We start from the raw sequence: 140,784 nt of genomic DNA, 5'->3' as shown, positions 1-140,784 counted from the left end.
TCATGTCCAGTGGTCCCTCCCACACTCTGGTACTCTCTCAGGTAGAGAGCTCAGCCAGCGTTGTCCCCTCATGGCGCCAGTTCATTGGTCCGGCAGACGTAGAGGAAGCCAGGAGAGAAATGCCCAAAAGGTCAGTTAGTGAAAATTATACACATGCTGCATTCAGTAAAACATTAACATCATTAAAAAAAGTGTAAGATAAGGTGATGAAATTATCATTCCTATGCAAAAAAAAAAAACAACATCCGTTTCTCGCGTAGATATTTGTTTCTGCACTGCTGATTTCAGTGTGAAACAATATCAGTCTGGAAAAGGGAGTGAACGGCACATTCTCGCCGGCTCCGTCGGACACACCCAAACATTATGCTTCTCTCTGGTTGAGCGCCAGCCGAGCAACCATCTGGTCTCCTCTCCTCTTTCTCCCCCCCTGGCTTCCTGCAGCTTGCGGGCACAATACGGCACAGAGACACTGTTCAACGCGGTGCACGGTAGCGAGGACAGCGACCAGGCCAGCAGGGAGCTCGCCTTCTTCTTCCCCAACTTCAGGACGGCCTCGGTAACGGAGCAGGATGGGGAGGAAGAGCGTGTGGAGAGGACACTGGCTCTTATCCGGCCCGACATTGCCAGGGAGAACAGAGGTGGGGCTCGTGCCAAATACGCAAGCACAAGTATACATGTGTGCGATCACACACACACACACACACACACACACACACACACACACACACACACACACACACACACACACACACACACACACGCACGCACACGCTTCATATTAACATCGAGGGATTTCTCCTTGATTCCTGTAGCAAAGGTGTTAAATGGTACAGGTGCAGAATTGTTTTAACGTCACAAACCAGCAGTTGTTACCATTGACAGGGTAAATGTCTATATTTCATTTGTGTAATTTTTCAGAGGAGATCTTGGCTCAGATCCACAAGTCCGGCTTCACAATAGCCCTCCAGAGAGAGGTGATGTTGAAAGTTGAGCAGGTCAGAGACTTTTACTTCCAACATGTTGACGAGGATTACTTCCCCGCACTGCTCCAAAGCATGACCAGGTAACTTTGACATGCTCTATTATTGATGTAAAGATTAGCGTGCCACTGCAGACGTTTATTCTCCATGTATGTATTTGCAGTGGGCCAGTGCTGGCTTTGGCTCTAGCCAGAACAGGGGCTGTACATCACTGGAAAAACATCCTTGGTCCTTCTGACATTAATAAAGCCAAAGAAGAGAGTCCTGACTGGTGAGCGATGTCTACTTCTCTTTACTCACTTGCTGAAATGAGAACAAAGTCACTGTGGTATAATTACACATAGAAAAGGAATGGACTTCTCACCGCTAGTCTTTGCGACAGCTTGTCAGAATGAACTCAGTCCTCCTCGTCTGACCTTTCTTAAGAGTAAAGGCTTTCCTTTCAGCGCCGTCATTTTACAATCACACAAGAAGTCCAGTCGATGACTGTTTCTTTTCCAGCAGTAGAGTGGTCAGAAGAAGAAGAAGAAAAAAAAAGTTTCTCTCTTTTGTTGTGTTTCTTCACCTGCAATGCACCATGTCCACTCCAACCACTGTGAATTAAAATTAGTAGCTAAAGAAAAGTACAGTCGATTAGACAAAATTATCCCAAAATAATTCTCTGAAATTGCATGTTTTCACCCAAAAATCATTTCTAGAAACTATCAAATGTTCACTATTAGAAATGGATGGTAACTAACAGTCTAGTAACACCTGTAATAAAGGCTTCTGTGTACCTCATGTTCAGTTTAAGGGCCCAGTTTGCTGTGGAGAACGAACCTATTAACCAGCTTCATGGCAGTGAAGGCCACGAAGAGGCAGAACGAGAGATCGACTTCTTCTTCCCTAAACAACGGACACTGGCAGTGATCAAACCGAATGCACTGGAGGAGCACAGAGGTTCTTTATGGTTATTTAGAACATGAACATGTTAACATTTACTCAATAGTGACACGATCTTTATCCTTTTTATTCCCTTCACTCTGACAGAGGAAATTCTGGATGAGATTGGTGGCAGAGGTTTCTCTGTAACGCATCTGAAGGAGACGGTTCTTTCCAGGGAGATGGCGGAGGAGTTTTACAAAGAGCACAAGGACAAGCCTTTTTTCAGCAAGCTGGTGGAGTTCATGTGTCGGTGAGTCTGTCCCTGCACATAGCCACAGGAGCAGGGCAAAGTGACTACAGCAGACATGCCCTGATTCCTGTTGCCGCTGCAAGTTTTTAACAGCACTTTTAACAGTAATCTCAGCAGCTCAGTATCACGGCTGCCTCAGGCAAGTGGCTCGGAAGTCCATCTCAATTTCATTCTTTGTTCCACCGCACATCTCGATTTTATAGTTATCTTCCGCTCCCATTAGCCCCTTCACTTGGTTATTACACAACCGCTTGAACACAGTGAGTAGACGGTGCAGCTGAGCACTTCAGCCTGAGAAACTACCTTTTCTGTCACAACACCTCAATATCAGCTCAGTTTGAGCCTTAATTGTAGTTTTGTTTTCTGACCACCTGCAAATGTTTTACAATTTTGCTCTTATATATATTTAAAGAGTAACAAAACTCCTGGACTAAGTGTGTTGCCGAGCTCTCTGGCTCTAACCAGTATGGATGTGGTTTGTTGCATCGGTAGCCACACTTCACAGGAAAAAAAAAAAAACAGTCATTCTTTAAAGTTGGTAATACAAAGTGGATAGGTGCATCATTCTTTCCCTGCATGGTTGAAATTTGCCCAATACTTTGGCAGTAAAAAGTTCATCAGTCATCACATAATCCAACACTGCGGTACTTACATTAGACCAACTTGTGCATGTTATGTGAACATCCCGTCATTGTTTGCTTCAGGGGACCTTGTCTCATGCTGGTCCTGACCAAGGAAAATGCAGTGGAGGACTGGAGGGCCATGATGGGCCCCACGGACCCGGACAAAGCTCAGGAAACATCCCCAGAGTCTCTGAGGGCCCGCTTTGCTGCAGACATCCTCCACAACTCGGTTCACGGCTCCTCCAATGAACAGCATGCCGAGGAGAAGATCCGATTTATCTTCGGAGATATCAGCACAGACGCAGAGCTCACCAGTGATGGAGAGACTGACAAAACCATTTCAGGTGATCATGTGGTGTGTGTCAGTCAATTCCACCTGTCACACCATCTGGTATCAATTTTGTCCCGATGTTTTTGTGCTTTTGATGCTTATTCCTGCTAGAATTTTTTTTTTTTCTATGGTTTTAATAACATACTAAAAACATGAGCTTTGAATAAAAATCTATTTCTTTCAGCAAAAGAGAAAGACAATTCAGCAGATGAAAACACAGGAATGTCCAGATCTTCCACTGAAGAAATGTCCACTATCTATCACCAGCATGAAGGTACGTACGAAGTAAGAAAAAGGAATTTCACTGACATTTTCACTGTCCCACTTCAATGGCTTAATCCTTCAAAGTCTGCATTTCTAGACATCATAACAGCTCAACAAAGGCTCCTCCTGTTCAAAGGCTAACTGAGGCAAACACAATCCCACAGTCTCTCTGCTCTTTATCAGCTTTTCTTACAAAAAAAACCCCTAGAAAATCAATCAACTCTCCATCGTCTTGTATCAAGTGCTTTGATAGGGTGCTAAACATACAGGAAACAGTCATGCTACCATAGAGTCTGCCAAAATAAAAGAACAAATGACTTCTATGAATTCTATGACAGCTACACATATTAACAAAAGTTGGACATTAAAACAGAATCTAATTTTAGACTCAGATTTTGCATTCAGGCCCTCTGCTGTTGATGATTGCATCATTTTTGCCAGTTATTGGTCATCAGTCCCTGGCAAATAGAGCACTTTAATATGTTGCTAATCACGGGATATTACAGAGAATGATGTAAACATATGGATGGACTGTTCGGCTATTGGCCATTTTTCCATGTTTAGTAAAAAGTTATTACTGATCTCTAACCACAGCAGTTTGAGAAAACCTTTTTGGTGATAACCTTCTCTTGACAGAGAAATGCCTGAAAACACAATAACTTATGGTCTTTGTGACTTTATCTTTGGTATGAGCTGCATCTTTCAGAGGATCCGTCATGAATTGGCACACAGCAATTACTGCGCTATATCCTGTGAGCTGCGAGTGGCAAGCAAGCAGACACTTGTCTTCATACTGACAATTCAGAGGCGTCTCTCCTGATTCGGAGAAAGCTGACGCCCACTTATCTTCGTAACGTCACGCACAGCAACTGGAATTGCAATCGAAACTGCTCTTACAGTCTGTGTGTGTGGAGAATGAGGTGAATCATAATGAATTCAGACCAGCTGCGCTCAAAGCTCTGGGGAAGAAGTGCAGCTCAATTGCGCTATGCTTTCTTGTGACCCCATTTTGTTGACACATAAATAGGGCTGGGAGACAAAGTCGTGCATCTGTGCGCATCCTGCGATTGATGCAACACTATTATCTAAAACTCTTATTGATTGCGAGCCGCTATTGCACAGTAACGGTATTGAGTTGTTTTTTTGTTTTTTTTTATCAGCAGCATCATTCAGAAGAGTTAACTTTATCGACCTCCTTTACTTTGCAGATAAGCCACATAATTAAAGTCCCAGCAGTCCACAAACAGGAGGAAGTGGCCAACAGGAGCACTCGAACTGAAACAGAACACCTAATGCTGTTTCCCGTCTTCCAAAATAAATGCGCAACATCATGTGAACAACACAATACCCGTCATCCTATGAATCATGAAATAAAGATAAATATATCAGACGTTTACACCTTGTGGAGGTGGGGTTTCATGACTGCCTTTTCAGGGAGTTCAGTTCTCAGTTGCATGGCCGTCTCAGCAGCTTTAAACTACGTGACTAAATACAAGATCATACAATCACCAAAACGACACAAATCATTTCAGTGTTTACTCAGAGAACATTGTGTCACTGTCAGTTAGGTTGTCTATAATTAATTACCTACCGCCATGCTGTGATAATAACAGTCTCCTGTAGCGAGACTATGAGGGACTGTAACAGAGAGATAAGGCTGCAGTACTCTTTCCTGTTAGCTTAATGATGGCAGGATGCAGTGGCCTATAAATGGAGCATAACGATTGGCTATATTAGTTGTGTGTATATAAAGAGCAGCAAGTTGTAAAAGTTACATCCGAGAGTTTTTGGCAATATTAGTTCCTCCTGTTGGACCGACTGAACTGTGATTCATGAATTAAACCAAGAAATAATTTCTCCATGGTGAGTGGTCAGCTTCATGAGGATTCTCAAACAGGCTTATTTATAGAAACAAAAATATAGGTTTATTTGGGTATCATTTTACATGTTTTAAAAAAACTGAAGCATGTGTTACCATGTGTTATAAAATCAGTCATGATGAAAACGAGGAGCTGTGTCCAATAATATGTTCCAAAAAGCAAACCAAAACGATGTTGATATTATTGGTTAATTTAACATTTTCCAAGCTATCTGCCAAAATAGTCCATTAAGCTGCTTTTGCCGTTTGGTCCGACCGCAGCGGTGCCGTGGTTTTTACCGGAGGGGTTTTCAGGTGGCGTGTCCTCCCAGTCATCTGCAGCCTCCATCAAGATGGCTTCGTCCACGTCGTCATCCGCATTGAAAGAACTCTGGAACATCTCCATGATGCTCCTCTGGTTAGAGTCCTAAACAAAACCAAACCAAACCATCAGGTTCAGGACTAAATGTGTCTGAATGGGTTTCATGTTTGTACATGTATCATGTTTGTATATGTTTAATGCCATTTAAACCGGTAACAACATTATAGCCTACATAATTGATTTACCTTAGAGTAGAAGCTGGTGTTTACTGCATTGTCCGAGAGGTTTGACTCAGACAGACCAACTTGCTCCAGGACATTCATTTTTTCCTGGATAATTGGCCTGGATTGATACATGAATAAATGATAACAATCGGGCAGTTCAATTCACTGTTTGTAACAATATGCATATTAGTCGACCCACATTAACGGGACCCCCTGCTGCTTCAGTTTTGGTTCAGCAGCCGGCAAAAGATTGATGAATGTGGGAGGAAACTGTCTGAATGGCCATAATAACCCCTCCAGTTTATTCAGTACTTCCACATGACTGACACATACCACAGGTGATCATCAGCAGTTCCCTTGGCAACCAGGTAGTGAATGTTCACATTGCTGGTTTGTCCGATACGGTGAACTCTATCCTCGGCCTGAAGGAGAATCTGCAGTAAAAAAAAAAAAAAAAAAAATCCTTTAAAGCAATGAAAAATGAAAGTGCGCTGGAGGTTTCACTGTATTACAAAATGTTTCCTGCTTTCACTGCAATGACCCCCAAAAGGTTGAAGACTGATTGAGAAAAATATCAATAAAAAGAAAAGTAATTATTCAAGCATATCATTTATCTGCTGACAGATGAAATTAAAGCACTATTAAAATTCCTTGTGGAGTTGAAGCTGTTGTTAGCGGCACAGAAGTCAGGTTGAGTGCAAGGTTTTTGGTCTGTTCAGAGTGAATGGAATGATTATTTTTTTAAAAGGTCCCATAATTCACACTTTGCAATCTTTATATCCATAAAAAGGATATTTTTGTGGTTTTGAAGTACCAAAAAAACATCTCAACATAGTTTTACATCTCTCGGAAGCTCTACCAATAAAAGGCCATTTCATGCCTGTCTTCAAGGCACATCAGTGTCATTTATTCTTTCTTCTGATTGGCTGACACTTTTCTGAGCGTTGCCCAAACCAACGACAGGTTTTCTTTGGTCACTTTGCCGGAATGACCGCTATGTTTTCTCTTAAAAAAAAGTTTGGATAGTTGGCCATGCTGAGGGCCGACATGACATGGACACGAGTTTGTGATATCACAAACTTACAGAAAAATGAAATGGAAATCTAAATTCATACAATATGGGACCGTTAAAGTTGCATTTATTAGTTCTTAAACATGAAAACACATGGGCAGATCATCAAATACACCATATCACTGGGTTTCAAAAATGTAATGGCTGATTTGTTTGCAAATATTTCCCCCGAAGACACAGAACCACATCAGCATTTCTCACGTTTGTTGCAACCTGAAGTTCTCTTCACTAATACTTAGCTACTTACAAGCTTAGTTTAGATGTATTCCAACTCCAGAGAAGAATATGTCTTAAGCAACTCAATTTTTTTTACTTTCTTCAACAGCTACTTTGTAAATTTCTCTTTCATTTAATGTTGGCAGGCGGCTTAAATTGGTTTAGCAGATTTTTTTTTTCTCCTGTAAACAGTTTTCTACCTTTCACTAAATACTACATGCGGGCCTAAAAAACAAAAGTTGGCTGGGGACCAAAATAGTTCAATTGCGTTCTTTACAAAGTAGTAACAATAAATAGACAGTATTTTGCAGTGATAAGTTTCCATATCTTACCCCGGGGTTCCAGAAAAGTTCAGCGAAGATCACCAGGTCTGCTGCGTGCAGGGTGACGCCCATATTAGCTGCAGTGATTGACAGTGCAGCCACACACGTTTTGGTCGAGAACTGAAACTTTTCACAAAGCTGCTGTCGCTCTGCGGACGAAGTCGACCCATCGATACGGATGAAACTGACATTCTGTGAGAGAAATTAAGGGCCGCTTTCATTTCTCTGTCCAAAGAAAAAAAATCCCGTGGTTCTAATTTGGAGCTGCGACCCAAATTTTGGGAGTTTTTGTGCCACTTAGATTAAGTTTCACAAAACAATTGTGCAGTGAAACACATTCAACAACAAAAAAGTGCAACTAGGGCCAAAAACCCAACGAAATACAAAGGCAGACTCGTACGAGGTGCTGAGTGCCTCCTTTTGCTCCTAACATGAAGACAATTGGCACTTGTGCAATGCCCTCAGCTCTTTAAAAGTATTCAACAGCTTTGTCTTAATGAGCGACATGTTACGTGTTTAAATGCCATTTGATTTTTGGCTTCATGTTTTCATATGCCGGATAATTTACAGATAATTTGGTCCCTTTCTTTTGTCCTCTGTAAAAAACTTGAAATGGCCTTGCGAAGCACTTTCGGGTGGCAACCCACAACTTGAGAATCAACAAGATGAATCGACAAGCTAGTTTCTCAACTATGTCCTTATTAAACTTAGAACAATCAGTCGCAGTACTAGTACTAAGCTCAAACATGCTCAGACCTGCCCACACTTGTTCCCCGCAGCTCCTGATGGAGTTGACCTTTTTGACTTTAACTCCCACAAATGATCTCATCTGAGCTGCTGGTTCAAAAACATCTAAAAACACTCTCTTATGTTTATGTCTAAAAACTGTGCGTCTTACTCACCTTTTTTCTCAGTTCGGCGGTGATATGATCCAGGACCAATTTATGATGGGCAAACACGAGAAACTTCTCCCTCCCACACTGCAGCATGTCTGTGATGTACTCCCTGACAGGGACGGAGCAACGTACTGTTCAGCTGAACTGGCTCAAAGAAAGACATTCAATATTCTTTATGTGGAGTCTTATCTCAAATCCAGTGCATCACAACGCTCTGACAAAAGATTCTGTGTCATTTCACATTTTAATCTCCGCACTCATCAAATCTAAGCTGATTCGACTACCTGATCCCCACCATTAGAAGGTCGGTACTTACATAATGGCTTGTAGCTTGGCTTCGGCTGTGTGGTTATAAAAGATGAGGAGGGCTTCCTTCTCTTCCACTTTCTGAAAAAGAGATAAGGACGCGCACAAGATAAGAACTGACAGGAAACTCTGTTTGATGATTTGATAAGACTGCCAGTGCTCTGAGGAGCAGTATGATTATGCACAAATCAAGCTCCCATCGGAGCGTATAAACACTCTTAAAGTAAGATGGACTTCGGTATTCTGGGTCCTTTAAAAGCACTTGGAGCCTGAAACTATTCCCTCGTGCACCCTCATGTGTGAGGACCGACCCAATGCATCTGAACAAAAGGTTTCTCAGCCTCAATATTGTGATATTTTATACAACAAATATGAAATATGAATCCATCAGTCAGAGTTCCATGACTTCACGAGTCCTACACGAATCCCAAACAACTCCTACTTGGTATTTACTGTATATGTGCAGTGAGCATGTGCCATGTTCATCTATTTTCCATAGAGTGCTTTTGAACACATTTAATCAAAAAGTTTGGATATTTAATATTTTAAAAGTCAGACTTATTTTCAGCCAACATTTACATTGTCAACAAGATCTTAGTTTTCTGTAACTACAGCTACAGATCTTTCATTGACTTCTCTTACTGCATAAATAGCATCTGTAACGCAATTGGCTGTACTATTCGGTTATTACATTTCTTCCCATTAGATTTTTCGGGGTGGGGATTCAGAAAGGAATGTGCAAGGTCTTGCTAATAATGTAATAATTTGTAGAAAGAGATTATGATTGTCAGGAGATTTGTGAAGTTTTTGCTATTTCCTTTAAAAAAAATAAAAAATAAAAACATTCGAATTCTGTGACTTCTCTGTTTTTTTCAAAGCAATAGGTACATTTAGGACTTACGTTGCGATGCCCCTTCGCTAACTCCTTGGCCGCTGCAGAGAGAGCAGCTTTAGTGCGGGTGCTGATCTCACTTATGGTCACCGTGACCACCTTGCGCTGTTTGGCAGGGAGCTGCGAAAGGACTTCGGATTTGAGCCGGCGCAGCATCAGACTCTCCTCCAACAACAGCTTTAACTCGCCAAGATTAGACGAGCCCGAGTAGTCCCAGCCCCATGTGGTCTGTGCGTGGAGGGCAATTTAAAAAAAAAAAAGAACATATGACAGCGGGAAAGAGTAGTGCACTGACAGGAGGTGAAGGTGACATATAATACGTTTTTTTTTTCTTCTCTAAAAACAGTTGAATCTAAAAGTTAGGCTTGATTTTTATTTATTTATTTATTTTAAACAACGACTTAAAAAAGACTTAAAATCCACTTTGAAAATATTTTGGGAGAAACAGACATGTTAGGGCTGGATGGCGTCCCAGCTCCGACACGGCCACCAGAACACTGCCACACTACAAAGCTCGTGTGCCACCAGACGCGCCGCAGCACATATCAGCAGCGGCCCAGGAATCGTCTCTCCGGCACGCTTTGCTAAAAAAAAATATGCATCCAGTCTATTTTTGATGGAAGCCGGACTGAAGCCGCGTGAAGCTGCTCGGTGCAGATCAGCCAGGCAGGGCGTCGGACGCGGGAACGCCGTCGAGCATCTGGTCAACTTTCGGAACAAACAGCCTGCGCAGACTCCCAATTTTCTATCACGTATACGACATCGAGGTCTCCGAAGAAATGTATTCTCCTCTTGCTAACAGGAATGGATGCGAAATAATTTGGAAATAAATACGAGGATTCACGTTTGTCTGCAGGCTACAGCACAACAAGATCGATTTTTAACAATAAACACAAAACAGATATATATAAAAAAAAAAAGTATTATTTGTGAACATTTAGCTATAAACACAACTATCAAGGAAAAATGTCCAAATCAGGAAGTCAACAAAGTCAGACGGATAAAACACTTCATTTGTGAAACGCAGGCGGTGAAGTATGAAGACCAAACAAAACAAAACCCACACGTTAGAACGGCATATAGAAAATGTGTTTTCAAAATTAACACTGGATTGAAACATAACTTTCGCTTGTCAGCAAGAAAACTCCACACGGCTCCCTTAAGGAAATATAAGAGGCGCCAGACGACCAACAGAAGAAGATCAAATAAACGGATTAAGTTGTCACCCTAAAGCCTCAATGAGTTTTAACGTTTACACTCTTCACCGGCGCACACTGGCTTCAGAGTGCACTAATTCTACCTTTCAATCCTATTCTGTGCTTGTCAGCAGACCTGTCAAATCGTCCCAGCCGAGTGCACAAACTGGCCCGTCCCCCTCCAGGAGATGCAAAACTAAACAATGCAAGCAAGGAACACAAATAAACGTTGGCTAATCCCACACTTGAAGTCTTCTCATCTTCTCCAAGATGTCCTGAAATCTCTGCCAATTACAACTCGGCAGCATTAAGCGTCACACTTGAACAGACGTGGATTCTCCGGACTGAAGCTACCTGTTTGGCATTGCAGTAACGCATCCCGAACTCGTGGAAGCGAGGAAAGAGCGTCGGCCTGACAGCCAGAATCTGGGTGTAGAGCTCGGAGGGTCTGGACATGGCGGGAGTCCCAGACAGGAGAATCACTCTCTTCGCTGCCTGAGGATGGAAAAAAAAAAAAAACAACTCTAACATTAGAGGAAATGTTTTATGGATGTACAGTATGTCACCTATCAGTATTCATACACTCTATAGATACAAAACAAAAATCTCTCAAATACCGTGGCACAGACAAAGCTGTGTATTCATGCTGGTATCCCATAAGCACCTGCAGCAGGTGTCTCGGTAAGTACAAAATGTTTTTGTTGTTGTTTTTTCAGATTTAGATACTAAACCACCAGACAAACTGATCCACCACGATACAATATATACCTGTCACTCAAAGGGCCAATTAGTAATATCGACCTGTTAAACTACATGTATATTTACATATATTACCAATAGTTTGATGTGTAGCTGAAAAAAAGGTACTTAATTTATTTACTTTTGACCTACATGTGTATAAAGGATCTGTTTTAACGCGATAACAAGTTTCAATTCAGTCTTCTCAATATTGGTGATGAAACATGTTAACATTTGTTTGGAAATTTTGCATTAATTGTTCACGTAACTGTAAGACTCTGTTGGTTGATATCAAAAAGAAAAAGATACTTGTCTGATGGCAGAAATCCCAGATTTGCTTGGGCTTGAAATCAAACTTTCACTTTGCCTCAGGTCTATCTGACAAACCGCTTTATTCAAATCTGGCTTTCACACGAGCTTCCTGTCCCTCCAGAAAATCAAGATCTTGCGATCACAATAATGAATGCAAATCCAGCCATTCTTTGCAATATATATGGGCGCTTTTGCAAAAAAAAAAAAAAATCCTTTGATTTCTCTTCAACGTAGTTGACAAAAGCTCTGCCGACAGCATTACGTCACAAAGTGAGCCTTTCAAAACAAAACTTTGCGAACAACAGCAGTATAACAGGGAGCGAGGCTCTTCTACCTCTCCTCTCATCATTAAAACAAGACATGCCAGCTGACTGGAAAGAAACGGCAAAACAGGAAGTGCTGGAGTTGAGGTGAAACGTGATCTCATGTTGTGTCCTCGAAGTACATCAACCACTAAACACAACCGCAGTGGTGCTTTGGATGGGAAGAAGATGGAGAGCGATACAGTGGAGCCTGAATTGTAGTTTCACTCATGTCCTCGTACGCCCTTACAGCTGGAGGAGATGGCGTTACAGGATGTGTTGACTTAAAATGCCTTAAAAAAACTTTAAAAGCACTTGTTTTTTTTTACAGAAGATGTAGCCTATGTTTTATATTCTGCTTTGAAATGTGACTTTTTTTTGTAACATTTAAGGCCCTGCGTCTATAAGTTCAGAAAATAAAAGGAATAAGACGGAAACTAAAATAATTCCGGCTACTGTATTTCTGTCGTGTGCATTATACTTATTATCATCATGATTACCAATGACTCTCTCTCCAAAATTACAATTCTTTTCTTTAGCTATTCTTTTTAATTTTACCTTCAAATTGTATCACAGTTCTTTATTAAATGAAGCACTTTTGAGCAACAATCACAAAGAAATTCTGCAAGATCCTGGAAGGTTTTAATAAATTATTTGACAATCTTGCTGGAAGTCTGATTTCTGACCAAATGTAAAGTTTAGAAAAATACAACCCCTTTGATGTACATCACAAAAAAAAAGAAAAAAAAAAGAGTAAAACACTCACCTTCACCAGAGGCAGGGCTGCTTTAAAACGAGCAGTCTTCATGTTCTTCAGAAAGTGAGATTCATCCTGCACAGAATCACACAAATATATCTTTAAAAAAATACTTGAAAAGGACAAAAATAATAAGAAAATAATGAATCAACCGACTGAGATGCAAAAAGGACTGAGGATCCATTACTTGGCTGTAAATTTGAAATGGAAACAGCCACGTTTAAAGAACAGCTGACCATGATGAGGACGTTGAAGGGGTTTCCCGGCTGCTGCTTGTCCATCCGACTCAGCAGGTCGTAGCTGATGATGCTGATCAAACCAGACCGCAGATTGTCTTTGGCCTTCACCACCACGTTGATGCTGTCAGGATTCAGGGAGGGGAGCCAGCGTCTGAAGGCCTTCAGGCATAAATGATGGTTCATGTAAGAGGCGCAGACTGAAACAGAAGGCCTCAGAGTAACAGCACTGGTTTTCATGTTCTCATTTATTGCTGCCACTGGAAACACGCCAGTTCCTGAAATTTATAGTTAACATTATTTTGTGGCTAACAGCTGGTGTGCTGCTACATATCACAATTAATTCATGCTCGGCACTGTAACAGTCATCATCCATTAAAACAGTCACTCGTGGTTCAGAAAAATGTCCAGTGTGGCTCGGAAGTTTCGGACAACTCACTTTCTTCGCTCGCTATTCGCTTGTCAGCCTGATTTAAACTCATTACGTTATAGCTCCCATGCTTTGCCGTATATTTGGCCAAAAGCACACGACTGACAGTGCAGATAAGAGCCCAGCCAGACAAAGTGAGCGTCCTTTAATGGGATGACATTCTCCTCTGTGATTTCAGCTCCCGATTGGGGGTAGAGGCTGTGTTTGATCCAAGATATCTATTTAGAGAACAGACTGTCTCGTCTGGTCAATAGACAGAAAGCCGAGTGAAGCTCCTCTGAAAATGTGCTGCCGAAGCGGCTCAGTAATGCTGCTGCTAGTTACGCAAAGAATAAATGCAGCAAAACATGAAACAAACAAACGAGAAATGAGAAAACACTGAAGTCGCTGAGAGAAAACCGGGACAGAGAGGTGCTCACATTTCCACTTGTCTGCTTCTCAGCTGCATGCAATCAAATGAAATTGCAGATAAAACATAAATACCCAAGGTAAACAAAAGACTGCTGTCACGACATCTGATTTTCACCACACGATTATTGTGGCCAAAACAATAAATTTCAACAATATTATCACAATATCTATCGAAAATTTGAACAAATGTGTTTGTTGTGTATTTAGTCTCTCTTTTGGCAAATTACACTCAAAACACAATTGAAAAGTCCTTCGGTATGAAGTAGGCTTATGATTTAGTGATGGATACATGCCAACATACACTAGCCATGTGTGCTTTTCTTTTCTTGGTCATTGCCTGGATTATTTACAAAACAGCAATATTTCTTTCTTTTTTTTAAATAACAGTTATTGTCAATAACAGTATTTTGTTCAACCCCTAGAAAAGAGCTCAAATAAGTGACAGCTCGGTTATTCTCTCGGCCCCTAGTAAAATATGAATTGTTTCTATTTGTATACAAGTTGAAAATGTTCTGATTCCACTTGTTCTTTGTAGCACATGGTAAACTGAGCGACAGCAGGCTGCTTGGATAAAACAATATGAATATAGTACCTCTGGATGTGGTTAATTATAATGGGATTTTCTTACACTGACATTTTACAGACAAAACAAGTGATTGCACGTGAAAGTGATAAACAAATCCATAGATAACGATGATGATTATTGGTTTCAGCACCTGTTAACAATTTGTAGAATCCAACAAAGTACCCTAAAAAATACGCCGCATTTAGCGCGTCAAACTTCAATTTGTACTTCACAACTCAACTTATCAACTGCACCCGTGAGACACGGAAATGGAAGCATGAAATTCACAGCTGCCATCTTCCCTACTGAAGATAAAGTACATGGCAGAATGCGAGCAGTCCTCGGGGAGCCGTATTACCTTCCTCAAATTCACAGAGCTTTATGCAGAAACCTGCGTTATGATGTGCAGCGCAGAGCTTTTTTCAAAGGAGACCAGAAGGATATCTTTAAGACGGTGGCTGCTGACTTAAGGCAGGCCGATCATGACACCGGTAAACAGGAAAAAAGGGGATGAACTCCTACTAAGTATTGAGTGACTTATTATTTATTTTTATTTTTTTTCAAAATAAACTTTTGATTGAGAGAAACAGTTTGCTGAATGGTTTTTTTTGTTGTTGTTTTTTTTTACCTCAGCCCAGGTGAATCGTACGGAGGAGGGAGCCACCACCAACAGAGGCCACTCACTCCTGTAGTAAGCAGCTATGCAGATGGCCTGCACCGTCTTCCCCAGGCCCATGTCGTCAGCCAGGAGGAGGCGGCCTTCTTTAAACACCGCAAAGCTATTAGGGCGCAGAGAAACTTTCAAATCAAAGCTCTTTTTCATCTACAAATTTTATATATATCAAAAGTGGCACACAAATATCGACCTGTTATAAGTATCTCTTCATTTGTAGTAGACTGAGAAGATTACATGCATATAACCGTGTCCTATCGGTTGCACCGTGCAGAAAGTCCACTACTGGCTGCCCAAAATGCACCTACTTGACCCCGTCCCTCTGGAAGGGCATGAGGCTGCAGGTGAGCGTGGGCTCGATGCCGGACAGGTCTGCTTCAGGGACGTCTAAAGACCTGGCTTCAGTCCCGTCAAACCTGGCAGAGAAGGCCTGGATTATTGCCCTGGGCAGAGGCTCCACCTCCACGGCTGCCGTCCCACCGAGGACATCCACTGGGTGTGGAACACAGCACGGTGAGACAACATGGCGAAATGTGACAAGAAAGAGCACAATGATATACCAGCTGAATAAAAGACTTCTTTCCACTCACTGAGTCTCTTGTAATCGTCAAGCGAAAAGCTCCACTTTCTTGTTTTCATGTCTGCGACATCAACAAAATATTGCTTCAGAGGCCATGAAAGAAAATACGTCAGGACGGTCGCGAAAGCAAAAATGATCACGTTACCGTAGTTCTTTGACGGCATTTGCTTAAACGCCGCGACGACATCGACTTGGTAACCGACGTCCACCTCGAACTTGGCGGGCGACACCAGGAAGCACTGGCCCTGCAGCGCCAGCGCCGCGCTGTCCTGAGCTCGGCCGCCCGCTGCGGCGACCTCCAGCGCTTCCATTCCCTCCAGAGGCCTCAAAGACACAGAGGGCAGAGCAGCGGCCTCCTCCACTGCAACAGGACAGACGATCACAAACCATGTTGTGAAACTAAGTTTGCTCCAAAAAAAAAAAAATATTCCTTCAAATATTCCTTCATTTTCATACTTAGCTGTTGATAGTCTTCCAGACTGAAGTTCCACATCTTTGTGGCAGGGTCTGACACAGAGCAGAGCATTTAATTATGACAAGAGAAAGCGCTGACATCAACCGAGAACAACCTAAAAACCAAAATAAGTCCATTTGTTAATGTGGTATTCCAGATGAGGTTGAAAGAACTGTGCAGCCGGCATGTTGTACAGAAAAGAAGATAAAGGTTCATTTTGTTTTTACAGTGGTGATTTCAGTCAGACATTCAGTCTGTCTTGTATTAAGTGTAAATTCCAGCTCCGTCCTGAATGTATGAAGTACTTTCACACATCTGTACGACCTCTAACAATGGACCGACAATGACAGAGCTCGTGTCGTCAATCTTTAGAATGACAGAAAATGGATTTTGTGGTGATCGTGAGGAATGTGGGGCCGAAAAAAAAAAAAAAGCTCCAGTCAGCTGTGAAACAGTAAAGTTACGCTGGCAGATACTCACCGTAGTTCTTTGAAGGGATGGATTTGAAAACGGCAATAAGTTCCGCATGGTAGCTCACTTCCACTCTGAAACGCTCCTCTGTGTGAGACGCACATGTCCCCCTCACAGAGACGGCAGGCTTCTTTGCAGGGACAGTCGTGGAGTTGGAGGGAAAGTGGGCCACAGCATTTTGAGCATGCGTGTTTGTGTGCTTGTAGAAGGAGCTGCCTGAACCCCCAGAGCTGCAGGTGAGGTGAGGTTTGGGCTGGGCTGGCTTGACACCGACGTGTCCTCCGCCAGATAAGACACGCCTGTTCAAATGGTGACTTGTCTGAGGAAGAGGATCGATGACTTGCGTCTGCATAGAAAATATGATAGGAGACATGAAAAGCCTGATCCGTCACCGCATCGTTGCACATTGAAGCAGAAATCTTACCCGTCTCGGAGGAGCAGAGTTACTCTGGTGGGTTTGAGTGCGAGAGCCAAAAAACTGCTTTAGGTTTGGGCATTTATTTTGGCTGCTGGAGCTCTGGGAGTCTTTTTTGAAGGGAGGAACAAACCGTGAGGCTGAGGTCGGTCTGTGCTGGGGGACGGTAGCAGGACGGGCGCCTGGTTTAGGGAGCTGTGGCTGCTCTGCAGGGCTGTGCGCAGCTGCGGAGGTGTGCTTCGTGGTGCTGCTGGTCTGTCCGAGTCTTTGGGCTCTTCTCTCTAAAGCCTTCCGTCTGTTCTCCTCAATCTTTCGCTGCTGCTCCGCAGTCAGCTGATTGGACATGTTGACTGTTGCTGTGTAACAGCTAAAGCCGTGAGAGGACCCCTTCCGGTCTCCCGGGATGATTACGAGCGTTCAAGTCTGAAGTTTGCAAACGCACGGTTGCCTCCTGTGCTAATAGTAGCAGCTAACGAGCCAGTCGTGTCACCAAACGGAGCGACGAAATATATCAACAGGGTCGCGGTGGTTTTAAACTTAAAGTGAACAATCATTCGTAGAAAGCCAGAAGACCAACAGTGGGATCTGAAAACTGTCAAGTTTGTACCAACCGCGTAAAGTGTCTCTGGTTGACGAACCGCCGCCTGGTTCAGGACGGCTCTGACGCAGCAGGAAGTGACGTAGCGAAACAAGCCGGTGTTGCGCGGTTGTCGGTGTCCCGTTCAAACCATCACCGACCGACCTGCGGGTCACGGAATCTGATGGGTCACCGAAAAAGGTGCAACGCCGGCTCGTGCAGGTGGCAGCTGCTTAATGACGCTGGCAAATGGCAAAAACAATATATATATATATATGTCAATATTATTTTTGCAAAGTTTTACATGGCATGTTGTATTAGGAGAAGCCTGAGTATTTATGTGATATGTTATTGTAAAAAAAAAAAAGGCAACACTTTCATTGAAAAGAAGATCGATTTATATCTTATCTGAAAGTAAATCAATAATAATGATACAATGAAAAAAAAATCCACATTCAGCAGAACAAAGTGGAAAATGTTTCAGATGTAAAGCTCTTTATACATCATTGTGCACAAAGAAGGTCAAACATCCAAGTGAAGTAACACAACAAATTTAAGTGAAGGATTTTAATACTTCTTCCACCACGAGTACAATCCTAGTTTGTGTCTTTCTGAAAATGATCAGCTATCTTGGTAGTCTACTATCTTCAATAGTGATTGATCGCTTTGCACCTGAGATGTGATGTCAAAGTAATCATGACCTGAGAGAATAAAAAAAACAATTCAATCATTCATTCAAGCTACCCAGCTGCTCTGACCAGCCAGCTCATTGCCCTCCCTCCCCTGTGGATGGAGTTTCTGTCCAGCATGCCCTGAACTGTTCATTTTTGTCTCTGAAAATAAGCAAAGTAAAGCTGTTGACATATTGTATAGATAATATTACACACTATTATTCGTGAAACTACCCAAATTAGCTCTATCTTAAGTAGCTTCAACACCAAAAGACTGCTTACATGCATTAGTAGTACATAATATAATAACATAGCACTCTGCAATGGGTCATGTTGCATTATGAGAATACTTCTCCAAATACAGGATTGATAATACCTCTGTAACCTTACTCAAAAATTTGAATTGTAAAACTCCAAAACTTTCATTGTTTATGGACTGCTTAAAAAAACTTGAGTTTCGGCAGAATGATGTCGGTTTTTAGACAACACAAAGATTTAGTTGGTCAGAAAATCTTGATATTGAATAAACCTATATGAGCTTTGGGAAAGTATGACGAAATGTGTGATAGATTGGCTAATTTCTGCTATTTAGAAACCAAATAATTCATGGGTTAATCAAGACATAAGTCAGAGCAGATCATAATCACAATCAGGGTAAGGCAGAGTATGTTACCATGAGGAACGTGCTTTGGTATGCAGCAGCTCTCAGTGCACATCCAACAACAGACATCAAAAGAAGTAGCTTAAAGAGTAAAACACATTCTAGAGGAAAAAACAAGACAGGCCAAAGACTAAAAACAAGATAACAACAGCAACACAAATCTATATACGTTTACCTGTATTTAAAGGTGGTGCCATTAGGACCTCACTGCATGTGCAAATAGATTTAAATTAGATATTGAAATATTTGTCTGCAGTAAAGAATTTAAAACTGTGCATGAATAATGGTATTTAGTAACTGAATTGGAAATTAATCAAATTTCATCTTTGTTAGCCAAGTATGTTTAAGAAATTTCCCTTTGGGTCTAGTGTCTTTCAATGTTGGTCAAACTTTACTGGATTTTATACAAGTAGTGCAAAGATATAAGTGTGCATAGAGTGCTAAAGTGAATATGAATTAACCTCGCAGCAGGCTAACATGATTCAATAATGAAAATAAACATAAGTTGTAGCCCTGCTGCTCAAATGTTCATCAACAACTGGGGTTTGAACACTGTTTTTATTTTGTGTTCCTGACAAGTTATATCGACAAAAATGTGATGCTGCTATTAGGACTTGTATAGCTGCCTAACATTTCTTTTACACCCTTTTAGCCTCCATGATTTTTAATATTTAGTCCACTTTAACCTCATTCATATTTATTTTGAGCTAAATGACACTATCCAGTGGAGATATTATGAATAATTTGTGTTTTCGTAATTTAATTGTTTGATTATCAAGTATTAACTGTAGCCACCAACACCTTAATATTCTCTCTTTTTGCGTTATGTGCAGGAGAAAGCATCTCCCCCTTTGAAAACATTTGAAAAAAAAAACCCATCATTGTCACCTTTAAGTTAATGTCTCCTTGTATTATTTATTCCTGTGTATTAGTCTCAGTCCACAGTTGTAGTAATGAGTTGGCTGCTTGCATCACTGTGCGGTGGTGACGTGTGGCGTCTGGGAGCTGTCCCAGGAATCATGGTGCTGAAGCTGCAGCAGCGATTCAGCAGCCAATGATCACAGGAGAATCCGGGGCTACGGATGCTTTCACCCGGAGTAGGACAGTCCGACAATCGTGTTGGATTTTAACGGGCGGATTTAAAACCTTCTGCTTGTTCTTCGGGCATGGAAATTCGATAATCGGGGATGTAAGCTTCACACATACTTGCCAGCCACCTGCAGTCTCGCTGAAAATCAATGGGAAAGGAAAAAAAAACAACTGAAACTGTGAATCGTATCGGAATCGGTCGCCAGGTAAGACAGATTTTGCTACCTAACATGGCACGCCATCGATTGACTTAATTTGGTGTGAAAGCACTTCGACAGCAATCTGAGCTCTGCTGTTTTGAAACGTGTCTTTCATTGTTGTTGGAATATTTGCATTTGAAGACTGAGTGCTGACATTTTGATTTCTAGTCTATTTCAGTTCATTGTACCACAGGCAGATTTGGCTCTTGGTCTCTTCACTCGTCGTGAATGTGGAGGGAGAAGCCTGTCTTAGATAGTTTATGTTGTACAGAGCAGGCAGACTATTAGGGCCATGAAATGACAGTGGACACTGAGTGAACGGGCCATAGTATTATTACTTGAATGCATTTTCCTATCAGTCTAACATTTGACTTTCCTCTTTTAGCTGTTTCCTTTGTTGAACTTAATGGCTTCAGACACTTGTTTGCATCGATGGAATTTATTTGCCTTTTGCATTTACATCTTCGTGGGAAGACAATAGAACGCAAAGGATTAGAATATATCAGCATAAAAAACTAAAAGGCTGCTTTAAACACTGGAAAAGGCACCCCACTATCCCATCCCACGACATATGAAGAAGTGTTTGCTTATGACGGGGACACACACCGGGTTCTTCCAGCACCTTTGCATGGTGCTGTGAGTTTTTAGCCGGAGACAGCCTGATGCTGCGCAGCCAGGGCATGCTGAAGAGCCGCTGTTGCGTCCTGCTTGGTGACCTGAGGGTGCTCCTGCTCGGGCCACCGGCACCGCCGACACCGCTGCCTCCGCTGACCCCCATGAGTGGCCAAGCTTCGGAAAGCCATGAGACAGGCGTCACCGTCCCCGACAACAACAACACGTTAACGCGGAGCCACCAGCACGCAGGGGACCGGAGTGCCCCACCTGCAACGGGAGCCACCGGGCCATCGGGTGGAGAGGCGGGCTGGGTTGACGCTGCAGAGCTGTCGGCGGCCCTGCGCGGCTGCAGCAGCTCCTCTGATGACTGCTCAAAGGGCAAACTGGAGGAGAGGTTCTCCCTCACCAGCTACTCGGAAAGTGGCTTCAGGACGCCTGTGTGCAGGATCTGCTTCCAGGGACCAGAACATGTAAGTCAATGGAAAAATACATTTATGCCATGTGGTGTTCTTCTAATCCATTAATTAGTATCACTCTCCCACACCTTCTCTCTGAGGATTCATAAAATAATGTTATCTGATCTGAATATTTCATGCCCAAGGAGCAGAGGTTAACTATAGCAACAAGTCCCCCATGCTGTAACCCTGAGGTGGTGGACATGTTGCACATTTTGATCCAAGACTCAGCTCCTCTCTTACAAGCAGGCTTTCTGTTACATGAGGATCCAGTGGTCAAGCTTGTTTTCTTGTGGAAGAAAAAAAAAAACTGGCTCTGTCTTTGGGCAGGCCACACAGCTGGAGAGCCCTCCGAGCAGGGATCCCACTGCATCCTGCGCTCATCCCATTGCATGGCTTGAAAAGACAGCTATAGCGAGCAGTGGGAGGATAATGAAAGACCTTGTCCCTGTGGTAGACAAGTGTGGAGGATACACATACATTCAGTAACAACTCATCATAGCCAAACAATGTGAATTCACACTGAAGCATTAGATGCATGAAAAAAAAAATCTAATCGTACCTCTCACTCTGCTGCTCACCACCTAGAAACAGCAAAAAAACAAAGAATAATAATACGGTGCACACAGAACAGAAGGAAAGAGCCTTCAGGTTAATCGCACCGCATGCCTCCGGCTTTGGGGCCACATTGATGATAATGTCACACTACATCAATCAGGTGAGGAAAATGTGAAAGAAGATAGCGACAAAAAATAAGATTAAATTATATCAGAGAGGCAGACACTTAGCAATTTGCAGATACATTAGTTACACTGTTTGACAGAGCTTTTGAGACCACATTGATGAATATGTCACACCTCACCAGTTGGTAATGGAGGTAGGGAGGTTGTAAAAAAAAAATCAAGAAGCAAGACGACTGAGGTGTAGAGCATAACTTTTTATCTGACAGTCTGTGCTTATGGTTCCTTTACCCAGCCAGCAGATTCACTGTATCATTTCATGGTCAATGCACTTTGTATAGCCTATAATCTGTCTATGTTTCATCAGCTAATTACTCCCAACAGCAATTTTGTGCATCATTCCACCTCTGAGCTCAGACTTTGTAATTGTTACTGACATGGGGTCTAGTTATGAGATCGGAAGACAAGGCCTCATCCTTGTTTTTTTTCAAAAACTCCACAGATAGTCAGCAGACTCTGCTGCGCATATAAAGTACTGCCTTCAAAATGTGCTGTATTTCCCATGGCCTCCTCCAACACATCTCATTAATGCTTCCTTGAGACATTGCAGCAAGTCAATAGTACTTGATTTCATGTTGTCTTATCATTATGCAAGTTTTTTATCTCTCACCGGCCTTCCTCTTGCTGTCGACTCTGAGTTGTTGGTTTGGGTGAGGTCCAGATATGGATCTGCTGAGGTGTAAATGGGCACAAGGAGAATGAGGCTCCATTTGAGAAGAGAGATGAGTGGACTGTCTGTGTGTCACATGCAGTGGGGACATTAGTTATCCTCTATTCTCCCTTAGCCTCCAGGATGTCACATAGACCAAGGCAGCCAGTATCTGATCTGACAATCCACCTCCAAAACACTTCCATCCCCAAGGCTGAGAGAGTCAAGACAGAGTGAAGAAAGGGAGCAAAAGACATAGCTTTCCTCAAGCATCCCACTAGGAATGGGCCTTGAGTGTCTGAGAGAGGCAACCACTGAAAAATGTTTGTGCACTGATTTAATATGACACCGAGCAATGTAATAAGTCTGTGTAATCGAATCCCTGTCCGTGTTTTTGAGGTGAGATTCATAACCAAAGCCCTGTTGTTTCTGAGGATAGATTCACATTTTTCTTTCTAAATTTGTCTCAATACTCGAATGTTCAAATGTAGATTTAAAGAGGCATTGGCCACTGTAATCATTCCTCTTCACACACACACTATGAAGCGATCCCTTCAGAAGCCTGCAAGCTAAAATCAAGAAGAATCACAAGAGTATGAAATTCCCTCAATGGGATACTATCACTTCTCCACAGCTCAACAGAGAGACACTGTGCAGCATTTCACATTACATTCATGGTAACTGTGGATAAGACTTTTGATTGCACTACTCAAAAACTGTAAATGTTGCTCTCCATCTCTTACACTGAAATCATCATAGGAAGGTATCACTTAATGGCCAGTATGGACAGGAGGAATGATTATACTGACAAATAACTCATGCATATACTGTGTGAGCATGGGAGTTATTTATTGAGACAGATTTGGGAAAAAATAAACTTAACTAATTCTTTAAGTGACACCACTATTGCTTGAGACACATAATGTACAATATAATAAACAGGTGATCTAATGTCAGATTTTTACCTAAATTCTTCAGGTTATTCAGCTACTTTTTTATAAACAGCTGACACTAGAAATATTTTACTCTATTATCAGTTCTATTTAGCTTCACAGAGGACTCTGCTTGCTTTATTCAGGCTTCTTCTTTCAGACTTAATCTTGACACTGTTGCTCAAAGAATAAGCTATTTTTCTTCTGTATTTTTGGATCATAGAGATTTCTAGGAAGTATTCGTGCAGGGCACAAACTTGTAAAGGAAACATAAAAAGTAATATATAACAAAAAAAAAAGTCATGGCATATTTCCATGAGGAATCCTGAAGCATCATGAACTACAGTCTTGTCTTAACTTCAGCTGTATGTTGGAGGTATACGAGTCTCTGCAGCTTAGAAAAGAAAAAAAACATCTGCTTTCCCTCTTAAGTCGTATCACGGATAATGCACTGGCACAGCATGTTTGTCTGAGGCACGATGAGAAGCCTCGAGGGGTCAAGTTAGCATTGTTCTTCCTATACAGCGCAGAGGCACTATGCTTTCTGTATGCCATCACAGACGGGATGGCTGCTCTGCCATTTGTCGGGAATGGGATATAAACAAGTTATATAAGCACATGACATTTTTTGGCTTTGCTGAGGTCTGTCTATAGGAGCTGTGAATTCATAAACTTAAATTAGAAACCCTTGTTTCTCTTTTACCCAATTTCCTTTTAAGGAGTCATTAACTGTCCCTACAGGCCCAAGTGTTCCTGTAAAACCAGCAATGAGTGGAACGACGTTATAGCTAAATACATTTGAAATTATATAACCTTCAATTAAATTTTACTTGAACTTTTCCCTCTAACTTGTTGAATATGATTGCAATGTAGAGTATATATGAAGCTGTTTTTCAGATGACTGCAGGTTTTTATAGAAGAACTGCTTGTGGCGTGAATATTATTGGTCATTGTAAAAATCACTTTCATTCCATTTATGTGCGAGCTAGTTCATTACACTACAATTTCCCTTTGCTTAGAGTTAATGGAGTTCACTTCCATTGATTCCAGACCCGTAAGAAATGCGTATCGCCGTCTCTAATTTATTTTCACGTCATCATATATATCAGGAGAGGATCTAATTTTATAAGGAGAAAATAGGTGTTCTGGGAAAACACAGCTCAGAGAAATGGAATAAAACAGCTAAAGTTATCAGACGTATCTTTTTAAGACATTGTTCTATTGTGGGGGGTTTTTCAGTGATTATTTCTGTTTGATCAACAAAAGGACATTTAGTTATCACTTTCTGTATGCGTGTGCTGTAGTGCCACGTTTGTTATCGGTCTCTCTTGCTCTTTCTCCAGCCTCAGTTGTATTGGAATGATCTAGGTTTCAGCTCTTGGCTGCCATCAGGCCAGTCACAGTGAGCGGCCTGAGTCCCACTGGACTCGGCAGAAGTGTTCTGGTGCTCCTGCCAATACACTCCCACCCTGGCCATCTGTAGATGGGCCTTTTCTCCTCTAACTCCCTGCTTTTTTCCCTCTCTTCTCATCAACCGGGGTGCTGTTCCGTCTGTCTGAGATGTCAGCACAATAAAGGCGTGCAGAAATAATTTGGAAACTTAATGTTTTGCTGTTGTTTTTTTACTGTATTTTGCATTGCTTCCTATAATCTTTAGACAGAGAGGGAATACTGAATTATCAATATCTTAGAAATGAAATGCCTCAGCTTGGAGATAGGAGAAGGGGAGGGGGGATTTCTTACAGCAGACAGTTAGTCGATTTATTTTTTTCATTCACTAGAGGCTTTTTATTCAGTCCCATTAAGATTAAAACATCTATACAAGAAGGTCATGATATGAATTATATAGATCCACGTTTCTTTAGTGCATATCAGGACCTAAAAAGGGTGGTATGCTTACATCATCTTTTGGGTCATCATCAATATCCAATATGACAAGATTAGTAATATATTTTAATGAGCTTGGGGCCCAGGGTGAGATTATAAAACCCTCATCTGTTCCTCAGGCTGAGTACAGCTTAAGGAGAATGGATGGTTAAGAATATGGCCGAGCACATATTGCTCCTAAGTGAAAACCGTGTGATGCCAAATTTAGTGAACGTCAAGGTTTCACTTCAGTTGAAGGATTTAAGAGAGTATGACGGGCTGAAAACCCAAAATGTTTTGGTTTTCTAAAATGTTGTAGCACTGAAATGAGTAAGTTGAAAACAAGATGGAAAGGCTAAAAAAAATACAAGGGCTGCTAAATCTCAGCTGCTTCACCTGACAGCAGTGATATTTTCAGTGATGCAAGAGTTAACCACCGTTGACCTCCGAGCATATACAGACCTTTACTTCAACTGTGTTAAGGTGTTGAAGCAAAGGTCATGGCTGTGACTCAACTCGTGTACTTTGGTTAGTAGATTTACATGTAGCCCTTTACATGTCAGCACACTTACTTGCGTAGTGTGTGAATTTCGACACAGTATTATTGTCTCAAATTCCACATGGCCATTGTTCACTCACTGGAAATAATGGCAGCAACATTTAAAAGCATCACTTACCAACATATCTTCCAGCTTTTAGTCATTTTACTCCTAAATCTGTTTAACGTATGCTGCTGGCTTCTATCCTACAGCAGTGTAGTGGTACTTGGTGCAAAACTTGTTTTTTTAAAGTGCAGTTTTTTACAACAGCTGCAGGTTCCTCGACCGCCAATTTCAGGAGCTTGAAAATAGGTTGGTGGTCCCTACTCTTTCACTATGTTGCCAAGGCGGTGGCCATTCATATTCAATATATTTTACACCATCCAGCCTTGGATGCCACCTTACGTGTTCATGTAAAGGCACTCAAAATAGCAAGTTTAGTATGCGTATTTGAGACTCACCCATGGTATTATCTACTTGGTCTCTTTAACATACCGTCTAAGACCATCGACAGGTTAAACACACAACACAGGCATTGTTATTCTGATATTCAGTTACATCAAACACACTGTGTGTGGCTGTCACCAAGCTGACACAGGATTTGAAATGCCCTCAGTTACGCTGACATCTGGATTGACTGACAGCAAGTTCAAAAAATGTCACTGAAAGATGACATGTTTGTATAGAAACCATACTTTTTACAGTAAGTATTGGATCTTGTTTAAAATTGTCTCCTGAATACAGAACAACCAGACGCAAGATTTTAAGTTTAACATCAACTCTATACGTTAAGGTGCAGAGAAACAAGGCAAAGATATAAAGAGAAGGGAGGAAATGGCCTGAAGTCACCATATTTATAACTATACAGGAATATCTATGTATATATGACAACTCTATTCATTTCAGGAGCTGTCAGTATAATGTATTTTGCAGTTTTGTTGGGATTTTTTCTTTCACAGAAGCTTCAGTCACTAATCCTCCACTTTCAGCAGTACTAGTAATCAAGTATTTTGCCTGTCAACTAGGTGTAAGGTGCTGTTTTCATTTCACACCTGAACTGGTGCTCTGCTTTAATAAGACTGATGCTGTATACTCAATGTGAGTGAGTGAGTGTGTGTGTGTGTGTGTGTGTGTGTGTGTGTGTGTGTGTGTGTGTGTGTGTGTGTGTGTGTGTGTGTGTGTGTGTGTGTGTGTGTGTGTGTGTGTGTGTGTGTGTGCCTGCTTGCTTAACAGTGCACAAAAACCATTTGGAAAGTCAATAAGCTATGTACAGAGGTACAAAAAGCAGCAAAGAAATATAAATATACTGTGTTTGTATACTATATTGAATGTTAAAGCGTTACTGCAGGTGGTAAATAAGATGAGTAAACTAAGAATTGTTTGCCAGTCAGTGACTGCTGAGTAGCCTCAGAAAGGCTAAATAACAACAACGTAGGGTCCTGTTTCAAAAACAAATTCATACATTTATTAAACAAGTGCACCAAAACAGCAGCTTTTGGAGCTTGTGGACATTTTAAAATGTCCTCTTTCCGCAGTTAAAATCAACGTCTGCCGAGACCCAACCTAACGTTAGCGTTATGCTATGTCCCGTCAACCTATGTGGCTGAACACAGGCAAATTTGATTTCTAAAATGTTTTCATGGTTGAAAGCTAATTTTTACATTGCCCAGTATTACGACAAAGTGTGTAATACACCCACCATACCACTGGAGGGGAGCTAGTCCTTGCGAAAGATAACATAACATAAATTGTGGACTTCCACCCAGGAGGTGATGCAGATTTCTTTTAAGTAATATAGTTTTGTTTTGTAATCCTAACGACATATTTTTTTCCCCAAACCCTAAGCACGTGTTTTGTTTTGTTTTTCGAACACGAGCCATGTGCTTTTCTTCCTGCATGGTATTTAACTAATGAGCCAAAGCCGTGACTCTGACACACTGTCCTCTAGGGGACTGGCAGGTGTACTACACGATTTGGTGTGATACCGAGTTGTTTTTACATCGCTGTAATGTGATGTTTATGTGTAATAACTGTTGTCTGTAATAAGATCAAATTAAATTAAAATGTTTTAGACATGGGCCAGTTAAGAGTGCAATTGTTCGGTCGCTCAGTAAGGCTCTTGCAAACCACAAGGAGGAGGCACGCGTCCTATCTTGGCGATGCAGTTTGGAGTATCAGTGCTGCAGGCAGATATTTCATCTGAATCCCTCCCTCGAGTATTCTGCTCATAAGCACGGAAACGTTGCAATTCTCAAATTTTGTAGAGCGGTATTTTTGTTACATTTTTAGCTTATTCTGAAAATGTATTAAAATATTCCTCAGTACAATGCTGTATTTCCACTGAAAGAAAACATGCAGTATATTTATGCACTAACTTGGAAGGAATTATCAAAATCTCTTGTAATGGGCGGCATGTATTGAATGACTCAACGTCTTTCCTGCAGGGGGAGCTCCTGAGCCCGTGTCGGTGCAGTGGGTCAGTGCGCTGCACCCATCATCCCTGCCTCATCAAATGGATCAGTGAGAGGGGTTCCTGGGCCTGTGAGCTCTGCTACTACAAATATCAGGTCATTGCCATTAGCACCAAGAACCCACTACAGGTGAGCTGTGGGTGTAAAAATCACACCGTAGAAATTTAGAGGGGGAAAAAAGCTGGGTGACAAGCTACGATTTTTATTAGGTTGTGCAAAAAAATATTTACAAATTAGGAATTATTACCAAGTGGAGTAATGAAAAATGTATGTTAGGAGATATGTTATGTTTGTTAGGAGAATGAAACTTTTCCTCTGGGATTCATTTAGAAGCTTTTCTGGTTTTCATAGAAGAATTTATTTTGGAACGTAAAACCTAAAACACTGTTTTCAGAAAAGACTGAGTAACTGCAGCTGCAGCTCTGCTTTGATCATAAATTGAGGAATTCAGAAAAAAATGAAAGATTTTGAATTAAACAAAGCTTTTCCCCTTTGATTCTTGGAACAGAAAGCTTGCAGAAGCAATGTTTCTCTCAAGTTTAGACTTTGGTGACAGGATCTATGAGAGTGAAACATGTTTTTTTTTTTTTTTAGGTTTTTCCTGGCAACACTGATGTGTGAAAGACTTTTTGATTTTGTAACTCATAGAGTTGATACTAAAGCATGATGCTTTTATTGGAGTCAAATAAATATATATCTGACAATTAGCTGGATTAATTTATAATGTGAATTTTTCTGTTGATTTTTTTTACCTATAAATTTGATAATGTTTACATCTTTTTTTCTTTGTGTTTATTTGCTTTTGGCCTCTATCAGTACTGAGTCAAGTCAAAAGAGAAATAAGACAAAAAAAAAAAACTAATCTGTACTGTGTCTTCTTGCAGTGGCAGGCCATCTCCCTGACAGTAATAGAGAAAGTGCAGATAGCAGCAGCCATCTTGGGGTCCTTGTTCCTGATGGCCAGCATCTCCTGGCTGGTGTGGTCATCTTTTAGCCCGTCGGCCCGCTGGCAGCGTCAAGATCTGCTCTTCCAGATCTGCTACGGCATGTACGGCTTCATGGATGTCGTCTGCATCGGTGAGGTGTTAATGCGATAACACTGATTACTGTCAAATTAAATGTTTACACTTCCTCTTGGAATGAGTTGGAGCAATTTTACAATTGAGAATAATAATACATGTTTTCCAGTCTGCTCACATTAATCAAGCTGCTTTCAACAGGCAAAAGTAAATATCAAAAGTGTTCAGCAGAGTCAGTAATCATACCTGACGTCTGTCCACAAATTATTGTGAAAGCCATGAACAATTTACACTATTGACAATCAATGCAATTAATCTATAGAGCACAGTTAGCTGCTTCAAAGCAATATTCAGAGTGTGGAGACTAAATAGGCTCAATAATTGATTACATACATGATTGTTTTGCCAAATAATGAATATTTCGGTAATATTGTATTTATTCCAGTTACTACATAAAACATGCTGAAATGCTGCATTAAAGTTTACTTTATAAATCAAACTTAAATGTTCAGAAGTCCGTTTTTGCACCAACTGAAGTCATTGCATACACTAAAATGTATTTCAATATATGATAAAAAGCTGCAAAACCAAATTCAGGCAAACTTTGAGGACCATTGCGCACTGTTATAACACAGTGAAAAAAAAAACGTTTTGTGAATTTGTGTGTGTGTCCAAATGGAAACTTAAAGCATCCGTTTTAAGCCGGCTGTCCTTCTCCGGAGCTCTCAAGAGCCCACGTGTCTTTCATGATTGTGTGATGGAATCTCACATTAAGAAAAACTCTTGACTGCCACTGCAGCAGACAGCAGGCTGAGAGGAAGAGGAGATTGATTGTCTCCGGTTTGGTGGTGGGGATTGACTGTGGAGTCATTAACTCTGCACTTTACGGAGATTAACTTGTCACCTGGTAGATGTTAAAGAGCAAAGACCTGACTTTCACTTATCCACAAAGTCCAGAGTAGGAGGAAAGCAGAGTTAAGTAAAAGCGACACCATTTTTTTCAATAAACTGCTGTCACTAAGGTCGTTGCCTTATGTAACAGCTCATATAACGGGGCAATGTGACAGACTACTAAACTGCAATAAAATACTTTGTTTATTACAATTGCTTATCTGTATGATGGTCTACGTACACTTTAACATCCCCCCATTTCTCATATATAAGCAGCATATGAACATAATAGATTTAAAACACACTACAATGCCGTTATAAAAAAGATTTAAGGACATTTTAGGTGTTTTAATGGACAGTATTCCTGACCATTACAATGTCTCCCATCACGAACATATATTTTATACTATTACAACTGTTATATTATAATGCCATTCATTAATCTTTTTATTATGCAAGTATCCAGCTCTGGATGCAGGAGGAGTTTAAGTTTTTGACAATAACCTGAAAAAACACTTAAAAAGACCTTATACATGCTTAAAACGACAATAAAGTGTGTAATAAGGAATATTCAATATTTGTATGTTGCTTATAAATACAAAATGGAGGGTAAAATAAAGTAGTATAAATAAGTATACTAAACAAACCATGCATAGCTTCCTGTATTACCTTTTGGAAGACTTTCATGTGAAAAAGCTGCAGTAAAATCAAGGTTCATGCATCTGTTGTTACAGATTGATTTCAATTTTCTAGATACTGAGTGCAATGAACATGAATCGATAAGCAATTTTGAACTGAGATAAGATGTTATCGAACAACCCCAGAGAACAGATGCATCATTTCTGCTAACCTAAATCTAAAAGTGGCGAGTATCGCTGTGTCAGATGTTGCTCCATGTCTCTGCTTTTTCCAAGAAATAAAGATCTTATCTGAGGGTTGTGGTGTGGCACTTTAGAGATGAGTTGTTTTGTTCTGCTTCTGCCTCAGCTAATACTTCCTGCAGGCTTTAACACACTGAATCTTACACTGCAGGGAGATATATCACTTTGTAGTGTCATTACGACTGCTGCCAGACAGTGACATTGTCTAACTGATGTTCTGCTCTCCACAGCATTAATTGTCCACGAGGGACCTTCTGTGTTTCGTATCTTCCACCGCTGGCAGGCTGTGAACCAGCAGTGGAAGGTCCTGAACTATGATAAGTCTTTGGACAGTGGCGACCTGAAGGCCACCACTGCAGACAGGACTCTGTCTCAGCCCAGCCAGGGCTACCAGACTGGGGTAGGAGTGTCCACCTCCACCTCCTCGCTGATGGTGGTGGCCTCCACAGCCGCCGGCACCACCTCCACGATCATGGTGACGGCCGCGGGAGGACTGGGGACAGAACTGGACCCCAACAGCGCAGTGCCAGACCAACACTGTCCCTACAACATCCTCCACCTGCTGAGCCACCTGAGGCCGCCAGAGGCCCGCAGCCAACCCAGCAATAGCACAAGAGAGCTGGTCATGAGAGTCACTACAGTCTGAGGAGTCCGATGAGGCCTTATCTCACATGGAGGGGAAAGATTTATGAACCAGCTGACAGTTGAAAAAAGGTCCTATCTTAACTGCACTGGATTAATATGTTCCTGTTTGTTTCAAAATGCATCTCTGATGTCCTTACATTGATTGAATAAAAGTGGTTTGATTTACAGATTTGGTTGGAAACATTTCATTTTGAGGATTTGGGGAAAAGGAAGACTTTCAGTGAAGTGCATGGACGGTCCAAGACGGTCAATATTTTCACTATTATATTTTTTTTAGCCATAGCCATAATTTTTCTGACACAAACAACCCGTCTGGCAATTTAAAAAAGCCAATAAGCAACAAAGCTGCATCTCCACTGCTGATACCGATTCTACTCTACTCGCTTTTGGCATCAGGTACTTTTCTAGACGTAATTTTTACTGCAATTATTACCCCCTCAAGGCGGTGGCGTTGCTATAGCAATGATGCATGAAACCGCCGGGACATCATTTTCAAAATTCCTTCAACAAAATCAGTCACACTGTGGAAGTTTGTGGTCTGCAGTGTTTCAACATCTCAGCTCGCTTGGAACCTCATCAAAGGCGAAACTAAAATAATATCAGCTACCAGATACCATCAGAGAGAGCGTTCAGCCAAGTCGAGCCGAGCCAAGCCGAGCTGAGCTGAGCCGATACTGTCAGTAAAGAATGGGTTTAGGTTCCTGTTCATTAATTGTTAACATTTGTATCTGGACGTGTGTCTGCGATGCAAAAGAACTCAGAGAGCTCAAACCAAAATGGCACAATCCTCTAAATTAGATTGAACAACAGAAAATGTCTGGAAGTTTTAAATATTCATCCAAATTTCAGTCAAAATAGTGACAGACCTACGTAGAATGCATTTAGATTATTATTATTTTTTATTATAGGTCAAAATAATACTATTGGTGATGTACATGACACACTATGGGTTTTTGTCCATTGTTCTGATGCTTTGTTGTGTTAAGACTGCAAATACAAAGATGCAGCACTCAAAACGTGGAATGTATTTATATCAACTTAAGGTTTTCAGATATTTCTTATCTAAATATCCCTCTGAAATAACGTTTTACTGATGAAGAATGAATCACCATTGCACATTTCCACACAGAAATGTGGCTTCAATCGTATGTAGTACAGCAGTTTAGCTGATACTCTGAATCTGGTGCAAGAAAATCAAATGTCTCCTCTGCGATCTTTAACATTCACAAAGGTAAGACATTATTTTTCTAGATTTTGCAAACCTCTCGTGCAGGTCCGGCCCACTTAAGTCAGACTGCTGATGATCACACTGCAGCAAGATGTCAACAATTGAATTTGTCACACAAAGATTTTCTATCCAAGGTTCATGATCAAAGAAAATATGACAATAGGTGTGATATGGATTAAACTGTTTGGCCCACCAAGATGTGGAGAAGTAAACAGGTAACCTAAAATTATTTATTGTTATTATTTATAGCAAAAACAATTGTTACCACTACATCAAAGCCGGTTTGAAGCACTATTTTAAAAAAATAATACAATTTTGTTTCTACTGTCTTTGATGGGCCTTTTTTTTTTAAAGCATTTTCTTTTCAGACACTATCATGTGATTTTTGTTGATTGCAGGAAGAATCTTGAAAACAAATTTGTTGTGTTTGAGCAACTTTAAAAAAAAAAATAAACTGAGTGAGGGCTTTTACATTGTTTGTAACGATGCAGCTGAACAATGGAAAGAAGCTGCAAAGAAGTCATGCGCTGGTTTGTTCGATTGTTTCTGCAAGCATTCCCTCCCTATTCATGAAATCACATTCCTGCTTCAAAGCTGGTGGTGTCACCTGCAGTCTATTAGGCACACATTCATCTTCACATTTGGCTCACAAAGCCAGTGATTTCCTCATCTCTCAGCTCTCAGATTCAGATATGCTCTTTCATATCTCTTCATGTCTCTTGTTTCATGTCCATGAAGGATCAGCTTTGTCTCAGGGGCTACCAGATCTCCTTAACTATGTTATGGGAGGGAAGAAATGCTGTTAGAAAACATCTTCATAGCGGCGTGTGGTGGCTATTGATGTTACCTCTTGTGTTTTTTCCACAACAGACTGACACTGGAATACTGGAAAGTGACGGCATTGTGCAGTAATATGCAGTCTCTCATTCGGATAGCACGTTGATGTAAATATTATCCATTACAAGCAACATCATTGTGTAAAACGTTTTTCAGGAACTCTGCCTCAGATGCCTTTGAGCCTTTTCCAACATGCATCACATTAAAACACATCATTAGTTTAAAAATGCCTCTGATATGAATGATATGGATTCATTTAAGTGAAGCTGGCGCTTAAATTGATACTGTTTTCTACTACTAAGTTCTTGCAGTGAAGCAATGTAAACTTATACAACGCCTTTGTGACACTCGTTTAACAATTATTTAACGATAAATGATTCCATGTGTATTGATTTGCTGTCAAAATGCATACTCAAGGATCTGCTTTCTTTTTAGCCTTTAGCATTATTTTTTATTGTTAATGCGTTTAATCTCCACATTAATCTCCACTTGGTGGATCTGCTGTCGTACAATCCTGCTTTCCTTCATCATAATCAAACGCCAGGAGTACAGTATCTGCAGAGAACCAGGTAGCTCCATGGTTTTCTACTGAATTATTTAAACCATGAAGTGCTGATATCAATGGGTCGGAGCTGCTGTACGAGAACCAACTTGCAAGGAGCTGAAAGGTTGCAGAGAGTTCACCATTAATGTGCCTCTTTGAATTCGCAGACGCACAAACCTAGCTTTGATAAAACACCAGAATGCACAGGAATTTATAATCTGACTATCTTTCAGGATTGATGTGTTGCACACATTTCCCGCACTATTAGAATCTTGAACTGTGCTCGAATGTTGCACATGTTAAGATCATGCTTATTAAACATGGGTCATATTAAAATTCAGTTCAGATTCAGATTCCTGGGGCAGAGAGTATGAAGTCAATTACTTAAAATGTTGCCTTGTCAATGCAAATAATATTTCTGTTCTTAAAACCATTTCACATCCTTTGGATTATAGTTTTTAGGTTTAATTTTTTTAGATAACCTCCACTTTGGAGTTTTTAGCCTGAAGAAATCCAGACTGTTAATGGAACTCAATCAGATTTTATATCCAAATTAAAAGCTTTTAGTATTTCTGATATTTTTGCTCTTTGTGAAGCATGAACATGTAAAATGAACATGAACCTGTGATTTCTGGTTGGTACATCGTGACACGATTACTTTCATTTGCAGAAAATTGACCTCCGAAAAATGAGTTTTTGCAGACTGTATAGAACACTGAACCTTTGAAATGGAATAAATTGCATACAGCTAATATGCTATTCATGCAGATTGTCTGAAGTCTGAATCACAAGAGAAGAAAGTGCTGCATTCACTCTCTGCATCTTCTTCTGACACTGAAAATGAAAAGGAGCCTTTTGAAGAGCTGCCTTTTTTGTTGGGCTGGAGATGAATTGACAGGTATTATAGAGGAGATAGAAGCATCTACAGTCAGAGACAAATTGGCGGAGAGTAGCCTTAACGCGTTTGGGTAAGACTCTACCTCCTTTTAAATGCAGAGAGGCGTCTGTCCTTCTTCCGTAACCGCTTGTTCCTCTTCAGGGTCAGAGGCTGCTGAAGGCTGATGAACCATTCACTGGGCGATTCTCTGAAAAACAGACCTATGGGCAATTTAGAGGTTGTACAGTTGTTGTTGCTGTGGGAGGAAAAGCGGAGGACTCAGAGGAAACCTACACACACACGCAAACACAGGAAGAAACTCCAAACAGGAAGACAGAGCAGAGATTCACGCCCAGGATAGCTGAGATGACATAAGAATCCACTGAGTCACAACCATGCCTCCTTTTAAAGACTTTAACTGTGTCAGAAAAAAAACCCTCATATTACTTTATCTGGGATCTTTTATTATGTTTAAATAGACTTTTACACGAGTGGATCCAATTGACAAGATGAAATTTGTTTTATACTTCACTTGTCAAAAATAATCATCAGCGCTAGAAATGATTCTCCGTCACATGTTTTTGCAGCAGCTTGTGTTCACCCCCTGGTGGCTCATTCATACACTGCTCTTGACGACATTCAAAAACAGGTTCTCACAACATTGATATTGATACTAAACTGTGGAGGTGTAGGCACAGAGTTAAAGGTCTGTAACTCTCAGTATGCACCTTCAACATTGCTGCAACTGCAAGAGGGATCGGCAGCGTAAACAGTGTTGTCCATCTGTGCGATCATGACGATACAGTTTAGAAAATCACAAGTGGCGGTGCCTCAGGATGTTTACTCAGGCTCTTTTGCTGTAAACATCATTTGAATTTGAATTGCTTGAGTGTTTTTACTGAATCATTATTTGCGTGGCCTTGCTATGCTTAAATGTAAATAATGTAAAGTACTTATGGCTTTGACATTGCACATCTGACAATCAGGAGCTTAGAAATATTGGAGGTCACAAGTCCTCCTAGCCCACCCAACAACATTAAAGCACCTAAAATGAAAGATTTTAGTTATACCTTATGTCAATTTATTTTCGAGCATAAATGTTTTTAGTGGGGTTTCAAAGCATTGGCAGGAATCTTTGACAATACCTACCACACTTACGTTTCAACTGTAGGACCAAAACTCCACCCAGGCTGCTAAAATCCAACAAATTTAAATAAAACAAATCAGGATCCTTTTGAACTCATTTGTGTTGAAATAAAGCTATGTACAAAATATTTAAAATTTCTTTACTTTGCTGCCATCAAGTCGTAGTGTCAAGAGTGATGCCGTTGCAGAAACTTACTGTGCTCCCTTCATGACTGATTTATTTTTCTATAAACCAAATGATAATTTGAAAAATGAACTCTTTAATGCAGTACTTCTACTTGTGAGGATGGTGGTTTGATTTCAGTTTATGTTGCAGTTCAATAGGGCAAAGAACCCAGAAGCCAACAAAATCCAGGCACTTGGCAAAGCTGACAATATACTGACGAAGACACAAAACTGGAGGAAAACTGAGGTTTGAGCTCCAAGAGACGAAGACTTATGACCCACACACTGGGAGTGTCCCACTGGCCAAACCCCAAAGCCCACCCGCGCACACTCACGCACTCTGAGGCGCGTCCCCGGTGAGTCCGTGATGGTTTATGGTTGTCCTACTGTCACATCATCGAGTATGGGAGTCTGTGAGGAGTCTGTGCATGTTGAGCCCTTTAAGCACCCTTTCCGTAAGTCCGCATTTCTGCAGACTTTGTCTGAGGGAATTACCCATAGTTCATAGCAAAATTTGCCACGTATTAAACGTGGTCGTCTTCTCTCCAATAAAGTCCAGATACAGCTGGAGCCTTCTCGTATCTATCTATCTATCTATCTATCTATCTATCTATCTATCTATCTATCTATCTATCTATCTATCTATCTATCTATCTATCTATCTATCTATCTATCTATCTATCTATCTATCTATCTATCTATCTATCTATCTATCTATCTATCTATCTATCTATCTATCTATCTATCTATCTATCTATCTATCTATCTATCTATCTATCTATCTATCTATCTATCTATCTATCTATCTATCTATCTATCTATCTATCTATCTATCTATCTATCTATCTATCCATCTATCCATCCATCCATCCATCCATCCATCCATCCATCCATCCATTCATTCCATTATTATTTAAAAAAAAAAAAAAAAAAATTGGGGCGGGGGGGCATTTTCCAATGATGATGCAGGCATGGTTTGATTTAGCCTTTTATACTATTTCAGCCTTCATGAACTCAAACACTCAAACACAAGTCAGTGAGAGTTAGAGTTTAGAGTTCAGCATTTAGGGATTAGCATTTAGGGTTTAGAGTTTAGAGTTTAGAGTTGGGGAAGCCAGGTGATGAGGGCGAGCAGGAGGCTGGGCAGGACCGAGGACCTCTGGTGGGTGGAAGGAGTGACACTGGGAAGAAACTGAAGAACTGAAAGGCAGTGTCACTGTGATTTTTCCAGTTGGTTCAGTGCTATGAAATGCCACTGGGGTTGTCAGGTTACTCTGAGGCTTCGACTTCACTCAAGTCTACAACATTCGACATAAAACAAACGGACTCACAGGATCTCTGACATTTCTTGAATATTCATTAAAAGGATGGGCTAACTGATTACTGTAAAGATCCAAAACTGTGACACTTAGAAAATAATAGAACTAAATCATGCTCAAAAACTGTTTGGTTGGAGGCATTTCATTTTTAACTGCATTACAAATTATCATTACAACTATCAATTATCAGAAATCACACTTAGACTAGCTTCTACGGGCAGAAAGATCAAAACCGTGACAGTGTATTGACAACACTTTATTATATTGTATAAATCCAATATACAGTGAACCCTCGCTATAACGCGGTTCACCTTTCACGGTCTCGCTGCTTCACGGATTTGCATCATGCATTGAAATCACATTACGACTATATGTAACGTAGATATATTTAATGTCCAGTTCTATCTATTTCAATTGTAAAATAAAGGTTACTACTTCACGGATTTCGCCTATCACGGTTTCTATTTGGAACGTAACCCCCGCGAAAAACGAGGGTTCACTGTACTAGAAAAATAAGCCCTGGACTTATTTTCAGTGTTTGGTGTTTATCTGTACAGAGGCTTTTTACTCAAGAGAAAAATCTTCAATACTTGTGCACCTCGTTTCATACATACTGACATGTTCATAAACAAAATACCAGAGTCATAGATGTGTTCATGTTTAATATAACGGAGTCTGTGGAGATCACGACAATCTTTCCTGCTGGTTTCTCTTTTCATTCAAATGCAAACGTTCATCTGGATGCAGCAGGCGTTTAACAAGAGTGTTGCCCAGGAAAAAGACTCTCAGATTGCCTGCCTCTCACTTAATCGCTCACTTGCTCAGTCAGCATCCCTTCAGAAATGCACCCCAACCCTTCACACAAACACAAACACACACACACACACACACACACACACACACACACACACACACACACACACACACACACACACACACACACACACACAGACGCACGCACACACACACACACACACACACACACACACACATACACACACTTGGGTGCTCTATAAACAGCAGCAACTCTCTCTGTGCAGGTCAGTGGCAGTATCGCTGCATTTCTCTAATTGAGCTCCTGATGAGGGACTTCCTGAGCTCACTGCTTTTGAACGTCAATAGCCGAGTGTGTACTGATGGCTTCCTGCTGATAGTCACACAGTGTCAGACCACAGTGTGACCTGATTAAAAAAACATCTCTCAAACTAGGGCACATGCCTCTCACTGTCCAATCTTAAAGCACAGTGTTCCTACATCACCTCGTTTTTAACATGACTGCCTTCTTTTGTCTGCACTGGGAAACCTGTTCTAAACAACTCAGCAGCGCTGCTCGCTGGGAAAGACCTGTTTTGACACCTTCAACATATCTTCTGGACATTTTTAGTTTTGTATTGACTGTGAAGATTTGGCCTTTCACTCAAAGCTGGCAGGATTACATTTTGCGGTGGTGGAACTCTGGTATTTCCAAGTAGGCGTAGCTGCATTCCCTTTGCAAATTGATATGTGTGATGAAGGAACTAAGCGGTAAATATTTTTCTGAGGGTTGGGTCTCCTGATCTATTATCAATTCTGTTATCAAGGATATTCCATGCCCTCGTTTCTAGTTTTGTAGCTTTAATTATTGTGCTGGTGGAAAAGTAAGATAGTCTTCCAAATCAGATGCAAAAAAAGTCCCATGTAATCTAAAAATAAAATATTACCATATAATTCAAGGTTTTAAATCAGTTCTGAAATCATCAACAGCAATTAAACCTCAGCTAAGAGCTATAAATAGCAGACTCAACTTAAAATATGTTTAACCTTTACTTACATGAGCATACCATCATTTAAAATAATCATACAAATTATGATTGTAAATCTCTTTAACAATATGTGACGAAAAAAAGAAGAAGGATAATTACAGTGACAAGCTGTATCTTTAGATTCACCACAGCCTCCCTGCAGGAAACTGTAATTGAATGATCTGGAAGGTGGGAGTCTGTGGTCAGCTGTAGGACAACCTCCAGTGTAGTTATACACTCAAGAGTCTGTAAGCACCTCTCATAATATGTTCACCAAAGCATAACTGCACTTGCTTTTAAATACTAAAGTTAAATGAAGCATAAAGTTTCAATCATCAGTGCCACCGGGTGACCTCGTCACAGCTACTACAGAGAGGACGTGTCTCTGCCCTTGATTCATTAAAGTATGAATAAAATCATGGAGGCATGAAAAGACAGCCAGGTCATCTGTAATAATCTATTCACGGCGTATTACAGGAAAAATGTCCTTCAAGAGACAATGAAAAATTGATTGTGTGTCGCCTTAAAGTGGCTCAGATGAAACTCTACACCTTTTCCCCCATGAGCATAGATCTAACATGCAAATAGTCTCTACCTGAATCTTCACCCACCCTCCACTGCTTGCCTGCAGCCATAGACTGGAAGTGAACGTAGCTTTCTGGTCTGAAAAATGCACATTGTGAATGTGCCTTAAGCTGTAATACCACCGTGAGCCACTAGAGGTTGGCTCTAAAAAGCCCCTGGCTTCATAGGCTCCAATTCAACTTCTCTCATGATTTTTAAAGTCAATACATTTTTTTCCACAAGTTATTTCGGTGCTGCTATCTAAAGTCGCTCCTTATTAGTTTAACAGGCCTTTGGTGCCGTCAGGTTGCGGCTATCGGTGGGCGGGACGTCGCCAGGTTTCCAATCAAATCGAGTCAAATCCATCGCTCGCTCCGTCCCAGCTCCTCCAAATATGATTTAATGTTCAATTAAATTACAGTTGAGGCATGAAATATAATATCATGTTAAATGAGGCCATATTTGGTCGAATGGTCAAATTACCTAACGTTAACATTAGAACAACAACAAACCATATTATCTCCCAGGATGAGACGCCATATCTAACACTTGGTCATTTTATCCCATTAGATTTTGAGTGAAATGTTATTATACTGTAACTACCAAATAAATTCTTGAGTTACAGCCACAAACCTGTTTTGTGAGGCAGTTTTAATTCTTGCACCATGAGGCACTGGCCCGCTAGTGAGTATAATAGTATAGAGTATAATCTATTATATATTACATTATTTATATGAATATTAATTCAATGTGACATTTAGAAATACATTGATATTTAACAGAGAAAAGAAGAAAATCCTCACATTGACAGTCTGGAATCAGCAGATGAATCAAATTTGTGCAGCTATTTCCCCATTAATAGGTTACTGATCAGTTAGCTGAATAAGCTGTTATTTTTGGAGGGTTGCAGCAATTAAATTCCAACATGACATCTATCATGCTGCACAGCCCTGAAATCTAAACAGTGTGAGTGTGAGCAGCTCTCTCCATGTAAGGATGTGCGGCGGTGGGAGTCGATGTGTTTGTAAAGCTGCTCTTTGGAGAGAAACAGTCTGTGACTCTGACATTTATTCTGTCAAATCAGGGAGACAAATGTTGGTGTTCATTCCAAACCACTTGGTCTCCAGAGTTGTGTTGGAGCCTGTGCCCCCCCCCCAGCCAGACATTCACACTCCTGCACGTGCGTGCGAGCCTGCGTGAATGCGCGCTTGATTCAGGCGCGCTCTTTCGTTAGTTGAGGATAAGTCAAAAGGGAGCTTCCCCTCGACCAGGACCTGACCCCAAATGAGTCCTCTGATATGGGAACTTTCCGACTGAGATGATAATCTCCAGTTCAGAGTCTGTAGAAATTGCTTGAATTTCCTGACGGTCTCAAGTCGCAGCTTGGAGTTCACAATCTGCTGCCGGTGAGTAACCTGTTCTTTATTTTATCTTTACTGAAGGTTCAGAGCAGTGAAGTGAAGGTAGTTCACTTGTACTGAATTATTTCCGTTTGATGGTACTTTAAATTTCCACTCTACTACATTTCAGTGGGAAATATTTCTACTTCACATTTTATTGAAAGCTTATGTTACTTTTAGATGAGGATTTGACACATTGGATAACATTACACACTTTTAAAATTCGTTGTACAACACGTTGTTAAACTTAAACCAGCGGTTACCAACCTTTTTAGCTTCTTCCAAAAATCTGAGTGTGGTCGAATCCCATTTCAGATGTCTGAGTTGTTAACAGCTTCACCAAACAGTGAAACTATCATAGTCAACTTCTAACATTTCAGTGTGTGTTCAAATGATCCAATATTTCACCAAAAATCAAATAGAAGAAAAGTCAAAAAACTGAAAACTGTTTTTTTGTTTTTCCTTCCTTCTTCCGGTAATCATCTGACCCCTCAGATTTATCTGCTGTCTGTGTGTATGAAACTATATCAAGTAGCTCAAACTAGCTCCACCTGCAGCAGTTACAACATAGCGATGCTGCAATATTATTAATCTAATGATGTCATGTATAATAATATATCACTCAGAGGGAACAAACCAGTACTTTTACAACATTTTACTGCTAATACTTAATTTTAACGAGTAGGACTGCCAGGTCCATCACACTGCAGCTCCTCCTCCAACCCCCTCCACAGGACAAAAGCATCTACTCTGTATACTATGCATGATAACAACTTGGTTCAAGCTTTCAGTTGTGATATTGTTTGTAGAAGGAATCACTGATCATGATCAGACTGAGACCAAACATCTAATAAGTCAGTTTGGCACAATATACATATATCATTTTCTTACCTATGTGAGAGGGACTCGCCAACAACACTGGAAAAGGGAATCAGATGTGCTACCGTCCAACTTTTGGTTGGTGTTAATGTTGTAGATAAAGAAGCTCCTCGATATCTGCAAGAAAACATACAGAACACAATCAGTCTGTTCTAAAAAAAAAAAAGAGGCTGAATAAATGCATAAAGTGAGGTTATATCCTTCTAACACGTGTTATCTGGGGGTTATTATTATCTTATAAACGTTCGACTGCAGTTGAAGAAGCTGCAACAGAACAAGATCTGAAAAGCTGCATTGATTTTCACTGAATTATTTCACATTGTGAAGCTGGCCAGAGCTGCTGAGGCTGGACCTTACTGTTGTGAAATGTCAACACTGCTGGCCAACTAATAAGCAGAATTAAATCTTTTCAACATAAAAATTCATCTTTGACAATCGGGGTTACCTTCTTCAACCTTAAAGGGGCAATATGTAAGGTTTCAGTGTTTGTCTTGTGATATCACTTTGCGTGTTAAGAGGTAATAACCAAGTCACCCATTTAGTCTGGCTAGCTGGTTAACATGATAACTTCAGTAAACATCTGAGCAACACAACTCATGTAGGTCTTGGACAAAATGTCAACTGTTATATGTTCATATTCTGTGACTAATTTAGTTCATTTTATAAGGTTTTAAACTAGAAAACTAGATAAACGTACATATTCTTCCATGAAGTAAAAGTACAGAAGTACGAATAGCATTTATTGATGAAAGCATTTTAATGTTAGCTGGTCAAAGTGGAGCTATTTATAACAATGTAACTGTTTATGGCTTAATCTTTACTGAAGCATCATTTCTTAGCGACGGAAAAGCAGCAAAGTATTAATATAAAGCTGAGCGGCAATCGCCTGAGACGTCACCCACTGCTTCCCGACATGCTGGTCTGAAGCCTCAAGTTCTGTATTTTGGTGGATCCGACCCGATCTGATGGGAAACCTGACGATACTATGTTCCACCCACCGATGGCCGTAACCTGACGGCACAAAAGGCCTGTCAATCAAACAGACACGCCCCCAAAAAACTGGTTTTTGAAGCTTATTTTATATAATTAATGACAGGATCATTTTCAGATGGACGGCCAGAAAACTAATAAAAAAGAGTGACTTTAGCTAATAACACTGTGATAACTCATGGAGAAATTAAATAATAAAAAGTTATACAAAATCATGTTTTAAAGTACAGGAATCAAATGAATATGTTTAGTTTCATTCATAAATGTATAACATTTAAATGCTTCCTGCATTAGATTTCCATTTGTTGGAACGAACACCTACTGCAGATGAAGTTCATCCACTAAACCAACAGTTTAATATTTGTCATTTTTGGTTTGTTAATTTTTGGTTATACTGTAGGAATTTTCCGCTTCCAGTAAAGTGCTCCTCACTTCCGCCTTGCTCTTCTATCAACTCTTATCAAACATGACTCATTTATGATGTGAGTTCCTCACAAAAACATCTCATGTAGTTTTGAGATTTCCTGCTGTGAATTTCAGTTTCACTAAACTGGTGGGACGCAACAAAAGAGGACCGAATATTGTCTTCTTTTTCCAAACAGTGTGGTTATTTGCCAACATTATTTAAAGCAACGATAAACATTGTAAAGCTCCAAGGAGAAGCCGCCTCCTGTGAAGACTCACTTGTTTGACAGCTACTTCCTGCTTTTAAAAGGAGCTTTGGAGTCAAAAGTAAGGCTTCAACAATCGTTCTGTTCACCCCGGTCTCTCTTGTCTTTTTTGCAGGAAAAAATGGCAATGATTTCAGGGTTCATGTTTCTATGCTTGCTCCAAACTGCAATCTCTCAAGTTGTGCCACCTCGAGGACCCCGGCCCATACCTAAGCAAAGAGACTTGTCAACAATATTTCCACCCCCTCCTCAGCCATCAAGTTGTGATGGTGAGCTTCCTAAATTTCTTTTCAGCTCAAGAAAATTGGATCACAACGTCATTTTTGTTCGGCTTTGCCGTATAAAAATGTAGGCCTTTTGTTAATGGAAGTATTCAGGGGAGTAACATGTTCAACTTTTCCCTCTGAAATGTAGTGAAGTAGCAAAGGGTAGAAATACACAAGTCAAGTAAGATTACCTCAAAACTGTACTCATGTATCAGTGGTGGAAAAATACTTAATGACAAGTAAAATCTTGCATATAAAATGTTACATCTGATCGTATTTAAATGCAATGTGGATAGTAGACCCAAAGAATTGCAAGTAAAAGTATTCAATGCAGAACAAATTTCCTGTGTGAGTTTTGTCACGCTACTTGTCCAAACTTCAAAATGATAAAAAGTTATAAGATAATTGCAGGAATAAGAAGCAAAGCATCATATCTCATTTGCTCTGCATTTGTTTGGATGCAAACATCTGAATCACAGTATTTGCCCAAATGTCCATTTGTGATTAGTGCCCAAGACAACAAACAGTGCAGAAAAGGCATTTACAGTTTTGCCAATGTTCTCTCGTGCAGCATCGATAGTGGACTGTCCCATCAAGCTGTATTTCACCATCGACACCTCAGAGAGCATCGCCCTGCAGGAAGAACCTCCTGGTAGTATGGTGAGAAGCATCAAGGACTTCGTAAAGATCTTTGCGCAAGATCTAAATGATGAGATCTATATGAACCAGGTCAAGCTCTCTTGGTCCATTGGAGGCCTGCACTTCTCCCAGACACAGGTGGTATTCAGCCAGATCACAAGCAAAGAGATATTCATCAACAATGTTGAACGTATTAATTACCTGGGCAAAGGCACCTACACCGACTGTGCCCTCCAAGAAATGACTCAACAAATAACCCAACGCCACTCAGGGACGACAGCTGCGCTCTTCTCTGTGATCATCACTGACGGCTACGTGACCGGAAGCCCGTGTCAGGGGATGAAGACGCAGGCAGAGAGGGCCCGGAATCAAGGGATCCAGATTTTCTCGGTGGCACCGTCCAGACGCTTCAATAAAGAAGGAATGGAAGAGCTAGCCGACAGCCCCCCCGGAGTCTACTTTGATGACTACATCGTCGTGGAGTTGGAGGGAAATAAACCAAAACTAAGCAATAAAACCATGAGTCGAATCAAGAAAGCCCTGGTGATATGAAATCATTTTACCTTTTTGCTTATATTTCAATTGAGATTTAAACTTTAGTATCATGTTATTCTCACTGACTGTTGTCTTTTCTTTACAGAAATTTCAAGCCTTTAAACAGGTAAGAAAGACTGTATATTAACAAGACTAATATTTAAAAAGGAAGTGTTGATACATTTCTGCTTTTAGAAATTAAACTCTTGTCTCTTGTTATCTATATTGTCATTTAGTACCATATTTAAAAACGGGTCGTTTTCCTCTTTGATCTTGTAGTGTTATAAACCATCATGCTACACAGTTCCTGGGGATCACGGACCAAAAGGGTATCCAGGTCCAAAAGTGAGTATTGAAAAAGTTGAATCAAAACTAAATTAAAATCAGTTTATTTCTGCTTGTGCCAAAGATCATTTTATTGAAATGTCAATATTTGTGCTTATTAACAGGGCCAGAAAGGAGATCATGGAATTAAGGGGTTAAACGGTGAAAAGGGTATAACGGTTTGTAGAATATATGTCAAGAAACTAAAAACATAATTGCACTTAAAGTTTTATAAAATATATATATATATGTATATTTTATCATAACATATTGCTGAATAAAATAAATACAAATATTTAATATTTTTCAGGGTGATCCTGGCATTGAAGGTCCGATTGGACCACCCGGTACAAAGGTTTGCTGAGGCCTGCTGGTTGATGATTTTTGGTGCTTTGCATTTGTTATTCAATGTGTAATTTTTAATCTCATTAATTTATCCTTCTTTCTTTTTGCATAGGGAGGGAAGGGTCTGAAAGGTGATGAGGTGAAAGCCAAATCTTTTATGTTCCTGCTCTTCTGTTCATCTTTCAATCTGAATAAAATGTTTCTGGGACTAACAGATCTGTTTCATCTCAACAGGGTGACATCGGAGTGACTGGAGCAAAGGTAAATAGGTGTTTTAATGTTATGCCTGCATTTATGTTTTGTTTTCATACTTCATATGACATCCAACACTGTCAGACGGTATTTTAATATATCTCTTCACTGACGTCCAAACACTCAGGGAGTGGCAGGTACATTTGGCAAGAATGGAACTGAAGGACAAAAGGTGAGTGCCGGTACTACGACATGCAACATGGCATCAATATGTTTAATATACTGTTGTGATATATTTGTCTCTGTGAAACTTTCAGGGTAAAATTGGTCGAATTGGAACCCATGGTTGCAAAGGTGACCCAGGTGACAAGGTAAGTCTGGTGCTTTTACAGAATCAGGGTGCTAGGAATCACTGTCATGCAGAACACAGTAGCTGCTACCGCTAACCGCCAGTTACATTCAAAATATTTCTGTACAAACCATTTTATTTAATCATATAATGCACGTGGATGTTTTATTTTGTAAATATTTCACAGATTTAGTTTAGAGTCTGTATTATTACAGTATTTTTACGGTTTTCTGATTTTGTCTTTAGGGACTAGATGGCTACCATGGAGAAGTTGGTGACCCTGGGCAACTAGGTGACAAAGGAGGAAAGGTCTGAATTAAATCTAAACTAAGATACTTTCTTTCAATTTAAATTACATAGATTAAAAGTAAAAGAATAATGCAGTATTTACCAGCTCTAAAGAGCCACTAGAGCTGTGCAGCAGCACTGGGCACTGATACGAACTGATATCCACAGTACACCACCGCTTACAAGTTTTGAGCATTGATAAAAAAAACAAAAAAAACAGACAACACTTACACCACATTAGATCACAATCTGGGCACTCATACTCCAAACATTTATCTTATGGGCCTCGTGAACTTCATGTTTTAAATTTTAAATGTGTCAGTTTATATCTTTAGTTATGTATCTTTGTTTTATTTATGGTTTTTTTTAGGGTGACGCAGGCCTCGATGGGAAGTCAGGCCCCTCTGGCCCTAAGGGTAATCCAGGATCAAAGGTAACGTTTGAAATAAAATACATGTAAGAAAACAGTAGGCAAAAATAATGGTCGTGGTTTATTTTAAAAACGGAATCCCTGTTCCTTAGGGTGATATTGGAAATCCCGGATATCCAGGGCTACCAGGAGATAAGGGCGGTCCGGTACAGACCAGAATTTATTTTTATTCTACTTACGTCCGATATAAAGTATGTTAATGATATAAAGCTGACTTTTAAATAAAACTATCAACTCTCGCAGGGTCCTAAGGGCATACCTGGACCAAAGGGAAAACCGGTATTTAAAACACTTTTATTCAAAAAATGTACTTTGATAATGTGCCTTAGTTTGCAGTAAATTCTTATTCCCAAAATATTAACAGGGGCAGAGCGGTGACCCTGGTATAAGAGGGACACCAGGAATTAATGGGCAAAAAGGGATAAAGGTACGTACAGAGAAAGCTTTATCATATTGTTTAATCAGTTTCCCATTCATAACTCATTTTATGTTTTACGTGTTTTTGAAACAGGTTGGTGGCGTTTACAACCTTTTTAAAGTTTAAAGTTTCCTACAACAAAATACTGGAATGTGACTCATTTTACTGTTTGTAAGAACATGAAGGAAAGAGAGCGGGTGATCTTAAAGGCAAAAAATTACTTATTTTGAAACCGTGACAAACGGCACTGGTTTCCGTTGACCTTAACAAAGATTTCAACAGTGTAAAAAAGACAAATCCTTCTTGTTTCAGAACATCTTGGCTGGGTTTGTATCCTCCAGAGAAAAACCTAAGAACACTACCCTCGCCTCGTACAGTTTGTTACCGTGTTGCTATAGATCATCCTTCGATCAGATTCACTGGAAATTTCTTCACACAGTCCCTCAAATAGAATTATTGCCTCCCAGTTACTGTTGTTTTGTATACACTAGGCGATGATTGATGACATGGTGCAGATTCTGACACGTTCAATTATTTTCCAGGGAGAACAAGGGCCACTGGGAGTCAGAGGTCGGCCTGGAGAAGACGGACCGAAGGGCTCTAAGGTGAGGAGATCACGCTGTGGGTGGATTTTGGCAGAGGGATGACTTAGCAGCTTCCTGAGAGCTCAGCAAGCCTTTGCTAGACCCCCAGTACTGGAGCTATGCTCAGCTGTTCTTAGAAAAACACATTTTCCAGGGAAACTGCTCAGAAATAATAAGCTTTTTAAAAATGACTTCTCCAGTATTTAGCATTAACAAATTCCCATCAGAACGAGCGTCAAGGTCAGGTCCAGTAAAAGCATTTTCTCTCGCTGCCAGGGAGACCATGGACTACCAGGACAGAGGGGTTTGTCAGGATTACCAGGGGGCCCTGGAGGAAATGTGAGTTGTCAATTGCATCATAAAAATCGGCACTAACTGCTCACTGTTGGAGCGCCTGTTTTGAGTGGAGTCCTGCTGACACAACTTTTATCCTCTGTGGCTGCAGGGCACAATCGGAAATCCTGGAGATCCTGGAACAAGAGGAGACTCTGGGCCACCTGGTTTGCCGGTGAGGAGTGACAAGTCTTGTGTTCATCACTTTCAGCTAATTTTAAATAAACTACATCATTTAGTGATCGTTATCATTTTGCTCTTGTAAAGGGCGACAAAGGAAGAGACGGATTCAACTATCCTGGACCGAGAGGATCAAGTGTATGCTTTTCTGTTTACCTCGTGAAATTTCCTGCATGCCTTAAATGTCCCTGCTTGAGTGTAAAGTGACTCTGCTCTTTCCAGGGGGACAGAGGTGATCCTGGCAGGAAGGGACCCAGAGGGGCCAGAGGTGACTGTGGCCAGAAAGGAGACTCTGGACCGAAAGGACCACCAGGACCGCCCGTAAGTTAGTAATAAAATGTTTTAAGTGGAGGTGGAAGTTGGATTTTAACCAGAGAAATAGGTACATGGAGATTTAACACTCACTCCCAATAAAAAAAAATTGACTTTTTAACCTTATTAACAATATCTGTGTGGTGTTTTTATATGCTAAAAGATAATGAGCATAATAAGCATTTGTTTTTCAGCTGCAGGGGTGAGGCTTTCTATATCATGGAGCTGTGTTGTTGAGCAGCGGAGGGGCGGGAGGAGGTAGAGGCGTAGACTATTTCTCTACATATATCAGCGCATACTGAATGAAGGCAGTGGCACAGTTACATCTGAGCCGCTTTCATAATTCCTTGGGATGAACTGAATAAGTAATTTTGATGAACAGACGGGAGTTTTTTGGAGTTTAATCAATGCCAGGAGAGGAACTTTAAGAAAACCAATATTTGTGTTCAGGATGTCTGGTGCAGCAATCCACAATTTACATGCTGCTCAGCCTCAAAAAGTTCAAAGTTGCTCTCAAAACATATTTTCTCACTTCCCACTTGGACTATCTAGTATTTGCACAGGTTTCAGATGTCTTTTCAAAAACAATATCCCACAATAATGCACAGACCTCACTGTGACCACTTTTCAGTTGGACTATTTCCTCGGTAGAAAATAGTTCCAAAGAAAACTCTTCAAAAGCAGGCCTCTAGTGTCCTTGGACATTGTTTCTATAAACAGATGTCACTGTTGATTAATTGACTACTGAACACCAATGAAGCTTTATCCAGCTGTGCTGTTTTGGGATTGAGGCAGAATTTTCAGAGGGCGACTACAAGATGTCAAAACCTCAGCTGATGACATTGAAAATGTCTGTTTGAAGTTTATTGAAGGGAATGTGGGAAAGCCACTTTGCCTTACACAGTAGTGACACAGAACACAGAAGAGGCATTTGTCTTGCATGAATTAAGCTGAAAAACAAAGCTGTGAAGTTATTTCGACACAATCCAAATGATGACACCACAGCAGCCCAGGGGATCATGTGACACCAGCCGTATTGCTGAGGTGTGATTTCTCTTGGTCATCCTCGTCACGAACACTCAATAACATGTGTAATTGAACAATGTTTTGGTGACTCATCCATGTTTCCCCCGCAGCAAGTTTCTTGAGAAACTTGTAACATCTGCAGAAGAATACTTGCAATGAAATGCAAAGGTTATTGCTGTATAGAAAAATGAGTCACTTCCACGGAATAATGTTTTGTGTTTAGGGGGATCCAAGCCAGACAGGAGAGCCAGGACTGAGAGGAGCCAAGGGAGAGCCTGGACTTGATGTAAGCAGCAGCACAACCACTCAAATAATGACTTGACCGTGCATGCAAATTTGAGATACAATTGCATTGCTCTCTCGTTGTGCTGTGCAGGGAGATCCAGGAGCACAGGGCGATCCTGGACTCACTGTGAGTAAACACTGGTAAAATAACCTGAGCCGAGCAGAGTTAAAACACTACAGATTTTAAATGACAATAATATCTGTGTTTTCTCTCACCTTAATACATGTCTGAATACATGAATACAGGAGTGCGATGTCATGACTTACATCAGGGAGACATGTGGTTGTTGTGGTAAGCAAATATCACCAATGAAAAACAGCGCCATAGTCATTATCCTCCATCATGCTCATCATCCGCTTTTCTTTGTTCTCAGATTGCGAGAAGCACTGTGGGGCTATGGACATCGTATTTGTGATTGATAGCTCGGAGAGCATCGGGCTGGCAAACTTCACCCAGGAAAAGAACTTTGTCATCAACACCATCAGCAGGTTGGGATCGATGGCCTCTGACCCTGCATCACCAAACGGTAAAGTCCCGCAGAGACAGACGTCCCTGTAAACCCTTAACAGACAAAGTAGAAGGTTTCTATAAAAGATTTACAAAAGAGGTATTCACTTAATTCACCACTGAACATGCAGTTATGAGGTCCAGTGTTGCATGTTTTTCAGCCATCAAAAGTGTAAACGGTTAATATTTTAACTCAGTACTGCAAACAGTCAGGCTGGAAACAAAATATCAAATGATCAGATGTTTTTACTTGTTGAATACAGCCTCTTAAAAAATATTCAACAAATAAAAAAAACAAAAGATTCTTCTTCCAACAAATTAACAAACCAAAAACAACAATTATGTTATGCAACTAAGGTATTACCTACACTACAGTATGCAGTCCAAGCCTGGTATATTTTATTCCTCTTTGCTGTAGACCTACTATGAAACTATGAAAATCATAATGTTACAAGGCAACACCGGGGAAAAATACAAAGAAACATACTCCAGCTTCCTTCCTGCTGTTGTAAATACAACAGATGTCGCTCATAAGTTGTCCCCAAAACTTCTCAATTTCCATCTGTTTGAATAACAACTACTAGAATAAAAAAGCCAAATAATAATGCACAGATGGTAAGGAATCTTCATGTGATTTGGGAGTAACTTCAGCCTTATTATTCAAAACGGAACGGGCAGATTAATCTCCGACATGTCTGCATCTTCTAGGCACAAGAGTCGGAGTCGTACAGTTCAGTCACAACGGGACCTTTGAGGCGATTCGTCTCGATGACCCGAAAATAAACTCCGTGTCTGCCTTTAAAACGGCAGTGAGGAACCTAGAGTGGATTGCCGGCGGCACTTTCACAGCCTCCGCTCTCAAGTACGCCTACGACAACCTCATCAAGAACAGAAAGAGAGCCCGAACCAAGGTCGACGTCATCGTGGTCACGGACGGCCGCTACGACCCTCGCGACAGCGACGGAAAACTCAGATACCTTTGCGACGACCCCAACGTGGTGGTGAATGCCATCGGGGTCGGTGATATATTTTACAAGAGACAGGATACGGAGACTCTGGTGTCCATAGCGTGCAACAAAAGAAACCGGGTCACTGAGATGAGGCGTTACACGGACTTGCTGGCGGAGGACTTCGTACACAAGATTGAAACTGTGCTCTGTCCCAGTAAGCCTGAAGCAACACACCCAGCAGGATGACAATAGCGGTCCTTCAGGCAGATGTCTCACCCGTATCCATTTGATTTCCCTTCCAGATCCGGTGATTCAGTGCCCCGATATGCCCTGTAGAACTGGTAGGCTGAATTTGCGGCTCGATCATCGGTGTGTAGTTTGAATTAAGTGCAGCTCAATTCGTGATTTATTTTATTTTTTTCATTACAGAACCCTATGTAGCTCCGTGTGTCGAGCGGCCAGTGGATTTGGTCTTCCTGGTAGACGGCTCAGAGCGCATGGGAATCGAGAACTTCCGCTACGTTCGTGAATTTGTGGGGATGGTGGCCAACAGTCTGGGACTAGCCAGGAGCAAGACCGATCGCATGCGAGCCCGACTGGCAATGATGGCGTTCGGCAGGGAGAACGAGAATCGCATGGCCTTCTCTCTAACACACGACCCTGCCGCCATTGCCAAAGGTATAGTGAGTTTACCTTATTTGGATTCTCCATCAAGCGTGGGGCCTGCCATCTTCAGCGCCATCAACAGCATCTTGGAGAGAGGAAACGTTCGCCAGACGAGACGCAATGCAGAGGTTTCATTTGTTTTCATCACCGATGGCAACACCAACAGCAGCAACCTGGAGGAAGCGGTTAGTGCCATGCGCGGGAAACAGGTCATCTCCACAGTGGTCGCCACAGGAAGTGACATTGATCAAGAAGTCGTCACAAAGCTGGCTATGAACGACCGGGACGCCATCTTTAAGGGAAAACAATTTTCTGATCTGGTAGAGTCCAGTTTTTTTGACCGTTTCATCCGGTGGGTGTGTTAAAGCGAGACCGTGCTCATGTGAGCATCGTACTGGTGCTACAGCTGTTAATTTACTATTTTAAAAGGATGAGACCTCTTTATTTCAACCTCGTGTAAAATCTCAGTTTGGAGATGACGGCTTTATGGGTCATGTTTACTGCACACTCTCCACCTCTGTTGTGGAGATTCGAGGAAATGATGAGTCACACAAAACGATGTATTTCAGGGTAAAAAAATGCCAGCACCCTGCAGCTTTCCAAAAAAAAAAAAACTTTTAAAAGTTTTTACCCAAGTCTTACTGAAAGTTACCACAGAAACTAGCTGGCTGGAATGGCTATTTTACTGAATGCATTGCAGATCTCCATCGGGGCAACTTGCCGGCTTCCCGAGGTACGCTGCCACTCAGGACGGTCCTGTTGTCTTTCTACTCTGCCTCCGTCCTCTGTGTCTCGTCTTCCATTTTATTTAGTGCGTACTTGGGTTCAAATAGTTTCAGCAACCATCAGATGAAAATGACTTGTGATCATCGTGCACTGATAAATATGTCTGTGATCTGGTCAGCTGGCAAGTATCCTCAGATCTCTAAGGCAGTTAGGCCAAGGGGGGTGATATTTATAGGTGATTAAGGTCAGACTCGAAAACAAACGCATGAATGATTCATGTAAAAATAAAAAAAAATTTAGAAAGCTACAGGGAGCTTGAAATTGTTGCCTCAACATTTGCTGTTTTGTGTGACTTCTTTTTCCCTAAATCTCTCAAAAGTGTAAACTTGAACAGCATAAGCCAAATTAATGGGGAATATATGCCAGGTTGAAATAAACCAGATTTTTTTTTTTCTTTAAAACACACATTTGGTTTAAGGTTACTATGCTATGCACTGCACAAATTCCAAATTACATCACAATATGTTTTACAGGATTTTATGAGAAAAACTGTATTCATCTTCATTTATATGTTGTTATACATAATTAGAACACAATCGTGCATTCTTAATCAACTGGTAAGATTTACTGATTTAACATAATAAACCTGCAGTTTGTTGACACTGCACTGCTGTCCTATGTTAAATCCCAAATGGTTTCTAGTGTACAAACATTTGGATATTTAAAGTATTCGCTGTTTCCAACATTACTGCAAATTACCATGAACTTGCAATAAGAGATTTTTTTTAAATTGCAGTAGCTTTGACATTTTAAACAAAACACAAAAAGCCTTGTCCTGTAGTACCAAGAATAGTTGTTCTAAAAGTATTTTTATACAGCGAGTGTAAACTACAGTTTAGTCAAACCCTGCTCTTGGCAGCACACATGCAGTGACACAATATCACCAGTTACCAAGTATCAAGGGTCTCCAAGTGGGAGGCAGAACAATGGACGGCTAAACTGGTTTGGTCTGGTCGAGATCAAAGATTGCATTCTTTGAATTTCTCTGGAAGTCCAGTGGAGACATGCCTCCACCTGCAGTCCTCCCTACATCATGTCCAACTGCACAAGAGGAGAAAAAGAAAATGTAAACCTAAAAAGAGGTCTCAGTAGGACAAACATATCAGATACTGCGGAACATTCTGGAAAATACACAGGAAATGTCTCAAGTTGTCTGTACAAGTTGTATAAATATATAAAGATAGAAAAAACAATTGCACAAACACTTACCAGGTCATCAACATCTCCAGTATCCTCAAGTGCTGGCGCAGCTGCTTCTTCTTCTTTCTTCTCCTCAGCAACTAGAAACTAAGGACAAAGCAGACGTCGGTCAGTAGGAAGCAACAGTCCCAAGATCAGTTTAAATTCATTTGTGTAACACGTATTCATTTCAAGTTACCTGATTAGCTTCGTTTTTGGATACGGTGCTTCCTTCAACCTCATCCTTGCTGATCAGAGTTACAGCATCTGTGAACAACCACTGAACTCCTGAGCCTCATTTATAAATATAAATTTCTATTTTTCATTTGATTTACTTATTTTGCTCTAAAATTATGTGGAAGTTTCATCTCATCTCAAGGGAGGACTGACTTGAGAGAAACCCAGCAGCCCAAAGTATTGAGGCTTATTGTACCTTGAATCAGCAGGTCCCAGAAGACCTCGAGCCCTCGGTTTGGGATGCTCCTCTTCAGGGACTGAAGGTAGCTATTGTACAGATCAGCATTCCCCAGCTGAATTACGAAAGATATAAAACATTCAAATTCCATTTCAAAGTCTCACAAAAGCTCACATCTACATATAAACACACAAGCACATACACTACTTGCAGAATGACTGGCCTCCATTCAAGTCACAAAAAAAGAAACAGACTCGTAATGGACACAGAAAAGTATGTGTTCCAACCGAGAGCACCACAACATCATGCACGACCCAAATGGAAGACGGTGAATGGTTGTTTACCTTAACGGACTGCTCTCTAAAAGCCTGGATACAGGTGATGCTTTTCATGTAGTAGGGTGTATTCTTGTTGCTAAGCAACTGTTCTATCCGGTGAGTCAGTTGCTGACAGACTGGAAGGGTCACCACAACCAAACAAAGAGATAAGCACAGTTACGTGGGCAGAACATGAGTCATAATGGTGTCTAATGCAACCAGAAAGGCAGTTTATCAGTCCGGCTCGTCAGGAACGAACCGGACCTCACCTTCTCCGAATGGAAGACTCTTCTGCTTGATCAGAGCGCGGAAGTCTCGGACTGGATGCACACTTCCCACCTGGTTAGTCAGTGAAATGGAGCGTTTTTAAAGTGCATCTGTTAAAAGCAAGTGGTGGAGTGGTTTATCTGGATTGTTCTGACACCCAGCTCCTCTGATTCTCACCGAAGTAACAGAGCCTTCAGCGATGTCGGCCAAGTTATACTCCTCCTCTGCTTCGTCTTCTTTTGCCTTCTTGGCATCCGGCTCCTCAGAGCTGTGAATGACAAAGAAGGTTGGTTAGAGTCCAGAAAATAGCTCTAGATTTTTCACATCGGTGTAATCGGTAAGTAAATGTCATTCACACACTTAAAAAAAAGACTGTAAAATATCTAAATAAATTACATTCCAAAACCTTTTACACATTCTTACATCAGTATTCATATTTTTTTTTACTACATAAATTCTTTTCAGTAGAGAACCTCATCCGTGGCATTCAAAGACCCACCACCACCACAAACTTACTCTTTGCCAAAAATCTGAGCGCTCGTCTTCAGCTTCTTTTTCTTCTCTACTTCGGTAAGAGGAAATTTCTTCTTCATCTCCTCTAGCGGAGCTTGACACCGTTCACTAATGACCTTGGGGCGATCGAGAATGGCCTTTAGCCATGGCTCTATGGCGGGAAGAGGAGTGCCAGGGTTTACTGCCCGATGGTGCAGACACTAAAGAGAGTTCGGTAGGAGAGGTGAGACAGACGATGACTGAGGGAGAAGAAATCCTGGTTAAATATCGCCAGCCGGCGGCTGGTTAAGGTCTGGTCAGACAGGTGAAAGTCTTTCTTCTAAGCTGAAAATGACTCCCACATCCCCTTCAAATGTTTGCCTCATCTCAGTTGCAGAAGACAAGTAGTGTATCTCTTAAAAACAAACTGGACTGCAATACCTGGAAGTGCCTCTGGAAAGCAGGGTTGGAAATGTGGTGAGGCTTTAACAGGTCCTTCGGTTCTCCGCTCTCATCTTCTTCTACCAACATCATAGATTCAATGAGAGAGTCCACAGCAGACAGCTGGGTGTCTAGAGGAATTACATAACACCAAAAGTTCATTCAAGTTCATTCCCTCTGACTTATTTCTCTTTTAACAAGGATATATAGTGTCAGCAATGTACACCAGCCAAAAATATCAATAGCATCCAACAGTGGGGATGTAAAACCACAAGTATCAGACCAGCAATTCTCAACCCGAGTTATACATAAAGTAGTCAAAGTCCCCCAACAGTTCTCTTGAATGTTTGGCCCTCACTGTAGCGTGTACAAAGTTTCTCCGAGCTCACCGAAGTTTATGACGTGTACCTGCGAGCATGATGTAACATCACAGCTAACTGGAAGTCGATCCAGGTTAAATCCACAACTTAACTCACATTTTAGTTGGAAAATGTAATCATATATTGCAGAAAACTTCTTTTGGTGATGAGGGAGACGTCTTCTATGCAGCAGTTATAAAAAAATTAAATGAAAAATGTTTGCATATCTAAAGATTCTAAATGTTTCAGTCAGGAAGGAGGAGCAGATCTCATTTAAAGAGTTTCTGACGAACCTCTTGATGGAAAAATCAGACACACAATTATTCAAAGCGGAGTATTTCATACATCTTCAACATGCCTGAAGGGGATGCTTAAGTAATAGCAGCAGCTGTAATGAACTGCTGATGTAGACATGGTGATGTATATGAAACATCTACTTGCAGGGAAACATGGGGAAACTTTATTTAAAAAGTTTTTACTTTCTGCTGTTGAAGGATTTAATATACTGTATGTTTACCCTGAATCCAAACACTATCTGCAGCTATGGTTATGTCAGCTGGATTTGCACGAGCACGCTAGACTCCATCTTGTCGGGCTTCAAGTTCAACGCCTGGAGTCCAACCGTGGAAGTTTAAACTAATCCGCAATCCTGAGTGGAACTACTGGCAGCTACAGGTGTAGTTTAGATGTCGCAACAGCGAGAAGTGACAAACACAGCTGTGGCAGCTACTAAAGAAAAGGTTAACGGAGATTGTAGGGTTAACACACAGATCCATTTCTAGGGCGCACAAGAAGATGCCCGTCTGGATACACAAACACAAAAAGTCCACTTAGCATTGTTTAGATAGTATCATAAACAGACACACACTGTTGTACAATGTCCATCTTGTATTTTACTGCCTGGAATTGATACCATAAAAGGGATGTGTGTGTGATGAGTTTATTCCATGTACTAATATATTTACTAACATTACAATTTATTTGTAGTCATTTGTTGTAAATATTCCATGCGGCCCTCGAGGCCTCACTGATCCTCCTATCCTGCCCTCTTGCTATTGAGTAAATAGCTCTGGCATAGATGCTGCTGTAGTAATTATATCAGACCTCCTAACCCTATCTGTGAATCATCTATTGACACGCTGACTGATAACTTTCAGACTGCGGTTTGCTGTTGCGTTTCTTCTTCAGCGCTGTCCCACTACGTCTCATGGCTCGTTGATTTGCATGAAGTTAGCTCGTGATATACGGTGACAGACAGAACAGCCGGCTATAAAGTGACTGCCTTTTTCCAAACAGTCTCTAAGGACAAGCTCTCCGATGGTACCGTTTGACAAACCGTGTCAAGCTAGAGACGAAGCAGGCTGTGGAGAATCTGCAGTCAAACGTGAATGCGAGTGTTTGCGAGTGGGTGATACGCCTGGTCCCTGAAGTGCTTCATATCTAAACAGAACTTACATTAGAGGTTTGACTGAAATGTGATGCAGAGACAGTACCTGACGGAGTGAACTTCTTGTTGTTTTCAAGAGAAGGAAATGCAAACTGCCTGAGGTCTTCCATGAAGGGCAGCTGGACGTACATCAGACACTACAGAGGGAGAGAGTGGGGCTTGTTAGTGCTCTGGGACACCGATTCATTGAATATCTTCAGGACATTCAGGGCCATGATTTCACCTCGTGGTCTCGCTTGATACACGGGAAAGCTGCGCCAACTTGAGGGTTGCTGCGCCGGTCGTAGGCATAACGTACAATGGCGACCATTTTGAGCTCATCCAGCGCTCGGATGAAAGCCGACAGCGCCACTCCTGCATGCTGCTCGGACAGAAGAGCAGAAACACACCAAACAGGTCAGTGTCAACATGTCGTCACCAGCGATACGCCAGATCTCTCCGTTCTCACCTCATCATCCTTAGCAGGAAATATCTTGATGACCTGCGTTCCCATGAACTGACTGCGACGTATCTGCAGACGTAAGAAAAAAAATAAAAAATAGAGCCAAGTCTTAAAAGTTTTATATTTATGTCATCTCAAAAACAAACAATCACAATTAAAAGAAAGTTACAGTACCGCGTTCTGTTTGGTGAAGGCCAGAACAGCAAAGCACTTCCCGTCATGCTTGTATTTCATCTGCTCTTGATCCACTTTGGAGAAAGGAACAATGTCGCTTCCATAACGAAAACCTGCAATGAAGTGAAGTTAGATGATGACTGGAATTCAGAGGTTGAGTTCATCAGGTGTGAAAAAGTAACAAGTTCAACAACACTGAACACTTCTTCACCTTGAATGATGTCGTCCTTCTGCACCTCTGTCTCGTTGTCATCGTCCAGGCAGTAGACTGTCTCTCTCTTCACATCGTCTCTCTGGTTGGTCTGAGCATCAACTGTAATCCACATTTTCTTCAGCTTCTCTTCAGTGACCTGGTGGAAATGATAAGAAATATTTATATTTTAAAAAAGAGAAATAACTCCACTAAAGTGATTAAATGACATGATTACATGTAGGACAGCACTACTTTATTCAGAGATGTTCGAACTCCCACAGTCTTCCAAATAGCTTCCGTATTCATGAAGTGGCCTTCACAGTCCACTTACTGCTTTGTAACCCACAATACGGATGGAGAGCGCGGTGCCGATGGTCAGCTGACAGGGCCAGGCCATGGATTTCCTCTCAATATTCTTGAACATACACAGCTGCTCGATCGCATTCCTTCACAAAGGATTTAAGCACAAGCAAGAAAAGCCGTATGACACTAATCGATACGATGCTTGTACTGTAGAAAGAACGGTGTGATTGAAGAGAGGAAAGAAATGAGAAACACGAGCGCTTGACAAACGGTCCTCCAACCTGCAGGTGTAAATTTCCTCCAGGCCGTCCTCCTCGTCCAGCGTGAGCATGATGTGTTTCACCATGTCCAGGCCGTCCCTCTGTTCCCTGGACAGACCTTTGCCTGCGCCCGGGCGACCAGGGCCTCTTCTCTCTCCGTCTCCGTCTCCATGACCCTCCTCTTCCTCCTCCAGAGGGAACGGCAAACTGAAAATCACAAGTTTACAGATGTTGCAAGAAAAGCCTTTTCTTAAGTTCAAACTAACTGTTGGGTGAAAGTTATACATGAATCAGTTGTTATCATAATAGCAGCTATTAGAAAAAAATAATCCCCCACAAATTTCAGGATTTTGCTGCCGTATCACATAAAGCAATAAATAAATGAATCAGTGAATATGTTTGATCCTTACAAGAACTGCAAGGTGATGCCAGCTTGTTTCAGGTTTTCAATAATAACATCCAGGTTGTCCGAGCTGGCCTGGGTGCTGAGGTCAGTCAGGAGTGAAATGTTGAGACGATCATACTTCTTCCCCCTCAAAAAGAAATCAGTGAAAATTGCCGTCAGCAACATGGACACCGATATACATGTAATCATGTCAGTTTTTGCTTTTTCTGTGAACAGCATGAATTATTGATGAGATAAAGGCAGTTTCTTACTTAGTTTCTGTCTGAAGAAGATCCATGGCGACTACAAGGGCATCCAGCCCTGTTCAAACATTCGTTAAGGAGATCATGAATTCTACGACACAAAGAGAATCTAGCAAGCAGCAATAACACATTCACCTCACTACTACCATCCTAGTTTACGAAAACAACAGGTAAACACAGAAACGCCATTAATTCACTGGGTCTGAAGTAAACAACTACAGGCCCGTCTCTCTTCTTCCCTTTCTTTCCAAAACTCTCCAACGAGCTATCTTTAATTAATTCTCCTCCTGTCTTCACCATAATAACCTTCTTGACCACCAGTCTGGCTTCAAGGCAGGCCACTCAACAGAGACGGCCCTTCTTGCTGTCTGAGCAGCTTCACACTGCTATGTATGTTTGTATGTTTGACACCACTGTTCTAGACCTTTCTGCTGCATTTGACACAGTGAACCACCAGATCCTTATTTCCTCCCTTCAGGACCTCGGTGTCTCAGGCTCTGCTCTCTCCCTGTTCTCATCCTACCTCAACGACCGCACCTACCGGGTAACTTGAAGAGGATCGGTGTCTGAACCTTGTCCTCTCACTACTGGTGTCCCTCAAGGCTCCGTCCTGGGTCCCCTCCTCTTCTCTCTGTACACACAACTCTGTGTTATCCCCGACCCTGACTGCAAGGAACCTCGGCGTGACACTCGACAGTCAACTCTCCCTTACTGCCAACATTACTGCAACAACACGTTCTTGTAGATACATGCTGCACAACATCAGGAGAATAGGTCCTCTTCTCACTCAGAAGGCGGCGCAGGTTCTGGTCCAGGTTCTGGTCCAGGCTCAGGTTCAGGTTCTGGTCCAGGTTCTGGTCCAGTCTCTGGTCATCTCACGTCTGGACTACTGTAACTCCCTCCTGGCAGGTCTACCTGTTAGTACCATCCGTCCTCTGCAGCTCATCCAGAATGCCGCAGCTCGACTGGTCTTTAACCTCCTAAATTTACTCACACTACTCCTCCTCCACTCCCTTCACTGGTTACCAGTAGCCGCCCGCATCCGTTTCAAAACATTGGTACTTGCGTACCGCGCTGTGAACAGATCGGGTCTAGTGTACATCCAGGACATGGTCCAACCTTACATCCCAGCCCGTTCACTCCGCTCTGCTTGTTGCTCCCTCGCTGCGAGCTAAACACTCTACAAAATCACGACTGTTTGCTGTCCTGGCTCCTAAATGGTGGAATGAGCTCCCCAACGACATCAGGACAGCAGAAAGTCTATACATCTTCCGCCACAAACTAAAAACACACCTCTTCAGACTTTACCTTGAACAGTAGAACTTTAGTAGCACTTAAAATGACACTTGCTGATAGCACTTTGTAGTTTGGCTTTCTTGAAGAAATTATATTTTCTTGATTGTTGTTGTTCTGGGTTTTGTACCCTCATGGTTGAAATGCACTTATTGTAAGTCACTTTGGATAAAAGCGCCAGCTAAATGTAAATGTAAAAAGCTATAGAAGTAATTATTCAATTCAATAATGATCAATCGAGAAGTAATTCATTCCATTTCTGCCGATAAAGGTCAAAAAGTATAAATTCCAACATGTATTGCTCATATCTGTGCAAATATATATAGATTAACTTTAGTTGGACTTTCCTTCAAGTAAATCATAAATATGTTGGGCTTTTGGCCACTGATCAGACTAAAAGACTCACTTTCCTTAACAAGCTTCTAATGAAAAAGATGGCAAACATACTTTTAATCCTCGTTCTGTAAAAAAAAAAAAAAAAAAAAAAAAAAACGCTTTTAGAAGTTCAGGTGGGTAACAAAGAAACGTCTGCAGGTCAAGTTAATCAAACCAAGTGTCCATGTAACCTCAGCCAGTTACTCACTACTGCCTCCAGAGCTGTGTGGTGGTATTACAACACAGGACAGGACTGCTTGTTGGCATGGTAACTTCAGTAGTTGTCTCTTCAACATGATACATCCAGCATTAAAAAAAATAGCTTATTTTTTAATTTAAAAAAATTAAAATAAACATGTTCCATATTTTAATACCACGCAAAGCTCTAATGATAAGTCACGTATGTTGGAAGAAGAGCATGCATAACACTTGTTATCTATTCATCTATTGACTTTGGTGTTAGTTGGGCAGATTAACTTGACAAAAAAATGTCTGTTATGGCAAATGCAGCAATTTAACACCTAAAAACAAACGTAGGGTACCTTTTAACAAAGATCCAAAAATCATCAAAACACAATAAACAACAAGCACCTTAATGCCAGTTCTGATAAAGGTAAACTACGTCACCTGATAATGAAAATAAAACTCTTCAACTATTAAATTAGTATCATTTGATGTGCCATTAATAACTACTATATGCACCCGCAAAGGTCAATTCTTCCTCTGGACTGATAAAAAAGTATTAAGCAGAAAGGATACAATCAGCCTGCTGACTCTCGGGGTGGATCTGGTTTTCTATCTCCACCAGGAGCTCAACGTCAGCTGTCATGAGGTGACGATGCACCCTGATGTTCTGGTACTGGCCGTCCCGGTCCAGAGGGTTTTCAGTGACGTCAGTGCCAAACAGAACTAAAGCCAGTTCGTCCTTAGTCTCTCCAAAGACCTGCCAGCGGACAGACAGGTGAGCTCTCTCACAGGAATCACTTCTGCTCGTGTCTTGTTTCATAAACGTGCAAACGTTACCTGCCGCTGGACAAACTTCTGCAGGACTTGTTTCGCCAGTTCAAAGGCAGGTTCTTCACCCGGGGGGGAGTTGGACATGGAGAAGCCCACATCCACGCAGAGGACCACAGCGGCCTGCACGGAGCACACGGGTCACGGTTTACTTCATGGCGAGGCTCGACGCTTTTTTTTTTTTTTTTTTACACTTTTCAATCATTATTTTAAGGGCGTTTGTTTTAATGTTGTTAAAACTATTACAGAAGGAGCTCTGTATCTTTTGAATGGGGCGTGATAGTTCAGTCTCAACATGTCGCTGACGCTCAACATTCAAAGTTTGCTTCTCACGCCTGAAAACCGCCCGTTTAGTACAATGAATGTTATCGTAATAATCTGGAGACTTTCCTTGTTGGTTTCTTGTGTCGGGTGAAATAACTTACTTTAGCGCCAGCCATCTTCCCTTTTCCCTCTTCCTGAGACCGCGTGTCACTCTGTTATGGCTCCGGTGAGAAACAGTGAACATCGGAAACAGTGTTTACAGTGAAAATTGCTCTGCATTTATCCTAAACAGCTTTAGACGAATCTAATATTGATTGTTGCTCACCATAAATTACGATGCGCCTGTTTAACGAAACATATTATAATATTCATAATGGTGTTTGTTGTAGTAAGCCTGACGAGTCAGTCCAATAAAATGCAAAAAGCAGATGTAGGTCAAACGCCCTCCAGCGTTTCACATGGCTCAGTACACCCAGTAAGACTGGGGTCAGAGCTCCTCTGCAAATCATAGTTCAAAAATAAATAAAAACATATTTACAAAAAACAAATAAATTATAATAATTTATAAAAAAATTAAAAAAATAACTATATAAAATAGAAATTCATCATACACTCATAAAATTAAATGATAAACATGTCCATATTAGTTAATTTAAAAATAAATTACAGCCTAAGTACACCAACTGCCTAAATTTTTTACTTAATCCAATTACTCATTTTCTATTATTAATGTTAATATAGGCTATTTTCTAAATTTCTTTTATTAATTTCATTCCCCAATATAAAGGTCGAAACGTCGAACCTCGTTCACAGTGCTCACACAAACACCTTCCTATCTTCACTCACACAGTAGCTGTGGTCAGCCTGGTCTCATTTGTGCGGTTTTGACCCATGTAATTCTGTAGTAGTTTTAATATTAGTTTACCAAAACCGGACTGTAAAACAGGGTCAGAAAAGAACAAGCTATTTTGACTCTGTATTTGCTGCTGCTGAAGTTGCATTAGAGAATATGGATTTTCTTTAGTAAGCATCCGAGTGTAACACGAGGGTGCCAATAATCAGATCTTAAAGCACCCAGACTGCGTAGAGCCATCTGCATCAGTTACATGCTGACTTGTCTTTATCTGCGAGTGCTTGGAATCCATCATAGTGACTGGTCGTACAATATAAACAGGATGTTGTTTTCTATTCCACAATGTAAATTTAAAAAATGGGCCCATAATTGGCATGTAAAGACCCTACACTTTATTTGATTTGTGTAATTCTTTACTTTTCATCCCGCAGATTCACAACATGTAATGTGGAACACAGACTCAATTCACAACCACTGAACAATATCTTCTCCTGTATGAAAATAAAACTGAATCACTGTATCCAGCCAGCTCAACCTGTAAACATTTGAATTACCAAACATTTAAAACATCGGATCTTTTTAAACCAACCACATCTGCTATGTATTTCAGTCAGTTGATGATAGCTGTCTGCAATTCATTTATTTCCAAGTGCTGGTGTACAAAACACGTAGCTGCAACCATTACTGAAAGTGTACTAGACTTAAATATACAAAATAAATTGAAGTAACATATAAAATACGACTGTAGAAATGTAACAGGAATGCTCAACTAGAAAATTACAGAGAACTTCATTTGTGTGTGTAGACAAAGACTGTGAAGACAACACAAGTAGTTTAAAATCACAAACACCTGTTTTGATGGTGCTTTCGACACGAGGACGAAGACAAAATTATGATTTGTGAGCTCGTCTTGAGTATGACTTAGTTATGGCTGAATGAATCCCCAGGTGGAGCTGAGAGCCCGTACCACCCTTCCTCCCAGTCTCCGTAGAGTGTTTAAATAATCGGCAAACTCAGAGTACCAATGGAGTACCGAGCACACAGAGTTTAATGTGGTTCATTTTGTTTTAGATAAATTTATGAAAGAGATCCAGAATAACACAGGTCTCACAATTAGCCTTTTTTTTTTTTTTTTTTTTTTTAAAGGCTGGCAATCTTCACTATTTATTCTCTTTTTCAAAAAAAATACCATGAAAAGAGCAAAACCAGCAATAGATGTAACCTACGAGCAAGTGTTGTATAAAGCCCGATATTCCTGTGAGGTATAAGTTTTCATGGGTCTTTCATCTGAATTATTCACATCAATTAAAACATAAGTTAGCCAGCGTGTTTCAACTACTACCATAAACACACATTGTAGTTTATTTTGTGGCGATCACATTGCACACATCCACCTGGTGCTGAAAATACTCATGTGGACAGCAAATCTATATTAATCTGCAACAAAATAGTCCCTGTTTAAGTATGTTTTGCTAAAAACGACAGGACCCAGTTGTTTTAGGACACCAATGCATGTCTGAAAAATGAAACAATATATTTGTAGTCCATTTTGAAAGACATATTTCCTTCATAAGAATTGATGTTTGTGGGGTTGTGTGCTATAGACAGAGGAAGGATATTTGAATTGTACGTGACAGGCTAACACAGTGTTGCTTTTGGTTTTTAAATGGGATTTGTTGACAATATAAAAAATATCAGGACAGGTATTTGTTTCAGTCAAAGTTGTGTTTAAGGTGCATATTACCATTAAAACTAGCAATTAAAGGAATTGACTCCCAATAAACATGCATCAGCGGCCCTGAGATCATCGCCCACTTTTCTGAGATGGTAATCGCTCCGGCTGTCCTGATCACGAAGACTTCACCAAGAAGACAGTGTTGCTTTTGAAGTTACTGTTATTTTTGATGTCATTGCAAAGCACAGTAATCACAAATACTTAAGTACAGATATTTACAGATTAAGTGACACTTGGTCTCAACCTTCAGGCTTCCAAAAATGTGTGTGTATCGGTGTCCACAGCCTTGCTCTGCAAACCAAGGCCTGTTTCAGAGGTCTTTGAGTGGGAGTGCTGTTCAGTAATTATTGGTGGCTATTTAGTGATCTGACAGAAGCTTGTGATCTTGTAAATACAAAAAAATTGACCCATAATAACCCCACCAAAACTTAAGAGTATTTATAGTTCAGCACCTGAGGGCAGTTCAGGCGGTGTTTAATTAAATATAATTTACAGAAAAGTATAGTGACATAGTTTTAAAATGCTTTTCCTTGACAAAAATCTGAATTAAAAAGTCCTTGGTTTTGTTTCTTCTGTAGCTTTCAGCAAAAAAAAAAAAAAAAGTCTTTAAGTCAAGTAAGTGGATAAATATAATTTTTTGTCAAACTGCTTTTTCCAAGGTCAGAAACAAACCTCTTAGCTTAATTTTCTGCGACTGACTTGAGCTTTCTGGTGCTCATCTCGATCAGATTATCAAAAGCACCTCCAACGCTAAACCTCAGAGTCCCCTCCTTCACACTGAAGACGTCTGGGCATGTTCACTGGGTGCTTTGCTCTGCAGAGTGCCAGAAACGGTGTCAGAGTCAAGCAGTTCCACTATGCTGTAGGGTGAACAGTCCTCAAGTCCCAGCTTCCCACAGGCCCAGCCGCAGAAGCCTTTCTCCAGGTCTCGCACCGCCTGCCACCACTCGCTGAAGGCCCAGGACACCTGCACCACAGCGGAGTACAGAGCCAGAGACAGCGCCATGGGCATGATGAGCATGGGGTAGAAGATGATAAGAAACGGGCATATCGTAATCTTGTGCCAGAACGTCCGCTCCTCGTTGTACACCAGGAAGACGTTGTACCAGGTGAGAGTGCCGTAGTAGAAGGAGGTGATGAAGGCGAGGAGGAAAACCACAGGCGCGCACGAGATGCTCCACAGAACAACATGAGGACCCTGGCACACACCGAAGCTGCAGGTGCGCTTGGAGCCCTCGCCCGCCTCGCACTCCGCATCAAGACGCTCCTTTGACTTGGCCAGATCCCTGAGTTCTTTCTGTGTCAGCGTGAGGTGTATGTCCACCACCTGACCCTTCTTCCTTCCTCGGGTGATGGTGCCAGTCAGGGTCACGTAGCGGCTGTCCGGCGGAAGGCTCCAGCCTCCTCCTGTCGAGAGATAATATGACACACAGGTGAACAAGGGACCAACAAAAATAAGCTCTTGTATAAAAGAAAACAAAAGTGAGGCTTATCTTTAAGGTTACTTTGGTTGGCCTATTTGGTTTCACAAATGTAAACTCTGGCTTTAGTTTAAGAGATGCTGCTCCATCAACAACATCTGTGCATCAAGACATCATATCCACCCCCCCACCCTCCCCACTGTGGGATTAATAAAGTCTAAATCTAAATCTAAACCATGATATCAGGTGCACAGGAAGCAGGGAAGAAAAAACATCTCAAGAGAGAAGCTACCAAACATTATGTTTTTAAGCACATTATGTCTTCATTAAGTTACACTCAACATGTGATCAAAAATGTTTCAAGCCCGATAGGTGTATCAATAACATCCAACGATTTACAACATCTACCACTTAAAACTCTTGAGAAATAAATACCCAGAATGAAAGGTCATATGAATATAGTGGTTCTGTTTGTTAACTTAATAAACACTGAAGCTATGCTCTCATGCTAAATGTCATACACATGACTGAATAGCTCAAATGAAACATCTAATCCTGCAATAATAATCATCTGGCATGTGGCATCCTGACAGAGTGTGACACCCCTCTCACCTTCGCCTGTGGGTGTGCAGAGGAATTTAGCTCCCTCCTCGGCGCTCCTCTCGGCTCCCTCCTCACCGCCTTGATCCTCTCCAGGTGCCCTCTCCATGTCAGAGCGGTAGACGATAATGGACTCTGGGCGCGGGTCTCTCTTCTTCCTCCTCTTCCTCCGTATAGAGGGTCCCCCTTCTCCGTCGTCCACGTGGTTCTCCGATACGTCTGACCTTAAGGAGATCATCTGGGGGCTCCCTTCGCCTTCAGTTTGAGACTCCTCTACCTGTGCCATCCTCTCACTCTTTAGTGTACTTTTTTGATGTGTACGGAGATTAAGAGTGAAATCCTGAACAGCATAAACTACATCCACACATTGCTTTTAATTCTAAGTAGGATTTACTGACTGCAAAATAATAAAAGCATACACACCAAGAGAGAGAGAGAGAGAGAGAGAGAGAGCGTCATTAGTAAAAGCAGGTTTTCTTTAAGTTCCTCTGTGTACAATGATCCTGGTCCACATTCTGCACATTTCTTTATATATAAGGCTGATGTTGATAAAAACCCACCACATGTCATATTATCACCGATCTGATGGCATGTGAGCAGACAGACAACAAATTGCACCGGATACATCCCAAACAAAAGCATGACAGATTGGTTCAAAGGGAGGGGGAGGAGGCGATGGGGAGAGAGAGAGAGAGCGGGGGCGGGGGGGGGTCTCGCTTTTCATGACAGCGCAGCTCTCAGTGCTGCGAGTGGAGGCTAATATCATCATCCAACCCCCCCCTATGTAGAAAAACGAGTTTACAGACGGATTGTGGCGGTTTAAAAAAAAAGCAACATTTTACAAGAGGTGGTTAAAACCGACACCGCAACCCTTCATCCAGCTGATCTCCTCCCATTTAAATCCCACCCATGTCCGCTCCTTTGTCTGCAGACACCAGCCGGCGAATATGAGCTGGAACTACAATATTTCCTCTGAAAATCAATCTTACCTCTCACAGGCTGGACGAGCACCGGCCAGGCAAACTACACCGGGTGGGAATAAATTAGGAAATTAGTCTTGACACCTCGCAGGAGGCCCACACATCACAGCGCTTTGGTTTGTGCCGATACAGATGCGCTACGCAAAATGACTTCCAGAATAGCGCTGAGCCCGCCCCACCAACCTGAGCCGCACCAATCCGGACCAGCCGTGGTCCAATCCACCGTCACGTTACAGCCAGAGATGATGGGCAGGGAGACAGGTTAGGTTAGGTAGTTACTTTATTAATCCCCGAGGGGAATTTTTTTTTTCGCTACAGCATCATACAGGAAGCAATAAGATAATAATAATAATAGAATAATAGGAAGCAATAAAATAGCAGTAAAATGGCAGTAAAAATATTAAATATAAAATATAGCCACGGGACTAAGTGTCTAAACCCACATACACAACACTGAGCATCTCAAATGTACATGTTTAAGGCTCAATGCAGCTAAACTGCCTCAGCCGAATAGTTTATTCAATTAATTAATCACGGTTTTGTGATTCTTATGAGTTTTACTGCCACGTCTTTTTTTTTAATTTTTTTCTAAAATTTTTATACATCTACCTTTATGCACCAGTTGTGATATATCGTGTGGACAGTTCAAGTGTCGTTGTTTCGGGTTAAAACACGTTCTCCGGTTTAATGTGTGGGACGTGAATAAAAATGATCATGACGTCAAAGCGGAAATAAACAACACGTTATTTGTCATGCACATTTTTTTTTTTTCCCCATACATTCAAGGGTCTCTTTTTAAAGGACCATAGCAATTATTTTGATTTACAAAATTGATTATAAATGTGTCCAATTAGATATAACAAGAATAGGTCAAAGGTCAAAACCAGAATGAAACGCTAATAGAGGGCTTTTATTTTGAAAATATTCCCTCACTCAGAGACCAGCCGTTGGTCGAGTTTATACGTATTAATTTATACAGTGGCTTTTTCTAATTAATATATAAAAAACAATAAACGCCCTTCCTTCGTTCCATAGCCGAGTTAATTACAACTAATAATAGTTTTTCTACAAAAAAAAAAAAAAAGGACAATACATGGTTTCCTGTAATAGCTAACGTCAACATCCTTACACCGATAGAGGGTCAGAGGTCAGAGGTCAAGGCCGGCGTCAACATGAACGACACATATTCACTGAATAACATCGACAGCCTCCTGTTTCACTTGGGTGAGTTCACTTCTGGACTTCACTGCGGGTTCGTAGTATCTTTGTTGTAAATTAATATTTGCTCGGCGACGTCTTCGTTGGCTCATCAGCCGCTTGGCTAAATGTCAGTTGCAAGCTAACTTAGTTAGCTGGTGACGACCTACACATTCACAAGTTAAATAACACTTTTGGAAATATAAATATATATATATATAATCATATAATATAATTGTTACTTGTACTGTATTTTCTAGCTCTTCAAATCCGGGATCTTTCTCTGAAGAAGAATGAAGTCAAAGAACAAATTGAAGGTGTGTTATGTAGCAGAGGTTTGTTGAAAGGCTGACGTCACACACGGCTTTTAATGTCACGTTTTATTTGGGTTTTCTGCCTTTAAAAAAAAAAAAAAAACATTTATTTTTGTGTAAATTGAAATGGTGGAAAAACAAAAGGGTACTACTTGTCCTCCTCCTCGGTGTGAATGAAGGTTCCCGCTTTATTTGCTTCTCCACGTCCGGCTGCTGTTTTAAATATCTTCTTCTTTTATTTTATTTTTTATATATAAATACGTAGCTGTGGTTCATTTGGATAACATAATAAGGTATTAATGCCAAATGACTCCTCAGTCTGGGACCCGACAGCGTGACATGTCTCTGTTGTGTCCTTCAAAGTGTTAATGAACGTGGTTGTCAACAGTCTGCAGAGCAAACATTGCTGAGAGGAGGACACACATTAAAACAGTCCACGGGACTATCGAGACGCTGGAGGAGGACATCGGTGGGAAGCAGAGCACCGTGACGAGGAACAAAGAAAACGCAAAAAGGTGAAGGCGTTGTTAGAAATGATGACGAGGCGATAATACACACGTCGAACCGTGACAGAACAAGGCGACACATGGAGGTGAGGAGCAGAGATGGACAGCGCAGTGTTTTGGTATTTATTATGGATATCATTGCTTTAGCACGAGGGCGACGAACAACCTGCTTCTTCAGTACGAGCAGTCGCTGAAAGCAGAACTGGAGAGCAGAAAAGCCAACTACAACCAGGACATGTGGGTTCACTCATCAGCGGAGTTTACGTTAAACGTGCATTTGTGTTTCGTAATAAAGGAAACTGAATTATTCCTTGTTTGTAAACCACCAAGGGAAGTCTACGAGGAGAGGATTGCCAGCTACAGAAAGACGTTCCAATCGCACAAAGAATATTATTTCCAAAATCCTGTTGCGCAGAGGCTCCTCACGCTGCATGCTGAAAAGGAGGAGATAGAGCGCAGGATCAAAGCTTGTGACGATCAAATAGCAGTGAAACAGAGGAAGCTGGACCGTCTCGCTGGTAATAAACGTTTCGGATCATCACACTGTGCTCCGCCGGCGCTTAAGACACTTACAGCTTTTCAGAGTTATTTCATTTCTGTCTGACCAGGTCCGGCAGTCACTTCTATTTCGGCTGAGAAACTACCAGACAGGTACCTTTCAGTGAACGTTACGTATAACAAAAGAATAATCCCACATAGCTTCAAGCAGAAGATATTTTTTTGGACTGAGTTCATTTTTGTGTCTAGTGTTTTTGGCCAGCAGGCCTTAGCAGAACCAGAGACGCAATCAGATCATCAGACAGAGGAGGACAGCGATTCTTCCATCGACATCTCCTCGCTTCATCTCAGCACCACAGAGGTACTCAGACACGTCAATGTGGCATTTAATAAAGATGTTTTAGCACTGCCCAAGTTACAGTTCTCATGACATTAAAAAAAAAAAGGTAACGCTGGTGCTGCCGCTTTGATGAACCTCAATAAATCTTGCAGAATGGTCATAAAACTTCTGTCGAGGAAAATGCTGAAGAGATTGATGAGGAAAACATGGCCATGGATTTACCCACCTGTTGTACTTCCCCCGAAAAACAAAGTCAGGAGCTCGGGTCCTTCCAGCAGTCGGATGGTAAGTAAAGGAAAGTTTGATGTTGCATTTAACATCTTTCACTTTTCTAAATGCAGCAGATGTTTACGTTACATCAAACCTGATCAGCAGAATATTTATTTCCTCAGAGCAAAGTGAGCCGGTTGAGATGTACGCTGAGGAGCAGGACCAGGTAACTCCACCGGAGGACCAAGTTCTGGTACTGTTGGTTTACTGTACATGGACGGATGATAAAAGAGCTACTTTGTGCGATTTGCCCAAAACGTTTTTACTTCATGATATATGTTTTTACTTTATGGTATGTGCTCTAGGCTACCTATCACTATCAATAAGTTCTGAGGTCTCCACCACAGAGACAGTCTCAGTCCTACAAAAAAAAAGGTGGCAGCATCCCAGCTAGAAATGTTCTCACCCAAAATGTTTGTCTTAAATTTAAAGACAACATTCTCTAAACATATTTTAATAATGACACATTTGTATAATGTTTTTAATGCATGCCATCCCACTCTAAAACAATAACATTCTGATGAAAGATTTTTTTTAATTTTTTTTTTTAATTAAACCTTCCTGCTGAAGACATTTCTAGAACATTGCATAATAATCTAAAAAAAAAAAGTATCTGTTGTAGCCTTTTAGTCTATAGGCTAAGGATCAACCAATATTTACCATAAACCTACATTAAAAACTGGGTATGGGGTACAAAAGACATGGACATGTGCAAGGTAAGGTGCATCTAACAGAAGACAATATTGTGATGCATTATGGGAAATGTGGGAGCTGATTCTTTGGGACCTTGATTCATACCTGAACTAAAAATCCAGATATCTCTGCATCAGCTGTACAGATTTAGACTCTTCTTGGTTTTTTTTTCCCCAATCTATGTCCCAACTTGAAATACATATTACTGATTGTCATCGGCGTATCATATCTGAAGAGCTCTGATCTTCTAGAATAAAGCTCCATTTGCTCAGGATACTCCGCAGAGGTCACCGTCAACCGTTTTAACTGAGCTATTAACTATTTTCTACCAAAGTCTTGACCACCAACGACGACTCTTCTCAACAGGGTCTCTGTTGTATCAAACTGTCAAACAACATCACTGTCAGCATTGTTTGCACTTTTAAAAATACCAAATTTCCATTTCTGCTGTTCCAGCAGCAGCAGCAGTCCACGGTAGCGGGTGCAGAGGAGGCTCTGGAGGACGAGATGCAGGAGAGGGCGGCTGCAGATGAAGAGCCGGCACCAAGTGACGAGTACAATGCGGGACCCGCTGTTCTTCCTCAGGCGTCCTCCGTGGAGACTAACCCTCAGTCATTCCCAGCAAAAATCCCCGCTGTGCCCTCGACCCCAACATTCCCCTTTAGGTAAGGTTTGGTTTGAGTTGTCCATCACGGCAAATCTCTGTCAAGACAACGCCCGAGAAGTGTTTTTGATGCGTTTGCTTTAGCTTCAGCCCCGCCGGCTCCCCACGTCACGGGACCTCCGATCCCAAATCTCCAGCTTTCCTGCTGTCTCTGAACTCCGGGCCGAGCACGCCGGCCTTCTCTGGATTTGGATTTGACGTGGACTCCCCACATGAAGAGGTGAGGAACGAGCAAAAGGAATAAGTGATGTAATGGGAATCGCAGTTTGTTGGTTTTGGAATTACCTCCCAAGTTTCTTTGCAGGACTCCGCTTTTGCTTTCACCGGCTCTTTTTTCAACGAGAAGGTAAGGAGTTTTTACCGTAAGCTTCATCCCATACAGTCCTGTCATGAACAAACATACTTATTTTGTTTATTTCTGTTCAGAAAACCTCCGAATCAAAGTCTTCAGGCTGTGAGTATTGAATCGGTGTCTGTTTTTGTCAAACATGTCACTTGTTTTGAACTACAGATTTGTGTATGATTTTGCAGGCACTGAATTCCTGTTTGACCAATCGGGGGAAAGCGCAGACTTCCAGTTTGCCTTCAGCTCCGACGGCCCTCAGTCAGCTAACACAAAAAACACCAAAGAGGATTTTTCATTTTCATTCAACTTCTAAGAAAAACATCCGAAATGTTGAATTGTTGCTTAATTTTGTCAGCGGTGTTCTTATTTAGTGGGCAGTGACGATGGTAGAGAGTCAAATGACAGGTGTAACTTTTCTGTCTTTTTCATTATATGCTCTGTAAAATGATTGTTATTAATTTGTATGATTAACATAAATGCTCATTTCAATAACTACCACATGACAATATACTTCTAAGTTTGCAATGGTTGATAACATTTTATTGAAGATAAACAAAATAACACAAGTTTATATTGCTTGACAGATTTCCCTGTTTTAACTACGGTAGTTTTGAAGTTAATCCAGTTTTTTCCACCGCAACAAACTGTATTGATTTTTTTGCAGTTTGCTGTTCAGTTTAATTCACAATTAAGAGTTTCAGTCTGACAGTTTAAAAAAAAAAAAATACAAATTTAAATCTCATTGGTCCCTTTAGCCAAGTGTATGTAAATAAATGTATCAAACCGATTTTTGTTCAAATTCAGTCGTTCTCATTTTTAGCGAATGAAACATGTTAAAACATGGCGTGGAACCTTTATCGGAAAGGTTCCCGATCACGCTGTTTCTGGCTCAGAATTTCTTTGGTATGTGATTTTGGAAGCAAACCATTAATACAACCATACGTGCATTCTGTTGCATGTAACACATTCAGTAGTTGAGCCATACAATCTTTGTTTAACGACACCCAGTTGTCTGTTTTCAGCAGTGATGGCATTTACAAAGCGCGAGTTGCACCTTGACATGGAACATGAAATTTGTCTGTACATTGGAATGCTTCATTTAATAAATGAATACTTGAATTGCACTTTTAGATGCTTTTTCCTGTACTTTATAGCTACTATTACAATGACAATAGACTGATATCAGGTGGTCATAAAGCGTGTTCATAGGAATGAAGGATGGAGAGATAAGGGTGAAAAAGTGTTGAGCGTACTGTGGTTTGGGGGGAAGCCTAGAATCCAGAGTCGATGCTGATGGAGCGTCGAGTCACATGTTCAATCTCTCCTGGCACGTACTCACAGAAGTTGGTTTGGTACTTAGCCAACATTTTTAGCAACGGCCGCAGGTGATACCACCACTGGACTTTGGGCATTCGGTGCCTGAAAAGGGAGAAGGTTCGGTTTAAAAATAAACAGTAAGGTGTTTGACAAGAACAGAATTCGTATTCTTGCTCACTCAAAATCAGTGGCATCCTTGAGTTCAGTGACGGGGATGAACGAGATGACCTTCCTCTTGAGGCCGACCACACATGCCGTATCTGCTGTGTTGGCGAACACGCGGTCTGGCGGGACAAAAGCATTTAACAATGAAAATCATCATCCCCTTGTTTTGAGTTTATGATTTTCTCACGTCATCCGCGACTTTGTGCAGTAACTTTACCTTGTCGGAAGTTTTCAGTCAGTTTCTCTGAAATCCACTGCATCGCCCTCACGCCCAGCTTAGTGCCAAAGTTCCTATCAAAGGGAGACGGTGCACCGCCCTACGGCACAAACACAAATATGTTGCGAGACCGTGCGAGCTCATAGTGTGACTTCTGTCACGGTGATGTCAGGGTTCGTTTCGGTGGCTCCGTACCTGCTGGAGGTGTCCTAACACGTTGACCCTGCAGTCAAAGATGCCCTTCCCCTCAGATGAATACAGCTTGTGGATGAAATCCGTGTTGTAGTTTTCATGGCACTTTTCATTCCTGTTATTTGTCAGACAAAAATTATCAACAAAGGAAAAGTTCCATCATGTTACAACCTAAAATATCTTTTAACAGCTGTAAAACGTTTCGACCAACTCCCAAGAAATCTTTTGCAATATGGTAAATCTTTTTAGTGATCTTCAGACTTGACCTACAGAGCAATACTCTAGTAGAAATGCCAAAAACTGTGTTTTAATTCTTTTTGCTAAAAATAGTTTTATTCTATCCGGAGTTGGAGGTTTCCCCCCCCCAAAAAAATCATACTTAAAAATGTGCAATAGTTAGAAAAAATGATATACATATAGTGTCAAATTTTAGTATGCATGCAATTAAATAGCACAAGAACAGCAAAATAATACTGTAGATTTAATGTAGACGTTAAGACACTTCCACGAGCTTCGGCTGTATTTCACATTGCGTGAGAATGTCTAAGACTGAATGAGTGTTATGTACCTCAGTACCAGACCTCGCTGGATGTCCTTCTTCATCTTTTCAGCTAAATGCTCCACGTTGGTCTGTCAACAAGACACTTGATTTAAGAGACAGAGCTCCGTAAACATGACAAAGACGCTAGCGAGTGTTTCTCTTTTGGCCTTGCCTTGAGGTCATGGATGTTGATGGGGTCCTCAAAGATGTAGGCCGCATCAGCACCCACAGCTATGCCGGTGGAGGTTGCCAGATAGCCGCAGAATCCCCCCATAGTCTCCACCACGAACACTCGTCTCTTGGTCCCGGAGGCGGACTGCTTGATCTTGTCACAACCCTGAAAAAAAAAGTTTTTTTGTTTTTTTTGATTGCACTATGTAAAGGATATTATGGCTAAATGTGGATCTGAAAGTGAAGAAAAAGATAACTCCAACCTACTCCTAATTAACTCAGAGTTTAGAAGCTCTAGAGAAATTAAAAACTACTGGTGTGCTATGTATGTGCTAATTTGCTTTCAAAGTTCAAAGAACTCAAAACCCTCACTGTCTTCTGATCTGACTACATATGAAGAGTTCAAAGTCTATCCCAGTAATTCAGGAGCTCTTATTAGAAATGATGTTCTCTGAATTGGTTCAGTGTCCTTTCATCTTTTACTAGAAACATCAAAGCGGCGCTGTTAATGTGCCATCTGCTCAGCATCACCTCCATGGCAGCGTTGACGGCGGTGTCTGCTCCCAGGCTGAAGTCAGCTCCGGGCACGTTGTTGCTGATGGTCGCGGGGATAACACACATGGGGATGCAGAGCTCGTCGCAGTGACTCCGGGCCTCAAACAGCTGCAGCACACCCGCGTACCCCTGGAGAGGTGGGTTGAAACATTGACACAGAAAATCATCACAACATCCTCATTCAGATGTAACACTTTGAAAAGTTGTGTCTTATTAATGTACCTCAAAGCCTCCAATTACAAGCAGAGCGGAGATGTTGTACTTGGTGATTGTTTCCACTGTCTTCTCCATGTTTTTGCTGGGAAGAGTTCTGAAGAAGGACATGAAACAGAAATCAGACATCACTTAAGCCGCCGAACCCCACAACCATTTTTCAAAGGCTTTTTTTTTTTTTTTTTTAATCTTTTCAGAAGACATCGCCCAAATTACACCATTTATCATAGACAGAAACCGTAAAGATAGAAATGATCTTTGGGTTGTGAAATTTCCAACGGTCCTTGAAGTAATCATGTGCACCTAACGCTACTCTCAGGAACAATAACAAGCTTTAAGCTTAAAATAGTGACATATAATTCAAATCACATTATTCCATATCTCATTAAAACCCTTGAATGACGTGAACTGCGGCCTCAAGCGGAGAGGAGATACGACGGAGAGCACAGAGACGTTTGTGGAGGTTGTAAACATCTAAATGGTTCATTTTTAGTCTATAAAGCCCTCGTTTTTCCCAATATTGGTAACACTTTGGCACAAGGAAAAAGTGTGTATTTTTTTATTTTTTATTATTTTTTATTTTGCGAGAGAAGCAACAAACGCCCAGAAACTTCCTGGTGTGTAAACGGAGCTCAAGATCAAGAGGAGCTCCATCGGTTTCACAGCTTAAACGGTCCGGCAAAAATCTCCGCCGGCTGAAAAGAATTGTACTGTCCAACGGTAAAGTTTGTGTTGTCATATTGACTGCGCCGCATTATTTTTTATTTTTTTAGCCTTTTTCTAATTTGTCTCGCGCAAATGTCGACGCACTCTTAAGATTAGTTAAACCTGTTCATTTGAATGAAATGAATCGAGTGCTTTCGCTCACCGTTTTGTCCCCAGCAGCGAGCCCCCTCGGCCCGTCCACCCGGCCACATTGTGCCACTCCATCTCAAACACCTGCGGACAGACGGGTCACACGCAGCGGTTTCCTCTCAGGCTCATACGGGTGACCGGGCGATCCCCCCCGAAATCTCCTCAAGCGCGATAAAAACTCACCGCTCCATTGGCGAGCCCCAGGAAGCCATCGTTGACGCCGTACACCTTGTGTCCGTGAGCGAGCGCTAACCTCACAGCTGACCTCACCGCTGCGTTCATGCCTGCAGCCGGAGCGCCAACGTTCAGGATGGCCACGGAGAAATTGCTCTGAGGGATCAGGAGTCGGACGTAAAGAATCTGACGCGAGTTTAAATTCTGCGATTCTTTTGCATATTTTGAAACGGCATGCGTGTGTGTGTGTGTGTGTGTGTGTGTGAGAGACTTCACCTTGGTCTGGGCGGGCTTCTGGAAGGCAAGAAGCTTGTAGATGTTCAAGTTGTTCTCAAAACTCCTGCAAGAACGTCGTCGGTTTTAGACCGGTTTTTATTTGCGAGGAAAAACGACGACGGCATTTTATAATATAAAGATGAATGCTTTGTAAATTCACCAGGACTTACAAAAATTAGCTGACACACATCGAAGCCATTTTGTTTTGTACGCTTTTAATAACCACGAATAGATCTCGGCTCTCACCCTCCACGCAGTTTAACGGCCTCATCGAACCTCTTCTCATTCATGGCCGTCTGCACCAACTTAGTCTGTAAAGGACGGTGCAGGAAAATCATAGATCAACGCCGCATTTCTTTCAGTATGCGTTCCGTCCATTATCATGATTTACAGACGAGAGCAGAGAGCTAACTCACCATCTCCACACACTCCATCAGAGGCAGGCGGACTGCGTGGTTGCCCGAGAGTCCGATGACGCAGGCCGGAGTGTCAGGAGAGGCCTCCATCAGGGCAACCATCGCCTCCACACCCAACTTAGTGCTCTGAAAACGCACATGAAATTTAGAAGGCGCTGACAATAAATGGGGGGGGGACATCATCTCCTACTCGTTGGTAATGTCCTGTTTAGTTATGCGGCGGATGATTTGCCCAAATACACCAGCAGATTAGACCATGTTTAAGTTTGCTGTGAATAAGTAGGAAGATGAGTGTGTATGTGAAGTACAAAAAAAAAAAAAAAGAAACATACTATAAATACTGTGCAGATTTTTTTTTTCCAAGTTTGGAATTTGTATCTAACGATTTTGCTAAATTAACGCTACAAAGTCAAGATTTTTCGTAGAATTTTGGTCTTCTGCTTTTCCAAGTTTTTGCCCGTGTTTCTCCCAGCAGCCACCAGAGGTCCTCGCTCTCCTGCTGGCCACACCCACCTCACCTGCTCCCGGCTCCCCTATCTGCCCCACCTGCAGCCACCCTGGAACGGTATATATACTCCAGAGTTCACTGTGATGGGCAGTTATTTGACTAACAACGATGCATTTTCACGCAATTTTATCGTAAAAAATAATAATCACCAAATAAAGCTTATAGTGAATTTTTAGTGTTTTGTAGGTGCTTTTAAAAAAAAAAAAACCACTTGTGTGCTACACAATTGTTCTCCCAGTCAGTAATCACTAGTCGCCAGTTTGTAAAGTCACGTCATGCTGTTCGGAACGACTCTTTGGGTTTCAGCTTCATGCGAAACATTTTGTCAAATTGAAATTTGGATTCTGTTTTCCCTGGTCTTATGTTTATCTGTTTGAGTTTCGTTATCGCCGCCATTATTATAAGTGAAGCTTTCTGTTTACTTTACATCTGCCTCTCTTTCTTGCACTTGGATCATCTTTCCCCTCCTGAGTTGTCACAGAAAGTTTAGGTCTGATTGCTGCAATGCTGCGCAGCGGTTAACCTTGCACACCGATTTTGAAATTTGGTTTAACTGTTGAAATCGCTGTTTGAAGATTTGAACGTCTGCTGGCCAGTCAAAGTATTTTCCTGCGCAACGGTAAAATGGTTTTACACGAGCTACTGTGCGAGAGCATGTTTTCGGATTCCAGTTCAGACTGACAATTAAATGCGATTACGCTTTCAAATGATTCCTGAAATTGAACATTTACATTCCCTCAAAGTAGTAGTAGTGCAGTAGTGTTGGCCAGCTCACCAGGATCCTGTCAAACGCTGAGGGAGTTCCTCCTCGCTGAACGTGGCCGAGCACCGTCACTCTGGTGTCGTAACCCAACCTCTTCACCACCAGCTTCAAACGCACAGAGGGCAAGTCAGCTTTTTATGGGTTTGTGGCCCCACTCAAATTTGAAAACAAATCATAGCGCTCCCCCCAACAAACCACAACCTGTCCTGTTGGGGTGGGGACAAAGAATTGCTAAAGCAATACCAGATATATCAATGTGTTATAATATCAATAAACTGGCACAAATACTACAATACATTCTCTATTGATTTGTAGTAAAGGTGTATTGAGCCATTTAAACTGGTTGGTGGGCAGCTGTTGTATCAGTCACTCCAGCTCCTTAAATCTTTAAACTTACATCCTTTATATAAGTTGAGGAGATGAGCTCGCCATTTCTGTTGATGGCTCCTTCAGCGACGATTATAATGTTGAGTCTCGACCCCTTTATGCGGCTCTGGAGGTAAACATGAAATATGCATTAGCCACCAAGTCACATGTCTATACCTCTCCTACTTCAAAGCAGGTTCAACTTCTCCAGTGAATGCATACATTGGTGCGTATGTGTCTTCGGCTAACACACAGTCTGGACTTATTTTTGTGTCTTACCGTCTCGAGACGGGCACACATGTGGTCCTCCCAGCCCTCCTGTGGGGGGGCCTCTGGAATAAAGAGCCAGTCTGCCCCAGATGCCAGCGCTGACACCAAGGCCAGATACCTGGAAGAAACACACCAGAGTCAACGCGCAATGATGCGTTATATTCAGTGGCAGCGTGAAGGGGAATTAGCAAAATGGGTCACAGTGTTACTCACCCACAGTGTCGCCCCATGACTTCCAGAACAAAAGTGCGCTGGTGGCTGTCGGAAGTACAACACAGCTCCATTACAAACAGGCCAACACAGTCGTGAAGAATGTGAGCGCACAAACAGAGAACATGCTCCGAGAGAGCGAGTCTGGGCAAGACTGGAATCATGTCACGTGGGCCTGAATGGAGCAGCTGGATTATAAGAAAACAAAGAGTGGATGACTGCTTTCCACAAACATGACGCAAGCGCCGTGTTACCAGTTAACATATGGGTCCGGCACGCTGCAGAGAAATGTTTCCAGTTCATTGCATCTTACTGGGAAAAGAGCTGTGGTTCATTTTCAAACTATTCAAGCAGCCTTTAGTCAATCAGCATCGATCACCATACGCACCAAAATTCTACCACTGCAGCGTCCACATGTAGAAAAAAAAAAACGCTTGGCTTTCAACATCATCGCTCTTATCCACCCCCACTGGTCACTGAATGGGGTCTGCATCTGTCTGAGCAAACATGGGTCTCCAGACCATAATCACAGCAAAGAAAACTGAAGCTGTGAGCGAGAATCTGATCGGAGTCCGATTTTTTCTCTAATTCAAGTCAATTTGACTTGTATTAATTCCGTCTGATGTTGTGGAGCACTTTGTTCTGCTTTTGCTGTGACTTGACTAATTCCCAGGTCCCATCCAATCAAAAGTCCAAACCCCAAAGAAAAGAGTGAACTATCATTCAGGGACCAAGCAAGAAATTCTAACATCCGAGAAGCTGAAAACAGAATGTTTGGCTTTTTCTAATTATCAACATAGATGCTGATTAATTTCCAGCTGATCAACAATTCAATCCATCAACTAGATGTAGTCTGACAGCAGTATATCTTTTCCTTCTATAAAATGCTCTCAATCTATGTTCCACGGTAGTTCATTCTCATATTCTTGGAAACTCATTAGGAAAGAATTACTGAAAAGATGAGGGTCACCATAGTGAGCGACCTCATTAAAATAGCTTTGATGAAGCGGCGTCTGTTTCAGTGCTGTCGATGATCAGATCTCACAGCGTCTGACCTCTGTGCAGTGGTCATGATGGCGTCGACTATCTCCATGATGCGGTGCAGCGCCGAGTCGGCTCCGATGGTCATGTCGGTGCCACAGAAGTCGTTGTCTATGGAGCCCACAAGCCCGACGATGTTCAGGTGGTCATGCTGCTCAGCCAGAGTGTCTGTGATCCTCCCTGAGATGACACGCACACAAAAACCCAAACACCGTCTCTTTCTTAACAGTTCAACGCTTGAAATGAAGCCAATCCCACGACGTGAGGCCATAAAGGACTATTTCCCCCACAGAATTACATTTTGTGAACCCTGTCGTTTCTGGTAGACATGAAAGGCGTGAGCTGCTTCCAAGGTTGAGTGAAAGGATTCCGACAGTTTCGTGAGACCAGCTTACCTTTCTGTACGAGCTCAGCCAGCAGACTGCTCCACTCACTGCGGAAGATGTTGGCTCCGGTGAGGCTGCCGTCTCCGCCACACACACACAGGTTGGTGATGCCTTTCTTCACCAGGTTGAAGGCGGCGGCGAGCCGGCCCTCACGCGTCGTGAAGGGCTTGCAGCGGGCGCTTCCTATCACCGTACCGCCCTGCAGCAGAGACGGCAGTTAACAAGTCACAGACCAAGATAAGGCAGACGGGATGATGGAGTAATATATAATCATTAAGTCAGCAAATAAGAAACAAAAGATAGTCTGCGCACATCAATTTAAAAAAAAAAAAAAAAAAGATTCCATTGAAACTCTGAAAAGTTAAATCATCCTTTTTGTTTGAAGTGCTGATAAATCAGAGATGAGGGCTCACACATAGCTTTGCATCACAAACATAGAAGCCTGGGAACCACTGCTATACACAACTGCACTGACCTGAATACACCATGCTCTGATGTGGATGAAACACAACAATACATTTAAAAAAAAACTAACAATAGCATGTTTGCTGAAGTGTATTAGAAAAAAACCCAGCAAGTCCTGAATAAATCCAAGACAACTAATGCAAAGAAAACCAAAAGAGAAACTGCGTATTATTTTCCTTTGGATGTCATGAGTCTATAACTGATCAGGCTGAAACCACATGCAGCAGGACTTCCTGACCGGGTTATAACCAGCCAAGAGACGAGATGAAATAATAAAAGTTCTGATTGAAACTATGACGACGACAAATGGAGGAAGATTTAAGACCGGAGAGAAAACAAAAGATTGAATTCTCTTCCAATGAAACAACCACGGTGTAACTCGTGAATTCATGATGTCCTAATTCAATGTAGCTGCTCCAGATTCAGAGTCTTTCATGCACGCTGACTCACTATCACACTGACCATGTTTACTGGGACACGTTGCATGACGAGGGAAAACGTGCGTTGTGAAGGAGGCCTGTTTAAGCTTGTCTTTACCGCAGTAATACTTGAACCTACCAGCTGGATGATGTTGGTCACGCTGTGCCAGTGTGCCACTTTGATGTTGTCCCCCCCGTCCACCAGGCCCTGGTACCCCTGAACAGCAGCAATTACCACGAGAATAACGTGGGCCAGTCAAGCACAAATAGAGACCGAACAAAATGCACGTGTTCATGAAGGACATATTACAACAGCAAACACAATGAGACGGCTGGCTTACCTCGTGAATAAGGTAGACCTTGGCCCCCACGTAAATGCCCATTCTGGTCACAGCTCGGACAGCGGCATTCATCCCTGGGTGGACAGATGTATTACTACCTGTTCACTCGCTACACAAAAGCTGTGGCACCACGGCTCTGCGTGATGACAACAAACAGTGAGGACTTCATCATTCGTTATTGGGCAAAGGTGCCGTCTGCACGGCGGGAAGAAGAAATTGGAAGAAGAGGTAAGATCTAAAGAAGAGTAAATCTAACACATGCAGCCAAATGAGAGGAAGGTCAGAAGAACAAAAACCTGTGCTGTGATGAGGTGAGGGTAAAGAGCTGCGTTAACATCAGGGGGGAGAGAGCTCAGACCTTCAGCTGTAAGAAAGAGACATCAACTTCCAGCCTGTATAATCAGGCTTATACATCAAACCCCTTTGGCGGTGTTGTTGCCATGGCAGCTCCATATATATGTGGTTCGTCTTTTATAAAGTCTGGTCTTATCTTTACTTTTAATAATCTTAATCCTCGTCATATTTATGATTGAGTATAAATTAACTGTAAAATGAATATTGCGAGAAAGAAAGAAAAAAAAAAAGAAAAAAAAAGGTGCAATATTTGCTTTCAGCGTGCTAAAGAACAAGCAGCCTTCAAGAATAACCTTTGACCCCTGAGCCGATCTTAAATCTTGATATTAAACGTCCCACATTATTCAACTGTCACTCCGAGCAGTTACTCTCTACCCAGCAGTTATTTACACGTGTAATTAAATGTCAGAAACTCCGCTGTAATGCCAGCTCAGTTGATTTTGAGGTCACCTTGTGCATCTCCACCGCTGGTCAGCACCGCTACCGCCCGACCAGCACCCGTCATCTTCAGCTTCGCCAAGTCTACGGAGGACATTTTGGTTTCGTCTCCAAACAACCACAAAGCTAAAATTAAAGAAACGTCCGTCAACTCGCTAAAGAAAGTTGTTGGTGCAGATTTATTCCAGCTGTCACTTCCTCGTTGGCTGCAGGTTAAAATCTTTCTTTAACTTCCAGCGGTTGACGTCTCACCGCGGTCTGGCTCCGCCCCCTCCCCCGCCCCTCCCCTGTCCAGAGGAGGAAGCGTTTACTTTCCAACCCCGCGCAGCCCGGAGCCACGGTTCAAACCTCGTGTGGTCGTATATCATGGTGGCCCCGCCCACTCGCTGAACCCTGAGGACTAATTTCAACATGATTGATCTACCGCACCTTTGAACAGGAAAGTCAAACCTTTGAGCTGAAGCGAAGTTCGGACCCATAAAATCCCGGAGCGGAGGATAAGTGAGGTGAGGGCGGTCAGGTGATCCCTGGTTAGTCAACATGAGCCAAAACGATACGTGTGCACCGAAAAATAAATATATACTCTGCATATTGTATGCAGTATAATGGTATATACACACACATGGAAAAACACATAAAAGTAGTGTTTTATCTTACTGGCAAACAAAACTGCACCAAAAACATAACCTTCTGGGTGGAGGGAATACACTACAATAAACTACTAATAAAGTAATCTATTGATCTCTAAGTGTTGGGAAACATTTAATAAACCACAAATACTTGCACTTACATTTGCTTTACAGTCCAATTTATTCAACTTTAAGTGCAGAGTTAATAAAACTAGCAATAATCACTCAGCAGTCACAGAAGAGGCAGAGCACTGTGTTTTGGGTACAGCACATCAGCATTTATTCCATGCAGTTGTTTGCTCTGATTTTATTCTCCCGTTGCACTGTACACTGGATAATACAGGAAACTGACAGGATTGGTTGATCCTAATGCCATTCGACAGGAAAGGGAACTGGAAATGAGAGCAACAAAGAAAACAAGATGGTTTGATACACGGGATGAGGCAACATGATGTCCACAGTTAGAGAGACAATTTCACAGAAATTCAGATGTAAGTATTGAGATTAAAAATGAGAGGGAGATGATCACCGCAGCAGTAGAGAAGTCGGCATCACACGTGCCTTCAGGCTAACCTTCTCATTCACACCTGCTGTGACAGTCCACGGACGGACTCTTGGTTGGAGGTGATTCCTAACAGACTATGATGAGATTTAAAACAAACAAACAAAAAAACAAGAAGCTTTAGGAACACTTGATGTTGCTAATTACTGACGTAAAGGCTGCTAATTCAATCCTTCATCCAAAGTGATCATCTGAATGATGAATGGTCCCCTGCAGGGTCAAATGATATGACAAGGCTTTTTGTTCGACCACACAAATACTGTCTTCTTCCCAAAACCAATTCATTGTGCTTCCTTTAAATAATACTTTTCAGGAGAAATCAAAGGTCATGACATGTCTGAAGCTGCCTGAAATTATAAAGAACACTACATCTTCCCAGTCACTCAAAATAAATTAATTCAATAATCATGTAGGCCAGCTACAAAAGAAAAAAAAAAAAAAAAAAGAAGATCAAAATTAAATTAAAACTTCACAACAATCATACTTCACAGGATATATGCCAGAAAGACAACGTTATTAACAGATTGATCGGATTACCCAGTCATTACAATACACCAGGTTATTTCACACCAAAGTAAACAAGAGAAGAAGGTAGAAGAAAAAGCAGCCGCTGGTTTCCGGACCAGGTGGAAGCCTCTCCGAAACCCTCAAAGATAAAAGGGAATTCATCAATCGGTCCAAGTTTAGCTCCACCTTGTGCTACTCAGGTTTTTATGACTAACACCCTCCTGTAGTGATCAATACTGATGCAGCACAGAATTTTCCTGCTCAGTTTTTCAACCAGTCAGGAGGTCATCTGTGACAGAAGCCCGAGGCTTTGCCAGAGCTGTGCCATAGGTTTGAGAGAGAGAGAGAGAGAGAGAGAGAGAGAGAGAGAGAGAGAGAGAGAGAGAGAGAGAGAACAAAAACGGGTCACGTTACACTTACAGGATGTTTTATATACAAGAGTAACACTGAGATGAGGTTGCTGAAAACCACGAGCAGCCGAGCGCTCCGTGGCCTTGTCTCTGGCTTATCTTCCTTACGTAGAATCTCAGCCGTCTGCACGTGGGCTGACATCTAGACATCATTATCATTAAGTTCAACCCTGGCTGACTGTTTTTCAACTGCAAGATGGATGACAAAAAAAACAGAGCTCTCACAGGTGCAGTATCCCTTTTCAAAGACAACCAGAGGAAAAAAAAAAAAGTCATATTGCTTGGGTTTGAAGATACAAACGGTCATGGGGAACATCAGCCTCCTTGAGGAGGATATTTACACAACAAAATCCAAGTCTGCGTAGCTGTCGCCATCTAGTGGCTTTTGATATATTGCTCTTGCTCTTATTCAGAAACACAAAACCTGAGCATCAAACCCGGGAAAGTTTGCAACAATGGGACGATTTAAAAGAACAGACCGTAAAATAAACTGTTTGCCACTCACTGCTCTCCTCTAGCCACCAGGCAGTGTGTTTGTGTCTAGCCAGCTAGACATCCCGGATCCTGAGCAAGCAACTCCTTCCTCACCTGAGGTCCAACTTATATTATTGCTGTTCTAATTACTACAGCTCAGAAAATACATATCAGACGGTATAAACTACCCTGCGAGAAAATGGTACATGGGACACGCTGCACAGATGGATTTAAAAAAAAAAAAAATGGGATACTGCACCTGGATTACAACTAAAATGCTCTACATGACATTAATGTTCGTTACAGCAATAAAGGGTTGAACATCAAAGCTATCTGTAAGACCTTTTTAAATATTCCTGCATGGTCCATATCATATGTGACACTTCAAGAACATTCCTTCATACAACAATTGGTCCAGTCCAGTTTCACAGTCCTCAAACGATCCTGAGATGAGACTTGAAACTGTAATGTGTAATGGAGAGGAACGGGGGCGCGCACACACACACACACACACACACACACACACACACACACACACACACACACACACACACACACACACACACACACACACACACACACACACACACACACAGAGATAACCCCCCAATCGTTGTGACATCTGATTGCTAATGACGTTGGCGTGTCTTGTGAGCAGAGAGGAAGAGTGTCTTTATTTTCTCTCAGCTGTCGGCTGAGTCTTCGTCTCTGCTGCTCTGCTCTGCTCGTCCACTTCATGCAGTCTTTGGGCAGCTGTTGCACTTAGCGAGCTGTGCCGGCATGCTTTTTATAGCTACGCGGGGGATCCTGATGACGAGACGCGTCGCGGTGGTTGGATGGAGGGAGAAAGTCCAGTTGCGAGGCAGGTTGTTCATGCTGGTGTTCACACTTGTTTCCATGAGCTCCTTTGTTTCCCCCACGTGAGCCGCCGTGGGGGGCAGGAATGAAGTGGGGGAGGCGGCGGGGGTACTGAGGCTCTGCACCGTAAACTCATGAGAAAGCAGGTTGGTCAAACTGCAGAGAGAGACGTTGCTTGTCGGTCGGGGATTTCCAGATAAAGATGCTCCTCGTCTGGGTTGAGACCAACTATCGCAGATATGCAGCTCTTCAGCTCGAGCTGTCGTCCTCAGACACATCATCTTCATCATCGTCTGCATCTTCATCCAATCCTCGTCTCTCCCCGACACTCAGTGAGCCCATGCTTAGTTGCAAAATGTTTTGTTTTTTTCCTCTGGTCAGATCAGGGAACTTTCAGAGCTCCTGAATTTTCTTTCAAAACTCGGACAAAAATAAATTATGAATGTTAAACTATCTACTGTACATTATCATTCAAACGGGAATCCCTGCCATGGGTTGCCTGGATGCTGTGCTGGATGAAGGGGGAGAATGGGCTTTTATGAAAGGAAGGCTCTGGGAGCACGGGATAGATTACATGGGACTTTTGCTATAGGGAGCTTTGTTTACAATGTTGTCCTCTTATTGCTGTGTTTTCTGCAGAGCAGAGCGGGGACATTATGGCCTCCAGGCAAAAACAGAGCCAAACCCTGGGGCCGGCTTCACCACGAGGAAGGAGCCCCTTTGTTGTTTCTAATGGTGGCATCGGAGCACTCTGCTTCTGATGAATCGCAGTCAGAGTCTCCGAACTGAAGTGGATTCTGAGAGAGACACAGAGAAAACAGACACAACTCACCGAGATGCACCTCCTCAGTCACAAAACACAATTCGACAATTGTGAACGGTGGGGTGATGAATATTTTAGTCTATTGCAATGATGTCGCTGTGGTAAATGAAACACACGTCATCATCATTATTATTTCATTATTATGGAAAAGAAAAAATGGCCGGTAAAGGGGTCGGCATATGCCTCTGCAGCACTAGTGAAAATACCATCTGCCACTTTTCGATGTTGAAGCTGTGGATTAATGGGTGTGAAGGAAATGGTCACAAACATACAGAAAGCAGAGCAGGTGAGAGAAGTTCGCCTGCAGGGCTGCTCTGGGTGCAGATCGGCCCAAAAGTATAGTTCTGTGAATCTGCACTCGGCTAATATTCCTCAAACACCCGAACGCGTGAGACGCAAACTGAAACTGAATTTCATGAACTGAATTTCCTTTGGCAGAACTGAACGTGAAAGAAAACCGAGAGCTGAACGGTCTGAGGGGGAAATTAATTCAGTTTAATAATATTCCAGTCAGTTGCAAGTTCATTGAAATTTTGTTTCAAACTAATAAATTAAAATTAAATTTACATAATTTAAATTCAATGCAATTGAAGTTGAACAATTCAAAATGATTCAAATTCAGTTTCTGGTGACGTATTTCTGCCCACGGTGCGTTTCTCCTTTTAACTGTGGACATTTTGTTGTCAACCAATCCAACCACGAGCAAGATATATGAATGTGATGTTGATATTGATATATTATTTCTGTCTGTACAAACACTAAGAGTCTATAGGGGCAGTACTTAGGCGCAGCAGTGCTTTAAGCTGAATGCCCACATTTGCATGTTTATTGCAATGTTTACTACATTAACAATCATAGTTTCCTGTGTTAGCATACAAATGTTTGCAAATTAGCACCGAACACAAAGCACTGCTGAGGCTGATGGGAACGTCTGTGGTTAAAACGTGGTCTACTAGTGACACTAGATGAACATGAATGGGATTACTGATGATATCAAAAATCATCCTGAGGGGTGACATGAATATGTCGACTCATTATCATGGTAAACCATAAAATAAAAACTAACGGTGGCACTAGAGAAGACGTCAGTGGATCATCAGGGCTGGAATCAAAAATGTCTTTTCAGGATCTGAAATTTGACAAAAGCTGTTGAAATGCAGACTGAAGGGGCGGACAGACCGACGCACACGCACGCGCACACGCACACAGAGAGCACTGACCTCGTAGCTGTGTTCATCGGAGCACAGTTTTCCCAGGGAGATCTGTGTCTTCACCCTGCGGACGGCGCACTCCTTGTCGGAGAGGCCGTCCGACTGGGTGGAGATGTCGATGGGGATGTCCGGCGTGTGCGACAGCAGCTCGTCCAAGTGCTCCTCCTGGCTGGCGCTCATCCTCTCCAGAGGTCCGCTGTGCGAGTGGTCGCTGGTGTTTCCCTCCTCTCCGTCAGACACGGACAGGTTCTCGGAGCTGAAGGTGGAGTAGGACTGGAAGCTGCTCATACAGCGATGAGGTCTGAGAGGGAGAAGAGGAAGAAAATAAACATCTTGATGCTGATGTCACTCAGCAGTTACCTTTGAAGGTGGTTCATTCTTGGTTCACTGGATTTGAGACGTATATTTTGGCTATGATGTGGAGAAGATTATTTTCTATTTTTGCGCAACATGATGTAATTAAACAGTAAAAGGTCCAGTTTGAAAATTGCATGTTTTACCTCGGTCTCCTTGGAAACTCCACCTCACTATCCACCTCTCCCTCTTCCTCTTCAGATGACTCATCACCACCCTGCAAGTAAAGCAGTTACAGCTGTTCATCCATAATCAAGTGATACAGTTTCCTTAACACAAACACACATCACGCCTCCACTGATGTGAGGCCACCAGCTGTGCTCACCTTCCTGAGGGGTCGGAGCGTGCGGGGCAGAGCGGAGGGCAGAGTGTGTGCGTGTTGGGATGCATCCTGTTCCTGTGACTCGGCCTTCTTGGTGGCCTCTCCATCCACGGCTGTGTCTTTGTTGGGCGCCCCTGAAGAAGACTGGGTGCTCTCCTGGGTGCTGAGCAGCGAGTAGTGCGGCAGTTCTGGGTGGCTTGATGCAGGGGGGGTCTCCTGACAGTGTAGGCAGCCGGGGAAGGGGTGAGCCTGGCAGCAGGGACATAAAGAGGCCGCCCCGGTGCCTGATACGGGGTTGGGGTTGGAGCTGATGGATGAAGTCCGCTGTCGCGTGTCTGCATCCATAGCGGTGGAAATGAGGTCAGGGCTGGAGCCGGAAACGCGGCGCTGCAGGTGGTCAGTCTGAGGGCTCCGGAGGGGGGCGGCGGGGCCAAAGTAGCGCAGGTTGTTGGCACAGTTGACAACGGCCTCCTCACGGCCTTTCAAGGGGAGGAAGGGCCCCTCGGTGGGTGGTGGTTGGTGGTGGTGGTGGTGGAGGTGGTGGAGGAGGTGGTGGAACGGTTGCTCCTGGAGAGAATGGGCATCTTCTGGAGCGCCAGCAACGGGCTTCAGCACGGCAGGGAACTCACTGTGGCTTCCTTTGCTGTTGGCGCGGCGGTGACGAGGCTTGCTTCGGTAGCGGGCTTTGCCAGGAGGCGTGGAGACCTTCGGGCTGGCAGACAGTGGTGAGGGGGAGGGGAGAGAGTCGACGCCGGGGATGCCATCAGAACGAAGCAGGTCCGGCCTGGAGGAAATAAATTAAGGAACATTAATACAACATATTTCATTCTTTTCTCCTCAGATCTCTTCAGATGACACTTGTCACTTATAAATCCCATCCAGACTAATCAACAAATGCTAATCGGTATGGAACAGTGAAACAGGGATTATCTTTATTATCAGTTGGCTTTAGTTCTGACCTTTTGGCGGGGGGCATCCCCGGTTTATGGGAGACGCTTCCTTTCTTCTTGATGAGCTTCTCCACAGCGTTGGACCTGACGATGGGCCGGACCAGATGGCGCTTGTAGGTCCCGGGATATTTCTTCTCCACTGCCTGCTCTCGCCTGCAATAATTACAGAAAGAGTTTTGAGTTGGAGAATTCACATTCCCTTCTACAGAGAGTTGGACTTTCATTATTCCAGCCTGTAAAAGACAGAAATCAATTAAGGGATCCAAAGCTTTGAATACAGATGTCACTGAAACCAAAGCAAATTATAGTACTTTTAATTCTACGTTCACACTATTCTTCTTTTTCTTTTTTGGGAAACACAAAATATTCAGAGGAGGAAGGAAATCCTCACAACTGGAAAAAAAATGGATCAAGGAATTGGCAACTAATCAAGAAACTCAGAGACTTTCTGTAATGTTAGACGTACTAACAAGATGTAAAAACAAGCAAAGGTTGAAATGAGAAGAAAAAAAAAAAAAAAAAACGGATCGTCTTCGTTTCTCTAACTAGCTGAACATACTTTCTATTGCTTTGCAAGGGGTCACAATAATGGTAAATATCTGTTACTGGAAATGCCTTTGAAAAGAAGGAACTACTGGTAAAGAGACAGAAAGGAACAGCACAGCGAATCGCAGAGATAAAATATGTATTTACATACTTCATTAGTTCCTTCTCCCGGACCTCCAGCTGCAGCATGATGGCACTGAGCTCCATGTACAGGTTGTTGGCTCGCTCCAGTTTCCTTTCATAGTGCTCCCGGATGTCCAACGCATGCCTGGGAGAAGAGAGTAAATACAGCCAAATGTTTGCTTCCAACAACTTCACCTCATCTCCTATTAACAAGAAACATGTTTTCTATCTCTTTCTGCAAACACACCTGAGTTCATCCCTCCTGCGTCGGATCAGCTCCTCGTCCAGCCTGTGGATGCAGGTGCCTTCACTTTTGATCTTCTCGAAATGCTTCTTCACTTCCTCCCTCCATTCTGACTGTAATATGGATGAACACAGTCAAAATGCTGACTGCACACTGCCTTCAATGCTACGGCTGAGAAAACAGTTTTAACTTAAGCAAATAGATATAAATATCTACTGTAAGGGTTTTGCAGAGTATGCAGATTAAATCTATCTGGAGAAAAGAAGAATATAGAATCCTGTCATGTATGCGAAGAGGATTGTTTGTGTTTGTCAGTACTGGTCCAGACCTGAGACTTGAAGTAGGTCTCCTGAGGAGCTCCGAGAACATCAGCAGAGGCGATGTCGAGGTGAAGGAGAATCTGACGAAACGAAGGTCTGTTCCTGGGCTTGCCTTGCCTGGAAATAATGAAAATCAGGGCGGGTAGATGTAATGAGAAAGTATTTATGTAAAAGTACTAAAACAGCACTCAACCTGTTGAACAATCAATTTAACAGACATCGCAGGTTCAGAAATGGAAGATAATATTCATAGTTATGTTTTGGCCGGGTGAGGCGAGGGACGTTCAGTTGATTGCAATCTGCAACCTCAGAGCTCGATGCCACTAAATCCTTCACACTTCCTGCTCACCATGTTTGCTTCATGAGGATTTTAAACCCATCCGGGCAGGTGGAGGGGACAGGAAGGTGAAGACTGTTGCTGCCAACACCCCAAATGATGGCAGAGGAGTCCACATCCTTGTAGGGAATCTCTCCGGTCAGCAGTTCCCATAAAACAACTCCAAATGACCTTCAACGCACATGTGGAGAGAGACAGGTTCTCCTTCAACAACATCACTAGATGACTCTATAGCATATAAAACACTGGACTGTTGACTTCACTACATGTCTCTATGTCGTGTTTCTACTCACCAGATGTCTACTTTTTCAGACACAGGCTCATTTCTGATCACCTCTGGGGCCATCCACGCCACCGTACCCGCAAATGACATCTTTGTACTTTTGTCACTGAGCTCTTTGGATGTTCCAAAGTCAGAGATTTTCACAGTGTCGTTGTGGGTGACCAAAACACTAAAAGACAACGCAAACAGAAAACACACATACTTGTTAGCAAGGGGAGACTGTTTGATTAAGAGGACTTAAAAAAAAAAAAAAAAAAAAAGGCAAACAAAGCTATATTAAAACTGGTGATGACGTTTCGATGATAATCCACTCGTCTTAAAGAGGTTTTTCATAGCACTTCGAATCAATCTTAAAGCCTAAAAGACTCCACAGAAGCACATTTCTGCATCTGAATCCCCCCCATTAGCCAAATGAGACTGACCTTTCCAGCACATTCAGCCTGCTATCATTCTGCTGACTAATATAGTGTTTGCCAGCGCTGCAGCATGATGATATTGATTAGAGAAGCAGGGCTGGAGGGCGCAGAGGACGAGACAGGAGGAGCAGGATGAGGCAGACAGAACAATCTGTCTCACTATTACATTAAGACCACCAGCTTATATGAATTCTGAGAATAACGTTTGAGTTCATGTCAAGACTCTCCGCAGCTGAAAGGAGGAATTGTTGCTGCTGCTGTGATCTTAGAAATCTTAAAGAAAGCTGCTGAGCTGTTTCTCTGAGCTTTCCAGATCAGATTTAAGAGCGTGACCACAGCAGCCACGTGCTGCTACACAACAATGATACACCAGGAAAGAGTCCTTTCCCATAGATCAGGAGGAAATAACAACTTTGCTGTTCTTTATTTTTCTCCGCACGATTGTACATGATGCTCAGAGTGAAACACGGGTTGAACTTGTCTGACAATACCAGCAACTCACTTAGGAGACTTGAGATCTCTGTGAATGATCTTGTGCAGGTGTAGGTAGTTCATGCCGCTGGCGATGCCTGAAGCCCAGTCCACCAGCAGCCTCGGGGTCACTTTCCTCCCGGCCCTCAGCACCTCATACAGCTGGCCCTGGGCACAATACTCCATGATGATGCAGTAACAAGGCGCCTGAGTGCACACACCCCTAGGATAGACAACAACACAGGAAACACAGCAATGAACCATCAGACAAACCGAACGGGGCCTCCTTCAGGTGGCACACAGAGTGCTTGTTGACTTACTTGAAGCTGATGATGTTGGGATGCTTCAGCTTTCGCAGGGGTTTAATGTCCGTCTCCTTCTGCTCTCGCACCTTCTTGATGGCCACCTCCTCGGACCGGAACTTGCCCAAGAAAACGGCTCCCTGTGCGCCGCTGCCCAGCCACTGCAGCTCGGAGATCTCCTCAAACGGAACCTCCCACATGTCTGCAATCAGGTGAATCACACTTTGTCAATATGACGACTACATCTTGGTACTCGGTGTTGTTTTTTTAGCATTGTTTTGGTCTGTCTACACTTTGTGCTGTCACATTTGCTCTTCAGGAGAAATAATGATATAGTTATCTTCATACCACTCTCATGTCTATGTGGTGAATATGAAGCTACAACTAGCAGCCGGTTAGTTAAGCTTAGCATAAAGGCTGGAAACTGAAAGAAACAGCGAGCCTGGCTCTCTAAAAACGAAGGTAGCAAAAACTAATTAACATATAACATCTTGTTTGTTTAAGCTGTACATAAACTGAAATGTTAATTTGTTCCTTTAAGAAGTAAAATTCTATCCTGAATGAAAAAACACAGTTAAAAGCCACAGTTTGTTGAAACTTTTTAAATAAATGTCTTGTAATAGCAACTCAGAGGTGCGGTAGATATCAGAGGTACACATACAGGATGTGATATAACCACAAAAACAAACCACAAAGTGAGCAACAGTTATTGTATTACTGAGTCAAAACAAACCTAAAGCCCAGTGCAAAGAGCTGTGAAAGTGTTAGATGTTCAAACAGTGAGTCATTCGTGGTTTTGGAAATAGCAGAGGAGAAGCACCTAAAACCTCCAGCCCACTGCACGGCTGACCAACCACATGACCCAGCCCAGATCTGTCTGACCTCAGCTCGTATCTTGTAGCCCGTGTGTCCAGCCTGCGGAGGCATCCCTGCAGCAAGGTGAGCCTACCTTTAACATGACCTCAATTCAAGCTGACAGCTCCGCAGCTTCACTCACAACAATATAGTGAGGCTAGCAATGGCTATTCAATTACGGCTTCAGAATACGTTTGGAAAAACAGGAGGGCGTCTTTAGTTTTGAAGAGATGTTTGACTTAAAGGCCTTAGTTTGCTAAACTGATGCCATGCAGACGGATGAAACCAGAGCTCACCTTGCTGCTGTAGTTTGTATTCTGTCGAGTACGTCTTCCCTATAATGTTCCAGACAGGTCGGAGACAGCCAAACAGCCCCTCTAAGAAGCCCCCCGACCCAGGCCCCGCTCTGTGGAAGTGCAGCTTGATGTCGTCAGGGTGATGCGGGTGGCTCGGTCTCCCCTCTTCGTTGTGGTCGGCGGGACAGTCCCCTTCTCCCCTCTGCTCGTCCATGCCGCTGCGACACCCGTGCTCACAGTACGCCGGCGACCCAGCCTCTTCCTGTTCGTGCTCCTGCAGCTGGAGCACGCTGTTGTCAAATTGTCCGCCTTCGCTCCGTGTCGAGTCCACGCTCAAGGCCGTGTTTGGCGGGCTGATACCGCCCAGCATGGAGTCCTCATCCTGGCCGGGCGTCTGCGGAGGAACGGGCAGGTGTGTCGGCGGGGCGAGGTCTGTGATGATCTGAGGAGGTAAGTTGGAGAGAGGGGCCTGAGGAGGCTGGGGTTGGGAGGTGGGCGAGTTGGATTTCTTCATTGCGTCCCCGACTACGGTGAGTTTAAGCTCCTCCTTCAGCTTGCCCACCAGCAGACTTGGGCAGGAAGTCCAGGAGAGCACCTCGGGGGAGCTACCCATGGTGTCGTGCACGTGCATGAGCCGCCCAGCGAGGATGAGTGGGACGTGTCCTAACACACTGGTCTGTCTGAATGCTGAAGATCACCTGCAAAACGGGGAGATACAGAGCAAGAAAGAAGAAGGGTTCATTAAAATATTAAATGAAAACTAAAATAAAAAGCAGAGCTAAAAAAAAAATTGCATTAACCTCTGATAAAACATGAACATGATGGCACCCTACTACTTCTACAAAGAGAAACGCAATCCTCTCACAAATCTGGGCTAGAGAGAGCTTACATTAATGATTATTATTTTTAGCTATTGAGTGCAAACACAGCAGGAAGGAGGATGTAACAAATAGGCTTTAAATCGGTGCATAAGAGACAGGAAAGCAGAATAAATACAAATAATGTAATTCTGGGAAACGTATGGGAAACAGTTGGACTAAAGCAATGAGTCTCTCACACACACACACACACACACACACACACACACACACACACACACACACACACACACACACACACACACACACACACACACACACACACACACACACACACACACACACACACACACACAGGACTGAGGCTTTTCTATGATCTCTGTGGAGCACTAACAGTATAGAAGGGATGAGAGGACTTGTTGTGTATTCGGACTGCTGAGAGCCAAACATCTGGCACACAGATGTTTAACCAGCAGCGGCGGCCGTGGCGGCCACTGGCCCGGCCAGCCGCACAACAAACACACCAGTTTTCTTCAGTCTCAGACGCACCGGGAGAGAATCTTTACCATCTTAATCCGTCTGTTAGCGTTACACAAGACACAAGGTCAAAGTTGGGACACAACTTTTCCTAATGAGACAAGTCTGAACATGCCAGGAGCAGGCAATCAAAGAACATGTAATTCTGTGCAGTGTTATATGTTGTGATACATTAAATGTCAGAATATGTTTTTTAGCAAATAGACAGGAGTGTTTGTGTTTGGATAATCCAGAAAGTTACAGAAAAATAAAATCAAGATATAATCACAAGAAAACAAAATCACATGAAAATTTGTCAAATACATTTAGAGATATTAAAAGCTTAAATTTACAGGTAAATTTATATAATTTTAAAGCCCAAAGTAGTTTTTATCACTGTCCACAAAAGCCGGCGCTGATTTTTCAAACAGGGCAAATAAACTCAGAGATAATAAACTTGTTTACCTGTAGTTTACTAGTAAACTAGGATGAATGTGGTTTGACAAAATAATCTCAACTCAAACTCCACCTACAAACTTTTTCTGAGTTATGACCACATCACAGTCGTCACTGATGAATGAAACGGGCTCAAGTGTGGAAGTGTGACCATGTGATGCCAAGAGATGCAACGTCACGTCCTCACAACAATTAAACACAGATAGCTTTAATTAAAAAAAAAAAAGTGAGTGGATCTTGAATGAAGATCATTTTTCAGTGCATACTGATCCATGGACATCAACATCCATGGTGACGGATGACTTAACTGTCAGTCATGCGCCAAAGAGTCTCAATGAATGACAGCAGTGGTAGTAAAAATCATCACCAATTTGCTGCATGTGAACAAAAAATAAGCAGAAGTGATGCGTTTTTGTCCAAATTAGTAAATAAATCTCCATAGAGTCGATCTCCATTTTTTTTTGTATCATATGGATGGATGTTTAATGTAAATAATACACTTTATATCAAATGTGGAGCTTGGAAAACGGCTGCCCTTTCCCCGTCAGCCTCCTTTATGCTTGATTACAACATCTCTCATCAATCAATTCTGCCGTCTTAAGTTGTCGTCTGTAAAAAAAAAAAAAAAAGACATAATGCTGAAGATAATTCCCAGAGTGTGCAGTGTGTGTGTGCCACGGTGTCTTTTTCAACACCACTGCTTCAAAAATGTTTGAATGCGACACACGGGGGCTTTAATTTGTTGCAGGTGTAGTTCTCAGACAAACAGATGGACATTTATCCTCAAGATGACCGTCATCATTTAAGAAGCAGTCAATCAATTGCTGTGTAAACCACACTTGAGTTTTTCCCTCACGAGGACACGGACACACACAAACTGTACAACATGTACAGTCACAAACAGGATATCAAAGTCCAGGAGGGCGGAGACGTGGAGGCAGAGCGGCGAGCTGGCTCTGTGTTACGTGGAAGTTTCCAGAAGGAGAGAGGACAGCTGTGGAGTCCAATCGAAACTCTGCGGAGAGCGCCGACATGAACGCAGCACTCTGGTCAAAGTACAATCAAGCCCTGATCCTTCGCATGCAGATAAGTCTGTTGCTGAAATGTGACACCCTGCCTGGATTCCAGGCACCATAAATGTGCTATAAATCCCACATTTGTTATTTGGCATTTTGAGGGTGGTTTTTTTGGGGGGGGGATACTTAACTGTGGGCCAAAGATGAGAAAAGAGAAGAGGAGCTGTGATGAAGGTTTCTTACAGGACTCAAAGCAGACACAGCTCGCGGTCTCAGTCCGCTGGTCCACGTGGATGATGCTCGCATGTTCGTGCGAATGCATGTACTGTATCTGTGTGTATCTACTGGAGGTAACCTGAGCGCTGTGAGAGTGTGCTGGCTGCCAGAGCTCATCTATAATGCAGGCCTGTCTCTAAGCATGCTGCTGAGAGTGCAGGGGAAGGAGAGAATGTTCTCTCAGGTATCCAATAAATCCGTCCCTTCCAAAGCAGAGACAAACGAGCTGTGTGAGCAGCGGCCGACGCTGTAATTCCACCTCACAGACGGTCCTCAGAGCTGGGCTTCTGACGTGGGCTGCGGTGGACGAAGTGGTCGACTGGATAGAAACACCCACATGAAGACCGGAGCCTGAAGCCCGTGCACACTGTAACCTCTGTAACCCAACTCAAACGGCACAATTATCTTGCCTGAATAAAGACCACAGGGCAAAGTTTCACAGACAATCTGATGTCTTTCAGCCCTTTTATAAATCTTTCCTAACAGTCCGAGTCTGTCTATGCGTCAATATCTGACACCAAGAAAAGGAAACAGACCTTTCCCCTTTTCTATTAATCTCTAATGGAAGATCTCTATGACCATAGAGTCCCATGAATAATGTCTGTGGCTGATCAAGAAGGGCCCACGGTTTCATTTACAGTCATTTATTTACAGGACTTTCCGAAAGTGATCGTGACTGGGTAAAGGACACACTGACCGTCACTCTGATGTTGCATAAAGTGGAGACCGACACAATGCACATATTTAGCAGAATGGATAAAATGGAGAACGAGCGAGCTGGAAGGGGAGAGAGAGAGAGAGAGAGAGAGAGAGAGAGAGAGAGAGAAATGATCAAGGGCTGATCCTTTAATCCCTCTACAGGGCTCTGGAGACAAGCTTGTACAAACACAGACCCTATTCAGTCCTCCCCCTCCATTTATCCTCCACATACTTCCTTTCATTTCTTGCCTCTCTAAAGGCGACCTAATGTCAACAGCCAATAACACAATGTACGATGGTGCGAGTATATTTTTGGGATATAGATATATAAATACAGGCGTGGAGCAGCATTAGCAGATCAAAATCTCATTGCAATTGTTATTGTACCATTCGGTACATAAGAGTGTGTGTGTGTGTGTGTGTGTGTGTGTGTGTGTGTGTGTGTGTGTGTGTGTGTGTGTGTGTGTGTGTGTGTGTGTGTGTGTGTACACAGCAGCTGGTGGTGCAGGGGGACACACACACACACACACACACACACACACACACACACACACACATATGCCCAGGGTGTGTCTGGCAAGATCCAATAATCCCACTACTCCCAGCAATCCACTGGGGAAGGCAGTTTTTTTTTTTTTTTTTTTTTTTTTTTTTTAGATCACTCAGCAAACGCCAGCATGGCTGTTTTCGATTGCGTTTCAAACACACTGTACCTTCCCAACAGCAGCTGGACCTTCCACAAAATATGCTTGTAGCAAGAGAAAAACGTTTTACATAAGCAGACATACACACATTCACCCTCCAGCAGCAGCGTCATCTGTGTCTCCATCACTCTGCTCCTCATTAAGAGAAGCCCTGCTGGGACCCACAGGGGGATCCTCCTTTCAGGTGACAGCTGCGCCACCAACAAAGAACCAATTTAGCCTCTATCCCACCTCATCATTCACACGTTACCATGTCAACGCAGCATCCATCTTGACCTTATGCTACCAATCACACTTAATCTCATCCAACACTCGGGTTTGGAGAGGCCAATGCCCGGAGGCCGCTTTTGTACAAATTAAGGCTGCCACACGGGGAGAGCAGAAGAGTTTAAATAAAAACAACGTGGTCTTTGCCATTTCAAAGAATGGGAAGTTATGGGCTTTCTTTTGGAAAGTGCATGTCATAGCCCTTCACCAATACAAGTTAAGCCTTAGGAGATACCAGAGACTCAACACACATCCATACAACATAAAACTAAAAGATTGATTTTCAAACAAGCCGCTGACAAATCAGACTAATGAACATATGATTGCTGCACATTGAGCTAGAGTACAAATCACTGTGGGGAACTCATTTCTGGGAGAACGGTTAAATACCTTGCACCAGAACGCTCCCATCCCTCCTCACCTCCTGTCTCGAAACAACCAAAGTGAAAACCAGATGGTGAGAGCAGCTCCGGTCTCCACTGAGCATGTGATTGTCTCTCATATTCTGGGTCATAGTTGAACAGCTGAACTCTGGTATCTGCACTTGCTTCCCTCGTCAGTGCAGACTATGGACTTTTCATGGCCGGAGTGAGTAAACAATGTTATGAAATGGAAATCTGGAAACATGCTGCGCATAGATTTGTTGTTGAAACAGACAAATTGTAAGATATTTAGAAATATGAAGATCAAATAGAGAAACCTTGCAGTCGACCAACAGAGCCGCCCAGACCTGATTTGCTCGTCGGGATGCGGGCCGATGTCTAAATAAGATTTCCCTCACCACCGGGGCCGTGAGTCCTGCCAGAGGGGATTGGATGGCCTGCCGGAGGTGGGTGAAAGTAATCATCTGGTGTGGGGACAGCAGCGGAGGAGAAAAATAAACTGATCCTGGCACAGCGTTCAGGCATCTGCCGTCCCGCTGCTGACATTCCCCCTCTAATCCTCGTCTCTTCATATTCTGATTCCCTCTGGTGACTCACCTGGGCCGACTGAGATACCTGGCTGGAGGGGAAAGCAGGCCACAGAACCATAATCCTCACCTGTTCAGAGTTTGACCGGGCAAATAGAAACAAGGTCAAAGCGGCTGCTGAAGCCACGGGGAAGCTGCCAGGTGGAATCATGTGTAATGTGGACGGTTTGTTGTGAAGGCAGGATTTTGTGAGAGGAGGACGGCGGTCGAGTGCATGAATGAAACCACCGGAGAGAGCTGACAGATCGGAGGATGGAAGAACGGGAATGTGGAAGTGTGTTGTTGTTTGCAAGTGAGATTAATTCAAACGTCACTTGACCGACATGTTTGAGGGGAAAACACTGACTGAAGCCACAGAAGTGACACGTCTGTGAATTATTAGCACTCCATACACACATAACCTGTGCCTCAAATAGCCTCAGCTGGTACCAGCCAGAATCGGAGAAAATAAATAACTGAAGAAAAGAGTGTGCGCCATCGACACGTCACACACTCTCCCTCCAGCTTCCTTCTCCAGCCTCTCAGTGAGGCTGCAGCCAGCGCTGCTGCAACCAGGACACGCAGCCAAAAGACCTGCAACTGTCGTGCATACTCTCCTCTGAAAAGCTCACAGGTCTGCTTCAATATCAGCCTTTTAGTCGGACAGATTCTTTCCTCCCAGTGGTTCTTAACAATAAAGCTTCACAGAGTTCTATTTATTAATACTAACCAGATCCATCCGGATAGATGATGAATTCAAACAGACAGAAAGGGACGGTGGGGCCAAGGAGACATCGGAGGGAGAGACGGGCTCAGAGGAGAGTAGAGGAAGAAAAGGCAGATTAGGGAGACAGAAAAGGACGAGGATGGCTGTCAATGAGGACGTTTTTGAGAAAAATGTTTTTTTTGCGGTGGGGGGGGGGGGACACACACGAACGCAGAGAAAAATGAATGAGGAACGGACAAAACAGAGAAAGACAAACTGCTGTTCTGCTGCTACTGTGGCTGCTTGCGGCATGATACTGTACCGACCAAATGGGAAAGACTCCCAGAGCGACAACAAAGGACACAAGAGGAGCCGGCTCCATGTGAACTGGGCCTGTCTGCCCTGCACGACCAGGAGACAGCAACACACACACACACACACACACACACACACACACACACACACACACACACACACACACACACACACACACACACACACACACACACACACACACACACACACACACACACACACACACACAGCACAGCAGCTGCTGCCACAACAATTCCCCTTGTGCTCTTTTAATAGGGACGGCCTGCTCGGCCCGACGACAACAAGGAGAGAGACAGAAACACAAAAAGTGACACAACAGACAAACGTGCATGTTGCAGGAGCGTGGCTGTGACTGACACCGTTTTCATGGCTGCAATATTAAAATACACAAAGCTACAGAGCAAAAAAAGTGGGGCATGAGAGTCTAACGGGAGCAAGTGGGTGTTGTACTACATGTTCTTTCTTCTGCGTATAAGACAGTCACAGCAGAAGGCCAGGAAATCAGTACACACTAGTTCTACTGTTAGCTCCTGCTTTCATACTATCCCTGCATGCTCTTTAAAAAAAAAAAAATTTTTTAAAAAACATGAATGTAAATCAAACAATCTACCACAGCAGCTGGAGTCAGACACTTTGGAGAAAACTCAAATACCAAACCCCTTATAGACATGAATATGCAGCTGTTTAAAAAATATATATATTTATAAACACTCTGTGGAAAAAAGGAAGGAAGGATGGATGGATGGATGGATGGATGGATGGATGGATGGATGGATGGATGGATGGATGGATGGATGGATGGATCCCTCCCCTCCTCCTCTTCCTCTCCTCTAAAGCCCGGCTGCTGGCTACTCATCCCGTGTAGTTACATAAACATGCTTAGTAGCAGAGGACAGAGGTGGGCGCACACACGCACGCACGCACACACACACACACACACACACACACACACACACACACACACACACACACACACACACACACACACACACACACACACACACACACACACACACACACACACACACACACACACACACACACACACACACACAGCTTTCCAGCTGCCAAGTAAATAAAGAGACGGATGGAGATGAAAAAGAAGGAGGGAAAAGTCAAAGACGGTGCAGCAGGCGGAGGGGACATCAAAAACAAGACAGGCGGAGTTAATTAAGGTTAAATAAGAGACCGTGGAAGCAAAGTCAATGTGATTTATGTATGTGCATATACTGAGCTGCCAGTGGCTGCACACCAAACACGTGTCCCAGAAAAGTCTGTCATCTCTGACCACCGGCGTTAACCTCAGAGGGTTTGTTTGTTTCATTTGGCTGCAAAGAAAAAAATAAGTGGAGCGGGAGGGGGGGGTCTCTCTTGGTCCATACCTTTACCTACATCTCCACCTGTCCTTCAGAGGGTACAGAGAAGTACTGCATCAAAAAGCAGCAGCAGCGTCACTGCTGAGCTTAAAATAGCTGCTGCACGCACCAACGCACAACCGCTCAACACACTCCTGCAGCGCTGCTGAACAAACACTGACATCTGATCCACATGCAAACAGCACAAATAAATACACACACAGCAGAATGTCTGCCTTCAGACATGTGATGTAAAATAAAATATTATCACCGGAGACTCCACATCACACTGCTTTCACTCAGATGAACGGCAAAGACACAGCATCAGCAGATTACTCACAGCAGACAGAGCTCGGATTCATGGTCCTCTTTCAGCTCGGAGGCAGGGGTGAAAAAGAAAAAAACTAAAAGCCGGGTGAGGAGGACCGAACGGACGGTCAGGATGCGAGAAAAAACAGCAAGAGGAGCCGGGACAGAGGGAGACGAGCGGCTGGAGGATGACAGACATTCCTCTAAGTCCCGCAGCACCTGGGCTGTGAGTGGGTGGGCGGCGGCGTCACGGGGTCGTTGAGGACCTGCTCACGTCACACTTTTCATGAATGGAGCTGTCTGACGCAGGGAGGACGCGGCTCAAAGAGCACAGGGAGGTGGGGTGAGCTGGGAGGGGAGGGGAGGACTGGAGGGGTGGAGGGGTGGAGCTTTCGGCACAGACTCGGAGAGGAGGAGCAAATGGATGGAGAGGAAAGCAAAGGAGGAGAGGTGGAGGAAGGGGAATGTATTTCAGAGCAGCACCGGCTGGGAACAGCGGTTTAGGCTGCGGCAGCGTCTCTGTAAGTAGGCCAGACTGCTTCTGCACAAGAGAAAATCCCTTTGATACAACTGGCATGGAAAGAACTGATTACCGATTTGGTGCAGCATCCCACACGACTGCGGGCTGAACCCTGTCCTCCAGCATGGATCCGTCCATTTGGGACCAAATATGTTGGTTTTTTTAAAACACCGAGACACACATGTCACAGAATATCTGGCTTTATCGTCACATGCGGTGGCACCAAAAAAAAAAAAAAATCTTCTGCAGCTCCAGAATGAAATGAAGCAACAATATGCTTCCTTCATTTTCAGACTTTTGAACAGTGAAATGTTTAAAAGACATACTGAAAGTGGACACTGTTGACACCGTATCCCGTTCTTACACACCGTCGGCGGCCGAGCCGCCACGCTTCGCGCTCATTAGCCCGGCAACCCACTCTCTGAGCCAAGTCAAATATTTCTGATTAAATTAGTGATTGGTTCAATAAGTAGTGCACACTAACCTTTTATCATACTGCTGAGGCTCCTAGCATCAGTTTAAAACCCGTTAAAGATTCAGCAGGGTAGAAATAATACAAACACACGCAGCCACGCATCAGGCCTGCTTCCTGTGGGTAAATAAACTGCACACATTTGACTGCATTCATTAAATCATTATGATAAACATACCTTTACACCACAGGGTGTGAATGCTCTGCACAGCCGGTTAACTTAATAAGTGTTCTACTGCAGTCTGACTGTACTTCTGTATCGGATATTTCTTCAAAACACCAAAACAGTTGAGTGTTTGTGCACGCTCTCCGTGTTCTTATGTGACTCCTCTGTGCGCTACAATCTACCGCTAAAACTATAAACAGTTAGTTGATTCACAGACGTGTCACCTTCAACAGTTGTTTTTAATCAGTTGTTAAAGAAATTTCAAAACCGTCCTTGTTTCTTTCTTCAAAAATGTCAACATTTGCTGTTTTCTTAGCCTAAGATAAATGGAGTGTATTTGTGTATTTTTTTTAAATTTTGTTTTATTTGCACATTAAAGCTGATTGTAACAATATATGATGTGTATGATGTGTTCACAAAGACACTATGTATAGAAAAAAAAAAAAAAAGCTCAGAGGAAAAAAACAGAATCCCATCGAGAACAAAAATGTAACAAAAGAGCTAAATTATGAATTAATCGATAAAAGTAATCAACAAATACTGTCAAATACAAATCAAACCACCCGACAGCCGTCGCTATTCAGAAGATTTAAACAAGTTCTGGTCTCGGGGTTAAAAGGCTTCGACAGTCACAGAAAACTCAAAAGGTCAGAGCCAGAATGTCAGAAGAATTGTTCTTTTCTCTCCACAAAAGGTCATTTAATGTCTCTCTCACTCTCCGCTCAATGTGCACAAGTATCACACACTTTATTTTAGCCGCTCTTGACTCTTGCATGTCTCTGTGTGCATGTCTCTGTGTGCGTGCGCTGACCTGTCAGGTAGTTTCTGAGCATCTCAGAGGTCTGCAGAGAGTTTGAGGGTTCGGCGTCGACTCGTTCTTGATCTCGCCTGCACACAGACCACAGACAGAGCGGAGAAACATGTTCATATGGGTCAGTTACATGTTAAACAGATGCATTGCAACCATAGTGCACAATTAGAGGTTCTGCCATCTGCAGTGCTTCCAACATGACATTAGGAAAGGGAACAGATGAGTCACCAGGTAGTTAAAAGATCGATGAGGAAAGAAGAAGCAGCGAAGATGAAGGGCAGTAGTCATGTGTGCCTGCAGTTTATATGAGTGCGTAAGTGGTTGTGGCGGAGCTGGACTGAAGCCAGAGGGGGCGTACCAAACAAGATTGAGACAGAGGCCCGGGGGTGAAAGGAAAAGCTCGGGGAACAGATGCTCCCCCATGTCTTCTGTTTCAGGCCCAAACCTCTGGGGAGGACGATGGTGGGGAGGGGCACTGGGAATGTAATGGTGCATGGAGGGAAGTGGGGCGGAGGGGGGGGGGGGCAGCATTGTCCAATCTCTGTCATCCAGCCACACCCCAGCGGGGGACCCTGCCGGGGGAGGAGGTCTGGTATCCCGGGGCGAGGTGGAGGCAGAGGCGTCCAAACACTGCCTATAAACGGCGTGAAGTGACAGTGAAATGAGTCACGGTGCAGATGGCCGAGGATGCTGGAGGACCGACGTTGGGGAAGGGTGAGTGTGTTGGCTGATTACTGGATTTGCTAAAAGTACACCTTTGTGTTTCGCATGTTGAACAGAAATACAACGTGAAGCACTTTTCTGGCTCTGAACAGAACAAGAGTGAACGCAAATGGAAAATATTCCTGCCGTGCAGCTGAAGACAAAACACAGCAGTGGAATTCCCAAACGGAGTTAAATATTGACAAAAAGAGCGAGACATTCGATATCCACGGACGAGGCGGATTCAAATTCCTGATCTGTTTGCTTAGCGAGAAGATCAAACTCTGCTCTAAAGCCCAAGTTCCAAAGGTCAGCCAATCTCGTGATCGCCTGCGTGCTTGTGTGGAAACATGCAAAGCCACACTGAAATATGAAAACATGCCAGAAACAAATCCAATCAAACATTCCTAAATATAAATGAGAAACTTTTAAAGCCACGTAAATTCAGTTTTGATGATAGTTAAGAAATGGGTACATTAGATATGGTCTGAGCCCCTTTCATCCCAAACACCACGTGTGTAGCAAAATAAAAGCACGGGATATATTATGAATTACGTTTTTAAACAGACGACTTGATAAGACCTCTTCAGAAATTCATGATTTCTATCCATTATGTTCATATAAGGGATAGAGAGGGCTAGGGAGGCACGGTGGTGCAGTGATTAGCATTGTCGCCTGACAGCAAAAAGGTTCTGGGTTCGAATCCGGTCCTGGGCCTTTCTGTGCGGAGTTTGCATGTTCTTCCTGTGCTTGCGTGGGTTCTCTCCGGGTTCTCTGGCTTCCTCCCATCATCCAAAAACATGCACCTCAGGTCAGGTTACCTGGCGCCGCACTAGTGGCAGCCTGCTGCAGCAGCTCCCCCCTGAGAGCCCCCCCTGCTGTAGCGAAGAAATTTCCCCTCGGGGATTAATAAAGTGAAATAAAATTAAAAAATAACAGAACGGCGAATAAAAGAATTAGGAGCTTTACTTTGGAAAATGTGTTCATCACAAAAAGCCTTTCAATTTTCATATTAACAGTGATATACCATTATATATTTTACAGCTTATAATATATTTATATTTTTTTAAATAATTTTAAAGAGTTTACCAGAATCTTTAAAGATGAAATAACTTTAACTATAATATTGTTAGTGTTTAATAAATGTCCATTTGTTAATTTGTGACAACTATGTCACGCAATCAAATGTTTTTTAAATCAAAAGTTTTTGTCCACGGCTACATCAACCCTGACCTTTAATTTAAAATTGGTCACATTTTATTGGATTTCATCAACGTCTTCGCTAACAAGAATTTGATTCATTTAATGTGAAATTAAAAATGTTCCATTGCACTTCTCAGAACAGCTGAGATGTGAGCTTCGTAGTTTCTGCTTCAAACTGAGGCCGTCTTTCAGTAGATCTACTGAACTGTTCATGCAGGAGTCAGAGGAAAAAGTGCTCGCAGTTGATGACTGCGCCGCTCCTCGCTTCCTCCCAACAGTGTTCGGTGAACGCAGAGCTCTCTATGCACTCTTACGATCATCAATCAATCAATCACCAAATAACGTATCTCGTCACAACATAAAATAAATCGTATCTTGTGTCTACTAAACACTGAAGGTGTTCCCTTTGAACTTGTGTTGCGTGACTGTCAAGGCCAAATTATTGCCGCCTTGACAGTCGTCTCTCAACAATGACGACGACAAAACGAGCTAAAATCCCCCAAAATCTCTCGCAGCAATCTTTCAAATTCTCCTTTTGTCCGATCAACTGTCTGAAAAAAACCCAACACAAAACAAAAACAGCTGTTTTTGTCATGTTGAAGACGGTAAAACCGAAGGGTGTTTTGCTTGTAAAATGATGAAGCCACGGTTTTGATAATCAATTCATGGTTTCAGTCAGTTTTAAAGCATAAATGCGAACGATTCTCTGAGAATTTGCATTTTTATTCCATTTTCTGTTATTGTAAAATAAATACATTTGTTTTTGAGCCTTTCGATCAGACATAAAAATATATATCCTATCAAACCATCTTTACTTGCACCGAGTTTTGACTCCAATCCACATTTTTTGAATCTGAGATAATTCCCATGATAAATCTACATTGTAAGTTTTAAGTTGATCTAAAACTTTAGTTCGCCACGAAGGAGAGCTTGCAAATTTGAAATCCATCATTCTTACATTTGCCTTTTCCAACTCCCTCACAGTACAGTAGCCATGACTAAATATGATTCCCGGCACGTCCCTTCTTCCTCAGTTTTCAGAGGGTTTCGAAGACTTAGTCAAACGAGACAGCTAAACATTTCCAAACCAAAGATATAAAGAGTCTGACCTCAGTCTCTCAGTTTGTCGGCCAAATCCTCGCGCCTTGCCTCCATCACTGGCACACACATGCTCCATGTGTCCCGCCTTCGCCTCCGAGTGCAACGGAGCTGTAAACCACACTGGCTCGGCTTCGTTATGCACACTCATTACTATTTCACCAGCAGCGGAACAGCGGCACTGACAGCTCCTGTGTCCACCGCATTAATAAGAGAAAAAGCACCATCGCGCACACACAAGCTTACAGCGGTTTACCTTTCAATCTGCCAGCAGAGGCAGCGACCGGGTACCGACACATCTATGATTACTGACTCATAAATAAGACTTCCCGGGAGGGTCGCGAATGCCCTTTTCCCTCTGCCTGTACCAGCCGGACTCTACTCTACTCACTAGTTCTGTGGATAGCTGTGGACAGTACCGGTTACTCTTTGTGGTTTCAAGTCCAGTGAGGTTTCCGATAGAGCTCAAATGTGATGTGAAAATACTGCACACCACTGATTGGTCAGAGATTTCTCACATTTACACTTGTCACAATTATTACATCATCACCTGGCCGCGAGTTGAATCAATATGTGTAATCGTCAGAATCGTTTTCCATTCACCTAAAATGCTGAATGAACAGAAATGTCATATTTTCATCTGTGTTTCAGGTGGAAAATTGCTCTTTTGATGATGTCTTGTCATCGGTCCGCTTCTTCTGCTGTATGTATCAACAGAAATAAGATAAAGACCACAACTCTGAAGTGGGAAGATTTTTGTTTGAAGTAACTACAGCCTTCAAATATTATAGCGACATTAAAAGTACAATCATTTCCTGCCAAACATGTACAAAAAGTCGTCGGTCCACATCTACTCACGCAGCACTGCAGTAAATAAACTACACACGTTTGCATGTATAGAGGGCCTGAAACAGCAACATCTCAGACAATCAATGTGATAAACTTCAAAATAGTATGCAAAGCAATTAAAACTGTCAATAAAACCTTCCACTGCCGCTGTGATTGGCTCAAACTCGGTCGTTGGCACAGCAACAGTTTATCTTGGTCTGCACAGGATAGGATGGATGCTTCCAGGAGATATCAGGGTTTAAAATAAATAAATAAATTGAAGTCTCTATCTGTTTGCTTTCATGAAGTAGAGTATGACTGTTCATATATATATATGGCTTTATTGGCGTAATGAAGTCATAACCCTTATTATGTCTTCAGGATGTCGTCAGGACCTCTTCAGGATGTCTCCAGTATGTCTCCAGTATCTCCAGTATGTCTCCAATATGTCTCCAGTATGTCTCCAATATGTCTCCAGTATGTCTCCAGTATGTCTCCAATATGTCTCCAGTATCTCTCCAGTATGTCTCCCGTATGTCTCCTGTATGTCTCCAGTATTGCTCATATCCACAGCTTCAAAATCCTTCTGATGGTCCACTGACGTGTAACAGGGACAATCGCACCTCTTTTCTTCCCACAATGCACCCTGAACATCTTTTCCTGCCCTGTGTAAGTCGGGTTGATTGGGTACGATCTTACACAAAATGCTCTTTTTTTTTTTTGTCCGTTAACATCACACGTATTCTGACTGGACAAGAGTTTCCAGCCAGATTGCTGGTTTGTATTGAAATGATGCTTCTCCTTCGTTTGTGCTTTAACCTGTAACAGGCTGCGCTGGTACTCATGGAGCTGGAGTTACGCTCAGTAAATACGGTTTCTTTGTGATTACCACTTGTGGCCAGCTGCTCAACAAAAGTTACAACACAAGTGACCAATACATTTTCAAAAAAAAAATGAAAAAAAAGATAGAATTTAAGGAAAACACTGCGTCAACGCTAACGAACCCAATGTTTAGTAAAGGATCTGAATCCAGCTACAGCCAGCGTCGGCTAAAGCTAAATGTTGCTAACTGTTTACACAGCTGGTTCTCGGAAGTGACAATTAAAGACACATCAAATCGGACCAACATGAAAACATTCCTCTTTTCCTACAATCAACTGTCATTGCTGTTGATCAGGTGGGATTAATACATTTTTTTATGTTTACTATACAAGACTTTATAAGACTATATAATACGGGATTTGTTTGTGCCAATACTAAGAAGTAAATATGATATCAACACATCGGCCGATGTTATTTTTTACGTACATGTACACTGCACATACAGTAAATAGAGACATGTTTTTTTTTGCAACAATCCCTCAAACGCTGTCATCAAACCCTTTTTATATCTGTGACAAAGATAAATAATGGGAGGCAGGAAATTTTACAGTTTCTCGTCCACACCAAAATCGTTGCACCGAAACTTCACTGGGAATTTATTAACCAGAAATAGAAACCGTTTCTAATTTGCACTCAGCTTCTTTTTCTCCATTACGTTCTGTAAAAAAAAAAAAAAAAGTTTTCTTATTGGCGCATATTGGCCAAACACTGATACAGCTGCGATATCGGACAATAAAAATCTGCCAGCCGGTATGCGTGTTGGGCGGCAGTCACACGATGCAGCGGCACAGACCGATGAGAAGAAGACCTGCCCGGACTTCACGGACAAACCCGTTTGTCCCGCTAAGACCGACGGGCGATAGAAAACAGGCCGGCCCGGCTGATCGGTTGTTTTTTTTTTTTCACAAAAGGCACGGATGAGTGAGTCCGCCCGACGACCGCCTCCCGATTGCGAGAGACGGGTAATGCTTGTGAGATTACTGTCCTGAGCCCGCCGACGGCCCGCAGGCCCGACCAATCCGCAGAGAGGAAATTACATAACGATGACCGTTCAACTCTCCCGCAGGATTCTGCGACACGACGGCGATCCGTCTCTCCTGCTTCGCTCTTCACCGCCAGTTCAGAGGAGACTCGGGGAGCAAACGGATCCTCCCCTCCGAACTGCTAATCCGGAGCAGGAGTCGTGGGATCGCATGAGGAGCCGTAACGCCGAACACCGGCAGCCAAGTCTTGAGACAACGTGAAATGTTTTGAAGGCTCTTGCAGCCTTCTTGCTTCTACTTATTTCACTGAAGAGAATCACAGAAGTGGGAGGGAACGAGCACACGCTGGGACGCAGCGCTCGTATCCAGTTTTCATCCCATCGAAGCAGGACGTACGAGGAAGGAGAGGGAGGGAGGCAGCGGAGGTGAGCCTCAGATCCCAGCTGCTGCTGCTTGTTAGGGTCAGAGGTCAGAGGTCAGAGGCGATGCGGGGAAATGACAAGTCGCACATCTGAACGAAGGCGAGAGGAGACGCACGCTGTCAACTGTGCACTGCACATTAGTCCGGCACAATAAATACCAATAAAATGCAGGCACGGTGCGAGTCGTTAATCATCGTTATCTCTACTGGAAGAACGATGAGAGTTTATTTAGTACGGATCACTTTTGTTGGGGCGATTTTATCTCCGTCGCAGTAGATTTTCTTTTTTTTTTTTTTTTTTTTTAAGTTTGTTTATGTTGTGTTTAAACCTGCAACTAAAATTTATTTTCAGCATCATTATGTTTTGCAAAGAATCACTTCGGCACGTCAAATTGTTCAGCTCACGAGCAAGCGGCAACCGACGCTGATGTCACCCGTTCTTCAACTTCCATTATGAGGCCTCGAGATCTAAAGAAAAAAAAAAATGCACATGATGTTTTTCAAACTCTTGGAGCCGAAAATGAAAGCGGCTCAGAGACGGCGCGCCTCCTGGTTTAGCTTCTGCTCCAGTTCGACTTGTGTTGCGGTCACGTGGCGGCAACATCACACCTCCTGACTCATTCAGGGAAATTATTCCCGTTGCATTGGACGAGCATTACTCACGGCTACATAAACAAACATTATACCATGATCTACGAGGAACTGTGCATCGCCCGCAATTCATTTATAATTGTAAAGACGCACGCATCAGCGGTGGGAGGGACTCGAACACGCCGCGCAGCCTCTATGACCAACGCATGTGCTGTTTCTTGCTCCTCCACTCGTGTGTGTTAATATGCTCCCATGAGGCGCTGCAGGCTGCGGTAATTATAGAAGCTCAGCTTCATATCACAAGAGAGAAGTACATTTAAAGCCGTGCGCTTTTGCATAAATACAGTGCTGCACACGCACCGAACCGAACAGTGACGGCCGTTTAGATAGTAAGCATCCACGTTCGCTGCTTTATGATCAAACTACAGAGAACAGGTCTCCCACAGCCGATTTTCATGGTGTTTGGGCACATTAACTAACTGAAATAATGCAGATAAACGTGTCTTTTTCTTGCAATATAACTGTGGCCTGCAGAAGAGGATGCCCTCACAAAATCCAAGTCCCATTTCTTCTTGAATTTAAGCCTGCATAACATTAGCGGCAAAGCCCAGGAACACTTAGGGTTCAACAATGCCGAGTTAATCTAAGGCCCTCAGCCACAGCTGTAATACCCCTTGCCCGAATATAAAGGGATGGAGGGCTTAACCCACTTCTCAACGAAATCCCAGTCCTCAAAACAGCTGAGCAGCAAAACGCCTGCGAGTGTCCGACAGACTCTTTGGCACGCGATGACTCCCGGCGAGCCAACGGAGCGGACGAGCCCGGAAGATGGAAGATGATTATTTTCTTAACCACGCTGAGCTGTCATTATTGGCATTTGATGGTCTGATATAGATGTGAGGCGTGCCGGGCGGGCTCTCGGTGCCACAAGCTGGCCCCCACGTGTGCACACAGGGAGCCGCCGATGCGACGGAGGCAGCGCCCGTGGAGCTCACACAGTGTCATTACCGAAATGTCAGTCAAGGAGGAAGCAAAGGAGGAGCGGACCCGAGGGAGGGCGAGCGAGTAAGAGGATACAGGGGGAGAGAGAGAGAGAGGGAACGGGGTGTGTGTGTGTGTGTGTGTGTGGGGGGGGTGCATTCATGTTCAAATCCCTCCTTCAGCTCAACGTTTGTTGTTTGGCTTTTTCCACTCAGCTGCTCCTCAATGTGAACATTCAGAGCACGAACCTACGGGAGGGCGATTGTTAACAGCTGCTACACACTCATTAATAATGACAGCTAACATACCTAAAACAAATCGGTTTTTAATGAGGATGAAAAAGTATTTAGTAAATCTTTTTTTTTTTTTTTATCTTATCTTATCTTTTTGAACATTTTCTAACATTACGTTGTTAAATATTGTCATTAGAGAGGAGCCAATACAAACCCGTGTTCATCTTAATGCAGGGACGTGCATCACCGATGTGTTTTAACAGACGACAACAGAGCTCCGTTGCCCCGACTACGGATGAGGCGGAATAGTCATTCAAAACTTTACGCGACTTTTGTCTTGTTTTATTGCCGTTGTTTTTTTGTTTTTTTTAAAGGGCGCCTGCTGGTACATCAGTAGGGGGAGCTAACGCACTTTAAAAGCTGTTTGCCAACCGCGATCAAACCACAACAGGAGGAGAAGGAGATGTCGCGTCCAGGCGGAGGTCCAACGTGAGCTGCTGTGAGATTACGTGCCGCAGCGGAGACGACAACTGTCTCCTAATAATGGTCAAATACTTCCAAATATATTGCTGACTTTAAGAAAGAAAATATCAGATTAAGACTGAAGCAAACGATCACTTTCAACATCAAACCCTCTACTTATTTTTTTCTATCAACCCCCTAAAAAGCCACCATAGAACAATTTGTCTTTTCTTTCAGGGGTGACAGGAGATTTTTTTTTTTTTTGAGGGAGACAGCAGGTCAGCAGTATCTGCCACTTCACTAATGCACCTTTTTTTTTTTAGAGACGAAGAACAATCGTCTCCCTCCTTCACCGGTGGCAGAGCGTGGGGTTCAGAGTCAGTGCTGTCACGGTTAGGTAAAGATGCGAGTGGCCCACGTGTAGCTGTACTTGACCGCGGAGCTGCGGAGAGGCCCGAGCCGTTAGTGGCACACGTACACTTACTGGGAAATGTCCCACCCGGCACGACGAGGCTGGAACACAACACTGACGGCACCCACGACGCCGTCCGCCGGCCGACCGGCCGTCAGAGGGTGTCGGCAGCGAAGAAACGCAACGGGGCAGCAGAGCTGCTGCGACATGAGGCCGTCGCGAAAAGACGAGACGAACGATGGTCCCTGACTTGTGTCGGATGGCGGCGCTGCTCACGGAGAGGCGGCAGGGCCGACGCGGCCCCGGCGCCGCTCGCCACTTTGTTAGGGACACCGAGCTAAAACTGAAACGGCGCGATGAGACCGATCCGGTCACGAAGGCTTCAGTTCAGCTTTTCAACTCGTCTCCTGAAAGGGTTGGAAAAAACAAACAAAACAAAAAAAAAAAACACTGAACATTGGAAGCGAGATACGAGTTTCTGCCACAACTTCAGCTGCTGCCGAGAACCTGAGAGAACGAATTTACAGATGTTCAAAACTCCAACAACATCTGCGGTGTGTTTTATCTTCACCCTTTTGAAGGCTTTGTCGTGATCCGTCTCGTGTTGACGCTGATGAACGCCACGAGCTGAAAAGCGCTCGTGTAACATTAAAGTTGCTCTGCATACTTCAGACTACGGCTGCACATAACGATTCATTTTACTACCAGTTCATCTCTCAACTACTTTCTTCATTTCTGCTGATACGATAAAATGACTCTTTAATTATGCCTAAATGCTGCGAGCCTGATTGTAACGTCTGATGCCGCGTCCCCGAACCGAGGGTGCTCGGTGTGTCTCCTGTTTTGAGTGTGAAAGCTGGTGTGCCATCATGTCCGCCGTGTGGAGGCGTCCTTTAAAAGGGTCTGTTTTCAGTGAAGCCTCATCACATTTCTTCAACATTACAAAGTGAATTCCTCATCTCGATACACGCCAACAAATCTGTGAGGAACAGACAGGCTTCGGTGTCAGTAATCGGTCCATAAGGGTTGGAAAATATCAGCATGCTGCACATTTTGCAACAAATCACGTGTGGTTCGTCTGGTCGTGGACCGATATTTAAACATTTCAGTCTCACCTCGCTGAAACATATCAGAAAAACCTGTTATTACGATGCTACACAATCCAACAACACCAAAAACTACAACCTTTAAATAAATCTGAAATAGTTTCAACAAAAAAAACTAAACACTTCCTTGAAGTCTGATGTACTGCAGCACAGGGTGTATTAAAGTGTGTGTTTTTAAGCTGCGTGCACACACGGAGCAATAAAATGAAGTGAAATATAAAGACACGGTCTGAGAGGAGACTTTCAGAGACACCCAACCTGTTCCTCCTGCCAGCATCGCTCTTTACTTTCTTTCAGCCACGTAGTCAGAAATCCAAAACAAAAGTCCAACCTGAGAAATCCAACACAAACATCTCTCCACCTCCCTCTATAATTTCGCACTCCTCTGCTGCTGCAGCCCATAATTTCCTCCTCCTGGTCAAAACGAGTGTTCTCGTTGATCTGAAAGTGCCCGACGAGATTATCCGCCGGGTTACATCATGAAGGCGAATACTAACCCTTTTAATACTCGTTATGCGCAGGACCCACTTTAAAATGAGCTGTTTGACTCGGGACAGATTAAAACCCAGCGGTGCTGACACACCATGTTCAAACCGCTTCGTAGTAATAGGTGCAGATCTGTGTCTGGTATTTCGCTCCTGAACATTATGAAGAGTCGGTGTAACAGCCCGCGGTCGTCGTCGTCGGTGTTCGTGCCCGGACACCGCAGCTCGCTGACAGCTGCCCCGCTCCATCCCATCACCGGACCACAGCGTTTCTCTTAACAACTACTCAAATAATACGCATTTCATTTCGCTTCAGATTCCTCCGAATCGCCACAGCTCTCGGTAGAAGTCGCACAAAGCGCAGTTTATTACCGTTTCGCTCTTCTGAATCCCTCGGAGATGTCGGGCTGCTCGCCTCTGGCTCCATCTATTTACTGTCCACTACAGAATGGTACAGTCTTGCGAGCGTCACACGTCACTTCCGGACACTCTGACCCGCGCACCTGTAACCGAAGATCCTCTATTAAGAACATGACTCCTGCAGCGGGTGAAGAAATAAGCACGTTGACTAACGTGTAATAAAGTAGGTTATTGTTTGGAGGTACTTGAACTCTACTTGTGTCTTTTCATTTTGCACCACATGTCAGCGGGAAATAGCATGCTTTTTATATATATATACTTTTATCTGACAACTGAACATCTCAGGTCAAACATACAGTAAAAATATGCTTCTTACAGTTTACATTAAACTACATAAAAGACAGCACATTTGGCAGGTTAGTTAAAATGAGCTCTTCCATGACACAATAAAACTCTGCTTCCATTAAGTGAATGATCTAATGCAGTAGTGTAAAAAATATTTTATTACAAGTAAATCCCCAGCATTAAAGATTCTCAAGTAAAAGTAAGCACGTGTTCGCAGCAACATGTAGCAAAAGTACTCATTTGGTCCCTCTGACTGATATATTATTATGTATGACATTATTAGATTAATCATACTGAAGCATCCGTGTGGAAACAACATGTTAGTGCAGGTGGAGCTCGTTTCAACTGCTTTTTATCCAGTTTTATATCCAGGGATATCATGTGAATCTGAAATTACTGGGAAGTTGTCATACTGTTCTGTTTTCAGTTTTTCAACTTTTTCTCTGATCTTTGATGATTTTTTTGCTCGTTTGAACATTTTCTGAAATAAAGCGATTGAAAAGATTAGAGAGAAAAATGACTTTTTGGCAAAGCTGTTCAAAACTCAAGACATTTGAAATGTGGCCCAACTACACACTGATTTTTGTAAGACATGCAGAAGCCAAACAGGTAAAAACAACAACAATGGTAAATCTTTGACAATGTGTTGTATTTTAAAAGCTTTTTAATTATCTATTGTGCCAAAACTTCATCTTAAAACTAACTAGCTGTCAGATAAATGTGGTTGAGTGGAAGCATAAAGTAGGATAAAATGGAAATAGTCATGTAAAGTACAAGTAGCTCTAATTGTACTTAAGTACAGTATTTGAGTAAACTGTGTGTAAATACATCTTCATTTCTTGTTAAAGGCCCCAGGAGATCTGTCAGCACATGATCATGGTGTATTGAGCTTCCAGGCATCTCTGGGTTTAAGAAGAAGTTATTCCCATTTAATGCAGTCAGCAGGCAGAAATTCTCTCCTGTATTAACAAAGTCGTTTGTTTCTCACTTTGTTATTACTCAGCAATATGCACCATGTAAGCACAACACACCTCTCTACAAGACAGTCCCTCAACACAATAATACAAGAGTTGATTTTGTTGATATTGTACTTAATTAGTGCATATTCTCGCAACTAATTAAATCCACACATAAAGATATATAATGAATTTGGGGGCTTGTAGGCCATTTTATCCCAGGATCAGGTATTTCAGGGTAAATGAGGGTCAGATGAATGACTCTGAGTCAACAAATTGTAATTTTGGGTGATACACATGCTTGATTTCCCATGTTGCATTATAAATACTACCAACGGCCACTTTATACTTTATATTACGTAATCTTCCAATTTGTATGATTATTTCATACAAGTTGGAACAGAGACATGCCCGGACCTATGTTTCCCCTTTAAATATGGCTTCTCATTTGGGCATAATAAAAAATAAGGGAAATCTGTCTTGCATTGCATTGAGTCTGTTTGTTTTTATTATAACTATGTACTGCTAAGATTTTGAAACAGGGTTGTAAAAAAAACCTGTCAATTTGTTTCCTTTCAAAGTTTTTACATTTGGTAAAAAAAAATCTTTACAACAAATGCAGCTGTTGATGCACGAGAGTAACCACCACCGGATCTCAAATGAAACCGCGCTGGATTAGAAATGTAAATCGTTTGATTCACATATAGCAGAGGATAACGAGATTCACACTCTGGAAGCTTTATGGCGCAGTCTGTGGTATCATGAAGAAAGAGCAGAGCGGGAGCTCCTCCTTTTCCCTCTCTGCGAGGCTGTGGTTAAAAATAGCTTCTCTTACGGGACAAATAAAAAAAAAAAACAAAGGCAGCGAGGTCAGAACTGATGCGACATGTTCTGCTGCCAGTAAAGTGCACACAGTTTAATCTTCACTTTCAAACGTCTTCACAACTCTCCATTCAGTTTAAAAGGTCACTCGCGTCATAAAGCATCAACACACCAAAGGTTCGCGGATTTCGGATTTGCTTGCGGCGGGAATAGTTGAAGGATCTGAAGGAGGAAGAGCAGCGGGGGAAGGAGGAGGGCGTGAACCCGATACCGCAGCCTCTGGCCACTTCTGTCTCAACCAATGAGAGCCCGCTGAGCCGGCTCCGAAACTGCTGCGACGCTGCATGCATGGCAGGTGCACAAAAGCTGTGAGTTCACCGTCCCGACATAAACAAAAGTGTTAAAGTTACGCAGAACACGTGCTTTTCTGTTCCATAGAAACCGCAGACAGGACAAATGAGTAGGGAGCTGTTTAATAGACCAGGAGAGCTTGGTTGTGTTCAGTAAATGTAACCTGCAAGGCGTTGACAGGGAAATTGAGCTGCTAAAATAGTTGACTTAATTAAAAGCAGCGATGACGAAGCAAAACACATTGCAGGCGAGTATAAAATATTAACAAGTACAGAAGTGTGAGCAGCAAAATATGACAAAATGAGAGCACAAGTTATGCAGAATAGTCCCTTTCAAAATATTGAATTATTAGTAGTGTTGCATTGCCTTTTAGTAACATTTAAAAGTGATTGTTTCTTATTTAACAATGCATAAACTTGCATCACATAACAATTTTCATTATATGTTTTATTATGTATGTTGCAATGAATTTACTGTCCTGATAATCCTTATGTGCTGTATGGAAAAACTACGTCAGTCAACTGTAGCGAAGTAAAAGTGCAACTACTTTGTACCATGTTCGAGTAAATGAAGCAGTAAAGTATTTATTCTCAGTGTTTGAAGTCCAGCACAGTTTGTAGGTTAAACAATCAGCTCCTCCGCTGCAGTGTACATCATGGCTTCATAGTGTCTTTAGTCTTTTTTCTTAAGTGCTTCCAGTGCAACAGAATTAATCTCCACCCGACTGAAGAAAAAGGCCACAGTGACAAGCAGAAGAAAACCTGCTAACGTAGAGGCACATTCACAGCTACGTCAGAACTTCCTGTTGTGCAGCTCGGCAACCCGCCGCAGAGAATCTCTTTGGTTTGAGACGAGTCGGGTTCTGCCGCTCACCTCCTCCCACCGAAGGTGGCCGCTGCGGCTCAGCACCTTCGAAGCAGAAGATAATCACGATACGTAAACGCAGTCCGTCAGTGATGTTCTCCGTCAGATAGATTGTAAAATACTGGATGCTATAAATAATAGAATATGTTGTAATAGTGCTCTCACCATGTTGTTGACATCCATCATCACCGGGCTCGTTGTGCCCAGGTGAATGTTGAGGATGGTGGTTTCCACCCAGGCGTTATCTGTGTTCTTGTAGTCGTCCACGTAACCCTCAAACGCCTGAAACACAGACGCACAGCAGCTGCCAGTCAGAATCAACATGACTCATCATCAAATTCATCAAGTCAAGAAAATCATTTTTTCAACGCATTATTAATGAAATTAATTTCACCCTTAAACCATAATTAAAATGACTGCGAAAGCACCTTAGAGCACCGATACTGTGTTCACCCCATTTATATGACTTCAGTGACCACTGATGGAGGTCGTTTCCCTGGAAGTCCGTAGAGCCGGTAAAGTGGATACGATGCTCGGGCCGACCGGGTTTTCTCTGTTGCAGCTGAGAAACTTTGAAACAAGCTCCCCCTCCAAATCAGGTGGTCGAGCTCTCTACCAGAGTTCAACTCCCATTTAAACATCTTATTATTATTTACTAGCTTTTCCACAAAAGGCCCGACTCAAATATTATGAACTGCTCCGACATGCTCATGTGTTTGCGTTGACCTCATGTTGTTATTTAATTTTTTTTCTTTTTAATTGTATCTTTATTCCATATTTCCTCTCATGCTCAAGTCTCTCAGATTGTTCAGTTCTGTTTGATAATGTGCAGCACTTTGGTCAACCTCTGCAGTGTTTAATGTGCTCTATAAATACATTTTATCTTGGCACTGACAGGCGACCAAATGTAAATCTCGACAAAATATATAACAGGTGTCATCATTTTTGGAAATAGTGCAGGAAAGTTAAATTTTATACCTTTGAAGCAAACGGAGGTGTTGAACGGACTCACCTTTGTTCCTTCTGATACTTTTGCATTTATTGTCTCATACAGTGTCTTTCCCATGGTTTTCTTAAGTGTCGGTGGCAGGTGATCAGTTGAATCAACTGGTCCCTGAAGGTTTTAAAAAAGAACAAAAGAACAAAGCATTTATGCAAACAGTGCAAAAAGTTCAAAAAGGCATCTGAAGTGACCAAACAGCAGGACTCACCCTCGGTAAAGTCAAGGTTCCTCGACTCTCGTCCCAAACCGCCAGATACTCCAAAACAGACCTCGTACTGTCTCGCCAGCTGAAAATCAGTTTTCATAAATCATGTCGTACTATCCAGCAGCAGCGGGGGAAATTTTTTTTTTTTTTAAAAATCAACTTTTTAAAAGCTCCAGAAGGACATGAAGTGACCCACCATGTAAGAACCAGGTCTAGATTGAGGTTCGGACCCAGGCGGCTCAGTGCACCTCGTCCCCTGATCCCCGTCCTCCCTCCTGGGTTTCTAACGATGAGACGATCCACATCAAACATCAACACGTGCTTGTGAAGTTACTGTAAGGTGATATCTGGTGCGTTGTATATCTTATCTGGTATCATACCTGTAATTATTTAAGGCTTCTGGTTCTGATCTGCGAGGAGAAAGAAAAGATGAAATCATACAGAGATATGAGGAGGATCATTAAATTCAGATCAAACTGTTTAAAAATGCAACCTGAGCAGATTATCAAGGGTGACTATGGTCCATCTATTATCTGCTAATGAATACTTCTAAAGGTCCCATATTGTATGAATTCAGATTTCCATATCTTTTATGAGTATACAGCAGCTGTAGGTCCTGTATAAATACAGTGGTAGTCAATGGAGAAAATGCCTATATTCAGCAAATGTGATGTTTAAATGAGCTGCTTGGACTTTTGTAAGTTTGTGATGTCACAAACTCACATTCTTGTCAGATTTCGGCCTTCAGCTAAACTTTTATGTGGAAGAAGACACTGATTGGTCATTCTGTTGTGGAGCTAGCAAGCTACAGGACCAAAGAAAACCTGTGGTTGGTCTGGGTGTGCATTACTCAGAAAAGATTCAGCCAATCAGAAGGGATGCCTTTAAGTCACAGACACCAAACAGCTTGTTCTTGGTAGAGCCCCAAAGATAAAGCTGAGGAGGGAGATGTACATTGAGATGGTTTTTGCCGCTGAACATAAAACACAGGAAGAGTGAAAAATTTGGGACATTTAAATGTGAAATATTTAAGTTATGTTGATTAAAAACAATAATTATAAATCCTTTTAGCTGCACACACCAAGCCAAATGGGAACACAACAATATGGATGGGCTCCCAATGTCAAAACATACCCGTCCACATGGTCGTCACCGTCCTCAGAGGCATAATAAATTGGCAGATATGAGCTGAAGCTGACCTAAAAGACCGAGAAGACACCTGAATCCAATAATCCCAGACAATCTGTTCATACATCGAGTTTCTGAGGACCAGGAGCTGATGATTTTGGTGGCGGGTTGTGAAATACCTTCCAGGACACCTTCTCCTCAGGCACAGGAAAGCGCGTGAGTTTGCTGTTGGGGTAGTAACAGTGACGGGCTTTCACGTGGAAACCGTCCTTCTCTGACGTGTTCCTCAAAGAGTCAGCGGTCTTATCTGAGGTGGTAGATGCTGCAGGAAAAATAAATATTGCGTGCAAACGAGAGATTGGACATGTAATATACCGGTAAAATAAAACTGTGCAAGTAAGTAATGCTGAATCAAGAATTTGATTACTGACTCTGTGATTGTGTTTGTTTTGCAGTAAAACCCTGAGATTTCAGACTGTCCACAATCCATTCCAGTGCTCTGGTTGACTGGATGACCTGATGAGATGGAGCAAAGTGGGTCAGACACTTTTGCTATGATGAAGATAACTGACTTTCCACAGGGGACATCTGGAAATAAAATTCAACAAACACATATGGGTGCACCAACAAGTGTGGCATTTCTTTTCTGCATCATGCTCAGCTCCTGCAGCAAAACGTGAAATGTCACAAACACAGGTGCAACATCAGCGACGACAAAAAAAAAAATCAGGTCACAACCTGCTCCTCTAGTCGGGCCAGTCTTTTCACCACGGCAGCAGAGCTCGTTTCCTCTTCCCTCTCCAGCCGATCGCTTATGGTGGTAACCCTCAAGGAACAAACAAGTTCAGTCAGAGTTCGTTTCAAAATCACTCCCAAACTCTCAATCAAATATCAAACAACAGCCGGGCTCGTCTGACCATATTTCAGACAGACGTCTGTTAAAACTTTAATCTAACTAGTTGCAGGAAAACAAATAAGCACGTTTCCCAAATTACCAGATTATTCCTTTAAACCTGCATTCTTTGATATTTCTGACCACAAGTGGGCAGCACAACTGCAGGTCTATGTGTTATTGGTATACAGGTCTGTGTGTTATTGGTATACAGGTTCATGTGTTGTTGGTATACAGGTTCATGTGTTGTTGGTATACAGGTTCATGTGTTATTGGTATACAGGTTTGGGAGTGTAGTGCAGTGGGAGTGTTGACGTCTCGAGCATGTTAATGTGCGGCGAGGCGCAGACAGAGGTACCCGGAAGGATTGTCATGCTTCGACACGCAGCTACGTTCCTACGGGATTTTACTTTTGAGCTGTATCCAGGATGCGTCTCTCCACACTCTGATTCTGCTCCTGCTTTGCAGACAGCAAGTATCTGTCCTTCATCAAGGCCTCCCAGGACAGCAGCTCCTCTTCCTCGATCTGAGAGAGTTCATTCCCTGAAAAACAGTGTCACGTGCTTTTCATCACTGCTTCGCCGGATTCAGTGTCCACACAGACACGCACCTCCACAACAGACAAACTGGGACTGAGTCAAAACTGAAATTTCAACAAAGCAGACAATACAGCAGGGAGTGTGAAGGGGTTAAAGGTCATAGACTCGGGTTCATCGGACAGCTGGAGAGAGAGATGAACATTCTTGAGAAATCGCCACAAGATTATCTTTGAGCAGAGACAGGAGGGGCCGTCTCCCCTCGTAAAACATCATCACATGCTGATAACAACTTACTCGTCCCCATAACAACTAAGCAAACTTCGCCTGCTGATGAACAACACCACCAGATGATGCTGAAAGCTCTAGACAATATCAAGCAACAGCACCTTGACATTTCTAAGGTTGATAATAAAACGTATAAATAGTTATTCTAAAGTTTGATCTTTTTAAAGCAGTATTTCTGCAGATAGACTTCCTCCGTTGTCATGGAGATGATTTATTTGCTACCACATCACCTATACATTGGCTTTTACTTATATAATAACAGATGGTTGTACGGGATACAAAGTGCTGGATTTTTGATTGCTGGTTTTGTTATGGGTGTCTGATGTCTCTGAAATATCTTTTGTCATAGATTTTATCTGAACGTTTTTTCCTCAGAGACTTCATTACAATCATGGAGTCTCTTCTTTAAGCAGAAATAAATAATTCAATACTTACTGAACTCTTTGTAGGCGATGGGGGGCTTCCTCAGCACTGTGCTCCTGATGAGGAGGTAGAGATGACTGAAGATGATGAAAGGAGGCGGGGCAGTTGGACGACTGTGGTACTCCTTAATCAACTCGTATCTTTGAAACTTCCATATCCTGTCGGTGTTGTCCTGGACCTCCTGGAACGTAAAGCTGTGCAGTATACAAACAAAGGAAGAAGATGGGAGAAAAGCACATTGGAGAGAAAAGCTCACAGACGCGATATTGAGAACTCACTTGAAGATGGCTATGAGCAGGTTGAGCAGCAGTATGTTGGCAAAGAGTAGGTAAACACAAAGCATGATGATGGTGAGCCACTCGGGGAAGGCTGGTGTTTGGTTTTCATTGAGCACAGGACACTTCGGCTTCAGAGGATCGGTGCCATTCATGCTGCAGGTGTCAATGTCAAATGCAGTATCTGCAGAAGACAAAATAACAAGCGTCAGCCTCTTAAAAGTCAAAATGGTGAAAAAGTGAAACACTGAAATGTTAAAACTAAAATGTATTATTATTATTATTATTATTGGTAAAAGTAGCTTTCCGTGTGCTACTCTCCATCTTGACTCACAGTCAATATTGTCTGGAAAATTCCCAAATATGATGAGGTACGGCTCATAAACCGCCCCGCGGACAATCCAGTCCAGCCGGTCGTCGTTGTGGATGAGAATTCCTTGTTTGGCCACACCGTACGCAACCACCCAGATACTCAGCAGAAACATGAAGAAGAACATGTCCATCATCTGGAGGACAGACAGATCGGTCACAACCAAAAGACACTGAAGAAAAAGACGTATCAGCAGATTTATTTTCTGACTTTTAGAAGAGCATGAAACTGAAATTCCAATCTTTAGCGACTTGTACATTTTGCGGTAACAAGTTCAGGCATTTAAAAGGTTGACCTTTTGTTGCAGATATCATCTCTGCACAAACAATATGGCAAATGTACTGTGCAAACAAACAACAATAGACTCTTTGCAAAATCAGAAATACTTGTAAAAGAATATAAAGTAGCTGAACACAGACCCCATCTTGAAAGTTTGATCTTATGAAATGTAATGTGGCAACAAACAGACCAGCTGTAACAGTTTGTTCAGAAACACCTCGTATTAAACACCAGGAGCACATCTCATCTGCAGACGCCAGATGGAGGCCCAGTGAGGCAGAAGCCTCTTATTGTATTGGATAAAAGGTGTTTTGGAGCGTAGCATTTTGTTCTCTGCCATTGCTCCCACATTGAATCAGGTCGGCACTCATTATATTTCTATGTAACCGTCTCACCATCCTTTTGACAATGATGATTTTGGGTCCCAGCGTTCGGCTGATTGTGAAGATGGCCATGAGCCGGAGGCAGAAGACCACAAAGTCGATGCAGAGGAGGATTTTACCCGGATAGAAGAGCTCGGTTGTGAGCCTGAAGCAGGAAAACTTGATTAATGGATAATCCAGTGGGTGAATACATGTATGTGGTGTTTGTCTCAGAGAGAGAAAACTCACCTAAATGAAAGGCCAAGAACAAACAGGAGGATGGACAGCACATCTAAAATATTCCACAGCTCGTTGATGTACATCTTGGCTTTCTTACGAAACCCGAAACCATCAGGGTCATGAAACAACTGAAACAAAAAGGATTGTGACATGTATGAAGTGATTAAAATATTCTTTAGCAGAAGTCAGACACTTGAGAAACAGCAATGTTCCTGTTGGTTCAGTAAAAGCACACTAGTGGGAGCTCAGTAACCAAAGCTGCTCTAAGAATCACTGAACATGACACCTGGAAAAGTGAATACATTAATTAAAAAGTGGGAGGAAGAAGGAGGGAGGTCTGACTATGAGCACTTTTGCTATCGCTTAAAAAAATGTATCTATTCTTATTGTAAATATCAGCATGCTGAAGGTCAACTGGGTAGACCGACTGCTAAACTTTAAATATTCACATAAAAAGATGAAAATAGAGCCATTTATAGTTTATTCTTTGCAATAGTAGACTTGTTCATGTGTCATAGCAAGAAAAGTAAAATATTATTATTGATGTAATCATTAATTAATCAAGATAATTTGATCATTAAAGGATAATTTACCTTGGTATACTTTTTTATCGTCAACAATTCTCACAATGAGACTCAAACCAAAAGTGTGTTTTTACTTTTTTCAGACTTCCCTTCCTGTCTGTGGCACTCAGCTCCAAGCCCACTGCTTTACACAAAATGATGGCAGGAAGCTCAAATAATCGCAATCAGGTAATTATGGTATAATTGAGAAAGGCCTAAATAAGGAATTCATTTTCTCCCTCATGATAACAAGTTGTCCTGGACTAGAGGAAGTAAAGCAGGCCTAATTTATGATGCTCCCTCGGATAGCTAAATGCAAAGGGTGTCCATGAGTCTGTAAAGGTGAACAGGGCCACTGATTATGTTGAGAAGGTTTCTACAACCCCCAGTAGTGCATCTTTCTTCTTCCTGCTGAAGTTTTACTCAACCAATGAAATCCATCTCTACAACAGCTCTGCTTCTTAGATAAGCTTGTATAACTTAAACTCAAATTTGCTTATGACTGATGTTAATATACTGTGTTGAGAGCCAATACAGGATTGTACAAGACAAATGACATTCATGTTAAAATTTTGTGGTCATCACAAAAAAGCTGTAAACACAAACACTACAGCAGTGTCAGACCTCAGTATAGCTGATTAATCCTTCAATATAATGTTCGCTTTCTTAATATTGTTTGCCTGTCCCAGCTGCAGGCTATCACCTGTCGGACCTCCTCGCACACCACAGTGAACAGCCACATGTAAAGCAGCAGCTCTCCAGCAGAGGGCGTAGTCTGGAAGTCGATCATCAGCACCACAGCAAACAGGAAGAGGAAGGCGAAGTAAGACACAATATTCCAGTAAAACTTGACCTGCGGAGAGCTGTACAGGCACAACAGTCTGGACCAGCACCTCAGACGCTTCAGACGCTGCTGGCTGTGGACAGAGAGGTCACTGAGGTCAAAGAACTACTTCAGGTTTTCATATTTAACTGGTTATTTTTCCACAAGTGACATTCGGGACACCTATTTCCTGCTTTTCCCTTTACTGACATTTGAACTGAAAACTATTAACAAACATAGAACATGAGGGTGTCTATAAACTCTTCTAACTGTCTACTTACGAGCCCAGAGAATTTGTTCGAAGTGTGCTTCCTGTCACCGTCTCCACTGACTTTATCTCCTCTTTCTTCTCAGCTTCTCTTTGGATGACTTCATCACATCTAGGGAGAATTACAGCAACACTGTTGAACACTGATGATGGAGCGTGACCCAATCGCAAAAACACACTAATAGATTCGGATATGTTCTCACATAAAACCATGAAAAAACAAGTTAGTGCCTGATTGTACACTGGGAAATAATCATTTCCAGCTTTATTGAACTATGAACACAAGTAACGGCTTGTGTTCATAGTTCAATAAAGCTAAAAGGTTTTCAAAAAGTGTAATACAGAGGTCTTGGTGAGACCAGTGCTGTGATCCAAATGACATATTTATCTTAGGACCCAAACAAATAAACTCTTCCATGTCAGGACTCTTACTTGTGAAGAGCAGGAATTTTGACAGAGTAGTGTTGTTTTAAATCGCACACTTCCATTCTGCACTGACTGGAAATGACCTCAGCATGTGAACACATCACCCACCAAAATATCTGCAGCAAAGAGCCTTAATTTGAAAATTCTTCTCGCCGGTGGCCCCGTCCCTTCCCCTGCGGAGCCAAGATGGCGACCGTTTAGGGTGGAAAGCGTCCAGAGTTTCATACTCCTTTTTTGGGGTGTGTTGAGTGCATCATCCTGGTACTTGTCGTGCACTGCATGTTTCTGTACTTGACAGTGTGAACGCACTGATGCACTCAGAATAGTGAGTGTTAGTAGACAAGTACAACATCTGGAACACAGCGCAGGTTTTATGTGCAAACAATAAAGGGCAGAGGGATACAGATGGCCAGCAAAAGTTTGAGACAAACCACTGCTACATTATACCAAATGTATGACTGTCTATTTAATGTGGTACAGCTGTAACATCCCCACAGTTATTGCATATCATCAAAAAGGTTAACATAAGATATTAGTCTTAAAAAGGCATTCACCTGAAAACCAGGAAGCTGGTGTAGATGAGAGGGAAGAAGACCATGCAGATCAGCACTCTCCACACAGGGTTGTCCACTGAAAGCTCACCACACCAGATCTGAGTCAGAAGAGCCTGAAAGACGGACACTTCGTCTGACTGGGTTATGATTTATAGCAGTAATTAGATACCAACAAGTCATATCTGCGTATCAAATACAAAATGCAGAAAGTCTTATTTATCAAGTTAAAGTCATCAGTGACACAAAATATACATGTTTATGTTACTCAATGTAAATGCAATTAATAATAACTTATTTTATGATCATTTCCAGAATTCTTAGACATTTTAGGATCGTCTTATTGAGATTTTCAACAAAACTACCAAGTCGGGCAGACATCTTCCACATAGTTATAAAACACACACCGATGTAGTATCATATACAAATAACAGTCAGTGATGACAGTTTTAAAGTCAGACGTCAGAAGGTTTAGAATGAAGTAAACTCAAAAACTCATGAAAGTTGGTGCCTGACGCAAGTTTCATGAGGTTTGGAGCATCTTTTGACCTTAAACATCAACTTTCTGTGTCACGGCAAAACATCAAACTTAGCCGCATTGCCCTGGCTATACTATATACTCTATACCATATACAATATACTATGTAGTCTATACCATAGACTATATACAATACACTATATACTCTATATTCTATACTCTATACAATATACTATATAGTCTATACTATATACAACTTACTATATACAATATACTATATAGTCTATACTATATACTATATACAACTTACTATATACTATATACAATATACTATATAATACAGTGAACCCTCGCTATAACGCGGTTCACCTTTCACGGTCTCGCTGCTTCACGGATTTGCATCATGCATTGAAATCACATTACGACTATATGTAACGTAGATATGTTTAATGTCCAGTTCTATCTATTTCAATTGTAAAATAAAGGTTACTACTTCACGGATTTCACCTATCACGGTTTCTATTTGGAACGTAACCCCCGCGAAAAACGAGGGTTCACTGTATATACAAAAATCACTTTTGGGTCACTTTTTGGACAGACTGACAAGTATGACTTTTAAAAAAAAAAAAATTAATCACTTTTTGGAGTATGACCTTTTTCTGAACTGAGAAGTTACTTCTCAACTGCTCTAACCAGTGCACAATGGAAAAAAAAAAAGAGGCTCTTTTGGACTTTTTTTGTTGTTTGAGTTTTGTATTGTTGTTGACCTTTGGTTTGGTATTAGGATGACTGCACATACAAACCTGAGTGGCTTACCCTTAGAGGGATTCGCCTTAGGAGGTCTCGCCCTCCGTGAACCATGAACCACGTGGCTTATTAAGGGGACCGAATTTTGTGCATGTAGGTAAATGTACCTACCGGGCCATCTCTTTAGGGGGCGCTAGCGAGCCATTTGGCCACGCCCACTCACGACTCCACTAAAATATGAAATTTTTCGCCGGAAGAGACGGGTGTACCAACTTTTATGAGTTTTTGAATATGATAAAGCCGCCAAAAATGCAGTTGTTTACGGAGAATCATAATAATCGTTTGAATAACAATAGGGCTTTCGCACCATCGGTGCTCGAGCCCTAATTAAGGATGTAGCTATTTCCATGGAGTGAGGTGTTATTTTTTGTGTCAACAATGCAAATGTTGTTTGGGCATTATGAAATATGTCAAAAGGATCCCCAGGTCTTAAAGGATTTTAGTCAGAGCCACTCACTGAGAAGTGAGTCTCCAAGTTCAGGCAGGACATGATGTCTAAGAGCCTTTGACTAAGTGCAAGCTGGGCAGCATCCTTCCATTTGAGCAAGACTGCATGTCTGGCCAAGAGCGAGGCAAAGGCAAAGCATGCAGCAGTCTGCAGATGTCAGATGAGGATCGCCTCCATCAGTAATGTCCAACAGAGCTAACAGAGAGTCCGGCTCTTGATTCCCCTTTAAGATGATGAATAGATTATGTAAGATGTCTCCAGGATTGTTTTGAAGAGAGCGCACAGTGTGGTAAATACCATCAGGGTAAATACTAGACAATTTAACCTTGAACATGTGGGGCTCAAAAACTACTGTGAAATGCAATAGGCAGTATTTTGCACAAAGTCAAGGATGGACAGATTCCTATTGATCAGCTGATAGTGGATTAATCCTGTCCAGAGGTGGCCGGAAGATGATTTGACTGGACTAGTATCATTCAGGGTCCCGCAATATTTTATACGCAATTTAATTTGAAAAGCATACATTTGGCACACAGCAAAGTGAAATTTGACATAAAAAAAAAAAAAAAAAAACCTTAAAATAACATTTGAAACGACCAAAAAAAGGCTGTTAGAAAGATAAAGCTCCCGTCAGCTCTATTGCAAACATGTCCGCCTTGATTAAGCTGCTAAAGTAGCACAGGGCAGCCCTCTTCATGCAATTTAAATCGGCCATTACTCACTTGAAGCAAAATTGGACAATGTCCAGACAACAGTCACAGACCATGGACATTGCCCAACTTTCCTTGAAGCTAACGCAGTGCAGCTCAGAGATAAAAAAAAAAAAAATGAAGGTGATGGAGGCTAAATGTGCAGCTGTAGAGAAGAGCTACAATAAGCTAAAGGCCAAAACCCCCGACCTCAAGACTTGCAGCCGACATAAGAACATAAGAACGATCAGCCTGCCTGTGTCAATTTAAGATGCGCAGTCCACCTCCTTTTTTTCCCCCAGATGCTGATGGCGAAGCCAGGCAGCTGGGCCGGGCCAAGAGTGGTAATCACACCCATCCACCATTACAGGACAAAGGATGTGATCATTCAGGAGGCCTGAAGCAGGAAAGGGGAGCAGTTCAAGTGAAACCAAAGCCAATGTTTGACGATTACTGCCCCGAAGTCATTGAACAATGCACGGCATCCCGACTGTTGTCAACGCTCCGTCAACAGGGTTTTAAACCGCCACTCGTGTTACCAGTGAGGCTACAAATCAAAACCAAAGACGGAGGAAGAAAGTACTTCACATCGGAGGGGGTTCCCAGAGAAGCTGCTTCATCTGACCGTTCGACATAACATTACAAGGCAAATTTGTCAGTCTCAACATTTCAGGACTCACTCCAGAGTTAAAAAGACTTGTTGGAAAAGCCCCAAAAGAAAATCAGAGTTTCCTCCTACCTGAACACCTGACTGAGCTACAAAGCTTTTATCATCAGCCTCCAGCGCCAGACGCAGGCACGTCGTTCTGCCCCAAAATTGTGACGCGCAAACCAGCAGCTTCTGAGCTCGTTCCTGGTCACCGACGTGGCACTCGCTGAACACACCTGGGACACACGCACACACACACACACACACACTGACAATATTTTCTAACCTCTCAGTACAGCTACTCTTTATACTTGTATCATACCAATGGCGTGTTTCTCATAATGTTTGGCGAGCTCCTGCATTTTCTCTGCCTCGTCCGCATCGCTTCCTTCTTCTGCCATTTTCTTCAGGATCTTACTGGCAGCCAGAGCAGCGGACATGCAGCCTCTACACTGTGCACATACAGATACAGAAAGATGCAAAGTCATACACGCAAACACCCACACAAGATTGGTCAAACTTTGTCTGTGCCATTATTGTCATCACCTGCTCCCAGGCAATCTCAGCCAGCTCCTTGTTGTTCTGGACGATAGCCCAAAGGAAAACGTCTCTACTTGCGTCCCTCTGTGCTTCAGTATTGTCCTCTCTGGGTGGATCTTGGGAATCTGCCTGACTTTTGGACAGCTATAAGGAGAGTGAAGGAGTGGCGTGCATTAATGGTCATGGTCATGGTTAAGGTTCATGGTCAGAGTCAGGATTTCAGAAATGCTGATATTATAAGTTAGGGCATAAGTCAAGGCCAAACTCTGAAAATGTTGTCCAGACAGCAATTTAGATTTTTCATATTTCTGTTTTTAAGGTCATGTTAAATGTTAAAGAAGTTATACCTCCTCTAAAATTGTATTTACTATCATGGTCTAAATGCTTTCTCCACACTCTCAGAAATAACAGTATGGTGGTAAAATACTAGACGGACAGTCGGCCAACTATTAGTTGGTTTACAAATATTGGAACTGTCCGTATGTCAGTCCTGTTCTCACGAATGCTTTAGCTGAAGAATTCCTTGAGGGAATTCCCTCAAATTTTGGTACAAACATGTCAAACGTCAACATCGCTGTGACCTCAAATCAAGCAATTCTGATGAAAGAGATATTTAAAAAAAAAAAAAGGCCTTGAGTAAATTTCTTCAAATCTGGAACTAACATCTTTACCTGGCTCAAGAGTGAGCTGTTTAAAATAGTGGCGGTCAAAGATCGCTATGACCTCACAAAACACATTTGTGGCCATAACTCAAGCATTCATATGCTAACTATGACAACATTTCACACAAAAGCCTAATAGGGTAAAATGATGAAGTGATGTCATTTTATATCCGTCAGGTCAAAAGTCAACTTTACTGTGACATCATCATGTTCTGCAAAATCATTTTTCTGGCCATTATTTAACACCGTATCTCAGGAACAGAAAGGGATTTTGGGATCATATTTCACATTTGGTCAGATACTGAACTGATGTCACTTATCTCGGGTGTCCACGTTGAAACTGTGCTGACTGTGAAGATCTTCTGTGCTGTCGGGTTGAATGTGTGTAAAGCATCCATATCTTACGATGTGTGGCTTCTTTGCAGCAACATCCATATTTGAAGCATTGTCTACTATCAGTCAGCTTAATTGGCCAAGCATGTGAACACATATAGAGATTCCTTCAAGGTCTTCACTACATACTGTATAGCTATTATACGGGTCTTGGCAGATATGGAAGTAAACTGTAACATGACCGGTACGACCGTGAAGCTGTAATTCTAGTTAAATCAAAGGATAGCGAATAAAATCCTTAACTCCCAGAAAAAAAAAATGATATTCAATCAAATTGTGTTTCCTCTCAGACTGCAGGCCTGATTCACAGCTTTAAAAGAAAAAGTTTGGATAAACATACTCACTGACGATGATGTATCCTCAACGCACATGTTAAAGTGGTCGTTTGGCGCGGGGGAGGGAAGATACAGGAGCTGGGTGAAGTTGCCCAGCAGGTGGCGCACCTCGTCAGCAACATGCGCCAAGGAGATCATTTCTCCTTGCCCTTTGCGAGCTCGAGCCCTGATGCCGAACAGTTTCTTAGTCGTGCGGTGAGAGCTGTGAACTCGCTTGGCCAGCTTGCACAGAAAGAAGCAGCTGGGCAGCTGTTTGTAGAGCTCACACAGAGTTTCCTCGTCCTCCAGGAAATCCCGCAGACTCACACCGTTCTCCAGCAGCAGACTCACAAACTGAGGCTTGTTGCCAACCAGGGCTGAGAACATGGCCCCGTGGAGATCACTGGACTACACCGGGAAAACAGGCCGGAGCACAAGACACAATTAAAATCCCAGCACTCTTTTTGACGGCTGCTTGTATATATTCTTGTTTTTTCAGTAATGCGACAGCCTTCTTTTTTTTTTATGTCAGGTTCTCTGGAAAAGGATGTTAAGTTGGTAACACAGAAGTTTTTTTTTATTATTATTGCAGAATTAGACAGTATTTCATAATATAATTGTTCCTTGCCCCTCGTATCATAAAATGTTTGTTAGGAAGTATCATTTTTTGATTAATCTTGTGATGTTATGCTGCCGCCTCCTCAGCTGACTTTAACTGTTTTCATTTTCCGTCCTTTACAAAGTATATTTACGTGGTAGAAGGATTTTTTTTGTATTCAGTAACTTTTAATATGTTTTGTGTGTCACAATTGGACCAATAGAGTTTAAAACTGAGCAAACCCACCTAACAACTAAAACTCAAATTCACGGGAATGTTAATTTACGTGGAGAATAAAAAGTAGTATTTTGCCACCTCCTCGCTGATCCGTCTCGGTCGCCCAACACCTGATAAGCTCACGTTTTCCCAGTCAATCCATCACACTTTAATTTGATCTTAATGATGCCGATTAGGGTTGCAACTCAAGAGTCAAGGAGAGAGGATGGACTTTTAGATTTGGTTGTTATGTATAATAGGAAAACCAACCTTCCACTGGCTCTCCTCGGTGAAGATCTCGGTCTCTGCTATGTCCACTCGGTTCCAGATGATAGCGAGCTCCAGCTGCCTCTTCCAGGACTCGATTCCCAGCAACTCTCTGGACTTCGAAGCTGAGTGGAGAATTTAAAAAGACACCAATTACTGTGTCTGTATATGCTGATGGCTCCAGAGATGCATCCCTTCTGTTACAAGACAGTCTTATCCACTCTCACTCAATGGATTTCTGATTGTACTGAAAGCATATAGTTCTTATTTTCATTTCCAAATATTATGGATTTTTTTTTTAAATTAATTGTTCTTACATTTGACAAAATGGAACCAGGTTTTTTTTTTTGTTGTTTGACAACTGAATTTGTCCAAAAAACATTTTGTATAATCACAACATGACATCTCTGTTGTAAGAACCTTTTATAATAATACATGTCAGTAGCAGAACAGTTTAGGTAGTGGGTAGCAAGGCTTTATTAATAATAAAGATGCCACAGAGGAGAGAGGACAGTGGATGTCCTACATCAGCTGAGTGAGTAGGACGACCACTTCATAATATATTTTAACCACTTTAATGGAGCTCAGTGATGGAAACTCGAGGGGGAAAGCAGTTCAGCTAGAATGCTGACTCATCACAATCAAAACATGAAGTGAATGATCATAGTGGTGGACTCTCTCTTTGTTTTAGTACAATATTCTTATGTTCAAGAAATGCATTAGGCTCGGTCCAAATGGGTTTCATAAATCTTTCATAAGACCATGAGCCAGAAGTTTGGAAGAAACATTGATTATTTCTAAACAGATTAAGTCTGACGATGAATGTTAAAAATAGCTCGGGTGTTTTTTTAATTGGGTTCATTTGATACTTTGATAGAATCACTTTTACATTATACTTGCTAAGAGCTGGTTTGGCACAAAGCCTTCCCATCTTCATACTCAGTGCTGTGTTGGACGCCTGCAGTGAGTGCAGTCAGGATCTGAGCATCTGTCTCACACCCTTACCTTTGAGTAGAGCTTGTAGAATGGCCACATCCACATCCCCGTGATCGTCCTCGCCTACTCTGAATACTGTCAACAAGTGAGGCAGCCTGATGATGTCCTGAATCTGAGACAGACGTAATGTGCAGAATTTCACATCAAACATCGATCTCTGAGAAAGAGATCTTACTAAAGGATATAGTAGAGCAGCAGGAGAGAGTATTCTGTGTCTGAGGTGGGCTTAGAGCAGATTAGAAGAGTATTAGAGATGCCTTCCTACCTATCGAGGCAATTTAGCAGGACACCACGATCCACTAACAACAGCACTTAAGTCTAGTTATGCCAGAATGAAGCAATAAACACTATCCAAGAAATCTCATGTAACCCTAAGAAAGGCCAGATCTGAAACCAAACTAAGAACTTTTAAAAAATACTGTCCTCATCAATTTTATTTCCAGTTAATTCATAAATTACGCACCGTAAAATTGTACTAATTTTGATGATCCCTGATTTTCTTATCGCACCATGAGGTTGTTCAGAATGAGGTGCATTGATAACAACTCAATGGATTTCCATCATATTTTGATTAGATATTCAAACAGGCTTTCTTTACCATTATAACACTTAGGTGCGTTTTTTCACAGCACCTATTAGCCACTACAACTTCACTATGGGCTTTGTTTTACCAGTGTTTGGTGAGTATTCATTTTATGGCTGACAGTGCATTTTTAAGTACATATTGTAAAGATAATAGTCCAAAACTATGTGAAAATGTTTTTAGTCAAATATCTCCCAAACACCCCCTCTCCCCCCCCAACACACACACACACACACACACACACTGCTACTACAGCACTCAAACCCTCCAGAAAGCAGAGAAAACCCATTTCAGGTTCCCTAAAGGTTGAATTCCAATGACTTTGACAATCTTCCAACTTTCCCTTCATGAACAGGTCAAAGTTTTTACTCATCCTGTGAAATATCTCATCACCTACATGTTGAATTGGTACAAACAATGTGCATTCATGGTTCCCATATGATGAATCCTACTGACTGCTGATCCCCTGATGTTTCCTGTAATGCCACGGTGAGGTTACAGTTATGTCTCTTATTGAAATATCTCAACACCTACTGGAAATTCACTGTGGTCATTCGTGGTCCCCAGAGGATGAAATATAATCATTTTGATCGTTAATTTAAATTTGTCCAACACTTCGCTTTATGATCAAATACCTGCAAAATGAATGAAACAGCTGAAGCTGTACTTTATGCATGTCAAGAGATTAGGGTGCATTAACATGCCAACCGTTCAGCTTTGGACAGAAACAGTAGTTTGGAAACCGGTGTGTAATTGTTGAGGTCAGGAGTGTGTTCACATACCTTCTTAGTCCACTCTATAATGGAGTGGTTGGAGAAGGTGTCATACTCCTGACCAAAAAACCTTTTCATCAACTGCTGGATGAGAGCGATAGTGACCAGGGCCAACGGTAGTCCTGAAACCTGGGCGATCACATCTGCTATTCTTCCCCGAGCCCTCCAAGATCACACACGGCGTCCCATTGAGCAAAGCATTGTGGATGGTCTGAGAGGAGACACACAGGACGGTCAGACAGTTCACAAAGGTGGAGGGAGAGAGAAAACTGCTGACTCACATTCAGCGTGCCTGGTCCTCCATCTAAAACTACACACACCACAGGGACGGTAACGCCGCTCTCTGGTGGTAAGACCATAAAAAAAAAAAAAGAAATCAATATTAAAAGCAGGACAAATAAAAATAATCACATTTGATAAGCTATCTGTAATGGATTACTGATTTTGTAGATACTGCATCAGCAATTTTTAACCTTTATTTCCAAGACGCTTTCCGGAGATGCATTTTTCTAGATGGCTACGCAGCTCAATCTCCACACCATAGTTCCCGTGGGTCCCGTCGTCCACCAGCAGGAAGTGGGTATGGTTGTTGTCCAGACAGGACAGTCGGCCCTGGTCCTTGGTGTCCATCAAATAATGAGCGGGGAAACAACCCTGCAGAGAAAGACGACAGAGTGGCAAGAAGGCTCAGTCATACTGTATGCCATGCAGTTGATCAGTATTGATGAGTATTGCCTCCTGAAAGAGACATGTCACATGTGTTCATGCTACCTCTGAGTGCACCAAAGAGTCCCTGTTGTGAATGGCTCCCCATGTGGCCACTCCGATAGCCACAATCTGGCCCTGCAGTGAGCTGCTCAGGGCGTAATCCCTCACAGCCTGCCCTACATGCTTCATCACCCCAGTGTGGGTACCACCGGTGAGGATCCATGCACCTGCATACAACACAGGAAGTCCATCACAACAACAATAACACGTCAGCTATTCCAGTCAGACTGTTTCACATTAGAAATCTGATTGAAATCTTCCCTTCATAGATGGACTTTTAATGTGAAAACGTGTTGACAGCAGTTTAAACTTTAAATAAGAGTACAGCTAGAAAGTTTAAAATTCTCGATTTATGGTTTTAAATGGAGGGTTGTGTGTGGGACGTTTTCTGGCCCTGGCGCAGGAACTTCCTGGATGTTTTCATGTCACAGTCAGGTTGCAAGGTAACCAACAGAGACTCCAGGATGTCACATTATCCTGAAGTCGTGCTTATCTTTAGTCTGTTTTTACAGTTTGTATACAAGTAAATAATTTACATTACAGGAAGTAGTTTACTTTACAAAGCCACCTCAGACAACCCAAACCGAAGGAACAAACCATTAAGGCATTCATCAGGATTACAGTTAATATTCAACCACAAAACCTGTAACTGTTTGGATCTGAATGGAGGTGGATAAGACAGAGTCCACATCTATACATGTTCCCATAAAACACATGATTTAACAGGCTTTCAGATAAATGATTGGCACACGTTCACATCTCACACACACACAAACCTCTCTTTCTGTGTCTGGCTGACCTGTTGTCTGGGCCACTTTGATGAGACCTCTGTGGAACATGTTCTTGAGACGAGCCTTCAGGTAGAAGTTCTTGGCTCCTCCGGTCACCGAGATCAGCAGGTTGGGAGGGGAAAGTTTCCACTTATCAGTCAGTAAGCGGTACAGGACCTCAGGTCTGGTGTCTGTGGACACTCGTGCATACTGACAACGCGCACAAACACAGACGCAAAGGCAGGGATGAAGACATGCTGGCACACATTTATTCACAGCGATGTTATTGTAATGGGCAGCGAGCATTGTTTCACCTTGCCTGCTCTTTGTCCCAAACCACCAAAGCTAATGTCTCCAAAAGCATCAGTGGGCACCTCGCGGGTATGTCTGTGTCTGTCCCACGAGTCCCCCGTGAAGTCCTCCGGCTTGATGGCTTCATCCACATGATCCGTCTTTGAGTAGCCACACCTACATACATCCGCTCTAGTGGAGAAACAGACGCTAATAGTTGCAATGTTTCATGCAAGTGGCACGGAGACATCAAGATAAAACAGAAAGGGTGTTAATTTGCACATAATAGGCCGTATTTAGTTGTAAGGGAGAGTACACCAGTCCATGACCACACAGATGATGCGTCACCACTCTCATGCAGCTCCTCCTAGGAGGGTTTTGTTTTTCTTTCTGACGTGTGCGGTTTCTTCTGGAAGATTTCTCAGTCTTCTTCTGGAGTTCCTCTCAACTGCGGTGTCTAATTACATTTCCGACAGGCCTAACCTGCTCCTAACAAGTCAATTAAGGCCTAATGAGTTAAAGAAGCTCTGCCAAGGTTTGGATTTCATGTCCGTCCTGTAGTCTGATTGTCAGTCTGGTTTTTTGTGTTTCCTGTTACATTTCAAAGTCTTCGACGCGTCGAGCTCTTCGTTCACCTTCTTCCTCGTCGATGTTTCTGTATTTTTGTATGTCGTTCTGCATCCATGTCAGTTTTTCTCCCCTGTGCTATATATTTTTTGGATGTGTAGTATTGATCCCAGCTTTGCTCGCTGTATGTTTTGTCACCACCCACCATAACAAAGCTCCTGTTTAGTACTTTCAACCTCCTACTTTGAGACTTTACAAGCAGAAGGGGGTCAAACTGCCAAACTGCACTTACTTTTTCCTAAATTCATGAATTAAAAAAGTAACAATAACATTCGAAATAATGTTATGTTTTAATGTTTAATGCTGGAGCGGTTGTATTTACTTCTTTTCACAACAAAAATCAATGAAATATGTACTTTTGACATGACTTTGCCCAAACTTTTGCTCACAGCTTGTTATTTCTCAGCAGATTACTGCAAACAACGAATTAATTCAATAATCACGCGGCTGCCTTCACAGCAACTTCCTCACAGTATCTCTAACGTGCAGCGGCAGTAACTACGAGGTCAGTTCAGAGACCGTCATCACCAAATCAACACAGTGCGGAGCGGCTCAGCCTACCTGGCATCTTTTTCAAAGAAGCAACACTCCTTCTTGCAGATGTTGTCCTTGATCCAGGAAGTGAAGGTGTAGCGCTGGAAGAACGGGGAGAGAGACAGTTGCTCAGAGGGTCTGGTTGTGCTGACCTTCAGAGCACGAAACAGCTGCGACATCCGCTCAGCTTCTCCCATCTTGGTGCAGCACAGCGAGGGGGGCTGCGCTAATCACATCTGCCTCCGGCTGAGGGCCGACAGCATGGCAGACGACAGGAGACTCTGCAGTCGGTGCTGTGGGTGCT

General features: G+C 42.4%; 10 protein-coding genes across 14 annotated transcripts in view; 4 read left to right on the top strand and 6 right to left on the bottom strand.

Annotated features, from left to right (window-relative positions):
- The window catches only part of nme9 (NME/NM23 family member 9), a 9,178-nt gene extending 3,798 nt beyond the window's left edge, over positions 1-5,380 (top strand). Inside the window, exons 9-17 of the mRNA XM_069698610.1 lie at positions 1-130; positions 442-638; positions 919-1,063; positions 1,144-1,251; positions 1,768-1,919; positions 2,010-2,154; positions 2,859-3,121; positions 3,293-3,382; positions 4,581-5,380. The exon at positions 1-130 is cut by the window's left edge and continues 25 nt beyond it. Coding sequence (XP_069554711.1) covers positions 1-130; positions 442-638; positions 919-1,063; positions 1,144-1,251; positions 1,768-1,919; positions 2,010-2,154; positions 2,859-3,121; positions 3,293-3,382; positions 4,581-4,597 — 1,247 coding nt within the window. The 3' untranslated portion in view covers positions 4,598-5,380. The remainder of the gene's footprint in view (positions 131-441; positions 639-918; positions 1,064-1,143; positions 1,252-1,767; positions 1,920-2,009; positions 2,155-2,858; positions 3,122-3,292; positions 3,383-4,580) is intronic.
- smarcal1 (SWI/SNF related, matrix associated, actin dependent regulator of chromatin, subfamily a-like 1) lies at positions 5,272-17,692 on the bottom strand. Its single transcript, XM_069698609.1, has 17 exons — positions 17,031-17,692; positions 16,616-16,952; positions 16,138-16,188; positions 15,827-16,042; positions 15,692-15,742; positions 15,410-15,593; positions 15,057-15,207; positions 13,023-13,184; positions 12,796-12,861; positions 11,032-11,172; positions 9,491-9,709; positions 8,600-8,670; positions 8,290-8,392; positions 7,397-7,579; positions 6,110-6,210; positions 5,798-5,894; positions 5,272-5,657 (listed from the first exon to the last, which is right to left on the bottom strand). The coding sequence occupies exons 1-17, from the start codon at positions 17,364-17,366 to the stop codon at positions 5,460-5,462; spliced, it is 2,667 nt and encodes an 888-aa protein (XP_069554710.1). The 5' UTR covers positions 17,367-17,692; the 3' UTR covers positions 5,272-5,459.
- A 2,240-nt stretch (positions 17,693-19,932) lies between these two features.
- On the top strand, positions 19,933-32,089 carry marchf4b (membrane associated ring-CH-type finger 4b). 2 transcript variants are annotated; one of them, XM_069698626.1, is made up of 5 exons: positions 19,933-20,225; positions 20,605-21,304; positions 28,460-28,582; positions 29,371-29,563; positions 31,508-32,089. In XM_069698626.1, exons 2-5 carry the CDS (start codon positions 20,882-20,884, stop codon positions 31,921-31,923), a joined length of 1,155 nt encoding a protein of 384 aa, XP_069554727.1. In that variant the 5' UTR covers positions 19,933-20,225; positions 20,605-20,881; the 3' UTR covers positions 31,924-32,089. The 2 variants fall into 2 exon arrangements, with proteins under 2 accessions (XP_069554727.1, XP_069554726.1); XM_069698625.1 differs by having other exon boundaries at positions 19,935-20,225; positions 28,460-28,615.
- A 9,614-nt stretch (positions 32,090-41,703) lies between these two features.
- On the top strand, positions 41,704-54,345 carry LOC138620937 (collagen alpha-2(VI) chain-like). The gene is made up of 28 exons (XM_069698608.1): positions 41,704-41,789; positions 44,439-44,592; positions 45,161-45,771; positions 45,869-45,889; positions 46,042-46,107; positions 46,212-46,265; positions 46,397-46,441; positions 46,544-46,570; positions 46,666-46,692; positions 46,811-46,855; positions 46,941-46,994; positions 47,219-47,281; positions 47,631-47,693; positions 47,783-47,836; positions 47,934-47,969; positions 48,055-48,117; positions 48,651-48,713; positions 48,969-49,031; positions 49,138-49,200; positions 49,293-49,343; positions 49,428-49,526; positions 50,767-50,829; positions 50,920-50,955; positions 51,075-51,120; positions 51,203-51,355; positions 52,045-52,500; positions 52,589-52,627; positions 52,716-54,345. The coding sequence occupies exons 2-28, from the start codon at positions 44,445-44,447 to the stop codon at positions 53,315-53,317; spliced, it is 3,111 nt and encodes a 1,036-aa protein (XP_069554709.1). The 5' UTR covers positions 41,704-41,789; positions 44,439-44,444; the 3' UTR covers positions 53,318-54,345.
- xrcc5 (X-ray repair complementing defective repair in Chinese hamster cells 5) lies at positions 54,200-63,836 on the bottom strand. Its single transcript, XM_069698607.1, has 21 exons — positions 63,783-63,836; positions 63,367-63,480; positions 63,103-63,286; positions 60,685-60,733; positions 60,438-60,560; positions 60,049-60,234; positions 59,796-59,910; positions 59,483-59,621; positions 59,272-59,384; positions 59,104-59,166; positions 58,879-59,016; positions 58,702-58,792; positions 56,850-56,980; positions 56,433-56,629; positions 56,094-56,184; positions 55,919-55,988; positions 55,677-55,786; positions 55,351-55,447; positions 55,117-55,184; positions 54,948-55,025; positions 54,200-54,779 (listed from the first exon to the last, which is right to left on the bottom strand). The coding sequence occupies exons 1-21, from the start codon at positions 63,795-63,797 to the stop codon at positions 54,765-54,767; spliced, it is 2,187 nt and encodes a 728-aa protein (XP_069554708.1). The 5' UTR covers positions 63,798-63,836; the 3' UTR covers positions 54,200-54,764.
- Positions 63,837-65,763: 1,927 nt separating this feature from the next.
- tmem169b (transmembrane protein 169b) lies at positions 65,764-69,352 on the bottom strand. The gene is made up of 3 exons (XM_069698606.1): positions 69,220-69,352; positions 68,243-68,627; positions 65,764-67,616 (listed from the first exon to the last, which is right to left on the bottom strand). The coding sequence occupies exons 2-3, from the start codon at positions 68,514-68,516 to the stop codon at positions 66,982-66,984; spliced, it is 909 nt and encodes a 302-aa protein (XP_069554707.1). The 5' UTR covers positions 68,517-68,627; positions 69,220-69,352; the 3' UTR covers positions 65,764-66,981.
- A 4-nt stretch (positions 69,353-69,356) lies between these two features.
- On the top strand, positions 69,357-74,468 carry LOC138620841 (protein SIX6OS1). Its single transcript, XM_069698424.1, has 13 exons — positions 69,357-69,471; positions 70,348-70,434; positions 71,110-71,236; positions 71,375-71,464; positions 71,558-71,745; positions 71,836-72,086; positions 72,218-72,350; positions 72,458-72,501; positions 73,485-73,693; positions 73,777-73,912; positions 73,997-74,038; positions 74,119-74,146; positions 74,224-74,468. Exons 1-13 carry the CDS (start codon positions 69,357-69,359, stop codon positions 74,349-74,351), a joined length of 1,578 nt encoding a protein of 525 aa, XP_069554525.1. The 3' UTR covers positions 74,352-74,468.
- Positions 73,675-84,941, bottom strand: pfkla (phosphofructokinase, liver a). 3 transcript variants are annotated; one of them, XM_069698605.1, is made up of 23 exons: positions 84,704-84,941; positions 83,900-83,973; positions 83,698-83,775; positions 82,684-82,873; positions 82,303-82,468; positions 81,251-81,295; positions 81,047-81,155; positions 80,799-80,894; positions 80,414-80,506; positions 79,131-79,256; positions 78,961-79,025; positions 78,715-78,778; positions 78,448-78,594; positions 78,278-78,348; positions 77,419-77,506; positions 77,173-77,325; positions 76,643-76,807; positions 76,498-76,559; positions 75,933-76,044; positions 75,738-75,837; positions 75,534-75,639; positions 75,292-75,457; positions 73,675-74,076 (listed from the first exon to the last, which is right to left on the bottom strand). In XM_069698605.1, exons 1-22 carry the CDS (start codon positions 84,786-84,788, stop codon positions 75,310-75,312), a joined length of 2,343 nt encoding a protein of 780 aa, XP_069554706.1. In that variant the 5' UTR covers positions 84,789-84,941; the 3' UTR covers positions 73,675-74,076; positions 75,292-75,309. The 3 variants fall into 3 exon arrangements, with proteins under 3 accessions (XP_069554706.1, XP_069554705.1, XP_069554704.1); XM_069698604.1 differs by lacking the exon at positions 73,675-74,076 and adding an exon at positions 74,128-74,301; XM_069698603.1 differs by lacking the exon at positions 73,675-74,076 and having other exon boundaries at positions 74,550-75,457.
- A 541-nt stretch (positions 84,942-85,482) lies between these two features.
- Positions 85,483-117,189, bottom strand: map3k13 (mitogen-activated protein kinase kinase kinase 13). Of its 2 annotated transcripts, XM_069698601.1 has the most exons (15): positions 117,120-117,189; positions 106,361-106,437; positions 95,985-96,682; positions 94,852-95,035; positions 94,563-94,754; positions 93,655-93,813; positions 93,374-93,532; positions 93,033-93,141; positions 92,708-92,817; positions 92,489-92,605; positions 91,801-91,944; positions 90,845-91,625; positions 90,666-90,736; positions 90,175-90,466; positions 85,483-88,928 (listed from the first exon to the last, which is right to left on the bottom strand). In XM_069698601.1, exons 3-15 carry the CDS (start codon positions 96,613-96,615, stop codon positions 88,830-88,832), a joined length of 3,048 nt encoding a protein of 1,015 aa, XP_069554702.1. In that variant the 5' UTR covers positions 96,616-96,682; positions 106,361-106,437; positions 117,120-117,189; the 3' UTR covers positions 85,483-88,829. The 2 variants fall into 2 exon arrangements, with proteins under 2 accessions (XP_069554702.1, XP_069554703.1); XM_069698602.1 differs by lacking the exons at positions 106,361-106,437; positions 117,120-117,189 and adding an exon at positions 104,423-104,721.
- A 2,510-nt stretch (positions 117,190-119,699) lies between these two features.
- Positions 119,700-140,663, bottom strand: trpm2 (transient receptor potential cation channel, subfamily M, member 2). Its single transcript, XM_069698600.1, is given in 33 exon segments — positions 119,700-120,490; positions 120,611-120,727; positions 121,458-121,559; positions 121,657-121,735; positions 121,850-121,936; positions 122,034-122,063; positions 122,788-122,852; positions 122,961-123,103; positions 123,213-123,297; positions 123,520-123,607; positions 124,084-124,216; positions 124,933-125,114; positions 125,199-125,379; positions 125,530-125,701; positions 126,240-126,372; positions 126,456-126,574; positions 127,713-127,926; positions 128,114-128,212; positions 129,081-129,193; positions 132,239-132,384; positions 132,471-132,600; positions 132,695-132,832; positions 134,088-134,465; positions 135,142-135,263; positions 136,144-136,246; positions 137,500-137,646; positions 137,648-137,701; positions 137,772-137,833; positions 137,964-138,144; positions 138,262-138,425; positions 139,058-139,238; positions 139,343-139,511; positions 140,508-140,663. Coding segments are annotated over 33 exon segments (4,386 nt in total). The 5' UTR covers positions 140,660-140,663; the 3' UTR covers positions 119,700-120,373.
- Positions 140,664-140,784: the final 121 nt, after the last annotated feature.

This window comes from Brachyistius frenatus, unplaced genomic scaffold (genome assembly GCF_029030835.1).
Source record: "Brachyistius frenatus isolate BFR_SWC_R1_liver_20210118 unplaced genomic scaffold, ASM2903083v1 Contig_27, whole genome shotgun sequence".
NCBI classification, from domain to species: Eukaryota; Metazoa; Chordata; class Actinopteri; family Embiotocidae; genus Brachyistius; species Brachyistius frenatus.
The sequence above is the reverse complement of the archived record's forward strand: the minus strand, read 5'-3'. Positions and strand labels throughout refer to the sequence as shown.

Coding starts and splice junctions, on each gene's coding strand:
- smarcal1 (XM_069698609.1), bottom strand. CDS start 17,366: ATGTCCAATCAGCTGACTGCGGAGCAGCAGCGAAAGATTGAGGAGAAC. Junction 16,189..16,615: donor CATCCCTTCAAAGAACTACG/GTGAGTATCTGC, acceptor GCTCTGTGTCAG/ACCCTGCCACAAAGATGTGG. Junction 7,580..8,289: donor CCGCCGAACTGAGAAAAAAG/GTGAGTAAGACG, acceptor TTTCTCTCACAG/AATGTCAGTTTCATCCGTAT.
- marchf4b (XM_069698625.1), top strand. CDS start 20,882: ATGCTGCGCAGCCAGGGCATGCTGAAGAGCCGCTGTTGCGTCCTGCTT. Junction 21,305..28,459: donor GCTTCCAGGGACCAGAACAT/GTAAGTCAATGG, acceptor TCTTTCCTGCAG/GGGGAGCTCCTGAGCCCGTG. Junction 28,616..29,370: donor GCACCAAGAACCCACTACAG/GTGAGCTGTGGG, acceptor GTCTTCTTGCAG/TGGCAGGCCATCTCCCTGAC.
- LOC138620937 (XM_069698608.1), top strand. CDS start 44,445: ATGGCAATGATTTCAGGGTTCATGTTTCTATGCTTGCTCCAAACTGCA. Junction 46,693..46,810: donor TCGGAGTGACTGGAGCAAAG/GTAAATAGGTGT, acceptor CCAAACACTCAG/GGAGTGGCAGGTACATTTGG. Junction 49,032..49,137: donor CAGGGGGCCCTGGAGGAAAT/GTGAGTTGTCAA, acceptor CTGTGGCTGCAG/GGCACAATCGGAAATCCTGG.
- xrcc5 (XM_069698607.1), bottom strand. Junction 59,017..59,103: donor TTCCTGCTAAGGATGATGAG/GTGAGAACGGAG, acceptor CTGTCCGAGCAG/CATGCAGGAGTGGCGCTGTC. Junction 55,026..55,116: donor CCAAAAACGAAGCTAATCAG/GTAACTTGAAAT, acceptor CTTTGTCCTTAG/TTTCTAGTTGCTGAGGAGAA.
- tmem169b (XM_069698606.1), bottom strand. CDS start 68,516: ATGGCACAGGTAGAGGAGTCTCAAACTGAAGGCGAAGGGAGCCCCCAG. Junction 67,617..68,242: donor CTGCACACCCACAGGCGAAG/GTGAGAGGGGTG, acceptor ATCTCTCGACAG/GAGGAGGCTGGAGCCTTCCG.
- LOC138620841 (XM_069698424.1), top strand. CDS start 69,357: ATGACTTCCAGAATAGCGCTGAGCCCGCCCCACCAACCTGAGCCGCAC. Junction 71,237..71,374: donor AACAAAGAAAACGCAAAAAG/GTGAAGGCGTTG, acceptor TCATTGCTTTAG/CACGAGGGCGACGAACAACC. Junction 71,465..71,557: donor GCCAACTACAACCAGGACAT/GTGGGTTCACTC, acceptor TAAACCACCAAG/GGAAGTCTACGAGGAGAGGA.
- pfkla (XM_069698605.1), bottom strand. CDS start 84,788: ATGTCCTCCGTAGACTTGGCGAAGCTGAAGATGACGGGTGCTGGTCGG. Junction 81,296..82,302: donor ATCATGACCACTGCACAGAG/GTCAGACGCTGT, acceptor TACTTCCGACAG/CCACCAGCGCACTTTTGTTC. Junction 75,640..75,737: donor GACTGAAAACTTCCGACAAG/GTAAAGTTACTG, acceptor TTGTCCCGCCAG/ACCGCGTGTTCGCCAACACA.
- map3k13 (XM_069698601.1), bottom strand. CDS start 96,615: ATGCACGTGCACGACACCATGGGTAGCTCCCCCGAGGTGCTCTCCTGG. Junction 92,818..93,032: donor AGACCTACTTCAAGTCTCAG/GTCTGGACCAGT, acceptor TCCATATTACAG/TCAGAATGGAGGGAGGAAGT. Junction 91,945..92,488: donor CGGGAGAAGGAACTAATGAA/GTATGTAAATAC, acceptor TAATTATTGCAG/GCGAGAGCAGGCAGTGGAGA.